This window comes from Aotus nancymaae, unplaced genomic scaffold (assembly GCF_030222135.1).
Source record: "Aotus nancymaae isolate 86718 unplaced genomic scaffold, 86718_ANA_hifiasm-v0.15.2.pri h1tg000010l, whole genome shotgun sequence".
NCBI classification, from domain to species: Eukaryota; Metazoa; Chordata; class Mammalia; order Primates; family Aotidae; genus Aotus; species Aotus nancymaae.
Genome location: NW_026988421.1, coordinates 35,736,190 through 35,855,157, shown reverse-complemented (window position 1 = coordinate 35,855,157; position 118,968 = coordinate 35,736,190). Strand labels below are relative to the sequence as shown.

General features: G+C 39.0%; 1 protein-coding gene and 3 pseudogenes across 1 annotated transcript; 2 read left to right on the top strand and 2 right to left on the bottom strand.

Annotated features, from left to right (window-relative positions):
* Nucleotides 1–17,633: 17,633 nt before the first annotated feature.
* Nucleotides 17,634–18,945, bottom strand: LOC105709170 (peptidyl-prolyl cis-trans isomerase D-like; annotated as a pseudogene).
* Nucleotides 18,946–21,755: 2,810 nt separating this feature from the next.
* LOC135273997 (cytochrome P450 2C19-like) lies at nucleotides 21,756–94,541 on the top strand. Its single transcript, XM_064374091.1, has 9 exons — nucleotides 21,756–22,006; nucleotides 23,863–24,025; nucleotides 24,196–24,345; nucleotides 48,177–48,337; nucleotides 49,500–49,676; nucleotides 75,622–75,763; nucleotides 85,308–85,495; nucleotides 90,971–91,112; nucleotides 93,990–94,541. Exons 1-9 carry the CDS (start codon nucleotides 21,839–21,841, stop codon nucleotides 94,169–94,171), a joined length of 1,473 nt encoding a protein of 490 aa, XP_064230161.1. The 5' UTR covers nucleotides 21,756–21,838; the 3' UTR covers nucleotides 94,172–94,541.
* Nucleotides 43,530–45,008, bottom strand: LOC135273967 (tyrosine-protein phosphatase non-receptor type 11-like; annotated as a pseudogene).
* LOC105709169 (vacuolar protein sorting-associated protein 16 homolog) lies at nucleotides 50,532–58,164 on the top strand (annotated as a pseudogene).
* Nucleotides 94,542–118,968: the final 24,427 nt, after the last annotated feature.

Here is a 118,968-nt window from a genome sequence, read left to right as displayed (position 1 = left end):
GTCTTGAACTCCTGACCTCAGGTGATCCACCCACCTTGGCCTCCCAAAGTGCTGGGATTACAGACCTGAGCCACCATGCCTGGGCACATGTATCTTTGTAATAAAATAATTTATATATTTTGGGGTATATACTCAGTAATGAGATTGCTGGGTCAAATGGCATTTCTGCCTCTAGGTCTTTGAGGAATAACCACACTGCCTTCCACAATGGTTGAACTAATTTGCATTTCCACCAACGGTGTAAAAGTGTTCCTTTTCCTGCACAATATTACCAGCATCTGTTGTTTTTTGAATTTTTAGTAATAGCCATGCTGACTGGGAGATCCTTCTAACTTTTTGATGTGGGCATTTACCACTAAATGTGTCCCTCTTAACACTGCTTTGGGTGTGTCCCAGAGATTCTGGTATGTTTTATCTTTGTTCTCATTAGTTTCAAAGAACTTCTTGATTTCTGCCTTAATTTTATTGTTTACCCAAAATTCATTGAGGAGCATGTTGTTTAATTTCTATGTAATTGTATGGTTTTGAGTGATATTCTAAGTATTGATTTACATTTTTATTGCACTGCAGTTCAGGAGTGTAGTTGGTATGATTTTGATTTTTTGAATTTGCTGACAATTGTTTCATGACCAATTGTGTGGTCTATTTTGCTGAGAATTGTTTCGTGGCCAATCGTGTGGTCTGTTTTACAGTATGTGCCATGTGGCAATGAGAAAAATATATATTCTGTTGTTTTGGGGTGGAGCATTCTGTAGATGTCTACTAGGCCCTTTTGGTCATGTGTTGAGTTCAGGTTCCAAACATCTTTGTGAGTTTCTGCCTTGATGATCTGTCTAATATTGTCAGTGGGGTGTTGAAGTTTCCCACTATTATTTTGTGGTTATCTAAGCCTCTTTGCAGGTCTCTAAGAACTTGCTTTGTGAACTGGGTGCTTCTGTATTTGATGCATAAATATTTAGGATAGTCAGATTTCTTGTCGAATTGAACACTTTACTATTATGTAATGTCCTTTTTTGTCTTTTTTGATCTTTGTTGGTTTGAAGGCTGTTTTGTCTGTTATTGGTATAGCATCTCCTGCTTTTTTTGTGTGTTTTTCATTTGCTTGGTAGATTTTTCTCTGTAAATTTATTTCATGCCTATGTGTGTCATTGCATGTGAGGTGGAGCTCTTTTAAGATAGCATACAGTTGAGTCTTAAATTTTTATCCAACTCGCCACTCTGTGCTTTTCGATTGGGGCATTTAGCCTGTTTATATTCAAAGTTAATATTGACATGTAGAGGTTTGATCCTGTCAACATGTTGTTAGCTGCTTGTTATACAGCCTTTGTGTGTGTGTGTGTGTGTGTGTGTGTGTGTGGTTGTTTTATGGTGTCACTAATCTGTGTAGTTAAGTGTGTTTTCATGGTGGTCAGTAATAACCTTTCCTTTTCATATTTACACTCCCTCAGGACCTCTTATAAGATAGGTCTTATGGTAACAAATTCTGTTATCATTTGCTTGTCTGGAAAGGATCTTATTTTTTCTTCACTTACGAAGCTTATTTTGGCTGGATATAAAATTCTTGGTTGAAATTTATTTTCTTAGAGAATGCTGGATATAAGTCCCCAATCTGGCTTGTAAGGTTTCTGCTGAAAAGTCTGATAGGGTTCCCTTTAGCCTGATAGGGTTCACTGTCTAGGTCACCTGCCTTTAATATTTTTTCTTTCATTTCAACCTTGGATAATCTGTGTGTCTGGGGGATGATCATCCTGTATAGTATCTCACAGAGGTTCTCTGCATTTTCTGAATTTGGATGTTGGCCTCTGTAGGTGAGTTTGGGGAACTTTCAAAGAGCATCCTGAAATATGTTTTCCAAGTTGCTTGCTTTCTCTCCCTCTCTTTCAGAGACACCAATGAGACTTTGATGTCATGTCTGATATGGTTGGACTATGTCTCCACCACAAATCTCATCTTGAGCCGTAGGCCCCATAATCCCCACATACTGTGGGAGAGACCTGGTGGGAGGTAATTGACTCATGGGGGTGGGTTTTTCCCATGCAGTTCTCATGATAGTGTATAAATCTCACAAGATATGATGATTTTATAAAGGACAGTTTCCCTGCACATGCTCTCTTTCCTGCAGCCATGTAAGATGTACCTTTGCTCCTCCTTCACCTTTTGCCATGATTATGAGGCCTCCTCAGTCATGTGGAACTGTGAGTCTGTTAAGCCTCTTTTTCTTTATAAATTACCCAGTCTTGGGTATTTCTTCACAGCAGTATGAAAATTGACTAATGCAGTAAATTGGTACTGGAAGTGGGGCACTGCTTTTAAGATACCCAAAAATGTGGAAGTAAGTTTGGAATTGGGTAACAGGCAGAAGTTGGAACAGTTTGAAGGTCTCAGAAGAAGATGGAAAAATGTGGGAATGTTTGAAACTTCCTAGAAACTTGTTAAATGGCTTTGATCAAAATGCTGATAAGGTCCAGGCTGAGGTGGTCTCAGATAAAGATGAGAAACTTTTTGGGAACTGGAGTAAAGGTCACCCTTGCTATGCAAAGAGACTTGTGGCATTTTGCCCCTGTCCCAGAGATGTGTGGAACTTTTAAGATGATTTAGGGTATCTGGCAGAATACATTTCTAAGTGGCAAAGTGTTTGAGCGGAAGCAAAACAGAAAAGTTTGGAAACTTTGCAGCCTGTTGATGCAATAGAAAAGAAAATCTCTTTTTCTGGGGAGAGAGTCAAGCCTGCTGTAGAAACGTGCATAAATAACAAGGAGCCAAATGTTGATCACCAAGATAATGGGGAAAATATCTCCAGGTCATGTCAAAAAACTTTGTGGCAGCCCCTCCCATAACAGGCCCAGAGACCTAAGAGAAAAAAATGGTTTCTCCTTGCTGTGTTCAGTCTAGGAAATTGGTGCCTTGCATGTCAGCTGCTCCAGCCATGGCTAAAACGGGCCAAGGTACAGCTCCAGCTGTGGCTTTGGGGAGTGCAAGCCCAAGACTTGGCACCTTCCATGTAGGGTTGAGCCTGTGGGTGCACAGAAGTCAAAAATTAAGGTTTGGGGGCCAGGCATGGTGGCTCAGGCCTGTAATCCCAGTACTTTAGGAGGCCAAGGCAGGCAGATCACCTGAAGTTGGCAGTTTGAGACTAGCCTGGCCAACATGCAAAAACCCCAATCAGGTGTGGTGGTGAGTGCCTGTAATTCCAGCTACTCAGAAAGCTAAGGCAGGAGAATAGCTTGAACCCAGGAGGCCAAAGTTGCAGTGAGCTGAGATTGTGCCACTGCACTCCAGTCTGGGTGACAGAGCAAGACTTAATCTCAAAAAAAAAAAAGAAAAAGAAAAAGAATTGAGGTTTGGGAACCTCTGCCTAGATTTCAGAGGATGTATAGAAAGGCCTGGATGTCCAGGCAAAAATTTTCTGCAGGGGTGGAGCCCTAATGGAGAACCCCTGCTAGAGGAGTGCAGAAGGGAAATGTGGGGTGGAAGCCCCCACACGAAGTCCCTATTGGAGCACTGCCTAGTGAAGCTGAGAGAAGAGGGCCATCATCCTCTAGATCCTGGAATGGTGGATCTACCAACAGCTTGGATTGTACTGTGTGCCTGGAGGAGCCACAGACACTCAACACCAGCCTGTGAAAGCAGTGAGGAGTGGGGCTATACCCTACAAAGCCACAGGAGTGGAGCTGCCCAAGACCACGGGCACCTATCTCTTGCATCAGTGTGACCCGCATGAGTCACGGAGTCAAAGAAGACCAATTTGGAGCTTTAAAATTTGACTGTCCTGCTGAATTTCAGACTTGCGTGGGGCCAGTAGCTCCTTTGTTTTGGCCAGTTTCTCCCATTTGGAATGGGTGTATTTACCCAATGCCTGTACCCCCATTGTATCTAGGAAGTAACTAACTTAACTAACTTGCTTTCGGTTTTACAGGCTCATAGGCAGAAGGGACTTGACTTGTCTGAGATGAGATTTTGAACTGTGGACTTTTGGGTTAATGTTGGAATAAGTTAAGACTCTGGGGGACCGTTGGGAAAGCATAATTGGTTTTGAAATGTAAGGACATGAGATTTGGGGGGAGGGGTGGAATGATATGGTTTGACTGTCCTCACACAAATCTCATCTTGAATTGTAGGTCCCATAATCTCCACATATGGGAGGGATGTGGGTGTGAGGTAATTGAATTATAGGGTCAGGTTTTTCCTGTGCTGTTCTTGTGATAGTGTATAAGTCTCATGATATCTGATGGTTTTATCAAGGGCTGTTCCCCTGCACATGCTCTCTTGCCTGCCACTATGTAAGACATGCCTTTGTTCCTCCTTCTGCCATGATTTTGATGCCTCCCTAGCCATGTGGAACTGAGTCCATTAAACCTTTTTTTCTTTACAAATTACCCAGTCTTGGGTATTTTTTCATAGAAGTATGAAAATGGACGAATACAGTGTCTTTGGATAATCTCTTATTTTTGGAAGTTTTGTTTTCTTCTTTTTCTTCTTTATTTTTGTCTGAATGAGTTATTTTGGAGAACTGGTCTTCAAGCTCAGAATTTTTTTCCTCAGCTTGGTCTATTCTACTGTTAATAGTTATGATTGCATTATAATATTCTTGAAGTGGGATTTTCAGCTCCATCGTATTAGCTTGTTTCTTAAAATGGCCAATTCATTTTTAATCTCTGTATTGTTTTATTATATTCCTCTGAATTCTTGGATTAGGTTTCAACTTTGTTTTGAATCTCAATGGTCTGTTTTTAACCATATTAGAATTCTATCTGTCATTTCAGCCTGTTTAAAAACCATTGCTGGGGAAATAGGGTGGTTGTTTCAAGGTAAGAAGACACTTTGGCTTTTGGAGTTGCTAGAATTCTTGCTCTAGTTCTTCTCATCGGTATAGGCTGATGTTCCTTCAATATTTGAAGTTGCTGTCTTGGATGCCTTTTTTTTTTTTTTTTTTGCTTTTATCTTTTTTGATGTCCTTGGGGGTTTGATTGTTGTACAACATAGGTTCAGTTGACTGGCTTCATTTCTTGGAGATTTTAGAATGCCAAGGCTTGGCTCAGGATTCCTGGGTTGCATGCTCTAACAACTCTCAGAGACTAGTATCTGGCTCCCAACTTTGTTTTCTTGTCCCTTGAGATTAGGAACCTGTGTTGTGCTGACAGGGCTGATGTGTTCCTGGACTGCTGGCCACAGTGCTTCAATGCATGGTATTAGCCAAAGTGCTTCACTAGGGTAAATGCAGCATGATCAGTGCTTGTTTTTGTGTGCCAGTAGCAGTTGCAGTATGGCAGGATGCATGTGTGTTGGCTGGGGCAGAGTACCAGTGGGGCAGAGCTGCAGCCTTCTTGCACATGCTTATTCTCACTGTGGTGGTGGCAGTGGTGGTGTGACATTGGAGGGTAGGGTGTGCACACGTGCTTGTAGCAGTGGTGGTGGTTGTGTGCACAGGATCAGGGTTATTGGCCTCTGTGCATGTGTTTGAACTGTTGGTAGTGGCTGTGTGCTGGGGGCCAGGGTTTCCAGTGTCCATGTACATGTTTGCACTGGCAATGGTGGCATGGCCTGGGAACGTAGTGGGGTATGCTCATGCTGGTAGCAATGGCACAGTGGGGTGTGTGCACACACATGCATTGGCATGGAGGGGAGATGAAATCTGTGTGCGTGCGTGCTTTCAAAGCAGTTGGTGGGGGGTGAGTGTGGGCAAGTGCATGCTAGCAAAGTGCATGCTGGCAAAGTAGGAAAGGCTTCAGTGGGAAAAAGGTGTGGGTAGGCAGATGTGCATTGGTGGGGCTGCTCTGTTGAAGCTCCCTGATGGTCATGCATGGTCTGCTGGCAAAGGAGCTATGATGAGGACCCCCAGGAAGTACCCCAGTTGGGCATCTGAGGCCAGCCTGCAAATGAGCTTGGTCAGGCTGGGGCTCTTGGGGAGACCTGCAGACAGAAAGCACTTGGACTGGCTGTTTCTCATGGGCAAGACCATCCTGCTCTGTCCAGATCTGACAGTACCCCAAGGCTAAAGTCTTCTATAGTAGTATGGCAACCCTTGGGGAACTGGTATCTTTTCCTGTGCACTGCTGCAGACAGTCTTACAGTTCCTGAGCTTACCTACAGTCTTAAGGTTCTTGAGCCTGCCAAGAAGTGACAGTTTTTATGCACTCATTGTAAGATGGGGAACCATAGAAGCCAGGTTTTTTTTTTCTTTTTCTTTTTTTCAAAATCATGGAGAATAGATATGGTCAAATAGAAGCCAAGTTTTTACACACATACTCAAGTATGGTATTTGAGTCAAAGCCTTGGTAATATAACTGTTTCCAACTGTATTCTGTTATAATGAGATGAGAGCAGATTTTTATTGAATTCATGCAGATAACCATATTGCCATAGAATTACTCATGAATAGTTTCCCAATTTTGACGGGATCAACTGGGGTAAAAAGTAAAAATGTCTACCTTTATTCATAAAAGTATACTTTACCAAATTGCTCCAAACTATAAATAGCTAAAGAGAAAAGTTTCCTTAAATCTGAAAAGCAAAACATTAAAGAATCAACAAGGTTTCAAATAATAGTCACAAAAATATTGTCTTCATCAGTTATTTGATCTCACATAATTAATTTTTTTCTGTGGTGGGATATCACAATGAATAGGTACTTAATTTTCATTCTGCTTGTTTTGGGTTAGAAGTTGTACAAATCCATCAGTTTCTTCAATAGAGCCATGCCTGTGCTGTAGTTAATATTATATGCTCTACCTGAATAAATTCCCCTGGGAAAGTTGAGCCCCATATATACAAAATAGGAAAACAGGCCACATGGTTGCAAGAAGTTTCACCTAATTCCCTATGGTCATTTGATTTTTTAATTGGTTGTCTTTAAACGTAGGTTCATGGCTTAAAACTATTTTGCAAACTGAGATTATCATGCTACTATTAATTCACATTTTATTTTCGTGTTTTACCTGTAACTTGTTAAGTTTCTGCAGAAGTACAATTCCTAACAGAAGAACGCTGGCCCAGCACTTTGAGATTATAGCCATTACCTACAGAACAGACCAAATTAAACTTAACAGTAAACTTCAGACAGACAGCCTGGGGGCAACTTTTCTGAAACTCCCTTGTTGCTCATTTGTGGCTAAAAGGGTTTTGGCACTGACTCCTAGTCACTGATCACTTCCTTCCAATGTGGGACAAGTCCAAATCAAACAGGGGCAGCTTCGTCTCAGCACCAAGAGACCTCAGTATTTACCTAAATTAGTTGAAAAATGGTGTTGGTGGGGTGAGGGGAGGAAGTGTGCTGGAACCAATGCTCTGTAAAAGTTGAGGGACTAGGGATAACTGTACATAGACAATACATATGTTAAATAAGATGCATGAATAAAGTCCTGTTGCTGCAAGTTCAAAAAAAAAAGAAAACTTATTTCTACACAAAATCCTGCACATGAATGATTTTAACAACTTTTTATTCGTCATTGCCAAATACTGAAAGCAACCAACATGTCTTTCAATAGGTGGATAGATAAACAAAGTGGTAAATCCATACAATGGAAGATTTCTTATTGTTAAAAAGAAATGAGCTGTCAAACCATGAAAACACATGGGGGAAGCATATACATATTAGTAACTAAAATAAACTAACCTGAAAAGTCTATATACATATGATTTCAACGATATGACATTCTGGACTAGGCAAAACTGTATTGACACTAAAATATTTATTTTTTTTCTGCCAAGGTCTTGGGGGAAGAGAGGAATAAATAGGCAGAACACAGAGGACTTTTAGGGCAGTGAAACTATTCTGTATGATACTAATGTGCTGGATACATGTCATACATTAGTTAAAGCCCATCAAATGTGCAACATAAAGAGTGAACCCTATATAAGCTGGACTTTGTTCCTGGTGATGTGTCAATGTTGGTCTATTGATTGCAGCTATGAAAACAAACTGGTGAGAGTTACTAATTGTGGGGGTGGTTATCTGTGGGTGAGAGGAGGGAGTATGTGGGAACTGTGTACTTTCCACTTAGTTTTGCTGGGAACCCAAAACAACCCCACAAAATAAATTCTACTAATTAAAAAATTCCCACTGTAATCCATAATTCTAGTTAAGCTGAGGTTTGCATTATTCTTTGACTGTGGAGGGCTTATTGCTGATACTCTCCTGATCCTTTTGACTGAGATGTGTGTTTTACAGGATGGGATGTGAACTGTCATTAAACTTGGAGTTGGAAAACTGAAATTCTTTTTTAAATTTTATTTATTTATTTGTTTATTTTAGTATAGAACATTATTTTGAGTAACTTGTCTTTATAAAATTTACATTTAAAGAAAATCAACATTTGGAAAATTATTCTGCTTTAAAAAGTTCAGGGTGGGGGGGAGACAGAATAAAAAATTGAATTTAAAATAAAAGTAATTACCATTTTACATAAAAATAAATATACTTTATGTATGCTAATGGATTTGAAAAATGTTCTGTTCTTTTGAACTGGGGATTGCATTCCCCACCCTTGATTCACCATCTCCTGACACCTGTCAATAAAGCCCACTATTAACCTGGGCAAAGCTGTGATATTTTGACATCGATACGGAGTGAAAGTTTTCTTATTTTACTTATATTCCACACAATGCAAAGTAAAAATAATTCCAAATAAAACAATAGTTTTTAGGTACAATTTATAATTTTCTATGCACACACCGAGAATACATATTTTAAACCTGAATATGTAAATGTGCACAAATGTATAGGTATGTATTTATATTTCTTTTATTACAAAAACATTTTTACCATTTTGTTTTTTTGTAAAGATGAAGAATTGACAGGCTTTAGAAACTGCACTCTGTTATGCAGAAACTGGCTTCTCCTTGATGACCTGCCAGTGACCTTTGTCATGACATTGAAGGACTACCCTCTCCAGGGTAAGAAGTAATTCAGCTTCAATAGTTCCTCTTCTCTAGACATGTATAAAGCAGACACTATAAACATATACTGTAGGTTTATTTTGGCTCCAGTTAAGCTGACACCATCAAACTCATTTAGTATAGAACTTTCAGACATGGTTTCAGTATCAGCTCTCTGCTGCAATTCAGGTTAAAGAAAAGCTAGCTAAAACCTACACTGACCTTCTGCTGTGATAGTAGTTTAAAGCAAGTTCCTCATACTTTTATAATACTTAATGCCACAACTGCCGCTGTTTTCCTGGTATGTGTCTTAATGACAGTATACAGATGGGCAAAGTCAAAAGTTTTCAAAGTTTCAGAAGATATGTAGGTAGAAAGCAAGATGAGAAAGGCAGATTTTTAAAAAAGATATATATTTACTTAAATTTTTTTTTTGCTACTGTTATTTTAACTTACACTTAAAATTTTTTTTTATTATTGCATTTTAGGTTTTGGGGCACATGTGAAGAATATGCAAGATTGTTGCATAGGTACACACATGGCAGTGTGATTTGCTGCCTTCCTCCCCATCATCTATATCTGGCATTTCTCCCCATGCTATCTCTCCCCAACTCCCCACCCCACACTGTCCCTCCCCTATTTCCCCCTGACAGACCCCAGTGTGTGATGCTCCCCTCCCTGTGTCCATGTGTTCTCATTATTCAACACCCACCTATAAGTGAGAACATGTGGTGTTTGATTTTCTGTTCTTGTATCAGCTTGCTGAGAATGATGGTTTCCAGGTTCATCCATGTCCCTACAAAGGACACGAACTCATCGTTTTTTATGGCTGCATAGTATTCCATGGTGTATATGTGCCACATTTTCCCTGTCCAGTCTATCATCGATGGGCATTTGGGTTGGTTCCAGGTCTTTGCTATTGTAAACAGTGCTGCAATGAACATTCGTGTGCACGTGTCCTTATAGTAGAACGATTTATAATCCTTTGGATATATACCCAGTAGTGGGATTGCTGGGTCAAATGGAATTTCTATTTCTAGGTCCTTGAGGAATTGCCACACTGTCTTCCACAATGGTTGAACTACTTTACACTCCCACCGGAAAACTGAAATTCTAACACACTTTTGTGTTGGTGACACTTTATCTCATTGGGTCACCAAATGCTAATTCCTAAAAAACCAATCAAAATTAGAGGTCCCTTCTATCTTTAACTTATCTATGATGCTTTCATTTTATAAAAAGAAAGATCTAGGCAGGAGACTCAGTTAATCAAAAGGGAGGAGGGCAAATCAGGGACCCTCATCTCTCAAGGAATAAAATGATTGCTGTAAAGAGAGCAATTGAGCTTATTTTATCTGAAATAAGGTGGTAGTGTTCTTCTAGAATTGGTAGGTATGGGTGTTAGGCAGTGACTTTTGGCCCTGGGTAAAGAATTAACCAAGATCTAGACTCACTCAAGTACTGAAGGTTGTATGAAACTATACTTTCTGACCCCAGTTTTAATCGACTGGCACTGTAATTATTAACTAAATTAATATTTATTTTGCAAGTCACTCACTAGGCTGAATCATGAAATATCAAAACATAGTACACAATCAGTCAATGTTAGCAAACCCAGTTGAACTGAATGTTTTATTTGGGAGGAAGGGGTCAAGACTCAGAGGTTATGGGTTTCATAGCACCTGCAGACACCGTATCCTTGGTCAAGATATTGAATTTCTGAGGCCCAGCTTCCTCATGCCTAAAATGAGAGTACTTTTACCTTAGGCAAAAGTAATAGAATAAAGAGGAGTATGATGGGTATGAAAATTCTGTGTTAGTTGTCAGAATCCCTGTAAACATGACAGATAAAACATTATGTAACTGCATATTAATTTTTTAAATTTTAATTTTTATGGGTAAATTGTAGGTACTTCTATTTATGGGGTACATCTAATATTTTGATACAGGCATACAATGTATAATAATCACATCAGGGTAATTGGGGTTATGTCAAGCATTTATCATATCTTTGTGGTAAGCACATTCCAATTCCACTCTTTCAGTTATTTTCATTTATACAATAAATTATCATTGATTGTAGTCACCCTACTGTGCTGTCAAATACTAGATCTTATTAATTATATGTAACTATATTTTAACACTCATTAACCGTCTCCACTTTATCCCCCACTTCCTGCTACTCTTCTCAGCCTCTGGTAACCATTATTCTACTCTCTTATCTCCATGAATTCAATTGATTTAACTTTTAGCTCCCACATATTCGTGAACATATATTTGCCTTTCTGTGCCAGGCTTATTTCATTTAACATAATATCTTCCAGTTACATCTATGTTGTTGCAAGTGACAGGATGTCATTATTTTTTATGGCTGAATAATATTCCACTGGATAAATGTACCACTTTCTTTTTATCCATTTATCTGTTGCAGACACTCAAAATCTTGGCTATTGTGAATAGTGCTGCAATAAACATGGGAGTGCAAGTATCTCTTCAGTATACTGATTGTCTTACTTTTGGGTACATATCTAGCAATGAGGTTGCTGGATAATGTGGTAGTTCTATTTTTAGCTTTTTAGGAACCTCCATACTAGGTTGTTAAAATGTTTTCCATAGAGGTTGTACTAATTTACATGTCCATCAACAATGTACAAGTGTTCTTCTTAATCCACTTTATTGCTAGCATCAATTATTTCCTAATCTTTTGGATAAAGGCCATTTTAAGTGGGTCGAGATGATATCTCATTGTAGTTTTGATTTGTGTTTCTGTGATGATTAATGATGTTGAGTATTTTTCACATCTGTTTGCCATTTGTATGTCGTCTTTTGAGAAATTTCTATTTAAATCTTTGGCTCATTTAAAAAATAGAATTATTAGATTTTTTTCCTATTGAGTTGTTTGTGCTCTTTACATATTCTGGTTATTAATCCTCTGTTAGATGGATAGTGTGTAAATATTTTCTCCAATTCTGTGGGTTGTTGCTTCACTTTGTTGAATGTTTGCTTTGCAGAATCTTTTGAAACTTGATATGATCCTATTTATCCATTTTTGCTTTGGTTATCTGTGCTTCTGAGGTATTACTAAAAAATTTTTGCCAAGACCAATGTCCTGGAGAGTTTCCCGGATACTTTCTTTTAGTAGTTTCATAGTTTGTGGTCTTAGATTTAAGTCTTTGATTTATTTTAATTTGATTTTTGTATATGGTGAGAGATAGGGGTCTAGTTTCATTTTTCGGCATATAGGTATGTAATTTTCCCAGCACCATTTATTGAAGAGAATATCCTTTCCCCAATGTACGTTCTTGACACCTTTGTGAAAAATGAGTTTATTGTAGGTGTGTGGATTTATTTCTGGGTTCTCTATTCCATTCCATTGCTCTATGTATCTGTTTTAATGCCAGTACCGTGCTGTTCTGATTACTGTAGTCTGTAATATAATTTGAAGTCAGGTAATGTGATTCCTTCAGTTTTGTTCTTTTTGCTTCAGATATCCTGGACTATTCTGGGTCTTTTGTGGTTCCCTATAAATTATAGATTTTTTTTTCTTCTATTTCTGTGAAGAATGTCATTGCTGTTTTGATAAGGATTGCATTGAATATGTGGAGTGCTTAAGATAGTATGGACATTTTGACAATATTAATTATTTTAGTCCATAAACATGGAATATCTTTCCATTTTCGATGTCCTCTTTAATTTCTTTTATCAGTGTTTTATAGTTTTTATTGTAGAGATCCTTGGTTAAGTTATTCCTAGACATTTTATTTTGTGTGTAGCTATGGTAATGGAATTACTTCCTCTATGCACATGAAAAAGCTTATCCATCAGGATCAAGTAGGCTTCATCCTGGGGATGCAAGGCTGGTTCAACATACACAAGTCTATAAATGTAAACCACCACATAAAGAGAACCAAAGACAAAACCACATGATTCTCTCAATAGATGCAGAGAAGGCCTTCGAGAAAATTCAACAGCCCTTTATGCTAATAACTCTCAATAAACTAGGTATCGACAGAATATATCTCAAAACAATGAAAGCTATTTATGACAAACCCACAGCCAATATCATACTGAATGGGCAAAAACTGGAAGTGTTCTCTTTGAAATCTGGCACTAGACAAGGATGCCCTCTCTCACCACTCAATATAGTATTCAATATAGTATTGGAAATACTAGCCAGAGCAATTGGGCAAGAAAAAGAAATAAACGATATTCAATTAGGAAAGGAGGAACACAAATTGTCTCTATTTGCAGATGACTGGATTGTGTATTTAGAAGACCCCATTGTCTCACCCAAAATCTCCTGAAACTGATAAGCAACTTCAGCAAAGTCTTAGGATACACAATCAGTCTGCAGAAATCACAAGAATTCCTATACACGAATAACAGACTAACAGAGAGCCAAATCATGAGAGGACTCCCATTCACAATTGCTACAAAGAGAATAAAATACCTAGGAATACAACTAACAAAGGAGGTAAAGGACCTCTTCAAGGAGAACTGCAAACCACTGCTCAAGGAAATAGGAGAGGACACAAACAGATGGAAAAACATTCCATGCTCATGGTTAGGAAGAATAAGTATTATGAAAATGGCCATACTGCCCAAAGTAATTGATAGATTCAACATTATCCCCATCAAGCTACCTGTGACCCTCTTCACAGAACTGGAAAAACCACCTTAAACTTCATATGGAACCAAAAGAGTGCCCACATAGCCAAGTCAATTCTAAGCAAAAAGAACAAAGCTGGAGGCATCACGCTACCTGACTTCAAGCTATACTGCAAGGCTACAGTAATCAAAACAGCATGGGACTTGTACCAAAACACAGATACAGACCAATGGAACAGAACAGAGGCCTCGGAGGCAACACCACACATCTACAACCATCTGATCTTTCACAAATCTGACAAAAGCAAGCAAGGGGGAAAGGATTCCCTGTTAAATAAATGGTGTTGGTAAAACTGGCTAGCCATGTGCAGAAAGCAGAAACTGGACCTCTTCCTGATAACTTTCACTAAAATTACCTCCAGATGGATTAAAGACTTAAACATAAGACCTAACACCATAAAAGCCCTAGAAGAAAACCTAGGAAAACCATTCAGGACATAGGCATAGGCAAGGACTTCATGACTAAAACACGAAAAGGAATGGCAACAAAAGCCAAAATAGACAAATGGGATCTAATTAAACTCCAGAGCTTCTATACAGCAAATGAAACAATCACTAGAGTGAACTAGCAACCAATAGAATGGGAAAAATTTTTGCAATCTACCCATCTGACAAAGGACTTATATCCAGAATCTACAAAGAACTTAAACAGATTTACAAGAAAAAAATAAACAAACCCATTCAAAAGTGGTCGAAGTATATGAACAGACACTTCAAAAGAAGACATATATGAGGCCAACAAACATGAAAAAATGCTCATCATCACTGGTCATTAGAGAAATGCAAATCAAAACTACGTTGAGATACCATCTCATGCTGGTTAGAATGGTGATCATTAAATAATCTGGAGACTACAGACGCTGTAGAGGATGTGGAGAAATAGGAACACTTTTACATTGTTGCTGGGAGTGTAAATTAGTTCAACCATTGTGGAAGACAGTGTGGCGATTCCTCAAGGATTTAGAAATAGAAATTCCATTTGATTCAGCAATCCCATTACTAGGTGTATATCCAAAGATTGTATATCATTCTGTTAAAAAGACACATGAACACATATGTTCATTGCAGCACTGTTTACAATAGCAAAGCCCTGGAATCAACCCAAATGCACATCGATGACAGACTGGACAAGGAAAATGTGGCACATATACATCATGGAATACCATGCAGCCATAAAAAAGATGAGTTTGTGTCTTTCGTGGGGATAGGGATTAATCTGGAAACCATCATTCCCAGAAAACTGACACAAGAACAGAAAATCAAACACTGCATGTTCTCATTCATAGGTTGATGTTGAACAATGAGAACACATCAACACAGGGAGGGAAACATCACACACTGGGGTTTGTTGGAGGGGCAGGTGAGGGACATTAGGGGGTGGGGTGGTTGGGGAGGGATAATATGTGGAGAAATGCCAGATATAGGTGAGCAGGGGATGGAGGCAACAAACTACATTGCCATGTATGTACCTATGCAACAATCCTGCATGATCTGCACATGTACCCCAGAATTTAAAGTACCGTAAAAAAATAACTGTGAAGAGAAAAAAATAAAATAAAATAATGTGCACTAAAAATAAAGATGACTTATTGAAGGAATTTTGAGTCTAATAAACCTGAATTCAAATCTCAAAAAAAAAAAAAAAAAAGGACAGATTCAATTTGGGAGGATTTATGGCTGTATAGGAACAGCTCTGGAGTGCAGCTCCCAGTGAGAGACACACAGAAGGTGAGTGATCTCTGCATTTCCAATTGAGGTACTAGGTTAATTTCAATGGGACTGAATGTGGCTGTAGCCCAAGGAGGGCAAACCATGGCAGGATAGGGTGCTGCCTCACCCAGGAAGTGCAACTGACTGGAGGATCAGAGACTTCCCCACCTCGGCACTCTGGTTCAGATGCTACACTTCTCCCATGCTCTCTGCAACCCACAGACCAAGAGATCCTTGCTGGACTGAAAAGCACCACGAGTTGCCGGCATAGATCTGAGTGGCAGCTCCAGCAGATGCTATCTGGGTGAATGTTTTGACTAGCACTGAGTGTGCCTGTGGGATGGAGCTACCTCCTCCCTAGAAAGAGGGGGAACTGAAAGCAGGGAGACAGGTGATATGGCTGGGTGGGTCCCACCCCCAAAAGACCAGCAAACTGAAGCCCTCTGACTTGAGAGTTTCACAGCCAGTCCATCAGTTTGAGCTCGATCTGGGATGATTGAGCTCGGTGGGAGGAAGGATGTCCATCATTGCTGAGGCAGGTTTAAACCTACCTGTGTAAGCAAAAGCCAGAGGAAGCTTACATAGCAGCTGAACTGAGTCCGTGATAGCCAAGAGTGCCTCTGCAGGCAGACAAGGCACAGACTGCCTTCTCAAGTGGCTCCCTGACCTCTGTATAACCAAAAAGACACCTCATACAGAACAGCTCTGGCAGTCACCTGGTGGGTACCCTTCCGGGACAAAGCTACCAGAGGAAAGATCAGCCAGCCATACCTGCTGATCTGCAACCCCCACGGATGATTCAACATTAACAGAAAGGACGTCCAAGCAGAGACCCCATCCCAAATCACCAACTTCAAAAATCAAAGGTAGATAAATCCATGAAGATGGGGAGAAACCGATGCAAAAAGGATGAAATCATCCAAGACCAGAATGCTTCTCCTCCTCCAAGGGATCACAACTCCTCACCAGCAAGGGAACAAAACAGGATGGAGAATGAGTTTGACAAATTGACAGAAGCAGGCTTCAGAAGGTGGGTAATAACAAACTTCTGTGAGCTAAAGGAACATGTTCTAACCCAATGCAAAGAAACGAAATACCTTGGAAAAAGGTTAGACGAAATGCTAACTAGAATAACTAGCTTAGAGAAGCTAGCTTAAACCATAAACGACTTGATGGAGCCGAAAAACACAGCACAAGAACTTCACGAAGCATACACAAGTTTCAATAGCTGAATCGATCAAGCAGAAGAAAGGATATCAGAGATTGAAGATCAACCCAGTGAAATACAACAAGAAGGCAAGATTAGGGAAAAAAGAGTGAAGAGAAATGAACAAAGCCTCCAAGAAATATGGGACTATGTGAAAAGACCTGATCTATGTTTGATAAGTGTACCTGAATGTGACAAAGAGAATGAATCCAAGCTGGAAAATACTCTTCAGGATATTTTCCAGGAAAACTTCCCCAACCTAGCAAGGCAGGCCAATATTCAAGTCCAGGAAATACAGAGAATACCACAAAGATATTCCTCAAGAAGAGCAACCCCAAGGCACATAATCATCAGATTCACCAGGGTTGAAATGAAGGAGAAAATGCTAAGGGCAGCCAGAGAGAAAGGTCAGGTCACCCACAAAGGGAAGCCCATCAGACTCACAGCAGATCTCTCAGCAGAAACCCTACAAGCCAGAAGAGAGTGGGGGCCAATATTCAACATCCTTAAAGAAAAGAAGTTTCAACCTAGAATTTCATATTCAGCCAAACTAAGCTTCATAAGTGAAGGAGAAATAAAATCCTTTACAAACAAGCAATTACTGAGAGATTTTGTCACCACCAGACCTGCCATATAAGAGCTTCTGAAGCTCACCCAAGAAGACATACAGATGGCAAATAAATATATGAAAAATGCTCATGATTAAACATCATTAGGGGCCTACAAACTAAAACCCCAATGAGGTACTACTACATACTTATACAATGACTAAAATCCAAAACACTAATAGAACCAAATGTTGGCAAGGATGTGCAGCAGTGAGAACTATTAGTCATTGCTGGTGGAAGTGCAAAATGGTACAGACATTTCAGGAGGCAATTGGGCATTGTCTAACAAAACTAAGATATGTTTACCATATTATCTAATAGTTGTGTGCCTTGGTATTTGCCAAATGAATTGGAACTTTATTTCCACACAAAAGTCTGCATGTGGATGTTTATAGCAGCTTTTTTCATTGTTCTCAAAAATTAGATATCACCAAGGTGTTCTTCAATAGATGAATGAATAAACAATACGGTAAACCTATACAATGAGTGTTATTTAGTGTTAAAAAACGAACTATCAAGCCATGAAAAGACATGGAGAAACTTTATACATATTAGTAAGTTAAATCTTTTTTTTTTTTACTGTATTGTAACATGTTTATTAAGCATGAACCCCTATCAGTACTCCTAAACTGTAAACAATGAGGAACTGAGGTGTAAAAAGAAACATTAGGGATCATATTAATAGAAAAAAACCTTTAAATTTTCTTATTGCATTTATACAATCACACAATAAGCAAAATTGAATCCTTACTAAGCAAACATTTTTGCATATACTGCCTTCTCTTTATCTTTCTGTGCCTTTATCTTTTGTTTGACTTTCAGCAATTCTGCCTGGATAGCTTTATCTTCTGGTGCTATCTCCTGAGCTTTTTTAAGATCAGCCAATGCTTGATCATATTCTTTTAATCCTTGCCATCCTTGAGCTCTTCGGTACAATGCTTTGGTATTTGTTGGGTCTATTTCAAGAGCCTCCAAACAACTGTCAATTGCTTCCTGCCAATTTGACATCTTCAGTTTACAAGCACCAATATTCAGTACACAGCTTAAAGCTATAGGTTGCAGCTTGGCTCTATCTGCTGTCTCGATAAAAGCCTTTGAACTGTCAACATATCTTAAAACTTTTGCATATTTTTTAATGGCCATCTCCCAGTTCTGGGATTTGAAAAAAGTATTTCCAATGTTTTTTAAGTCTTCTGTTATTAATAAAATTTTATCTACGTCTTTTAAATCTATATCCGCATCCTCAGGGAAATCTGGATGGCTGTCGCCAGAGCCATCTTTTGGGAATATTCCCCAATCATCTCCTTCCTTCAATTCTCCACATTCTGCAATAACGCACAATTTGGCAGGTTTTTCACCTTTCACTTCTACGTTTTCCAATATCCTTGCCACTCCTATTCCTTTAATTACTTGGCCAAACACCACATGTTTCCCATCCAAATGAGGAGTTGGAACTGTTGTGATAAAAAACTGAGAACCATTTGTGTTGTGGTCTGCATTTGCCATGCTCAGTAAACCCTCCCGATCATGCTTATAATGGAAATTTTCATCTTCAAATTTTTCACCATAAATACTTTCTCCACCTGTCCCATTCTGATTTGAGAAGTCTCCACCCTGGATCATAAATTTCTTAATAATTCGATGAAAAGGGCATACTTTGAAATGGAGAGGTTTTCCAGTCGTGGGTCCAATGCCTTTTTCTCCTGTACACAGTGCACGAAAATTTTCCGCAGTTTTGGGTACAATATCTGCAAACAATTCTAAGACAATTCGACCCACTCACTCCCCTCCAATGTCCACGTCAAAGAAGACTCGAGGGTTACTGGGGTTGGAGGGCTTGGCTTGGGGGTACGGGTGCGACATCTCGACTTGCAGACGCGTTTGCAGGCAGGATCCGCGAACCTCGTGGCAGCCCGGCAGCTCCAGAGACTCGTAAGTTAAATCTTAAAAGGCTACATATTGTATGATTCCAACCGTAGGACATTTTGGAAAAGGCAAAACTATGCTGACACTGCAAAGATTATTTGTTGCTAGGGCTTGCAAGGAAGGGAGAGTGAACAAGTAGAGCACAGAGGGTTTTAAGGGCAGTAAAACTATTATATGTGAGACTACAATGGCGGATACATGTCATTATGCATTAGTTAAGTCCCACAGAATGTACAACACAAAGAATGAACCCCACATGAACTATGAGCTTTGGTTGATAATGATATGTCAATTTTGGTTCATTGATTGTAACTAATTAACCACACTAATGAGAGTTCTTGATTGTGAGAGAGGCTGTGTGTTGGTGCAGGGAAAGGAGCATGTGGTAGCTATATACTTTCCACTTAGTGTTGCTGGAAACCCAAAACTGCTGTTAAGAAATAAATTTTTTAAAAGCCCACTCTAATCCACTATTGTAGCCAAAAGAATTGATATTCCCCTGATCATTGGACTGAGATGTGAATTCTATGAGATGGGATGTGACATGTTACTGAACTGGGAGTTGAAAAACTTGGATTCTAAGAAAAAGTCTTACAATGATGTATCATGATCGTTTGTCTCACTGAATCAACAATTGCTCATTTCTAAAAAAGAAAAAAGAAAAAGAAAAAAAAGGAAAGTTTAGAGTAGTTGATCTCAGAGATCCCATCTGTTTACAAATTATGTATAATTATTTCATTGTATAAATTGAAAGGTCTAGGTAGGAGTCTCAGCTCAGCAGAAGAGAGGAGGAACAGAACTGGGACACCTAGTGCTCAAGGAATGAAATGATTATTCTAAAGAGAGCAACTGATCTTATTTTACCCAAAACCAGGTAGTATATTTCTGTTGGAGTTTAGAGTTATGTGAGTCAAAGACCAAGTTACTGCTTTTATGTGCCCTGTATAAAGCATTCTCCAAGGCCTTGGACTCACCCAAGTACTAAAGGTTATAAAACCAAACTCTTCTGACCTCCCAATCTAGTCAACTGAGGCTGTCATTGTTGATGAAATTAATGTTTATTTTGAAAATCATTTACTAGACTGAATCATGAAATACTGAATGATTGTACACAATCAGTAAATATTGGTGGACTCAACTGAACTGAATGTTTTGCTTGAAATGAAACCTTCAAGACACAGGGGTTATGGATTCCAGTCTCAGCTGTAGCACTAGCAGACACCATGTTCTTGGCTAAGGTTATGAATCTTAAGGCTTAGGTCTCTCATTCCTGAAATTGAACAATTTTTTTGTAAGCAAAGGTAATTGAAAGATTCCAAAGAGACATGAGGTGTGAAAATTCTCTGTAAATTGTTATAATCCCTGTTAAGAATGAACAGTAAAGCAATGTGCAACTGTGTCTTAACATAACTTTATTTTTCTTAGTAAGAGAACTGGAAACAACCCCACTAAGCAATTTAGAACAAATATGATACTATATTTAAAAAATGGCTTTGCATAAGTATTGTCATTAGTGATCTAGTAATGTGTATCTTTCTAGTTGTATTTAGATCCTCAACTCAAGATGTCAGCTCCTGTTAAGGTCTATACATTGGGATGGTTCTGTGCTGTGGGTCCATTTACTGATTTCCCTACCTTCCATCCTCTATTGCATCCACAACTGTTGTTCTGTTCATAATTTCCTTTGGTTGCTGTGCATTATTACATTATCTCTGAAAATAAGAGACCAAAAACTATAGAAAGCAGCCATGTCTGGAGGTAACTGGGAGGTTGAGAAGCCCTAGTTTCTCAATCCCTTAGCACCAAATTGTCTGAGAGTGGCTCTTCCCTCAGTTACACTGAGCATTTCCCCTCTGCAGTGATGGAGAAGGTAGAACTCATTTCTTCTCATAAGCATCTCTGGTGCTGTATTCCTTAGAGACAAATAAAGCGTTCTATTTAATGTGAAGCCTGTTTTATAAACAGAATCAATGTAGTGTATATTCAGAATAACTAATATTTGGAAGTTTGTTTTGTTTTGCTAAAATTGTTCTCAAGGCAGCTCTGGTGTATGAGATAATGCATCACAATGGGCATCAGAAGACCTCAGCTCCAATCCTAGTTCTGCCAGCTATGAGCTGTGTGGCACCGACAGGTGTCCTGTTTTCCCAGGGTCTCCCTTTTCTCATTTGAAAAATAAAAAATAACAATTCCTACCTTCACGTGTTTTTTAATGGGGTTTAATGGTAAAAGTGTTTATATCTGCTAAGCTAATTTGCTTGATATATGTTTTGTTATTTAAGATATATGAGTTATGTTAGCTATTTCATATTTAGGCTGCTGTATTTTTAGTAGGCTATATTGTAATATTTGAAAGGATTTCATTATAAAGGACAAAGTCTTCTAATCTTTGATATAGCATTGACATACTTTTTAAATATACAAGGCATAGAATGCATTCATTTCCCTCAAAATCATAAATTCCCAACTGGTTATTAAGAATTCAGAATTTTGAGTGATTTTTTTTTACATCGGATTATTTACTTTAATGCTTTCAATTATGATGGTGCATTGGAACCACTTAGGTTAAAATTTTTTTTAAAATAACCAATACCTAGGCTCCAACCAAGTACAAAGAAACCAGAATGTACAGAGTGGGTACTGGAACGAAGGAGAACAAGATCAAAGGATGTTTTATTTTTATATCTATCAGTGGGTCAAAGTTCTTTCAGAAGAGAGGCGTATAGTGGACCTAGGTGATTGGTCACTTTATACGTCAAAGAGGCACACACTGAATTAGCATAGAGTGTTATAAAAGGCTTGGAGTGCAAGCTCACAGTTGTCTTAGTAAGAAGAGAAAGCTTCAATGGATCCCTTTGTGGTCCTTGTGCTCTCTCTCTCCTGTTTGCTTCTCCTTTCACTCTGGAGACAGAGCTCTAAAAGAGGGAAACTCCCTCCTGGCCCCACTCCTCTCCCAATTGTTGGAAATCTCCTACAGATAGATATTAAGGACATCACCAAATCCTTAACCAATGTAAGTATGCTCCTTCAGTGGCTTGCAAAACGTAAGTAAATTCACCTTATTTTCAAACAAAGTATATTCCTAGAGGTACTTTGTTACAAGAGATCATTGTAAAGTAAGATACTTTGAAAGGCTTTTGTTGCCTTTTCCAGTTTGTCAGTGTCAGAGATAGCGGAATGAAATCACTCATTTTGTGAGTAGAAAAAGATGTCGATTTTTGCATGTTAGAATCAAAATAACAAAGTGGCAATAATTTGAAGTGCTTTGTTCTTTCTTCATTTTATAACCATTTGCTATAATTTTTGGCTGATGTTAAATGGTAAGGAATGTGGTAGTTGTTAAGAGATTTCATTAAATAAGCCCTCTACTATATTAACCATGTGTTTTATTCAGAATAGCTGTGAAAATTGAACTTCTCTGAAGAATTAATTTATGCCTGTTGTCAAGGAAATAGCTGTGGGTTCAGGACCAGCAAAAGCAGATAAGTGGTAGATAAGACATTATAGACTTCCATTATTAGATCCACAAACTAATGTTTTAATTAAACTATAGCTACAATATATAAACCCCCAAATGACCTTAGGGTTTAGTAATAGTAGGAAGAGGGGTAGAAGATATATAAGTATAGGGTATTTTCTCAAGTGAAAGATGGTTTAAGAGTGTTAATATATGAATACCCCTTGTTATGTAATAATTAGCACATAGAGTAAAGGGCTGTGATTAGTATATTAAGTCTTATAAGCATGATGGTATGATTAGATCAAGAGAACGAGGCTATAGTTATGAAGAGTACTCCTACTAGATTGATGTTATGGGGAAGGGCAAGGTTGGCAAAGCTAGTTAGGAATCATCACATGGCTATTAGGGGAGAAGTGTTTGAAGGCCCTATGTTAGTAGTATGGTTTGGCTGTGAACTCGTTTGTAGTTTGAGTTTGCAAGGCAGACTAATAGGGATGAGGTTAGTCCATGGGCAATTATTAGGATGGTTGCACCTGTAAAACTTCAGGGTATTTGAAAGAAAACAGCTTTGGTAACAAGTGCCGTATGGCTTATGGAATAGTAAGTAATGAGTGATTTTAGATTAGTTTGGCACAAATGGAGCTTGTTATGATTATTTTTCATAGGGATAGCATGAGAAATAAGCTATAAACTCTGTTAGGAGGTTAAGGATTAAGGTGATTTATATAATCCCATAGCCATCTAATTTTAGGAGTACTGCTGTGAGGACTATTGATCCAGCAATGGGGTCTCTGTGGGCTTTTGGGAGTCCGAGGTGGAGTCATAGAGAGGTATTTTTACTATGAATGCTCTGATGCATGTTAATCATAAAAGGCTATTAGACCAGGTAATTGTTAGTTCTTGAAACTGGGTATTGGTCTTAAGGTGGACACAAGAGTGCTGATAAATTTCTCAAGCATCAGTGTTTGAATAAGTAAAGTTTGAAATTTGGGTTAGCTGTGGGAAACTGAAAATAAATTTGTCATTCTCTGAGCTCAGTTTCTTTGTTAAAAATAGAGCAATAGACCTGCTGAATATGTTGATGTGAGGATTAATTGTAATCTGTGTAGCAATTGTTTAACCATTGCCTTTTGCATCATAGACCATCTGAGTGGCAAGTAAATTAATCATCATTATAATATTATATATAATGATTATTTTATGATTAATCATAATCATGCTTATATATAAAGTTCAGCATAATAGCCATCATCATGTTTACATATAAAATTCAGAAATATTTGAAGCTATGTGGCTGAATAAAAGCATACAAATACAATGAAAATATTAATCCTAGTCAGACTCAGTAGGTGGACAAAAGTGGACAAAATAGTGACTTCATTTGCTGTTGTCTCTGTCTCCTTTTCTAGTTCTCAAAAGTTTATGGCCCTGTGTTCACTCTGTATTTTGGCCCGGAATGCACGGTGGTGCTGCATGGATATGAAGTAGTGAAGGAAGCCCTGATTGATCTTGGGGATGAGTTTTCTGGAAGAGGCCATTTCCCAGTGGCTGAAAGAACTAACAGAGGACATGGTAGGTGTGCATGTGCCTGTTTCAGCATTGGTCTTGGGGTTGGGGAGGATGGAAAACAGAGACTTGCAGAGCTCCTTGGGTAGAGCTTGGCCCATCTATGTGGCTGCCCAGTGTCAGCTTTCTTTCTTGCCTGGGATCTTCCTCCTAGTTTATGTTTCTTTTCCTGTTAGGAATAATTTTCAGCAATGGAAACAGGTGGAAGGAGATCCGGCGTTTCTCCCTCATGACCCTGCGGAATTTTGGGATGGGGAAGAGGAGCATTGAGGACCGTGTTCAAGAGGAAGCCCACTGCCTTTTGGAGGAGTTGAGAAAAACCAAGGGTGAGTGACCCTACTCTTTATGTCTGACCTTACTGGACTGCTCTCTTCTCTACTGACATTCTTGGAAACATTTCAAGAGTGGCCAGATCCTTTTTCCTTTTCTTTTATTATTATTATTATAATTTACATTCTGGGGTACATGTGGAGAACATGCATGTTTGTTACATAGGTTAACATGTGCCATGGTGGTGTTTGCTGCATCCATCACCATGTCATCTACGTTAGGTATTTCTCTTAATACTATCCCTCTTCTAGCCTGTCACCCCCCTGCTATCCCTCCCCTAGACCCCAACACCCTGACATGGCCCAGTATATGATGTTCTCCTCCCTGTGTCCATGTGTTCTCATTGTTCAACACCCACTTATGAGTGAGAACATGTGGTTTTTGTTTTTTCTGTTCTTATGTTAGTTTGCTGAGAATGATGGTTCCCAGCTTCATCCATGTTCCTGCAAAGGGCATAAACTTGTCCTTTTTTATGGCTGTATAGTATTCCTCAGTGTTTATGCGTCACATTTTCTTTATCCAGTCTATCTTTGATGGGCATTTGTGTTGGTTCCAAGTCTTTGCCACTTTGTGAATGGTGCCACAATAAATATATGTGTTCATGTGTCTTTATATTAGAATGATTTATAATCCTTTGGGTATATACCCAGTAATGGGATTCCTGGATCAAATGGTATTTCTATTTCTAGATCCTTGAGGAATTGTCACACTGTCTTCCACAACGGTTGAACTAATTTACACTCCCACCAATAGGCAGAAGTGTTCCTATTTCTCCACATCCTCTCTAGCATCTGTTGTCTCCTGAGTTCTTAATGGTCATCATTCTAACCGGCATGAGATGGTATCTCAATGTGGTTTTGATTTGCATTTCTCTAATGACCAGTGATGAGCTTTTTTTTCATGTTTGTTGGCTGCATAAAGGTCTTCTTTTGATAAGTGTCTGTTCATATCCTTTGTCTACTTTTTGATGGGGATTTTGTTTTTCTTGTAAATTTGTTTAAATTCTTTGTACATTCTGGATATTAGCCCTTTGTCAGATAGGTAGATTGCAAAAATTTGTTCCCATTCTGTTGGTTGATGGTTCACTCTAATGATTCTTTTGTTGTGCAGCTTTTTAGTTTAATTAGATTCCATTTGTCACTTTTGGCTTTTATTGCCATTGCCTTGGGTGTTTTAGTTATGAAGTCCTTGCCCATGCCTATGTCTTGAATGGTATTGCCTAGGTTTTTTTCTAGGGTTTTTATGGTGCTACATCTTACATTTAAATCTTTAATCCATCTGGAGTTAATTTTTGTATAAGGCATAAGGAAGTGATCCAGTTTCAGCCTTCTCCATAACGCTAGCCAGTTTTCTCAACACCATTTATTACATAGGGAATCCCTTTCCTATTGCTTGTTTTTGTCGGGTTTGTCAAAGATCAGATGTTTGTAGAGGTAGGCATTACTTCTGAGGCCTCATTGGTTTCAAAGAACATCTTTATTTCTGCCTTCATGTCATTATTTATCCAGTCATCATTCAGGAGCAACATGTTCAGTTTCCATGTGGTTGTGCAGTTTTGAGTGAGTTTCTTAATCCTGAGTTCTAATTTGATTGCACTGTGGTCTGAGAGACTGTTTGTTATGATTTCCATTCTTTTGCATTTGCTGAGAAGTGTTTTACTTCCAATTATGTGGTCAATTTTAGAATAAGTGTGATGTGGTTCTGAGAAAAATGTATATTCTGTGGATATGGGGTGGACAGTTCTGTAGATGTCTATTAGTTCTTCTTGGTCCAGATCTGAGTTCAAGTCCTGGGTACCCTTGTTAATTTTCTGTCTTGTTGATCTGTCTAATATTGACAATGGTGTGTTAAAGTTTTTCACTATTATTGTGTGGGAATCTAAGTCTCTTTGTAGGTCATTAAGAACTTGCCTTATGTAGAATTTGACTGTCAACCCATCTGGACCTGGGCTTTTTTTGGGTGGTAGGCTCTTAATTGCTGCCTCAACTTCAGACCTTGTTATTGGTCTATTCAGGGTTTCGACTTCTTCCTTGTTTAGTCTTTGGAGGATGTAAGTGTCCAGGAATTTATCCATTTCTTCCAGGTTTACTAGTTTATGTGCATAGAGTTGTTTGTAATAATCTCTGATGATGGTTTGAGTTTCTGTGGAATCGGTGGTGATATCCCCTTTATCATTTTTTATTGCATCTATTTGTTTATTCTCTTTTCTTTTTTGTTAATCTGGCTAGTGGTCTGTCTATTCTGTAGATCTTTTCGAAAAACCAGCTCCTGGATTTATTGATTTTTTGAAGGGTTTTTTGTGTCTCTATCTCGTTCAGTTCTGCTCTGATCTTAGTTATTTCTTGTCTTCTGCTAGGTTTTGAGTTTGATCTTGCTCCTCTAGCTCTTTCAATTTTGATGATAGGGTATCAATTTTAGATCTCTCATTGCTTCTCATGTGGGCCTTTATTGCTCTATATTTTCCCCTAGAGACTGCTTTAAATGTGTCCCGGAGATTCTGGTGTTTGGTGTCTTCGTTCTCATTGGTTTCGAAGAACATCTTTATTTCTGCCTTCATTTCATTTTTTATCCAGTCAACAATCAAGAGCCAGTTGTTCAGTTTCCATGAAGCTGTGAGGTTCTGAGTTAGTTTCTGAATTCTGAGTTCTAACTTGATTGCACTGTGGTCTGAGAGACGGTTTGTTATGATTTCCATTCTTTTGCATTTGCTGAGGAGTGATTTACTTCCAATTATGTGGTCACTTTTAGAGTAGGTGTGATGCGGTGCTGAGAAGAATGTATATTCTGTGGATTTGGGGTGGAGAGTTCTGTAAATGTCTATTAGGTTTGCTTGGTCCAGGTCTGAGTTCAAGTCCTGGATATCCTTGTTAATTTTCTGTCTCATTGATCTGTCTCATATTGACAATGGGGTGTTAAAGTCTCCCATTATTGTGTAGGCATCTAAGTCTCTTTGTAAGTCATTAAGAACTTGCCTTATGTCCCTGGTTGCTTCTGTATTGGGTGCGTATATATTTAGGATCGTTAGCTCTTCTTGTTGCATTGATCCTTTTACCAATATGTATTGTCCTTCTTTGTCTCTTTTGACCTTTGTTGGTTTAAAGTCTATTTTATCAGAGGCGAGAATTGCAACTCCTGCTTTTTTTTTGCTCTCCATTTGCTTGGTAAATCTTCCTCCATCCCTTTATTTTGAGCCTTTGTGTATGCTTGCATGTGAGATGAGTTTCTTGGATACAGCACACTGATGGGTTTTGGCTTTTTATCCAATTTGCCAGTCTGTATCTTTTGATTGGGGCATTTAGCCCATTTACATTTAGGATTAGTATTGTTATGTGTGAATTTGATCCTGCCATTTTGATGCCAGCTGGCTGTTTTGCCCATTAGTTGATGCAGATTCTTCATTGTGTTGATGCTCTTTACCATTTGGTACGTTTTTGGAGTGGCTGGTACTGGTTGTTCCTTTGTATGTTTAATGCCTCTTTCAGGAGCTCTTGTAAAGTAGGCCTGGTGGTGATGAAATCTCTGAGTACTTGCTTGTTTGCAAAGGATTTTATTTTTCCTTCACTTATGAAGCTTAATTTGGCTGGATATGAAATTCTGGGTTCAAAGTTCTTTTCTTTAAGGATGTTGAATATTGGCCCTCACTCTCTTCTGGCTTGTAGGGTTTCTGCTGAGAGATCTGCTGTGAGTCTGAGGGGCTTCCCTTTTTGGGTAACTCGACCTTTCTCTCTGGCTGCCCTTAGCATTTTCTCCTTCATTTCAACCCTGGTGAATCTGATGATTATGTTCCTTGGTGTTGCTTTTCTTGAGGAATATCTTTGTGGTGTTCTCTGTATTTCCTGTACTTGAATATTGGCCTGCCTTGCTAAGTTGGGGAAGTTTTCCTGGATAATACCCTGAATAGTATTTTCCAGCTGGGATTCATTCTCTCCATCACATTCAGGTACACCTATCAAACGTAGTTTAGGTCTTTTCACATAGTCCCATATTTCTTGTTGACTTTGTTCATTCCTTTTTACCCTTTTTTCTCTAATCTTGCCTTCTCATTTTATTTCATTGAGTTGATCTTCGACCTCTGATATCCTTTCTTCTGCTTGGTCAGTTCAGCTGTTGAAACTTGTGTATGCTTCGCGAAGTTCTCATATTGTGTTTTTCAGCTCCATCAATTGACTTATATTCCTAGGTTGTCTATTCTGGTTAGCATTTTGTCAAATCTTTTTTCAAGGTTCTTAGTTTCTTTGCATTGGGTTAGAACATGTTCTTTTAGTTCACAGAAGTTTCTTATTACCCACCTTCTGAAGCCTGATTCTGTCAATTCATCACACTCATTCTCCATCCAGCCTTGTTCCCTTGCTGCTGAGGATATATGATCCCTTGTAGGAGGAGAGGCATTCTGGTTTCGGGTGTTTTCATCCTTTTTATGCTGGTTTCTTCCCATCTTTGTGGATTTATGCACCTTTCATCTTTGCAGTTGTTTACTTTTAGATTGGATCTCTGATTGGACGTCCAGTTTGTTGATGATGAAGTTATTTCTTTTTGTTTCTTAGTTTTCCTTCTAGCAGTCTGGCCCCTCTGCTGTAGGACTGCTGAGGTCCACTCCAGGCCCTGCTTGCCTGGAGATCTCCTGCAGTGGCTGCAGAACAGTAAGGGTTGCTGTCAGTTTCTTCTTCTGCTATCTTTGTCCCAGAAGGATAACCCCCAAATGTGAGTCTGAGCTCTCCTTTATGAGGTGACTCTTTGGATATATGGGAGTCAGGGAGCTGCTTGAGGAGACAGTCTGTCCTTTATAGGAGCTCAAGTGCTGAGCTGTGCTCTCTGTTCATTTAGAGCTGCTGGGCAGATACTTTTAAGTCTGCTGCAGCAGAACTCATAGACCCCCTTTTTTTCCCCAGGTGCTCTGTTCCGGGGAATTAGGGCTTTATTTATGAGTTTCCATTGTGCTGCTGCCTTTTTTTCAGGGCTGCCCTGCCCAGCGAGGAGGCAACCTAGTCACTTTCTGCCTGCAGAGGCTTTACTGAGCTGCTGTGGGCTCCCCCTAGCTGCTGTGTGAACTTCCCTGCAGTCCTGTTTATACGGGTGTAGTTAGAACTACCTCAGCGATGGTGGCCCACCTCTGTAGTGGCAGAATCTCTCTGTAATGGCGAGCTGCCTCGGCAATGGTGGGCTGCCTCGGCAATGACAGGCTGCCTCAGCAATGGCGGACTACCTCCGTAGTGGTGGAGTGCCTCGGTAATGGCAGATGCCCTTCCCTTACAGAGCTGGACCTTCCCAATTTCAGCTGTGCTTGCTGTGAAACTCTCAACCCAGAGCGTTTCCAATTGCTGTTTTTTTGTGGGAGTGGGACCAGCCGAACCTGATCACCTAGCTCCCTGCCTCAGAGCCTTTTTTTTAGTTGAGTGGTTGACTCTCTTCCAGGTGTTCCAGTCGCCTGTTGAAAAGCTGCTGGAATCTGTGTGATTTCCCATGTGGTGAACCACTGTGCCTGTGCTGGCTGAACCAGCGGGACTGAGATTCGTTGCGCTTTTTTCCCCAGGAATCTCCTGGCCTGGCTCCTTGTTTCAGTCCCCTTTTTAATCAGATGAATGGATGACTCTGCCTTCCAGAGCTCCAATCGCCAGCTAAAACAGTGGCCAAACAACAGCCAGACCCGTGTATTTTGAACGGAGAACCACCGCCCCGGGGGTGCCAGCAAAACAGCCGTGCCAGCCAAAACAGCCGCGCTGGCCAAACCAGCCACACTGGCGACCCATAGGGCTCTTCTGCCTGGGAATCTCCTGGTATGTGGGCAATAAAAATCCATCTGGATATGCGGTGTCCACTCACCCTCTGCGCTTTCACTGGGAGCTGCAATCCTGAGCTGCTCCTAATCAGCCATTATCTATTTGTTTCTGTTTCTTAGTTTTCCTTCTAACAGTCAGGCCCCTCTGCTGTAGGACTGCTGGAGGTCCACTCCAGACCCTACTTGCCTGGGGCTCACCTGTAGCAGCTGCACAACAGTGATGGTTGCTGCCCATTTCTTCTTCTGCTATATTTGTCCCAGAAGGATAGCTGGCACATGTCAGTCTGAGCTCTCCTTTATGAGGTGACTCTTTGGATATAAAGCAGTTGGGGAGCTGCTTGAGGAGACAGTCTGTCCTTTATAGGATCTCAAGTGCTGAGGTGTGAGCTCCATTTTTCCCTTCAGACCTGCTGGGCAGGTACATTTCTGCCTCAGCAGAAATCATAACAACCTTTTTTCCCCCAGGTGCTCTGTCCCAGGAAGGTAGGGGTTTATTTATAAGTTTCTGTTGTGCTGCTGCCTTTTTTCAGAGATGCCCTGCCCAGTGAAGAGGCAGCCTAGTTACAGTCTTCCTGCAGAGGCGTTGCTGATCTGCTCTGGGCTCTGCCTAGCTGGCTTGTGAACTTCCCTGCAGTCCTGTTTATAGGGTTATGGTTAGAACTGCCTCAGCCATGATGGCCCACCTCTATGATGGCAGACTCTCTCTGTAATGGCACAGTGCCTCGGCAATGGCAGACCACTTCAGCAATGGCAGACTACCTCAGTAGTGGTGGACTGCCTCGGTAATGGCAGATGACCCTCCCCACAGAGCTGGACCATCCCAGGTCCAGCTGTGCTTGCTGTGAAACTCTCAATCCAGAGCATTTCAGATTGCTGGCCTTTGTAGGGGTGGGACAGGCCATGCCTGATCACCTGGCTCAGTGCCTCAGACCCCTTTTCTTTCAGTTGAACAGGCGATTCTGTCTCCCAGGCATTCCAGTCACCAGTTGAAATGGCACCCGGATTTGTGTCAGTTCTTGTGCTGAAACCCACTGCACCAGCTGAAACAGCCATGCTGTGGGCTTGTGGCATTTTTTCACCTCGGCATCTCCTGGCCTGGCCCCCTGTTTCAGTCCCCTTTTTTTTAGTTGAATGGGCGACTCTGTCTACCAGGCATTCCGGTCACCAGTTGAAAAGATGCCTGGATTTGTGTGAGATTTTATGCAGAGACCCGCTGTGCCAGCTCTGTTGGAGGTGCTTTTCTGCCCGGGATTCTCCTGGCCTGGCTCAAAATACTTTTTATCAGTTGAATAGGCGGCTCAGTTTCCCAGGTGCTCTAGTCGCCTGTTGAAAAGGTGCCCAGATTTGTGTGAGATTTTTTATGGAGACCCACTGCACTGGCTGAAACAGCCGCACTGGAGACTCGTGGTGCTTTTTCACCCAGGAATCTCCTGGCCTGGCTCCCTATTTCAGTCCCCTTTTTATCAGTTGAATGGGCAACTCTGTCTCCCTGGTGCTCCAGTCACCAGCTGAAACAGTGCCTGGACCTGTGTGAGTTTTTTGAGCAGAGAGCCACTGCGCCAGCCAAAACAGCCACGCTGGAGACCCGTGGTGCTCCTCTGCCTGGGAATCTCCTGGTCTGTGAGCAATAAAAATCTGTCTGGAAATGCAGTGACCACTCACCCTCCATGCGCTCGCTGGGAGCTGCAATCCAGAGCTGCTACTACTCTGCCATCTTGGATCCCCTCCTCTCCAGATTTTTTTAAATATATATTTTATTGCACTTTGGGTTCTGGGGTACATGTGCCAAACATGCAGGATTGCTGTATATGTACATACATGGCAATGTGGTTTGCCGCCTCTATCCCTGTCACCTGTATCTGGCACATCTACCCATGTTATCTCTCCCCAACTCCCTACCCCCTGCTCTCCCTCCCCCAGTCCTCCCCAACAGACCCTAAACATTTTTCTGTGTTTAATGCTTCCTTCAGGAGCTCTTGTAAGGCCCGGCTGGTGGTTACAAAATATCTCAGCAGTTGCTTGTCTGTGAAGGATTTTATTTCTTCTTCACTTATCAAACTTAGTTTGGCTGGATATGAAATTCTAAGTTTAAAGTTTTTTTCCTTAAGGATGTTGAATATGGCCCCCACTTTCTTCTGGCTTGTAGGATTTCTGCCAAGAGATCTGCTGTGAGTCTGAAGGGCTTCCGTTTGTGGGTAACCTGACCTTTCTCCCTGGCTGCCCTTCACATTTTTTTCTTCATTTCAACACTGATGAATCTGATGATTACGTGTCTCAGGATTGCTCTTCTCAAGGAGTATCATATGAATGTTGGCCTGCCTTGCTAGATTGGGGAAGTTGTCCTGGATAATATCCTGAAGAGTGTCTTCCAGTGTGGTTCATTCTCCCCATTACTTTCTGGTACACTGATCAAACGTAGATTTGGTCTTTTCACATAATCCTGTAATTCTTGTAGGCTTTTTTCATTTATTTATACTCTTTTTTTCTCTAATCTTGCCTTCACACTTTATTTCATTGGCTTTATCTTCAATCTCTGATATCCTTTCTTCCACTTGAATGATTCAAGTATTGAAACTTGTGTATGTTTCACAAAGTTCTTGCGCTGTGTTTTTCAGCTCCATCAGGTCATTTATGTTCTTCTCTACACTGGCTCATCTAGTTAGCATTTTGTCTAACCTTTTTTTCAAGATTATAGCTTCCTCGTATTGGGTTAGAACATGTTTCTTTAGCTCGGAGAAGTTTGTTATTACCCACTTTCTGAAGCCTGCTTCTGTCAATTCGTCAAACTCATTCTCCATCCAGTTTTGTTTCCTTGCTGGTGAGGAGTTGTGATCTTTTGTAAGAGAAGAGACTTTATGTTTTTTGGAATTTTCAGCCTTTTTTCACGTTCTTTTTATATTCATGGATTTATCTACCTTTGGTCTTTGAAGTTGGTGACCTTTGGATGGGGTCTCTTAGTGGGTGTTGTTTTTGTTCATGTTGAATCGATTTCTTTCTGTTTGTTAGTTTTCCTTATAACAGTCAGGACCCTCTGCTGCAGCTCTGTTGGAGTTTGCTGGTGGTCCACTCAAGACCCTGTTTGCCTGGGAATCACCAGCAGAACAGCAAAGATTGCTGCGTGTTCCTTCTTCTGGTAGCTTTGTCCCAGAAGGGTACCTGCCAGATGCTAGCCAGAGCTCCCCTGTATTAGGTGTCTTTTGGCCCCTGCTGGGAGGTGTCTCCCAGTCAGGATACCCAGGGGTCAGGGAGCTACTTGAGGAGGCAGTCTGTCCATTATTAGAGCTTGAACACTGTGCTGGGAGATCTGCTGTTCTCTTCAGAGCTGCCAGGCAGGAACCCTTAAGTCTGCTGAAGCTGTACCCACAACTGCCCCTTTTCCTAGGTGCTCTGTCCCAGGAAGGTGGGGGCTTTATTTATAAGTCCCTGATGGGCTGCTGCCTTTTTTCAGAGATTCCCTGCCCAGTGAGAAAAGAGTCTAGTAACACGGTCTCCCTGCATAGGTCTTGCTGAGCTGTGGTTATACAACACATAAAAGTTATACAACACATGAAAACCAACTGTTTAATAGTTTTTGCCTTGTGTGAACTGGCCATAGTAAAAATGGAACAATTATTTAATGATGAAAGATACAATAAACTATATTTTGGAACTTACTTTTCAAGAAGAAGAAGAAACAAAGATTTCAACAAAATTAAGGGCAAATACAGGTCCTAGCAAAGGCACCCTGACATTAGGGAGGCCATGTGCTTGCTATATGTAAAACTTCATTCCCCTCAACAACATATGGAAAACAAAAATTGTACTTCTTTTGTAGTTATGTTTACAATCTACGTTTCCCTTATGGATACTAAGCTACAACAAAACACTTCACAGTTGCAAACCTTTCCTCATTCTCCTGAACTGAAAATAGGTCAAGATGTTTATTAGTTCTTAAAATCCCCATTAAAGTAACCTCCAAAAATAATCTTGACCATTTTCTTGGCTGTTTCCTCAAAGAAACTGGTCTCTTTAAAGAATGCACACACACCAAGAAAGTCCTACCCATGTTTTCTCATCCCCATTTAGACACATTTGAAAAGACCTTGATTTATGTGGGAGAGATGGCTGTAGGTTTCAGAAGGGCCACACACTAGACATGAAGCATCTTTTATTTTATTTTTTAAAAGCTATTTAGACTGTGAATGTTTTTAAACCCCAATATCATGTGTCCAATAATTCTTTCACCCCAAAATATAAAATCTTATGCTTATAATTTTATAATCCTCAGTAAGCTGTAGAATATTGCATATATTTAATACCTATCAGCAACCTAGAAGTAGATGGCATCCATGTATCTATCATACCAACTTTCCAAATAACCTGATTCACCAATTATTGACTGCTCTGTCCCTGGGCTCTCTGATTGCCTCAGAAATCACCTCTTTGGAACTTTCATTTCCACTACTTTTTTTTTTTAAACCTGCACCTCAAGCTTTTTCCATTATCCCAGCCTCTCTGTCTGATTCTGTCTCTTGTAAAGTAACCTCATCTAAAAACCCGCAATTATCTTTTACCAAACACATAATAAGCCTTAGCAACCTAGGGACTATGATAACTCTGGTCTTGGCCTAAGATTACATAAGGACATGATAGTTTGGTGACCTCATAGAGGGAAATCTAAATGACATCAATATCTTATAACAAACAAATGTAGCCAAGATCAGGCATTTCCATTCTGAGTATAAAAACAACTGATCCTAAGCAAGAGGCAGAGATGTTAATGCAGGAGATACATTTGTACACGCAGACTCTTGTGTTCTTGTGAAAGACTTTATCCCCAAAGTCTAGTCAAGACAAAACCAAAGCAAAATGGAGAATGAATCAATGTAACAATGCAACAAAAAGAACAGGATCCAAGCTTCTTGCTGCAAATACTGAACTAGAATCTTTTTCTTTACAAATTTGACAAGAAGACAGTAGTCATGACATTTATCTAATAAGAGAATACCTTCAGGCCTCACCTGTGTTCTGAAGCAACTCAAAGTTCAATGAATATTGGGGGTCAATGGTTGGGACTAATGTACCTTTTGTCTGTAAGAATGGCAGCCAAACTACCTCAGGGTCTCAAAAGACTGAGAGACCTCAGAAAGGAGCTACTACCAGGGCTAGATCTAGGCCTTCCTTTCAGGAGTCAAAGTCAGAAGAACCCAAGGAGACCATAACTTGATGGCAAAGATGCCATAGCATTTTATTAGCATTACAAAAGTCAACCAATGATATTTTCATTGAAATATCTGCACTGAATGATGATTCAGCATATGAAGGATGTCTTTGGAGAAGGCACTTAAGGTAGAACATCAGCAAATCTTACCAGTTGGCTGAAACAAAAATGAGCTAGTTAAACTTGGCTGGAGGCCTGTTAGGTCTGTTTGTTCTCACTGTGGCCTGGCTCAAAACCAGTGGCATTAAGAAAGTGTCATATTTCTCAAGTCTGGGGGTGCTCTGGTGGGGTGGTCCTTCTCTCAAAAGGCCTGTGTCCCTAAATATATCTGTCCAGATCAGTTTCCCCAAGTTCTGGTTCCAAAAATAGGCTCAGGGCTGGCAGAAATCATTCAGGAAGCTTCTTGAAGGCCCTCTCTTTATTTCTCAGTCTGATTTTCAGCTTGTCCCGGGTACTGTAAGCAGCCTCAGCTTCCCAAGGCCACTAGCAACTTCTACTTTTGCTAATATCTTTAGTTTTCCATGGTACTGGTTGTGACCATTTGTTGGACTAGTTGTCCCCAATTAACTGCACCTCCACTTAACACCCTTTTCTCTTGTTTAGGAAGTAGAAGGCATACTTCAATTCTCTTCTTATTAGAAAAAAATCATCATCATCACCAGTAGAGGGCAGTAGAAGGGACACTGTGACAATTCTGGACTTAAGTCTTCAAAATGCCTGACCCTTTCTGCTTTCGAGCTCTTAGGATCTCTAAGCTGCATGGGAGAGGTCTAGCTACCCTGCCATCCAGGCCACTGAAAAAGACTACATGGAGAAGGAGAGCCTTAGGACTGCAGGCAGAGAGAGAAGCTCAGCCATCCCAGTCTGTCTGCCAACTTGTTGACCACATGTGTGGTCACCTGCAGACTCGCAGAAGAACAGCCCAGCTGAATCCAGCTCAGATTGAAGAACAGTTAGGGGTAGGGTTGTTTTAAGCCACTAAAGTTTTGGGGTAAGTGTCAGTAGCATTTGATAACCAAAAACACTGGTCATTTATAGATGCCTTTTTTTTTCTAAGTGCAAGAGAAACTACTCAAATGAAAAGAAGATATAGCAAATGTTTACCCACTTCAACCTTCTCAGTCAACAGCTGAACTGTAATTGGTCATCGATTGAAAATAAAAAAACACACCTCTTATCTTAATTCATAAATTCCATGATTCTTTTTCTATGACTCTTTAATGCCAATGCAAAGGTAGACCAGTCAGCTTCTGACAGTCTCATGCACTGGCTTAATTTTCATTTAGCCAAAAATAGAAGCCATCAGAATGAATTATCCATTACTGAATACATGATGGTAAATGAGACTGTTTTCACACTTTTCTAGGATACTGTTACTTAATTTTCTCAAATTATTTCTTCTTATCCCCCACAATGAGAAAAAAATTAAACTGGGTAAGGTTATTAAAAGAAAAAAAAAGCCTATAACGAATTTGAATCCCCATAATCTGTAAAATATAGTACACAATTTAACTGCATCCTAAATTTAAAACAAAATTCTATAAAATATAACATTGTCTACGTTGTAGAGATTTCTCCTTATCTGAGGAAATAAGTAATTGGGAAGCAGATATTGTTGAATTAAAACACATCTTTAAATAGTTTCAAATTTTGCTTATCAAAAGGTAGTCAGCCACAATGCAAGCCTTCAAAATCCAAATTCTGTCTTCACATAAACATTCTTTTTTTATTTTATTTTATTTTATTTTATTTATTGCATTTTAGGTTTTGGGGTACATGTGAAAAACATGCAAGGTTGTTGCATAGGTGCATACGTGGCAGTATGATTTGCTGCCTCCCTCCCCTTCACCTATATCTGGCATTTCTCCCCATGCTATCCCTCCCCAACTCCCCAACCCCCGCTATCCCCCCTCCCCCCAACAGACCCCCGTGTATAGTGCTCCCCTCCCTGTGTCCATGTGTTCTCCTTGTTCAACACCCGCCTATGAGTGAGAACATGTGGTGTTTGATTTTGTGTTCTTGTGTCAGTTTGCTGAGAATGATGTTTTCCAGGTTCATCCATGTCCCTACGAAGGATGTGAACTCCTCGTTTTTAATGGCTGCATAATATTCCATGGTGTATATGTGCCACATTTTTCCTGTCCAGTCCATCATCGATGGGCATTTGGGCTGGTTCCAGGTCTTTGCTGTTGTAAACTGTGCTGCAATGAACATTCGTGTGCATGTGTCCTTATAGTAGAATGATTTATAATCCTTTGGATATATGCCCAGTAATGGGATTGCTGGGTCAAATGGAATTTCTATTTCTAGGTCCTTGAGGAATCGCCACACTGTTTTCCACAGTGGTTGAACTACTTTACACTCCCACCAACAGTGTAAAAGTGTTCCTATTTCTCCACATCCTCTCCAGCATCTGTTGTCTCCAGATTTTTTAATGATCGCGGTTCTAACTGACGTGAGATGGTATCTCAATGTAGTTTTGATTTGCATTTCTCTAATGACCAGTGATGATGAGCATTTTTTCATATGCTTGTTGGCATGTATGTCTTCTTTTATAAAGTATCTGTTCATATCTTTCGCCCATTTTTGAATGGGCTTGTTTGTTTTTTTTCTTGTAAATCTGTTTTATTTCATTGTAAATTCTGGATGTCAGCCCTTTGTCAGATGGGTAGGCTGCAAAAATTTTTTCCCATTCTGTTGGTTGCTGATTCACTCTATTTACTGTTTCTTTCGCCATGCAGAAGCTGTGGAGTTTGATTAGGTCCCATTTGTCTATTTTGGCTTTTGCTGCCAATGCTTTTGCTGTTTTGATCATGAAGTCCTTGCCTATGCCTATGTCCTGAATGGTTTTGCCTAGATTTTCTTCTAGGGTTTTTATGGTGTTACGTCTTATGTTTAAGTCTTTAATCCATCTGGAGTCAATTTTAGTGTAAGGTTTCACTAAATTTTAATCCATCTGGAGTTAATTTTAGTGTAAGGTGTAAGTGTAAGAAAGGGGTCCAGTTTCTGCTTTCTGCATATGGCTAGCCAGTTTTCCCAACACCATTTATTAAACAGGGAATCCTTTCCTCATTGCTTGTTTTTATCAGGTTTATCAAAGATCAGATGGTTGTAGATATGTTGTGTTGCCTCCAACACCTCTGTTCTGTTCCATTGGTCTATATCTCTGTTTTGGTACCAGTACCATGCTGCTTTGATTACCGTAGCCTTGTAGTAGAGTTTGAAGTCCAGTAGTGTGATACCACCTGCTTTGTTCTTTTTGCTTAGAATTGACTTGGCTATGCGGGCTCTCTTTTGATTCCATATGAAGTTTAAGGTGTTTTTTTCCAGTTCTGTGAAGAAGGTCATTGGTAGTTTGATGGGGATAGCATTGAATCTGTAAATTACTTTGGGCAGTATGGCCATTTTCACGATATTGATTCTTCCTAACCATGAACATGGAAGGTTTCTCCATCTGTTTGTGTCCTCTCTTATTTCGTTGAGCAGTGGTTTGTAGTTCTCCTTGAAGAGGTCCTTTATGTTCCTTGTTAGTTGTATTCCTAGGTATTTTATTCTCTTTGTAGCAATTGTGAATGGCAGTTCGTTCTTGATTTGGCTCTCTTTAAGTCTGTTCTTGTTGTATAGGAATGCTTGTGATTTTTGCACATTGATTTAGTATCCTGAGACTTTGCTGAAGTTGCTTATCAGTTTCTGGAGATTTTGGGCTGAGACGATGGGGTCTTCTAGATATACAATCATGTCCTCTGCAAATAGAGACCATTTGACTTCCTTCTTTCCTAATTGAATACCCTTTATTTCTTTTTCTTGCCTGATTGCTCTGTCTAGAACTTCCAGTACTATATTGAATAGGAGTGGTGAGAGAGTGCATCCTTGTCTAGTGCCAGATTTCAAAGGGAATGCTTCCAGTTTTTTCCCATTCAGTTGGCTGTTGGTTTGTCGTAAATAGCTTTTATTATTTTGAGATACGTCCCATCGATACCTAGTTTATTGAGGGGTTTTAGCATAAAGGGCTGTTGAATTTTGTCGAAGGCCTTTTCTGAATCAATTGAGATAATCCTGTGGTTTTTGTCTTTGGTTCTGTTTATGTGGTGAATTACATTTATACACTTGTGTATGTTGAACCAGCCTTGCATCCCCGGGATGAATCCTACTTGATCATGGTGGATAAGCTTTTTGATGTGCTGTTGTAATCAGCTTGCCAGTATTTTATTGAAGATTTTTGCATTTATGTTCATCATGGATATTGGCCTGTAGTTTTCTTTTCTTTTTGAGTCTCTACTGGGTTTTGGTATCAGGATTATGTTGGTCTCATAAAATGATTTGGGAAGGATTCCCTCTTTTTGTATTGTTTGGAATAGTTTCAGAGGGAATGGTACCAGTTCCTCTTTGTATGTCTGGTAGAATTCGGCTGTGAACCCATCTGGACCTGGGCTTTTTTTTGGGTAGTAGACTCTTAATTGCTGCCTCGACTTCAGACCTTGTTATTGGTCTATTCAGGGTTTTGACTTCTTCCTGGTTTAGGCTTGGGAGGAGGCAACTCTCCAGGAATTTATCCATTTCCTCCAGGTTTTCTAGTTTATGTGCATAGAGTTATTTGTAATAATCTCTGATGATGGTTTGAATTTCAGTGGAATCTGTGGTGATATCCCCTTTATCATTTTTTATTGCATCTATTTGGTTATTCTCTCTTTTCTTTTTTTATTAATCTGGCTAGTGGTCTGTCTATTTTGTTGATCTTTTCAAAAAACCAGCTCCTGGATTTATTGATTTTTTGAAGGGTTTTTCGTGTCTCTATCTCCTTCAATTCTGATTTGATCTTAGTTATTTCTTGTCTTCTGCTAGGTTTTGAGTTTTTTTGATCTTGCTCCTCTAGCTCTTTCAATTTTGATGATAGGGTGTCAGTTTTAAATTTCTCCTTTCTTCTCATGTGGGCACTTACTGCTATATATTTTCCTCTAGAGACTGCTTTAAATGTGTCCCAGAGATTCTGGTATGTGGTGTCTTCATTCTCGTTGGTTTCGAAGAACATCTTTATTTCTGCCTTCATTTCATTGTTTATCCAGTCAACGTTCAAGAGAAAGTTTTTCAGTTTCCATGAAGCTGTGCGGTTCTGGGTTGGTTTCTGAATTCTGAGTTCTAACTTGATTGCACTGTGGTCTGAGAGACTGTTTGTTATGGTTTCCGTTCTTTTGCATTTGCTGAGGAGTGATTTACTTCCAATTATGTGGTTAATTTTAGAGTAGGTGTGATGTGGGGCTGAGAAGAATGTATATTCTGTGGATTTGGGGTGGAGAGTTCTGTAAATGTCTATTAGGTTTACTTGGTCCAGGTCTGAGTTCAAGTCCTGGATATCCTTGTTAATTTTCTGTCTCATTGATCTGTCTAATATTGACAATGGTGTGTTGAAGTCTCCCACTATTATTGTGTGGGAGTCTAAGTCTCTTTGTAAGTCATTAAGAACTTGCCTTATGTATCTGGGTGCTCCTGTATTAGGTGCATATATATTTAGGATCGTTAGCTCTTCTTGTTGCATTGATCCTTTTACCATTATGTAATGTCCTTCTTTGTCTCTTTTGACCTTTGTTGCTTTAAAGTCTATTTTATCAGAGATGAGAATTGCAACTCCTGATTTTTTTTTGCTCTCCATTTGCTTGGTAAATCTTCCTCCATCCCTTTATTTTGAGCCTTTTTGTATCCTTGCATGTGAGATGAGTTTCCTGGATACAGCACACTGATGGGTTTTGGCTTTTTATCCAATTTGCCAGCCTGTGTCTTTTGATTGGGGCATTTAGTTCATTTATGTTTAGGGTTAATATTGTTATGTGTGAATTTGATCCTGCCATTTTGATGCTAGCTGGCTGTTTTTCCCGTTGGTTGATGCAGATTCTTCATTGTGTTGATGCTCTTTACAATTTCGTGTTTTTTTGGAGTGGCTGGTACTAGTTGTTCTTTTCTATGTGTAGTGCCTCTTTCGGGAGCTCTTGTAAAGCTGGTCTGGTGGTGATGAAATCTCTGAGTACTTGCTTGATCACAAAGAATTTTATTTTTCCTTGACTTATGAAGCTTAGTTTGGCTGGATATGAAATTCTGGGTTGAAAGTTCTTTTCTTTAAGGATGTTGAATATCGGCCCCCACTCTCTTCTGGCTTGTAGGGTTTCTGCTGAGAGATCTGCCGTGATTCTGATGGGCTTTCCTTTGTGGGTAACCCGACCCTTTCTCTCTGGCTGCCCTTAGCATTTTCTCCTTCATTTCAACCCTGGTGAATCTGACAATTATGTGCCTTTGGGTTGCTCTTCTTGAGGAATATCTTTGTGGTCTCTATATTTCCTGGTCTTGAATATTGGCCTGCCTTGCTAGGTTCGGGAAGTTTTCCTGGATAATATCCTGCAGAGTATTTTCCAGCTTGGATTCATTCTCTTTGTCACATTCAGGTGCACCTATCAAACGTAGATTAGGTCTTTTCACATAGTCCCATATTTCTTGTTGACTTTGTTCATTCCTTTTTACCCTTTTTTCTCTAATCTTGCCTTCTCATTTTATTTCATTGAGTTGGTCTTCAACCTCTGATATCCTTTCTTCTGCTTGGTCAATTTGGCTGTTGAAACTTGTACATGCTTTGCGAACTTCTCGTGTTGTGTTTTTCAGCTCCATCAATTCACTTATATTCCTCTCTAAGTTGTCCATTCTTGTTAGCATTTTGTCAAATCTTTTTTCAAGGTTCTTAGTTTCTTTGCATTGCATTAGAACATCTTCCTTTAGCTCACAGAAGTTTGTTATTACCCACTTTCTGAAGCCTGCTTTGGTCAATTCATCAAACTCATTCTCTATCCTGTCTTGCTCCCTTGCTGGTGAGGAGTTGTGATCCCTTAGAGGATGAGAGGCTTTCTGGTTTTTAGTGATTTCATGTTTTTGTGCTGCTTTCTTCCCATCTTTGTGGATTTATCTACCTTTGGTCTTTGTAGTTGGTTACTTTAGAATGGCATCTCTGAGTGGAAGTCCTTTCTGTTGATGTTGAAGCTATTTCTTTTTGTTTTTCAGTTTTCTTTCTAACAGTCAGGCCCCTCTGCTGCAGGATTGCTGGAGGTCCACTCCAGACCCTGCTTACCTGGGAGTCACCTGTGGGGGCTGAAGAACAGCAAGGATTCCTGCCTGTTCCTGCCTCTGGTAGCTTCATCCCAGAAAGGTACCCACCAGATGTTAGCCAGAGCTCTCCTGTATGAGGTGTCTCTTTGGGTATATGGGGGTCAGGGAACCAATTGAGGAGGCAGTCTGTCCCTTATCAGAGCTCAAGTGCCTTGTTGGAAGCTTCGTTGGTCCCTTCAGTGCTGCTGGGCAGGGACGTTTAAATCTGCTTCAGTGGAACTAACAACTGCCCCTTTTCCCAGGTGCTCTGTACCAGGAAATTTGGGCTTTGTTTATAAGTCCCTGATGGGATGCTTAATTTTTTCAGAGATGCCCTGTCCAGCAAGGAGGGAGTCTAGTCACAGTCTGCCTGCAGAGGCATTGCTGCGGTGCCTGAGGGTCCACCCAGCTTCTGTGTAAGCTTCCTTGTGCTTTTGTTTACACAGGTAAGGTTAGAACTGCCTCAGTATTGGTGGACTGCCTTAGTAATGGCAGACTGCTTCAGTAATGGCAGATGCCCATCCCCCCACCAAGCTTGACCATCCCGGGCTGAGCTCAAACTGCTGTGCTGGCTGCCAAAATCCCAAGCCAGTGGGATTCAGCTTGCTGGTAACTGTGGGGGTGGGACCCACTGAGCCAGAACACCTGGCTCATCACCTTCAGCCCTCTTTCTCTCAGGGGTATGGGTAGCTCTGTCTCACAAGTGTTCCGTACCCCAGCCCAAATGGCCACTCACGTTTGTGCTGGAAACTCACGGCACCGGCTGAATCAGCTGCCCAGATTTGCAATGGAAACCCACAATGCCTGTTGGCCCGGTGGGAATCTCCTGGTCTGTGGGCTGCAAAGACCACAGGAGAGGTGCAGCATCCAAACCGGTGTGCCAGAGTGGCTGGAAAACTCCCTGATGGCCTCTGTTGGGTGGGGGGAGGTCCTCTGGGCCGTTGCATTTGCTGAGTGAGACAGTGCCCCACAGTGCCTTGGTTTGCTCTGCTTGGGCTACACCCACTGTCCAACCAGTCCCATTGAGATCAACCTGGTACCTCAGTTGGAAATGCAGAGATCACTCACCTTCTGCATTGCTCTCACTGGGAACTACACTCCGGAGCTGTTCCTATTTGGCCATCATGGCAGAAGTCAACCCCATATTCTTTAAAAGCATACTCATCTGGCCATTATTTGACACATTTACTCAATCCTCTCTCCACTTCTTTTGTTATTATGACAATCACTCAGAAATTTCTTGGAACACCATCTGCCAAAAGTCATTCACCATGTTTTGCAGGCAGCCTTTTGTCGTAATGTAACTCTTTTTGGGGTTTGAATTGTTGCACTTGGTTGCAAATTGAGGCATTATGATATTTGCATTGATATAATCTGAAACAAGCTAATGGATCACCGTCATTTAAGACAACCCTGGTATGATCAAAGGGCAGGGTGTTTTTTTTCCATTTTTGTTTTTGTTTTCTTGCCTTTGATCCGCTTTTCAGCTGCAGAGAAGTTTGCACTCTTGTTGTAGTATCTCAAATTCTTCCCAAAAGCCTTGTTTGACTTTATCTGTGGTCTCAGCTAATTTGCTTAGTTTTCGAACTCTGCTTTCTATTTCAACAGTATTTATATGAGTCATATTAAGGGGCTGCTTGAGTTGTAGTACTCTACACAATGTTTCCACCATAGTATTCTTCTTGTAATATTCCACAAGATCTGTCAAAGAATCAAACCATTCTCCTCTATCAATGTCATATTTCAGTTCCTGACAGCAAATCATGACATGGGGTCACTTTAGACTTGCCGTCATTGCCTTCCCCTTTGTTATCACTGGTGTGCACAGGGTGGCTCTGGCTCTCTTTTACATGAAAGCTACCATGCTTTCCTTTTTCAGTTAATAGTTTCTCTGCCTCTTTCCCAGAGAAGTGTCCTTAAAACCACCTTTCAGAGATAGGATCTGCACAGTTCACAGGATATTTAAGCTCAGTAACATCTCCATTCTTCTCTTTTAACTGCCCGTGATGTTCCACGTAATACTGGACCAACTCAGCTAATGTGACAAACTTCTCCCCTCCATACAGGTCATAATAATCACCAATGTCCTGAATCTTTATGTGGGTGACAACTCCATTTCTTCTAATGGAAAGTGTGAAGTCTCCAGGATTACTTTTTTTTTTTTTTGAGACGGAGTTTCACTCTTGTTACCCAGACTGGAGTGCAATGGCGTGATCTCGGCTCACTGCAACCTCCGCCTCCTGGGTTCATGCAATTCTCCTGCCTCAGCCTCCTGAGTAGCTGGGATTACAGGCATGCACCACCATGCCCAGCTAATGTTTTGTATTAGTAGAGACGGGGTTTCACCATGTTGACCAGGATGGTCTCTATCTCTTGACCTCGTGATCCATCCACCTCGGCCTCCCAAAGTGCTGGGATTACAGGGTTGAGCCACCGCACATGGCCTCCAGGATTACTTTTACTAGGCCTTGCCAAAAACTGCCGTCAACTCCTCTTGTCAACAATAGGTTTTCTGCCTCCACACCAGGGATATTTGGATGAAATAATCTCCATGATGGCATGTCCCTCCTGCCCTCCGGCTCCGCAATGGATCCCTCCTTGTTGAGGCTCCATTGGGCTTGGTCACATCAGGTAGGCCCAAGGGAGGCTTGCTCAGGACTGGAGGCAGGGCAGAGCCAGCTGGCCATGCACAACCCCGCCTCCAGGCCTGGGGATGCCGGAGACTGTGCAGCTGCCCCCAGGCCCAGCTCACTTCTCCACCCGTTGGGAGCTCTTTAAATATAAAGTTTAATATCTCAAAATAATAAGAGCTATTTATGACAAGCCCATAGCCAATATCATATTGAATGGGCAAAAGCTGGAAGCATTTTCTTTGAAAACCAGCACAAGACAAAGATGCCCTCTCTCACCACTCCTGTTCAACAGTGTATTGAAAGTTCTGGCCAAAACAATCAGGCAGGAGAAAGAAATGAAGGGTATGTAAATAGGAAGAAAGGAAGTGAAATTGTCTATTTGCAGATGATATAATTGTATATTTAGAAAACCCTATTCAGCCACCAAATTCTTTAAGCTCATAAGCAACTTTAATAAAGTCTCAGGACACAAAATCAATGCACAAATATCACAAGCATTCCTATATACCAATAAGAGACAAGCAGAGAGACAAATCATGAGTGAACTCTCATTCAAAATGACTATAAAGAGAATAAAATACCTAGGAATGCAACTTATAAGGGATGTGAAGGACCTCTTCAAGGAGAGCTACAAACCACTGTTCAAGGAAATAAGAGAGGACACAAACAGATGGAAAAACATTCCATGCTTATGAATAGAAAGAATCAATATTGTGAAAATGGCCATATTGCCTAAAGTAATTTATAGGTTCAATGCTATTCCCATAAAACTACCATAGACTTTCTTCTCAGAACTTTGAAAAAACTACTTTAAATTTCATGTGAAGCAAAAAAAAGCCTGTATAATGAAGACAATCCTAAGTAAAAAGAACAAAGCTGAAGGCATCACACTACCTGACTTCAAACTATACTATAAGGCCACAATAACCAAAACATCATGGTACTGATAGCAAAAACAGATATATAAACAGATCAGAGCCCTCAGAAGTGACACCACACATCTACAACCACCTTATCTTCAACAAACCTGACAAAAGCAAGCAATGGGGAAAGGATTCCTTATTTAATAAATGGTGTTGGAAAAACTGGCTAGCTATGTGCAGAAAACAGAAACTGGACCCCTTCCTTACATCTTATACAAAAATTAACTCAAGATGGAGTAGAGACTTAGTGTAAGACCTAAAACCATAAAAACCATAGAAGAAAACTTAGGCAATACCATTTAGGATATAGGCATGGACAAAGACTTTGTGACTAAAACACCAAAGGCAATGGCAACAAAATTCAAAACTGACCAATGGGATCTAACTAAACTGAAGAGCTTCTGCAGAGCAATAGAAACTATCATCAGAGTGAACAGGCAGTCTACAGAATTGAAGAACATTTTTGCAATCTATCCATCTGACAAAGAAGAATCTTTGTCATCCAGAATCCACAAGGAACTTAAACAAGTTTACAAGAAAAAAAAAACATCCCCATCAAAAAGTGGGTGAAAGTTATGAACAGACACTTCTCAAAAGAAGACCTTTAATTGGCCAAAAAATGTATGAAAAAAAGCTCATTATCACTGGCCATTAGAGAATGCAAATCAAAACCACAAATACCATCTCATGCCAGTTACAATGGCTATAATTAAAAAGTCAGGAAACAACAGATGCTGGCAAGAATGTGGAGAAATAAGAACACTTTTATGCTGTTGGTGGGAATGTAAATTAGTTCAACCATTGTGGAAGACAGTGTGATGATTCCTCAAGGATCTAGAACATGAAATTCCATTGGACCCAACAATCCCATTACTGGGTATATGCTCAAAGAATTATAAATCATTCTACTTTAAAGACACAAGCACATGTATGTTTATTGCAGTACTATTTACAATAGCAAAGGCTTGGAACAACCCAAATGCCCATCAATGATAGACTGAATAAAGAAAACATGGCATATATATGCTATGGAATACTATGCAGCCATAAAAAAGGATGAGTTCATGTCCTTTTGAGGGACATGGATAAAGCTGGAAACCATCATTCTCAGCAAACTAACACAAGAACAGAAAATAAAACAGAACATGTTCTTACTCATAAGTGAGAGTTGAGCAATGAGAACACACAGATACAAGGAGGGGAGCATCACACACTGGGGCCTGTCAAGGGGTGGGAGGCAACAGGCGGGAGAGCTTTAGGACAAATACCTAATGCACATGGGGCTTAAAACCTAGATGACAGATTCATAGGTGCAGTAAACCACCATGGCACATATATACCTGTGTAACAAACTTGTACCTTCTGCACATGTGTCTCAGAACTTAAAGTAAAATTTAAAATTTTTAAAAATACAAAGTTTATCAATCACTTGAATACAACAACTTTATTTTAGAGATCCTCCACCAACCCAGAAAACCTTTCCTATAATTTAAGTTATTTAGCTATTAAATAATAGACTTGGCCTAATCAATGTCAAATTTCAAATTACTTAAATTTGAAGAATGATTAGAGATGATGGGCATTTAGTTCTCAAGAAAATTCATTTTTGAAAAACTAAATAAGAAACAAAAAACTCCATTTATCAGTTTACTTTTTCTTTTTTGCCTTACCTGGGATTTATATTTCAAATAAAAAGTTTTCATTTAATTTTTTGGCAAACTAATCTCTGTTAGACATATTTGTTTTTCCTTCTCATAAAAAACATTCTGCTTCTTACATTTATTTCCTCAAATACATGAATTCACCACAGTCTCTCTAGTGCCTTGTTGTCTACAGACTTTGCAGACTGATGTGATTTCCTCTGAAACTTGAATTACTAGGTTTTTAAAAAAGTCTCTCTCTCTTTTTTTTTTCCCCAAAGTAAAGGCAAATAGGCTGTGAATGTAAATTTAGCATTTGGACAACCATTATTTAACCAGCTAGGTTGTCATTGGTCAACTCGGGATTAATGTCATAGTGATGTGTTGATTTTATGCAAGCTGAGCACTTTTTCGCTGTTAAGGGAATTTGTAGGTAAGATATTGCTTAAAATGTCTAAACTATTACTATCTGTTAACAAAGTGTTTTATATCTAAAGTTTAATAGTGTTTTAAAATTGTTTCTAATTCTTTAGCCTTACCCTGTGATCCCACTTTCCTCCTGGGCTGTGCTCCCTGCAATGTGATCTGCTCCATTGTTTTCCACGAACATTTTGATTATAAAGATCAGCAATTTCTTAACTTGATGGGAAGGTTGAACGAAAACATCAAGATTGTGAGCACCCCCTGGATCCAGGTAAGGCCAAGATTTTTGTTTCCTGAGAAACCACTTATGCTATTTTTTTCTGACAAATCCAAAATTCTATATGAACCAAGCTCTGAAGTGCATTTTTGAATACTACAGTCATACCCAGACAACCATGGGGTGAATATCTGGGAAAGATGCCCAATCCCTTTATTTTATGCACAAGAAATAAATGCCCCAATACAGGCTTGGCTTCTAAGCCCATTAGCTCCCTGATCAGTGTTATTTTCACTCAACTCCAAAGCCTTGTTTTTATAAAGTACTTTGTTGACAGCCCAAAAGCATGCCCATATCACTCCATGTACATCCAGGCACTTTCGAAGCTTCCATTACTCATAAAACTTGTTCTCCAATTCACACTTTGTCATATTATGTGGAAGAAATATCCTAATCTAAAAGACATCATCTCCTTCAAGGAGGGAGAATATTGGGACCATAGACGCTGCCAAAAAACACCAAATAAGGCAGGGTGTTTGATATCTCAATTGGGATTCTAGCTGATGAGATAGCTGGGTTAGGAATGACAAAATTATTGGTTTTATGGTGTATGAACCATAAACAGACATCACACTTTTACCCTGTGCTGAATTGGCATATTTTATACTCTACCTAAATAATAATTGTGTAATATTAGAGAAGTCATTTAACTGCTCTGGTACACAGTTGGAATTTGAAGTATCTTTGAGCCCCTCCTACTTCTAAAATGCTGATTTCATTTCAGAGGCTGCTTGATAGAAATCAACAAAGCAGGGACTAGCTTTGTACTATTAATCAGATTGTCCAAACTCTCTTAACAACTATGCTGCTATCTACAAAATGTGAATGTATTAATTTATACTATCTTATATTCAAGATTGTAAGAAGAATTGTTTTAAAAAGTAAGAGAGTTAATATAAAGATACTTTTATACTAAAAAAAAGAAGGTATGAGTCTAGGAAATGATTATCATCTTTGATTTTCTGGTCAAAATTTTCTTCCTCAAATCTTTTATTATCAGAGAATTACTACATATGTACAATAAAAAATTTCCCTATCAAGATATATAATATATTTTATTTATATTTGTAGCTGTAATTTACAACCAGAGCATGGTATGTGGTATATATGCCTTTATTAAATGCTTTTAATTTAATAAATTATTGTTTTCTCTTAGATCTGCAATAGTTTTCCTCCTATCATTGATTTTTTCCCGGGAACCCATAACAAGTTACTTAAAAACGTTGCTTTGATAAAAAGTTTTATTTTGGAGAAAGTAAAAGAACACCAAGAATCAGTAGACATTAACAACCCTCGGGACTTCATTGATTGTTTCCTGATCAAAATGAAGAAGGTAAAATGTTAACAAAAGCTTAGTTACGTGACTGCTTGTATATTTGTGATTCATTGACTAGTTCTGTGTTTACTAGGGATGTTTAACTGGTCAAGCAGAATTGCTAGAGAAGCACTTTAAGTTTTTATTGTATACATGAATATCCAGTAAGCATCATGGAAAATATAAAATTAAATTGTTAAATAATTAGAGTACATAGACAAAATTGTTTACATAAAAATAATCTACCCAAACAATAAAGATGGCCAAATAGGAACAGCTCCAGTCTGCAGATTCCAGCAAGATCAACACAGAAGGCAGGCGATCTCTGCATCTCTAACTGAGGTACCTGGTTCATCTCACTGGGACTGGTTAGACAGTGGGTGCAGCCTAAGGAGGGTGAGCAGAAGCAGGATGGGGTGTTGCCTTACCTGGGAAGCACAAGGGGTCAAGGAACTCCCACCCCTAGCCAAGGGAAGCCTTGTGGGACACTGCCATGAGAGATGGTGCTATCTAGCTCATACACTACACTTTTTCCATGGTCTTCGCAACTCACAGACCAGGAGATTCTCTAAGGTGCCTATACTACCAGAGCACTGGGTTTCAAGCACAAAACTTGGTGGCCATTTGGGCAGACACCAAGCTAGCTGCAGGAGTTTTTTTTTTTTTTTTTAACACCCCAGTGACATCAGAACTGTTTTACTCTCCTGGAAAGGAGTCTGTAAAGTGAGACAGAACTGTTTACTCTCCTGGAAAGGGGGCTGAAGCCAGAGAGCCAAGTGCTCTAGTGGAACCCACCCTCATGGAGCCCAGCAAGCTAAGATCCAGTGGCTTGAAATTCTCACTGCCAGCACAGCAGTCTGAAGTTGACCTAGGATGCTGGAGCTTGATGGAGGTAGTGTTGTCCACCATTATGAGGCTTGAGTAGGCAGTTTTCCCCTCACAGTGTAAACAAAGCTTCCAGGAAGTTCGAACTTGGTGGAGTCCACTGCAGCTTGGCACTGTAGCCAGACTACCTCTCTATATTCCTCCTCCCTGGGCAGGACATCTCTGAAAGAAAGGCAGCAGTCCCAGTCAGGGGCTTATAGATAAAACTCCCATCTCCCTAGTACGGAGCACCTGGGGAAAGGGTTGGCTGTGGGCACAGCATCAGCAGACTTAAACATTCCTGCCTGTAAGCTCTGAAGAGAGCAGCAGATCTCCCAGCACAGCACTCAAGATCTCTAAAAGACAGATTGCCTCCTCAGGTGGGTCCCTAACCCCCATGCCTCCTGACTGTGAGACACTTCCCAGCAGGGGTTGACAGACACCTCAGACAGAAGAGCTCTGGCTGGTGTCTGGCAGGTGTCCCTCTGTGACAAAGCTTCCAGACAAAAGAACAGGCAAAAATATTTGCTGTTCTGCAACCTCTGCTGGTGATACCCAGGCAAACAGCATCTGGAGTGGAGCTCCAGCAAACTCTAGCAGACCTGCAGAAGAGGGGCCTAAGTGTTAGAAGGAAAACTAGCAAACAGAAAGAAATAGCATCAACATCAACAAAAAGGATGTCCACACAAAAACTCCAACCAAAGGTCACCAGCATCAAAGAACAAAGGTAGATAAATCCATAAAGATGAGGAAAAACTAGTGAAAAATTGCTGAAAATTTCAAAAACCAGAATGCCTCTTCTCCTCCAAAGGATCACAACTCCTCACCAGCAAGGGAACAAAACAGGGCAGAGAGTGAGTTTAGTGAATTGACAGACGCAGGCTTCAGAATGTGGTTTGTAAAAAACTCCACCAAGCTAAAAAAGCATGTTCTAACCCAATACAAGGAAGTTAAGAACCTTGAAAAAAGGTTAAAGGAATTGTTAACTAGAATAACCAATTTAGAGAAGAACATAAATGGCCTGATGGAGCTGGGAAACACAGCACGAGAACTTTTACAAAACATATGCAGGTATCAATAGATGAATCAATTAAGCAGAAGAGAGGATATCAGAGATTGAAGATCAACTTAGTGAAATAAAGCATGAAGACAAGATTAGAAAAAAATGAATGAAAAGGAACAAAGCCTCCAAGAAATATAAGACTATGTGAAAAGACCAAACCTACATTTGATTGGTGTACCTGAAAGTGATAGGGAGAATGGGACCAAGTTGGAAAACATTCTTCAGGATATTATCCAGGAGAACTTCCCCATTCCAGCAAGGCAGGCCAACATTCAAATTCAGAAACTATAGAGAACACCACAAAGATACTCCTTGATAATAGCAATCCCAAGACACATAATCAGATTCCCCAAGGTTGAAATGAAGGAAAAAATGTTAAGGACTTCCAGAGAGAAAGTTCAGGTTACCCATAAAGGGAAGGCCATCAGACTAACAGCAGATCTCTTAGGAGAAACTTTACAAGCCAGAAGGGACTGGGGGCCAATATTTAACATTCTTACATAATATAATTTTTAGCCTATAATTTCATATCCAGAAAATCTAAGCTTCATAAGTGAGGGAGAAATAAAATCCCTCACAGACAAGTAAATGCTGAGAAATTTTGTAACCATCAGGCCTGCCTTACAAGAGCTCCTCAAGGAAGCACTAAATATGGAAAGGAACAACTAGTACCAGCCACTGCAAAAACATACCAAATGGTAAAGACGGTTGGCACTATAAGAAACTGTGTCAACTAATGGGCAAAATAACCAGCTAGCTTTATAACGACAGGATCAAATTCACAAATAACAATATTAAACTTAAATGTAAATGGGTTAAATGCCCTAATTAAAAGATGTGGACTAACAAATTGGGAGTCTAAGTCTCTGTTGGTTTCTAAGAACTTGCTTTTCTTCAAAGGAGCCAAAGGGGATTTTGACAGGATTGCAATAAATCTGTAGAACAGGGAGTTACACCATTTAAAAAATTGAAGTGAAATTCACATAACATAGATTAACCAGTTTAAAGAGTACACTTAAGTGGTATTTAATGCTTTCACAGTGTTGTGCAACCGCCAGCTTTCTCTGGTTTCAAAATGTTTTTATCACTACACAAAAACATCATATTGATTAAATAATCACTCCATTCCCTTACCACATCATGTAATAACCTCTAATCTTTCTGTCTCTATGAATTTCCTGTTATGGCTATATAAAGGACTCATAGCATATGTAACCTGTTATTTCTGGGTTGTTTCACTTACAATGTTTTGAAGAGTCATTTAAGTTGCAGCATATATCAGCACTTCATTATTTTTTGTGGCTGAAAAATATTTCATTTTCCATGCACATATATCACAATTTGTTATTCATCTGTTTATGGACATTTGCATTGTTTCCAACTTTGGGCTCTTATAGATTATCTTGTGTTGACCATTGTGTATGTTTCTTTATGGGCATGTTTTAATTATTCTTGGGTATATTCTCAGGAGTTGAGTTGCTGGGTCAAATGGTAATTTTATGTTTATCTTCTTGTATAAGAGTCAAACTTTTCTACAGTGAATGTGGCACTTTATATTCCTTCCAGCAGTGTAGAAGGATTTCTATTTTTCCACATAGTTGCTAATACTTGTAATTTTCTGTATTTATTAAAGCCATCCTAGTGAATGCACAGTGGTATCTCAGTGTGAATTTATTGATTTATTTAGAGACAGAGTCTCACTCTGTTGCCCAGGCTGGAGTGCAGTGGTGTGATCTCAGCTCCCTGGAACCTTGCCTCCTGGGTTCAAGCAATACCCCTGCCTCAGCCTCCAGAGTAGCTGGGATTACAGGCATGCACCACAACATCTGGCTAATTTTTATATTTTTGGTAGAAATGGGGTTTCACCATGTTAGCCAGGCTGGTCTAGAATGCTTGACCTCAGGTGATCTGCCCACCTTGGCCTCCCTAAGTGCTGGGATTACAGGTGTGAGTCATCACACCCGCTCTCATTGTGGTTTTAACTTGTATTTAATGATCAGTGATTTTGAACTTCTTTTAATATACTATTACTTATTTGTATATCTTCTTTGGAGAAATGCCATTTAAGTCCATTTTTTATTTAAATTAAGTTGCCTTTATTTTTCTTTTTAAGCTGTCAGAATTGTTTGTGTATTCAAATCATTAAACTCTCACATATACATAATATAAAAATATTTCCTCTCATTCTGTCAGTGGCTATTTCACATTCTTAATTATATTCTTGTTGGACAAACTTTAATTTTGATGAAGTTTGGTTTATCTATTTTTTTCTTTTGCCACTCTAGTATCAAATTTATAAATCTATTGCCAAATATTAAGCCATGAAGATGTACTCCTATGTTTTATTCTAAGAGTTTTATAGTTTTGGCTCTTATATTTAAGTTTTTCCAGTCATTGTTAGTTATATTTTTCATTTGGAGTGAGGCAGGGAAGGTTCCAGCTTCATTCTTTTGCATTTCATCGTCCAATGGTCTTATCATCACTTATTGAAGAGATTTTTTCCTCGGATTGAATGGTCTAGGCACCCTTGATCAAAGTAAATTGGCCATAGATGTTTAGGTTTATTTCTTGATTTCAGTTTTATTCCACTGGTCTTGGTGTCTGTATGCTAGTACCACACTGTTTTGATTATTATACTTTGTAGTAAGTTTTGAAGTTGGAAATTGAGTACTCGCAGATACAGAAATTAAGAAGAAATTACTTAGGGAGATAGTAAGCATTTGGGAGTCCTTGGTAAGATTTCTCTTTTTAATGAAAAGCAGCCCCAAATCATTTTCTAACAAATAGTATCTTGTACAATTGAACTGCACCACTTCACCCTCAGTGCCAATGTGGGTGACCTCAAACTCCGCTGGAAGCCAGAGATGTCAGGTCTGCAAAGTGCACCCTCCTGTTGGACTGCGCTGTACCAGGACTGAGTGCACACATTCTTCTGGCTGTGGTGCCTGATCTATACCTCCTGGGCCATGCAGCCTGCTCCACCGTGACCCCCCTGGCCTGAGCCCAGGAGTAAGCAGCTTCCTGCAGATGGCTGTCTCCTTCACCTACCGACATCTGTCACTCTTCACATACACAGGCTACATCTAGATGGGGACGGCATCACTCAAGGAGAAGCTGTGTTAGTTCAACTGCAACATCTGGGCACCTCCAAAGCAGGTGATTGGTTCAATCAAGTGTGACATTTACATAGCAGGTGGGGAAGGCTGGCCACCCCACTCTAATTTTATTATGCAAATAGGACTTTCCACTTGATTCGTGCCATTTTGTCTGCTCCTTATGGTACACATGACTGGCAAAGGGAAGGGATGATAAAGCCGCCATTTTGAAAATACCTAGTCACAGGTAGTTCTTTCCTACTCGCGTTCACCCACACAAGCTTCCAGCTTGCTTGTCTATGTCTGGTGCAGCCGTCCTCGTAGCAAAGAGAGGGCTGTGTCGGTGGCCTCGGAGAGGCGGCTGATTGTGGTGGGCGATGCACCCGAGAGCATCCAGTTTGTGCTGGACGAGGACTCCTACCTGGTACCTGAGCTCCATGGTGTCCGCATCTTCTCCTGTAGCACCCACGAGTTTCTGCATGAGGTTCCAACGGCCAAGAAGGAGATCTTCAAAATTGCCTCAATAGCCCCCGGGGCGCTGCTCCTGGAGGCTCAGAAGGAATATGAGAAAGAGAGCCAGAAGGCAGACGAGTTCCTGCGGGAGATCCAGGAGCTGGGCCGGCTGACCCAGGCCGTGCAGCCGTGCATTGAGGCTGCAGGACATGAGTACCAATCAGACGTGGAAGAGTCTGCTCAGGGCCGCCTCCTTTGTAAAGTGTTTCCTGGACAGATTTCCACCCGACAGCTTCGTGCTCATGTGTCAAGACCTGCATGTGCTCAATGCCATTAGGGACTATCACATTGGGATCCCACTCACCTATAGCCAACACAAGCAGCTCACCATCCAGGTGCTGCTGGACAGGCTTGTGTTGCAGAGACTTCATCCCCTGGCCTTCCAGATATGTGAGTACTTGCACCTTCCTGAAGTACAGGGCATCAGCAGGATCCTGGCCCATTGGGCCTACTATAAGGTGCAAGAGAAGGATGTCTCAGATGAGGATGTGGCTTGAGCCATTAACCAGAAGCTGGGGGACACGCCTGGTGTCTCTTACTCTGACATTGCTGCATGAGCCTATGACTGTGGCCGCACGGAGCTGGCCATCAACCTGCTGGAGTATGAGCCACGCTCAGGGGATCAGGTACCCCTTCTCCTAAAGATGAAGAGGAGCAAGCTGGCACTAAGCAAGGCCATTGAGAGTGGGGACACTGACCTGGTGTTCACAGTGTTGCTGTACCTGAAGAATGAGCTGAACTGAGGAGATTTTTTTCATGACTCTTCCGAATCAGCCCATGACCCTGAGTTTGTACTGACAGTTCTGTAAGCATCAAGAATTAGAGACGCTGAAGGACCTTTATAATCAGGATGACAATCACCAGGAATTTGGTAGCTTCCACATCCGAGCCAGCTATGCTGCAGAAAAGCAGATTGAGGGCCGAATAGCAGCTCTTCAGACAGCCGCCAATGCCTTCTACAAGGCCAAGAATGAGTTTGCAGCCAAGGCTACAGAGGATCAAATGCAGCTCCCATGTCTGCAGCGGAGCCTAGAAGACAAGCTAGGGGGCCAGTTTCTAGACCTGTGTCTGCATGACACTATTACCACCCTCATTCTTGGTGGTCACAACAAGCATGCAGAACAACTGGCATGTGACTTCCACATCCCTGCCAAGAGGCTCTGGTGACTGAAGCTGACTGCACTGGCAGATTTGGAAGACTGGGAAGAACTAGAGAAGTTTTCCAAGAGCAAGAAATCCCCCATTGGATACCTGCCTTTTGTGGAGATCTGCATGAAACAACACAATAAATACAAAGCCAAGAAGTATGCTTCCCGTGTGGGTCCTCAGCAGAAGGTCAAGGCTTTGCTTCTTATTGGCGATGTGGCTCAGGCTGCAGACGTGGCCATCGAACACCTGAATGAGGCTGAGCTGAGCCTCGTATTGTCCCACTGCATGGGAGCCACAGATGGGGCCACAGCTGACAAGATTGAATGGGCCAGTGCACAAGCCCAGAAGAAGTGATGAGTCCACCCTGCACATCTCAAGCAAGGGGTTCCTCCCAGCACCTGGGCTTGGCAAAAGGATCATAGTTCATCCAGCTCCTCCCCCAGAGCAATGCTGAGGAGGCAGTGCGGGGGCGGTTGGTGGGTGGTAGCAGGGCTGTCTGGTTGTAAATAACATTGGAATACTTAAAAAAAAAAAGTACCAGATGTAGAGTGGACTCTTTCTGGATGTTGTAGTCAGACAGGGTGCACCCCTCTTCCAGCTGCTTTCTGGCAAAGATCAACAGGTCAAGAGGGATGCCTTCCTTGTCCTGGATCTTTGCCTTGACATTCTCAGTGGTGTCACTGGGCTTGACCTCGAGGGTGATGGTCTTACCAGTCAGGGTCTTCACTAATATCTGCATCCCACCTCGGAGACGGAGGACCAGTTTCGTTTTAAAATCAAGTTTACTTTAAATTTTGTATTTAGTTATCATCATTGATTGACTGATTTTGAAATGATACTATATGAGATATCTTTTTTAAAAAAATTTTCAGCTTTTATTTTAGATTTAGGAAGTGCATGTTCAAGTTTGTTACATAGGTATATAGTGTGATGCTAAAGTTTAGGGTACAAATTATTCCATCACCAAGGTAGTGAGGATAGTATCCAATAGGTAGTTTTTCAGCTCTTGCTTCTATATCTCTCTATCGTCTATAGTAATTGCCAGTGTGTATTGTTTCCATATTTGTATCCCACTTTTATATGAGAACATGCGGTGTTTGGTTTTCTGTTGCTGCATTAATTCTCTCAAGATAATGGCCTCCAGCTGCATCTATGTTGCTGCAAAGATATGATTTTTTTAATGGCTGCATAGCATTTCATGGTGTGTATATACCACATTTTCTTTATGCCACACACCATTGGTGGTTTCTGTGTCTTTCCTATTGCAACTAGTGCAGGGATGGACATACAAGCACATGTGTCTTTTTGGTAGAACAATTTGTTTTCCATTGGGTGCATGCCCAGTGGTGAAATAGTTGCATCAAATGGCAGTTCTGTTTTTAGTTCTTTGTGGAAGCTCCAAACTGCTTCCCATAATGGCTGAACTAACTTGACATTCCCACCAGTAGTATATAAGTTTTCCCTTTTCCCTGCAGCCTCACCAACATCTCTTATTTTTTGGCTTTTTAATTATATCCATTCTGACTGGTATGAGATACCTTATTGTGGTTTTGATTTGCATTTATCTGATGATTAGTGATGTTGAGCATTTTTGTCATATGGTTGTTGGCCATGTGTATGTCTTCTTTGAAGAATATGTGTCTTTTGTCCACTTTTTAATGGGGTTATTTGTTTTTTAACTTGTTGAATTGTCTAAGTTTCTTATAAATTCTTGATATTGGACCATTGTTGGATTCACAGTTTGCAAATATTTTGTCCCATTCTGTAGGTCGTCTGTTTATTCTGTTGATAGTTTTTCTTGCTGTGCAGAAGCACTTTTATTAGGTCCCACTTGTCAATATTCATTTTGGTTCCAGTTGCTTCTGAGGAGTTATTCATAAATTCTTTGACAAAGCCTGTATCCAGAATGATATTTCATAGATTTTTTTTGTATAGAATTCTTATAGTTTGAGGTCTTAAATTTACATCATTATTCCATCTCAAGTTAATTCTTGCATATGGTGCAAGGAAGTGTTCCAGTTTCATTCTGCATATAGCTAGCCAGTTATCCTAGTTCAATTTACTGAATAGATACTCATCTACTCATTGATTATTTTTGTCAACTTTGTTGAAGATCAGATAGCTATGGGGTGTGGCTTTATTTCTGGCTTCTCTACTTCTGTTCAATTTGTTTTGTACCAGTTACATGTTGTCTTAGTTACTGTAATCTTACAGTATAGTTTGAAGTCACCTTATGTGAAGCTTTCAACTGTTCTTTTTGCTTAGGATTGTTTTTGCTATATGGGCTCTTCTTTGGTTCCATGTGAATTTTAGAATAGTTTTTTTTCTAATTCTGTGAGAAATGACACTGGTAGTTTGATAGGAATAACATTGAATCTGTAGTTTGCTTTGGCAGTCTAGTCATTTTAGTGATATTGATTGTTTCAATCCATATGCATGAGCTGTTTTTCCATTTTTTTGTGTCATCTATAATTTTGTTCAGCAGTGCTTTGTAGTTCTCCTTTGTAGAGACCTTTTGTCCCCCTTTTTAGCTGTATTCCTAGGTTTTCTTTTTGTGGTTATTATAAATGGGATTGGGTTCTTGATTTACCTTTCAGCATGAAAATTTTTAGAATATAAAAATGCCACTGATTTTTACACATTTATTTTGTGTACTGAAATTTCACTGAAGTTGTGTTACAGTTCCAGGAGCTTTTTGGAAGGTTCTTTAGGGTTTTCTAGGTCTGAGATGGCTCTTCTACTTCTACCAGTAGAAGATGGGCTTTGTATTTCTGAAGACAGTAGAAGGATGGGTCTTATTTTTAATCCTATGTGCTACTCTTTGCCTTTTACCTGAGGTTTTGATTCTATTATGAAATTGTTAGCTGGTTGCTTTGTAATTTCTATTGTGTGACTGCTTTATGGAATCTGTGGGCTATATACTTAAGTGTGTTTTGTGGTAGCAGGTCTTTCATTTTCCATATTTATAACTCTTTTAATGATCTCTTATAAGGCTGGTCTAATGGTAACAGAATTTCCTGGTATTTACTTGTTTGGACAAGATTTTATTTCTTCTTTGCTTATGAAGCTTAGTTTGACAGGTTAGAAAATTCTTTCTTATAATTTCCTTTTTAAATGAATATTGAAAATAGGCTGATCATCCCCTGTTAGCTTGACAAGATTCTCTTTGTATGTGACCTGACCTTTTTCTCTAGCTGCCTTTAAGATTTTTTTTTTTTTTTGTATACTTTAAGTTCTGGAGTACATGTGCAGATCTTGCAGGATTGTTACATATGTATACTCATGCCATAGTGGTTTGCTGCCTCCATTCCCCCATCACCTACATTAGGCATTAGGTATTTCTCCTAATGTTATTCCTCCCCTACTTCCCCACTCGCCACTGTCCCTCCCCTAGCCACCCACCCCACAACAGACCCCAGTGTGTGATGTTCCCCTCCCTGTGCCCATGTGTTCTCGTTGTTTAACACCTGCCTATGAGTGAGAACATGTGGTGTTTTGTTTTCTGTTCTTGTGTCAGTTTGCTGAGAATGATGGTTTCCAGGTTCATCCATGGCCCAGTCTATCATTGATGGACATTCGGGTTGGTTCCAGGTCTTTGCTATGGTAAGCAGTGCTGCAGTGAACATACATGTGCATGTGTCTTTATAACAGCAGGATTTACAATCCTTTGGGTATATACCCAGTGATAGGATTGCTGGGTCAAATGAAATTTCTATTTCTAGATCCTTGAGGAATCGCCACACTGTCTTCCACAATGGTTGAACTAATTTACACTCCCACCGACAGTGTAAAAGTGTTCGTATTTCTCCACATCCTCTCCAGGATCTGTTGTCTCCAGATTTTTAAATGATTGCCTCTCTAACTGGAGTGAGATGGTATCTCAATGTGATAACATTTTTGATTTGCATTTCTCTGTTGGCCAGTGATGATGAGCATTTTTTTCATATGTTTGTTGGCCTCATATATGTCTTCTTTTGAAAAATGTCTGTTCATATCCTTCACCAACTTTTGAATGGGTTTTTTTATTTTTGTTCTTGTAAATCTGTTTTAGTTCTTTGTAGATTCTGGATATCAGCCCTTTGTCAGATGGGTAGATTACAAAAATTTCTTCCCATTCTGTTGGTTTCCAGTTCACTCTGATGATTGTTTCTTTTGTTATGATTAAGCTGTTAAGTTTTATTAGATCCAGTTTTTCTATTTTGGCTTTTGTTGTCATTGCTTTTGGTGTTTTAGTCATGAAGTCCTTGCTGATGCCTACGTCCTGAATGGTTTTGCCTAGTTTTCTTTTAGGATTTTTATGGCGTTAGGTTTTATGTTTACACTTTTTTTTTTGTATTCAAAGTTTGCATAGTTTATTCTGATTTTAGAACTAAATCCAGGATTTTTTGTGAAAAACACTTATTGAAAGAATTAGTTTTAAAAATTGATCAGAAAGTGGTGATAACTATTACTTACATATAAACACACACAGTCATTTCAGAAAAATGGTAAAATAAAGATATAAAGATTCAGGACTTCTCAATGTGTGTGTGTGTGTGTGTATGTGTGTTTTCTTCTAGAACCATTGCTGCATCTCTCTCTTTCTCTTTTTTTCTTTTTAAATTATACTTTAGGTTTTGGGGTACATGTACAGATCATGCAGGATTGTTACATAGGTACATACATGGCAATGTGGTTTGCTGCCTCCGTCCTATGTTTAAATCTTTAATCCATCTGGAGTTAATCTTAATGTAGAATGTAAGGGGGGGTCCAGTTTCAGCTCTCTGCAGATGGATAGCCAGTTTTTCCCACACCATTTATTAAACAGGGAATCCTTTCCCCATTGCTTGTTTTTGTGAGGTTTGTCAAAGATTAGATGGTTGTAGATGTGTGGCATTGCCTCCAAGGCCTCTGTTCTGTTCCATTGGTCTATATCTCTGTTTTGGTGCCAGTACCATGCTGTTTTGATTACTGTAGACTTGTAGTATAGTTTGAAGTCAGGTACCGCGATGCATCCAGCTTTGTTCTTTTTGCTTAGGATTGGCTTGGTTATGCGGGCTCTCTTTTGGTTCCATATGAAGTTTAAGGGGTTTTTTTCCAATTCTTTGAAGAAAGTCATTGGTAGCTTGATGGGGATAGTGTTGAATCTATCAATTACTTTGGGCAGTATGGCCATTTTCATAATACTTATTCTTTCTAACCATGAGCATGGAATGTTTTTCCATATGTTTGCGTTCTCTCCTATTTCCTTGAGCAGTGGTTTGCAGTTCTCCTTGAAGAGGTTCTTACATCCTTTGTTAGTTGTGTATTTTATTCTCTTTGTAGCAATTGTGAATGGGAGTTAGCTCTTGATTTGGCTCTCTGTTTGTCAGTTATTGGTGTATAGGAATGCTTGTGATTTCTGCAGATTGATTGTAGATCCTAAGACTTTGCTGAAGTTGCCTATCAGTTTCAGGGGATTTTGGGCTGAGACAGGGGGGTCTTCTAAATATACAATCATGTCGTCTGCAAATAGAGATAATTTGTGTTCCTCCTTTCCTAACTGAATACTCTTTATTTCTTTTTCTTGCCTGATTGCTCTGGCTAGAACTTCTAATACTATATTGAATAGGAGTGGTGAGAGAGTGCATCCTTGTCTAGTGCCAGATTTCAAAGGGAATGCTTTCAGTTTTTGCCCATTCTGTATGATATTGGCTGTGGGTTTGTCATAAATAGCTTTTATTATTTTGTGATATGTTCCATCAATACCTAGGTTATTGAGGGTTTTTAGCATAAAGGCCTGTTGAATTTTGTCTAAGGCCTTCTCTGCATCTCTTGAGTAAATTTTTTTTTTATTGTTGATGTATGGAGACACAACTAATTTATGCATTGATCTTGTACCCTGATTAGGCTGAAATCATTTATTAGCTCTACTTGTTTTCTTTGTGTATTGTATGAGATTTTTTACATGTGGAATTATGTTATCTTCAAATACACATGATTTGAATTTTTTCTTTCCTATTTGGATGGATTTTATTTTATTTTCTTGCCTAATTGTTCTGGCTAGAATTTCCAATACTATGTCTAATAGTAGGAAAAGTGGACATCCTTCTTTTTATTCTTTCCTTTCTGATTTTAAGTTGTAAGCTTTTAACCTTTCACAATTTAGTATGCTCTGGCTTTTAAGTCTTCATAAATATGCTTCATTATGGTAAGGGAGTTTTATTTCACTTATAGCTTTCTGAATGTTTTTGTTATAATGGGTGTTGAAAGTTGTCAACTTTTTTATGCATCTAATGAGATGAACATGTTTTTCCCTTTTATTCCAATATGATATAGTATACACTGATTGACTTTCTTGTTGAACCACCCTTGCATTTCTGGGATAAATCTCACTTATTAGTTGTGTATAATTTTTAAAATTTTGTTAAATAAATTGTGGCAAAAAACACATAACAAAAGTTTCTGTATTAATCATTTTAAGCCTAGAGTACATTGGCATTAATTACACTTGTATTGTTGTGCAAATATCACTGTCATACATCTATAATTCTTTTAGTTTCACAAAATGGAAACTTGATATCCATTTAATAATAACTCTTGGCCAGGCATTGTAGGTCATGCCTGTAATCTCAGCACTTTGTGAGGGTGAGGCAGGCAGATGGCATGAGTTCAGAAGTTTGTGAACAGCCTGGGTAACATGACAAAACCCTGTCTTACCAATAAAGCAATCAACAAACAAAACCAAAATAGTATAATTTTCTCAACTATGCAAACTAATTCATACCAATAATTTCATGAAGCATCTCCATAGTAACACAGGAACAGGAGATGAACCTTGTAAAGGTTGCCCACCACGTTCTTTGATGTCTTTGTCAGTCTTATCTGCCAGAGACTGTGTAGACTAGCTGCAGTTAAAATTCCCATTCCCTTGTCACTTGCTCTGAAATTTATCAAAAGGAATGGGTTGCCCAAAAAGAAGTGTCCAGAGGTGTGGATGATGCAAGAAAAAATGTTGTGGAACCTACCCCCACCTCAAATGATAACTCCACATTTCTCCCTCCCACCATCCCATGGCAACCAACATTCTACTTTGTGTCTCCATGAAATTGAATGTGCTGGTTACCTCATTAAAGTGGAATCATAACATATTTTCTCTTTTGTGACTGGCATATTTCACTTAGTCTAATGTTATGTTCTCTGAGTTCATTCATGTTTTTGCATGTGTCAGATTTTTCTTCCTTTCTAAGGGTGAGTAATATTCTGTTGTATGTATAAACCAAATTTGCTTACCCATTTATCGGTTGATGGGCCCTTGGATTATTTTCACCTTTTGGCTTTGTGAGTAATGCTATTATGAATATGGGTAAACAAATATCTTTTTGATGTGCTGCTTTCAATTCTTTTGAATGTATACCCAGAAGTGGCATTTCTGGGATATGTGGTAATTCTATTTTTAGTTCTTGAACTGCCTTAATGTTTTTCTTAACAGCTGCACCATTTTACATGGCATTCCCGTCAGTAGGACATAAGGATTTTACTTTCTCCATATTCTCACCAACACTTGTTATTTTCTTGTTTTTTTCTTAGCCTTTATTTGATTTGATCAATTATTATAATTTATTTATAATTTATAAATATTACAAATGTATAATAGTAAAATATAGTATATATTTTAAATACATTATCATAAATGTATATTATAGATCATATATAAATTTATATTATTGATATATTATAAATTTATAATTTATTATTTTAGTGGACACAATAATTGTACATATTTATGGGGTGTACTTAATATTTCAGTACATGTATACATTGTGTAATGCTCAAGCAGGATGATGAATGTATCTATAACCTCAAATATTTTTCATTTCCTTGTGCTGGAAACATTAAAAATCTGCTCTTCTAGCTATTTGAAAATATACAATAATATGTTGTTAATTATAGTCACCCTAAACTGCTATAGAACACTATAACTTACTCCTTTTATATAGCTGAACTTTTGTATGTGTTAACCAACTTCTGGCTATCCCCCCTACTTCTCTACCTACTATTCTGCTCTCTATTTCTATGAGATTAACTTTCTTAGCTTCCACAGATGAATAAGAACATGTGTTATTTATCTTTCTGTGCCAGGCTTATTTCACTTAACATAATGTCCTTTAATCTCAACCATGTGGCTGTGAATGGCAGAATTTTCTGCTTTTTTTTTTTTTTATTGGTAATTACTATTCCATTGTGTATGTTTTTATACCCGTTTATCTGTTGATGGGCACTTAGGTTGATTCCATATCTTGGCTATGATGAATAGTGCTTTAAGTATGGAAGTATAGCTAGCTCTTTGATATAACAATATCTTTTCATTTGGTTATATACCCAAGAATGGGATTGCTGGATTATATGGTAGTTCTATTTTTAGTTTGAGAATTCTTCATACTGTTTTCCATCATGTCAGTACTAATTTACATTACCAATAACAGTTTATGAGTTCTCTTTCTCTGAATCTTCACTAGCATTTGCTGTCTTTTGTGTTTTTAACGATAGCAATTCTAACTGGAGTAAGCTGATATCTCATTGTGGTTTTGATTTGAATTTTCATGCTGACATAATCTTGAGCATTTTTCATATACCTATTGGCCACTTGTATGTCTCTTTTGAGAGATATCTGTTTAGTTTATTTACCTATATTTTAATTATAGTATTTTTTTTTCTGTTGAGTTGTTTGAGTTACTAGTATATTTTGGATATTAACCCTGGTCAGATTTTTAAAATTGCAGATATTTTCCCTCCTTCTTCAGTTTGTCTTTACACTTTATTAAATGCTTTCTTTGCTATGCAGAAGCTTTTCAGTTTGATATAATCTGATTTGTCTATTTTTCCTTTGGTTGTCTGTGCTTTTGAAGTTTTATCCATTGCCCAGACCAATACTCTGAATCATTTCTCCTGTTTTTCTTCTAGTAGTTTTATGTATTAATTATTTAATTTGAGTTTATTTTTGTAAATAATGAGAGATACTTGGCCTTTTTAAAATTTTTCTGCATATAAATATCCTGTTTTCCTGGTGCTATTTAATGAAGGGACTGTTCTTTCACCAGTGAATGTTCTTGGTACCTTGTCAATAATAAGAAGTTTGCTGTAAAGGCATGGAATCATTTCTGTGTTCTCTATTCTCTTTCATAGGCCCATGTGTCTGATTTTAGGCTAATATAATGTTATTTTAGATACTACAGCTTTATAGTTTTTTTTGTGTGTTTTAAAATTTCTTATTTTAAATGTTTCTGGGTACACAGAAGGTGTATATATTTGATGGGTACATGAAATCTTTTGATATAGAAGTGCAATGTGTAATAATCACATCATAGAAAGATGGTTTACCCATCCCCTCTAGCATTCATCCTTTATGTTACAAACAATCCAATTATACTCTTTTAGTTATTTGAAAATGTATAATTGAATGATTATTGACTATAGTCACTCTATTGTGCTATTAAATACTAGGCCCTATTCATTAATTCTAACTATTTTTTTACCCATTAGCAATTTCCACTCCCCTTCACTCACTCACTACCCTTCCCAGCCTCTGGTAACCATCCTTCTACTCTGTGTCTCCATGGGCTCAATTGTTTTAATTTTTAGATCCCACAAATAAGTGAGAACATGTGATGTTTGTCTTTCTGTTCTTGGCTTATTTCACTTAACATAATGATCTCCAATTCTATCTGTGTTGTTGCAAATGACTGAATCTCATTTTTTTTAAATAAATGAATGGTACTCCACTGTGTATATGTACCGCATTTTTTTATCCATTCATCTGTTGATGAACACTTAGGTTGTTCCCATATCTTAGCTATTATAAACAATGCTGGAAAAAACATGGGAGTGCAGATATCACTTCGATATACTGATTTCCTTTCATTCGGGTATATACCTAGCAATGGGATTGCTGGATCACTTGGTGGCTCTATTTTTAGTTTTTTGAGGAACCTCCAAATGTTGCTCCATAGTAATTTTATGAATTTAAATTTCCACAAACAGTGTATGAGGGTTCCCTTTCCTTCCTATCCTTACCAGCATTTGTTATTGCTCGTCTCTTGAATATAAGCTACTTTAACTGGGGTGAGATGGTATCTGATTGTAGTTTTGATTTGCATTTCTCAGATGATCAATAATGTTGAACACCTTTTCATATGTCTGTTTGCCATTTGTATGTCTTATTTTGAGAAATGTCTATTCAAATCTTTTGCTCACTTAAAATTAAATTATTAGATTTGTTCCTAGAGAGTTGTTTGAGCTCCTTATATATTCTGGTGGTTAATTCCCTGTTAGAGGGGTAGTTTGCAATTATTTTCTCCCTATCTGTGGGTTATCTCTTCACTTTGTTGATTGTATTCTTTGCTGTGTTGAAACTTTTTAACTTGATAAAATTCCATTTGTCCATTTTTGATTTGGTTGCATGTTCTTGTGGGGTATTACTCAGGAATTCTTTGCCCAGTCTAATATGCTGGAGAGTTTTCTCAACGTTTTCTTGCAGCAGTTCTGTAGTTTGAGGTCTTACATTGAAGTCTTTAGTCAATTTTGATTTTGTTTTTGCCTATGGCAAGATATGGGGGTAGTTTTTATTCCTGCATATGGATATCCAGTTTCCCCAGCACTATTTCTTAGAGAGACTGTCTTTTTCCCAGTGTATGTTCTTGCCACCTTTGTAAAAGATGGATTTACTGTATAACATGGTTTCAACTTGTGTCTCTAGCTGGAAAATGGAGGTGGATTTCTTCCTTGCTGTTCTAATGATAATGAGTGAGTTCTCATGAGATCTAATGTTTTAAAAATGTTTTGTACTTCCCCTTTTGCTCGCTCTTTCTCCTTTCACCACGTGAAAAAGTTTCTTGCTTTCCTTTCACCTTTTGCCATATTTTCAGTTTCCTGAGGCTTTCCAGTCATTCTTCCTATTAGCTTATGGAACTGTAAGTCAATTAAACCTCTTTTTTCATAAATTACCTAGACTTATGTAGTTCTTCATAGCAATGTGAAAACAGATTAATACACTGTTGGTGTATTAGGAGTTTCTCTAGATAAGACTGTTATATTTAATCAGGAGAAATTTAACTTACCTTTTTAAATTTGAATGCCTCTTTTCTCTCACCTAATTGTACTGCTTAGGACTTATGGCACTATTTTGCTTTGTTTTGTTTTATTTAACTTTGGGGTTACTTATTTATTCTCTTTTGATAATTTCCAGTTACACTTTGACCAATAAATCAGAGATGATTTTCTCTTTATCCCATATCCATTTACTTTATGAAAAACAAGCAATGGGGAATGGATTATCTATTTCATAAATGGTGCTGGGAGAACTGACTAGCCATATACAGAAAATTGTACACCTTATACAAAAACTAACTCAAGATGGGTAAAAGACTTAAATGTAAAACCTAAAACTATAAAAATACAGGAAGACAACCTAGGCAATACCATTCTGAACATAGGTCAACAATCATATGTTGCAAAAATTTTGTTTTGAATATAGGACTGTAGGACTCAAGCGGTATTGCAACACATATTTTGTTTTCATCGGTTTTAGTTTTCTCAGTGCTAATTTCCACATTACAGTTAGAGAATACCACCTTTTCACCCTGATCTTGAACATTCCAACAGTATATCCCAGCCTAATTTTAGTCTCATATTCTTTCCACTACTTTCCTTTCTTTTGTTTCCTTAACTTTTATTTTAAGTTCAGGGGTACATGTGCAGGTTTGTTATACAACTAAACTTGTGTAATGGGGGTTCGTTGTAGAGATTGTTTCATCATCTGAGTATTAAGCCTAGAACTCACTAGTTATTTTTCTCAATCCTCTCCCTTCTCCCATCCTCCACCCTCCTATAGGCCCCAGCATGTGTTGTTCCCCTCTAGGTGTTCATGTATTCTCATCTTTTGGCTCACACTTATAAGTGAGAACATGCAGTATTTGGTTTTCTGTTCCCTGCATTAATTTGCTAAGGATAATGGCCTCCAGCTTCCTCCATGTTCCTGCAGAAGACATGATCCCATTGTTGTTTATGGCTTCATAGTATTCCATGATGTATATGTACCAGATTTTCTTTATTTACTCTAACACCGATGGGCATGTAGGTGGATTTGATATCTTTGCTACTGTGAATAGTGCTGTGATGAACATACGTGTGCATGTGTCTTTATAATAGAATGATTTCTATTCCTTTGGGTATATACCCAGTAATGGGATTGCTGGATCAAATGATATTTCTGCCTTTAAGTCTTTGAGAAGTTGCTACTCTGTTTTCCACAATAGTTGAACAAATTTACACACCCACCATCTGTGTATAAGCATTTCTTTTTCTCCATAACCTTGCTAGCATCTGTTATTTTATGGCTTTTTAGTAATAACCATTCTGAATGGTGTAAGATGGTATCTCATTGTGGTTTTAATTTGCATTTTTTTTAATAATCAGTGATGTTGGGATTTTTTTCATATGATTGTTGGCCATATGTATGTCTTCTTTTGAAAAGTGTCTGTTTATGTCTTTGTCCACTTTTTAATGGGGTTTAATTCAAAAATTTTTTTCTTGTAAATTTGTTTTAGTTCCTGATAGATAATGGACACTAGATCTTTGTCAGATACATAGTTTGCAATATTTTTTATCCCATTCTATAGGTTGTTCATTCTGTTCCTAGTTTCTTTTGCTGCGCAGAAGCTCTTTATTTAGATTCCATTTGTCAATTTCTGCTTTTGTTGCAATTGCTTTTGGTGTCTTTGCTGTGAAATATGCCTGTGCCTATGTCCAGAATATACCGGTATTGCCTGGGTTGTCTTCCATGATTTTTATAGTTTTGGGTTTTACATTTAAGTCTTTAACCCATCTTGAGTTAATTTTTGTATAAGGTGTAAGGAAGGGTTCCAATTTCAATTTTCTGTATATGGCTAGCCAGTTCTCCCAGCACCACTTATGAAATAGATAATTCTTTCCCCATTGCTTGTTTTTGCTAGGCTTCTCAAAAATCAGATGGCTATATCTGTGCAGTCTTAGTTTTGAGTTCTCTATTCTGTTGCATTTGTCTATGACTATGGTTTTGTACCAGTTTATGTTGTTTTTGTTACAGTAGACTTGTAGTATAGTTTGAAGTCTAGTAGAATGATGTCTCCAGCTTTGTTCTTTTTGCTTAGAATTGCTTTGGCTATTTGGGCCAATTATTAATTCTATATGAATTTTAAAATCAATTTTCTAGTTCTGTGAATAATGTCAGTGGTAGTTTAAGAAGAATAACATTGAATTTTTAAGTTTCTTTGAACAATATGGTCATTTTAACAACGTTTATTCTTCCTATCCATGAACATGATATGCTTTTCCATTTGTGTCATCTCTGATTTCTTTGAGCGGTGTTTTGTAGTTCTTCTTGTAGAGATCTTTTACTTCCCTGTTAGCTGTATTCCTAGGTATTTTATTCTTTTTTGGTGGCAATTGTGAATGGCAATTTGTTTCTGATTTGGCTCTTTGCTTTGCTGTTGTTGGTGTATAGGGATGTTAGTGAATATTGCAATTGATTTTATATCCAGAGACTGTGCTGTGAGTTGTTTATCAGCTTAAGGACCATTTGGGATGAGACTGTGGGGTTTTCTAGATATAGGGTTATGTCATCTGCAAACAGGGATAGTTTAACTTCCTCCATTTCTATTGGGATGCCCTTTATATCCTTCTCTTGCCTGATTGTCTGGCTAGGACTTCCAGTACTTGTGTTGAATGGGAGTGGTGAGAAAGAATATCCTTGTCTTGTGCCAGTTTTCAAGGGGAATGCTTCCAACTTTTGTCTGTTCAGTATGATGTTAGCTCTGAGTTTTTCATATACAGCTCTTATCATTTTGTGGTATTGATATGGTTTGGCTCTGTGTCTCCACCCAAATCCCATTTCAAATTGTAATTCCCACATGTTATGGGAGGGGCCTGGTGGGAGGTGACTGACTGATGGGAGCATATTTCCCCTTTGCTTTTCTCATGATAATCAGTTCTCATGAGATCTGTTCATTAAAAGTCTGTGGCAGTTCCCCACTGACTCACTGTCTCCTGCAGCCATGTAAGACATGCCCTGTTCCTCCTTCATCTTCTGCCATGATTGTAAGATTCCTGAGGCTTCCTCAGCCATGTGGAACTGTGATTCAATTAAACCTAGTTTCTTTATAAATTACCCAGTCTCATATAATTCTCTATATCAGTGTGAGAACAAGTATAATGCAGGTATGTTCCTTCAGTACCTAATTTATTGAGAGGTTTTAACATAAATGGATGTTAAATTTTATTGTATGTCTCTTGCATATCTATTGAGATAGTCATGTGGTTTTTGCCTTTAGTTGTATTTGTGTGATAAATCACATTTATTGATTTGCCTATGCTAAACTAATCTTGCATCCCAGGTATAAAGCCTACTTGTTTGTGTGGATAAGCTTTATGATGTACTGCTATATATCATAGCTTAAGCTGATTTAAAACAGAGGCCTTAGACTAATTTTTGGTTTTCCTTCTTGAAATAAGCTAATGGCTTGTTTATGTAAAGCTTTTTTCTTAAACGAAAAATTTTAAAAATCTTGTACCTAGCACAGTATTGTTATAGAGTTTACATGTAACATTTTATATGGTAGTTTAGGTTGTCAGTTTATAAATTTCAGACAAATTAACAGTTGGCTCTGGCCTTTGGCTGTAACATGCCTGTATCACTCACTTATCCCTGGAATTCATGCAGACATATCACTTTTAGTTCTACTATCAATTTGAAGTTCAGGCTCAGCATAAATTTTTGTCAGGTAGCTCTAATACCTGGAGTTTTGTTTCTTTCTTTTTTTTTCTGTTTTAGTTTGAAGTTTATGGGTGAAAGTACCAGTGTTTAGATTTGAACTATAATAGTTTGTATATTCAACATTTGAAGTATATTCTATTTTGTTGTACTCTTGTTTCAAAGTATATTCAAGTAGGTTTTCTGAAATATAGAAATAAAATTAAAAAGGAAATAACTCAGTAAGACCAAAAAATGGAAAAAATAAAATCTATATGGCATACAGAACATTATCAATGAAACACATATTCAAATTTTGGGAATTGCAGAAGGAGAAGAGATGCAAAAGGGCATAGAAAATATACTTAATTTAAAAATTACTAAAAATTCCTCATGTCTTAATAGTGATATATGCAACTTGATACAGGAATATTTCAGGTAAATTTAACCAAAAAGTTCTTTCTGAAGCACATTAAAATCAAACTGTCAAATGTCAGGCAGAAAATTCTAAAAACAGTAAAAGTATTGTGTCACACATAAGGCAATCCTCATCAGGCTAATAGCAGATTTATCAGAAGAAACCTTACATGCCAGTAGAGAATGCAATAATGTATACAATGTGCTGACAGAAAAAAAAAAACCCTTGCTACTGAAGAATAATATATTGAGCTCAATTATCCTTTCTAAATGAGGAGGAATAAATTATTTTCCAGAAAAACAAAAACTGAAGGAGTTTATCACCAGTATACCAGTCCTATAAGAAATGCTTAAGGGAAGAGAGAAGGAGCTTCAAGATGGCTGACTGAAAGCATCTGGCACTTGCATTCTTCACAAAGAAGAATAAAATAGCAAATAGAATATCACACTTCAAATAGAGAATCTGAGAACACTGGAATTAGACATAAAAAACAGGAAACACCAAGGCGTGGAAGGAGTGGAAAGTGAGGCAGCCAGCTAGGCTGGGATCAGCTGGAAGTCCAGAGAGTCTCATTAGTGTGGGAAAAAAGATAAGTGAAAGATCCCTAGTGGTCTACATTTCCATCACAGACTCCTGCATACCTCGGCATGGGAGAGCCACTTGACCCTCACAGGCCCTAAGAGTAGCATAGGGCACTGCCTGGAGACTGTATGATGGCATTGATACAGAGAGGAAACTCTGGGCCACACACCTCTCATATCTTAAGCAGCTAGAACATGGTGTCATTTTGAAAGTCCATCTCCCACCGGATTGCATCCTGTCTTGGGTCCTAATAGCACTTGCATCTTCACATTTCTGAGTCCCTATTAACTTCTCCCTGCATCTACCCAGAGGGCTGCAGTCTTGTGACACTGGTTAGATCCTTTGGAGCAGCAGGGTCTCAAACACTTTACCACACACAATGTCCTGCACACCAGAAAACAAGTAGTGCAGGACAAGGGGAGGCTGCCTCCAGGACAATAGAAGTGAAAGTGCATTTTCCTTGGGGTCTAAAACCTGCCTGCCTTTGGTTGATGCCACTAATAGCAACCCCACCACTAGCAGGAACATGTGCCCTGAGGATAGAGTCTCTCCACCTGCAGCCTCCAGTGGGGATGGAAGAATGCATCAGTGTCAGTGACCCCAAACCCCAGTAGCTGGGTTGATGAGCACTTGTATATGTCCTGAGGGTGGCTCTCCTTGCTGTTGCTGCCATTTCCACCAGAGTCATTGCAGCTAGGGGGTGAAACACACACTCCACAAAACTGTGAACCATCTGCCTGCATTTCTGCCACTGGCTGCAACCCTGACACACCAGCAGTAAAGCCTTAGTGTATTTGCATTTGCCTTGAGGATGGGTTCTTCTCACTCACTGCTGCCACTTTGGCTGTCACCTGAACAATCTTTCTGGGGGCCTTGGAATTACTTAGTTTTGGCCACCATAGCCTACATCCATGTGCACCACCACTGGCCAGCAGACAGTTCTGCTCATCCTGGAACCTCCTGCCCTGTAGTGCCTGAGCAAGTTGCCCAAAGACCTGGCGTTCATCCTTCCCCATCCACAATGACTAACATCTGTGCACTCCTCCTGGGGGCCTGAGGATGGTCCTTTTCTGCCTGACACTATCATTACAACTGACGCTCATCCACATATGCCACCTAGGGGCCGGGGCACTGGCCTGCCAAGCTCATCACTGCCTCTGCTTACACAAGTACATGCTGTTTGGAGGCCTAAGGATTGTCTTGCCATGGCTAGGACCATAGCCCATGTCATACATGCTGTCCAAGGGTAAAAAAACTGCCTATCCACTCAACACGCCACTGCTGCCCCTCAAACAAGCTGCCTAGAGTCCCAAGAAACAGCCCACTTGGATTCACTGACACTGGTACTTGCGTACAATGTTCAGGGCCCAAGAATAGCCTAGGCATTGAGAAAATCACAAACACTGCTGATGCTGTTTATAGTTGAAAAAATCACACAGAAACTACACTATTTCACATACTCAGAATAAAAGCTAAAGTGCCCTACAAAACCAACACCATAGCTACATCTTTAGGAAGAAGTCTTTCCTTATAAAAGTCAATCCAAAAAATTGGAAGAAGTGACTGTTACACAAGATGTGCGAGTATGAATGTGATGACACAACATGAAAAAGCAATGAAGGATGACACCTTCAAAGAAATGCAATGTTTTATCGCAACAGATTCCAATAAGAAGTTAACCAGGTGCAGAGATGGATGCCTGTGATCTCAGCTACTCAGGAGGCTGAGGTAGGAGTATTTCTTGAGCCTAGGAGTTCAAGGCCAGTCTGGGCAGCATAGTGAGATCTCATCTCAAAAATATTTAAAAAAAGAAAAAAAAGAGAACTATACAGAAATCCTGGAACTGAAGAATTTAATGAATGAAATAAAATATTTAAAAGTTTCAACAATAAAGTAGATCAAGCAGAAAAAAGCTTTTAGAACTTGAAGATGGATCTTTTGAAATAACGTAGTCAGACAGAAAAAAAGAAAAAAAAATTAAAAAGCCTATGTAATTTAGGACATCATGAAGCCACGAAATATCTAAATTTTGCCTGTTACTAAGGCAAAGAGAGTCCAAAGGCAAAGGAATCTTACTACCAAAATAAAAGCTGAAAATTTCGCAAGTCTTGCAAGAGATTTTGGTATCTTGATACAAGAAGCTGAGAGATCCCCAAACAGATACAGTCTGAAAATATTAGTTAGACTCTGTCTCAAAAAAAATAAGTAATTTTTAACATGACAAGCTTAGAAAACTGAATAAAGCTGATGTTACCAAGAAAGAGGACTGTCTTTGTCTAGTAAGTACACATGTGAGAGGATTTAGTCTATTTCAGTGTTGTTGATTACACAATATTCAACATGACACAGGTCACTTGGAGATTCTAAATTCATCATTAATTTAATGCTGGCCTAGGGACTGGTTAGAAAGTAATATGTTTTTGTATGCTGATTATCTCTTGTACTCAACATTCAAAACTGTCCCCTTATTGTTGTCAATTTTGTGTCATATCAATACCTCAGTCCTAATTCAAACTAAGTATTCCTTATCCATTGTTTTTTTCTCCTAACTTCCAAATTATGAGAACTCCAGTCTCTGAGCCTTGGCATATGCATAAGCCTTACTCTCTGCTTTATCCCCTGTGGGCAATTAATGTTTTCATTCTTCATCTTCATCATTGTCATTTCTCCTCATTTTGTATATTTTTATTTATTCCTGTACTACTTACACACTAGAGCAAGTTGTCTGTTGCCTCCCATCTAGATTACAGTAGTGTGGGCCCATCTTGTCTTTGTAAACCCATTATCTTTTTCTATAATTTATTATAGGTTTTGTTGTCATATTGCTTTTTTCATACTGGTTTTTACAAAATTTCAACTTTATAATGAATCTACAGGCAATATTGAGTCTATGTACCTTTCTGACAGAAGAAGGTAATTGCAGACTTTTGAATCAGGCTCATAGAATCTAATGATATGTCCCTAATTTACCTATTTTTATTAATTTTGATTGTGGTTGTCTAGAGGTAATAATGGTTTTAACAGATAATGTCCTTATTTACCTAAAATACAGGGAGTCCCACAGTGGAGCAATCTAGGAATAATATAGCAGCCCCAAAGCAGCAGAGCGTTAAGTGCCTTCTATTTTTCCACTATATTTAGTATACACACCTTCATTTTCATGATTAAATCCCAGGATGGGAGTCTACTCTATCTCTGACTTTACATTTGTGTTTTGAGTATAGAAGAGGAAATAGAGGAAGTGGATCTAGAGACCTTCAGCTTATATTTTCTTTGGCAAAAAATATGCTATGTGACTCAGCTGCAAAGAGTCTGATAAATGGAAATTTTTGGGAAGTATGGAATAAAGGAGTAGGAAATAAAGTTTAGGCCAGTTGGTCTACAGCCTCTGCTACACCATACAGTATTTTTTTCTAGTACCACGCTTTAAAATTTCTATGTTGGTAACTATATAACAATGTGAGTAATTTTGAATTCATTGTAATCAAAGATGCTGGTAAATAATTTGTCAGATAATTGCATCAAATCATTCCTAGGAAGAGCATAACCAACAGTCTGAATTCACTATTGAAAACTTGGTACACACTGCATTTGACTTGTTTGCAGCTGGGACAGAGACGACAAGCACAACCCTGAGATATGCTCTCCTTCTCCTGCTGAAGCACCCGGAAGTCACAGGTATGATCACAGATGATGAGTTAATTGATTTTCAGAAAAGATGTAGGGAAGATGCTGCTAGTTTTCTCCTTCCTGTTTCTCTTAGAGAAGCTTCCTTATTTAAACTTCTGTGTTCTCAGCTGTAATCTGTTCCAATTTAATGGTATGATTAAAATGAGATATCTTGGTCTGGCACAGTGGCACACCTGTAATCCTAGCACTTTGGGAGGCCAAGGCTGGTGGATCACTTGAGGCCAAGAGTTCAAGACCAACCTTGCCAACATGGCCTAATCCCATCTCTACTAAAAATACAAAGCTTAGCGAGGAATGATGGCATGCAGCTGTAATCTCAGCTACTTAGAAGGTTCAGGCACAGGAATCGCATAAATCTGGAAGGCAGAGGTTGTAGTGTACCAAGATTGTGCCACTGCACACCAGCCTGGGTGACAGAGTGAGATTTTGTCTCAGAAAAAAAAAGAGAAAGAGAAAAATAAAGAAAAAAGGAACATCTTTGCACATTAGAGGAAGATAACTGAGAGAAATGGAGACAAAATGGCAGTAGCAAAAGCAATAGAGCTTTGGTCCAGTGTGTCTGGATTTCATGGACAATGATTTATGGCAGAAAGAGACAACATAAATGGGCCTGGGATTGCATGTTGGTTTTATTATGAAAAGGCCATTTTGAACAGCAAGTATATTCTCGAAGATAACTTTTCTCGTACTCAAAATTTCAGGTTCAAATGCTGGAGTAGGGAAAGTGGAAACTCTCCTTATTGAAGCGTATAAATGATAATCCTAGAAATGTAGTGAGGTTGCCTGAGAGAATTTCTAGTCTGATAAGTATTCTAAAAAGTTAGATTCATAAGAAAGATTATTCTGTTTACTAGAAGAGGTACCTAAAGAATGCTCCATTTAGGCAGAAGATGTACCTGAGACAGTTTCCAGGAAATTGGTGTTGGACAAAATGATAATTTTTTTTGGGGGGGGTGTCGATAATTTTATCTTTTATGAACAACTTTACTTTAGAAATTTACTTTTAAAGACTTTTGGTTATGCTGCAGATAAGAAATATCCTCCCCCTGCCCTTGCCGTGTCAGTATCCCCCACTGGAATGACAATAACCTAATTACAAGTAAGAATTAGGCCCTTTTTTGAACAGTTATTAGCCTATTAGAGTTGTAGAAGATATTTTTCAACTTTTATTATAGATCAGAGAGTACACATACAGGTTACATGGGTAAGTTGTGTAACACTGAGGCTTGGGGTCCCAACTATTCCATCACACTTACAGTAAGCATAGTACCCAACAGATGGTTCTCCAGCCCACATCCTCTGCCTCCCTCCCCCATCTAGTGATCCTCAGTGTCTATTGTTCCCCTCTTTAGATTCATGTGTATTCAATGTGTATCTCCCACTTATAAGTGAGAACATGTGGTATTTGGTTTTCTGTTCTTGTATTAGGTTGCTTAGAATAATTGCCTCCTGTTCCATCTGTATTGCTGCCAAAGATATGATTTGTGTTCTTTTCTATGGCTGCATAGTATTCCATGGTGCATGTATTAGTCTGTTCTCATGTTCCTAATAAAGGCATACCTGATACTGGGTATTTATAAAGAAAATGTTTTAATGGACTCTCAATTCCACATAGATGGAAAGGCCTCACAATAAGTCTCTGTTGGAGCCTTATTCACTATCATGAGAACAGCATGGGAAAGGCCTGTCCCATGATTAAATTACCTCCCATTGTGTCCCTCCCATGACATGTGGGAATTATGGGAGCTACAATTCAAGATGAGATTTGGGTGGGGACACAGCCTAACCATATCAGTGTATATTAACCATATTTTCTTTATACATTCCACTGTTGATGGGCCCTTAAGTTGATTCCATTTATTTGCTATTGTGAACAGTACTACACTGAACATATTAGTGTGTGTGTCTTTTTGATAGAATAAATTAGTTTTTTGTGGGGGCATATACTCAATAGTGGGATTGCTGGGTCAACTGGTAGTTCTATTTTAAGTTCTTTCAAAAATATCCAAACTGTTTTCCACAGTGGCTAAACTAGTTTGCATACCCACCAACAGTGTAAAAGCATTTTCTTTTCTCTGCACCTCACCAACATGTGTCGTTTTTGGACTTTTTAATATTAATAATTGCCGGTCTGACTGGTGTGAGATGATACCTCATTGTGACTTTGATTTGCATTTTTCTGATGATTAGTGACGTTGAGCATTTTTCCATGTTTTTGGCTGCTTGTATGTCATGTTTTGTGAAGTGGCTGTTCATGTCCTTTGCCCATTTTTGGTTGAATTTTTTTTGTTGTTTGTGTGTGGATTTGTTTAAGTTCTTTTATAGATTTTGGATGTTAGACATTTAGATCCTTTAAGGTAGGAAGACTACAGGAAATAGTCAACAAATTTAACAAATTTCTAAAACACAGAGAGAAAATGGAGGGATGATAAATCTGTACAGAGAGGATAAACTTGTATCCAAAAAGTCAGAGGAGGAAAATTTAATAAGTTGGAAAAGCTAATCAGTGTCCCTGAAATCCCCCCAATATTAGTATTTGGAAATACCAAGGGTCAAAGATGGTGGAGAATGAGGCTGGAAAAGGAGGCTTTTCCTACCTAGGTTTCCTCCACAACTCTTTTCATCAGGTAACTGATTTTCTCCCTTAAGAAAAAAGAGGCTCACTCTTTAGAGAAACTGAGCTTAACAAGCCATGTACTCAGGAACACAGCACAGTGCCAGAAAAGGCATGAGTCTAGGCCAGAAAGGTAGATTTGGTATGGGCCCTCTCCTTGAATTCAAAGACTCTTAGCTGTTTTATTCATTTCGTGTCCTAAAATTCAGCAGCTACCTTTATTCTACAGAAAGGGAACTGATCTAGAGGAATGACATTTTTCTTTTGCCATCTTAGCAGAAAATTCTCTTCAATGTCCAACAGAGTATGAAATGAAAATATACACTGCTAGCCACAGGGTTGTGGAATTTCAGGACACCTGAATTAAAGGGAAAAATCACAAAAACTTTTAGAGGTATACCAGGTCATGTTGAACAAATTAGGATTCAGAATTCTCAGGAGGAACTGTTAATATTATCTTGTGTATTAATAGAAATAGGGTGTTTTCAGACTTGCATATTTCCCAAAAATTTTATGTTCTATTTTCTCTTTCTCAGAAAAATATTGGAGAATGTGCTTTATTCAGGTGTCTGAAACCTAGTTAGAGAAAGTCCTGAGCTCCAGCAATCAGGAGACATCACATAGGAGAATGAGAGTGTCAGGGAGGCTGTCTAGCACCAGATCTAGAAAATGTCTACTTCAGAATGAACCTGGTGGATAGTTCAGAAATGAGAGGAGACAGCAGGAACAAAAGAGATGTGACAGATTTTATGAGAGTTCCCAATAATTAAAAAAGGAATTTCAAACACCTGCCTGAACGTTTGTAATAATTCTAATTTGGAAAACAGAAAATTACAAATTGAAATGAAGAGACGTGGTTAAATCCAAGAAAGTACTAAAAATAAAATGCAATCGTAGCAGTCTCACCAGAGAACCATATTTGTGTAGTCAGAATGATGTAAGCAGTAAATACTGTTATCATAAAAACTGCCATCTAAATATATTCTGGCAAAAGGAGTGTGGAAAAAGTGAGTGTGTCTATCTGAGGGTGTGTTCAGATATGAAGTGAAGATAGAGATTAACATTCTCATCTCTCATAATAAAAAATTATTAAATATAATTTATAAAAATAAGTAAATAGAAACAGATTCTTTAGAAATGCGATTTGATTTTCAGAAAAAGCTGGCAGAATGTTCAAAATGGTGTATTTGGACAGTGTGAGAATAAAGAGAATATCATTGCAAAGTGCAACCACACACACACACACACACACACACACAGATGCACAAATATACAGTCATATATATGCATAAATCTGATGGTATAGTGTTTAAACAACATACATTATTTTGATATGAAACTAATTCCTAGTATTTCCCAAGACAGTAAATTCATGACTAAATTATATGCTTACTTTATGTTTTCAAACGTTTTATTATTTTATTTGTATTAGTTATCATGTATACTAATGTATTGTATGTACAGATTGATCTTTTTTCCTTATTTTTTAATTTTTATGGGTACATAGTAGTTATATATTAATATGTTTGTGGGGTACGTGAGATTTTTTGATACAGGCATGCAGTGTGAAATAAGGATACCATGGAGAATGGGTTATTTATCCCCTCAAGCACTTATTCTCTGAGTTACAAGCAATTCAATTACACTCTTTAAGTTATTTTAAAATGTATAATTAAGTTATTATTGACTATAGTCACCCTGCTGTGCTATCAAGTAGTAGTTCTTATTCATCCCCATCTCCCCTCCCACCCCCACTACCTTTTTGAGTCTCTGATAACCATCCTTCTACACTTTATGTCCATTAGTTCAATTCTTTTATTTTTAGATCTCACAAATAATTGAGAACCTTGCTGTTTGTCTTTCTGGGCCTGGCTTATTTCACTTAACGTAATGAACTCCAGTTCCATTCATGTTTCAAATGACTGAATCTCATTTTTTTTTGTTTAATGGCTGAGTAGAATTACATTGTGTATATTTACAACATTTTCTTTATCCATTTGTCTGTTGATGGATATTTGGCTTGTTTCCAAATCTTGCCTATTGGAAACAGTGCAGCAACAAACGTAAGAGTGCAGATGTCTCTTCGATATACTTATTTCCTTTTTTGGGGGAATATACACAGCAGTAGGGTTATTGGATAATGTGGTATCTTTATTTTTAGTTTTTTGAGAAACATTCAAGCAGCTCTCCATAGTGGTCATACTAATTTACATTCTGACCAACATTGTATGTGGATCCACTTATCTCTGCATCCTCACTAGCATTTGTTATTGCCTTGTCTTTTGGATATAAGCCATTTTAACTGGAGTGAGATGACATCTCATTGTAGTTTTGATTTTCATTTCTCTAATGATCAGTGGTGTTGACCACCTTTTCATATGCCTGTTAGCCATTTATATGTCTTCTTTTGAGAGTCATCTATTCAAATCTTTTGTCCACTTTTGGATTGGATTATTAGATCTTTTTTTATAGAGTTGCTTGAGTTCCTTATATATTCTGGTTATTAATCTCTTGTCAGATGAGTAGTTTCTAAATATTTTCCTCCATTCTGTGGGTTGTCTCTTCCCTTTGTTGATTATGTATTTTGCTGTGCAGAAGCTTTTTAACTTGAAGTGATCCCATTTGTCCATGTTTACTTTGAATGTCTGAGCTTGTGGGGTATTGCTCAAGAAATTTTTGCCTAGACCAATGTCCTGGATGTTTTCCCTAGGGTTTTCCTATAGTAGTTTCGCAGTTTGAGGTCTTATATTGAAGTCTTTAATCCATTTTATTTGCTTTTTGTGTATGGCAAGAGATATGAGTCCAGTTTCATCCTTCTGTGTAGTATATTAAATTTTCCCAAGAAAAAATTTCAGATTTATTAAAGAGACTGTCTTTCCCCTAACATATACTGGCATCTGTGTGAGTCTGTTCTCATGCTTCTAATAAAGCCATACACAAGACTGGATAATTTATAAAGAAAAGAAATTTAATTAACTCACGGTTTCATGTGGCTGGAGAGGCATCACAATCATGGTGGAAGGCAAATGAAGAGCAAATAAAGTCACGTCTTACATGGCGGCAATCAGAGAACTTTGCAGGGGAACTCCCATTTATAAAACCATCAGATATTGTGAGACTCAGTCACTACTAAGAGAACAGTATCAGGGGAACCACTCCTATGATTTAATTATCCCCACCTGGCCTCACTCTTGACATGTGGGAATTACTACAATTCAAGATGAGATTTCTGGTTTGTTCACAGCCAAACCAAATCAGCACCTTTGTCAAAAATGAGTTCACTCTAGGTGTGTGAAATTGTTTCTGGATTCTCTATTCTGTTCCATTGGTACATGTGTCTGTTTTTATGTCAATACCATGCTGTTTTAGTTACTGTAGTTTTGTAGTATAATTTGAAGTGAAATAATGTGATTCCTCCAGTTCTGTTCTTTTTGCTTAGGATAGTTTTGACTATTTTAGTGTTTTCTGTGTCCATATAAATTCTAGGAGTTACTTCTTTCTATTTCTGTAAAGAATGCTGCTGGTATTTTGATAGGGATTTTATTAAATCTGTAGATTTTTTTGGTAGTATAAACATTTTAGCGGTATTGATTTTTTCAATCCCTGAACATGAAATATTTTTCCTTTTGTTGTGTCCTCTTAAATTTCTTTCCTCAGAGTTTTATAGTTTTCATTATAGAGATTTTTTTATTTCTTTGGTTAAGTTAATTCCTAGGTATTTAATTTTATGCATGGCTATTGTAAATTGGATTACTTTTTAAATTTCTTTTTCTCTTTGTCACTGTTGTCATATAACAACACTACCGATTTTTATGTTGACTTTATATCCTTAAACTTTACTGAATTTTTTTCATCAGTTATAATAATTATCTTGTGGAATCTTTAGGGTTTTCCTAGTATAAGGTTATATCATTTGCACACAAGGATATTTTGACTTCTTCCTTTCCAATTTGGATAGCCTTTATATTTTTCTCTTGTCCGATTCCTCTTACTAAGTCATCTAGTACTATGATGAATAACAATGGTGACCATGGGTATCCTTGTTGTGTTCCCAATCTTAGAGGCAAGGCGTTCAGTTTTCCCCATTCAGTACAGTACTAGTTGTGGGTCTGTCATATAGCGTTTTTACATTGAGGTATATTCCTTCTATCTATCTCAAGTATTTTTTTTAACAAATTTTTATCATAAAGTGATGTTTAATTTTATCAAATACCTTTTCAGCATCAACTGAAGTGATTATATGGTTTTTATCCTTCATTCTGTTGATATGCTATATCACACTGCTTGATTTGAACATGTTGAACCATCCTTGCATCCCAGAGATAAATCTCACTTGGTCATCATGACTGACCTTTCTACTGTATTGTTGAATTTGGTTTGGTAGCATTTTGTTGAGGGTTTTTACATAGTATCCATCAGGTATATTGGCCTGTATATTTTCTTTTTTTGATGTGTCTTAGTCTGATTTTGGTATCAGAGTAATACTGGCCTCATAGAATGAGTTTGGAAGTACTTTCCTCTTCTCTATTTTTTTTTTTTGGAATAGTTTGAGTAAGATTGGTATCTTCTTTAAATGTTTGGTAAAATTCAGCAGTGAAGCCATCTAGTCTTGGAGTTTTCTTTACTGGGATACTTTTTATTACAGGTTTTATTTTGGTGCAGGTCATTGCATGTTCAGGTTTTTTATTTCTTACTGCTTCAATCTCAGTAGGCCATGTTTGTCTAGGGATCTGTTTATTTCATCTAGATTTTCCAATTTATTGGCATATAATTGCTCATAATAACCAATAATCTTTGAATTTCTGCAGCATCAGTTGTAATGCCTCCTTTTTTATTTCTGTTTTTATTTATTTGAATATGCTCTGTTTCTTTTCTTAGTCTGGCTCAAGGTTTGTCAATTTTAACTTCTCAAAAAAGCACCTTTTTGTTTCATTGATCTTTTGTTTTCTTCATTTAAATTTTATTTATTTCTGCTCTGATCTTCATTCCTTCTTCTACTAATTTTGTGTTTAATTTGCTTTTGCTTTTCAAGTTCTTTAGGATGCATATTTAGATTGTTTATTGGAAAATTTTCTTCATTTTTGATGTAAGTTCTTATAGCTGTAAACTTCCCTCTTAGTTCTGATATTTCTGTAGTCCCTAGGTCTTGGTATGTTGTGTTTCCATTATCACTTGTTTCAAGAAAATTTTCAATTTCCTTTTTAATCTCTTAATGGGCCCACTGGCCATTCATGGTCATATTGTCTAATTTCCATTGATTTGTGTAGTTTCAAAAATTCCTCTTGTTATTGATTGCTAGTTTTTATTACATTGTGGTCAGAGAAGATGTCTGATATTATTTCAGTTTCTTTGTATGTTTTTAAAAAAATTTTATTTTTTATACTTTAAGTTTTGGGGTACATGTGCAGAATGTGCAGGTTTGTTACATAGGTATACACGTGCCATGGTGGTTTGCTGCATCCATCACCCTGTCATCTATATTAAGTATTTCTTCTAATGCTATCACTTCCCAATTCCCCCCAACCCCTGCTATCCCTCCTATAAACCCCCTTCCAACAGGCCCTGGTGTGGAATGTTCTCCTCCCTGTGTCCATGTGTTCTCATTGTTCAACACCCACTTATGAATGAGAACATGTGGTGTTTGGTTTTCTGTTCTTGTGTCAGTTTGCTGAGAGTGATGGTTTCCAGGTTTATCAATGTCCCTGCAAAGGACACAAACTCATCCTTTTTTATGGCTGTGTAGTATTCCATGGTGTATATGTGCCATATTTTTTTTATCCAGTCTATCATTGATGGGCATTGAGGTTGGTTCCAAGTCTTTGCTATTGTGAAGAGTGCCACAATAAATATACATGTGTATGTGTCTTTATAATAGAATGATTTATAATCCTTTTGGTACATACCCAGTAATGTGATTGCTGTGTCAAATGATATTTCTAGTTCTAGATCCTTGAGGAATCACCACACTGTCTTCTTGTTCTGTGACCTGACATATGATCAATTCTTGATTGTTATCAAGAATTGACCATGTGGACATAATGTGCTGTGGAAAAGAATCTGTATTCTGTACCAATTGGGTAAAATATTCTGCAAATCTCTATTAGATCAATTTGGTCTATGGTGCAGATGAATTTCAATGTTTCCTTGTTGATTTTCTATCTGGAGGACCTGTTCAATGCTGAAAGTGGGGTGTTGAAGTCTTCAGCCATTGTTGTATTGGGGCCTATCTCTCTCTAGTTCTAATTATATTTCTTTTATATATCTGGGTGCTCCATTGTTGGTTGCATATATATTTAAAATTGTTCCATCCACTTGCCAAGCTGACCGCTTTATCACCAATAGTGATCTTTATCTCTTATAAATTTTGTCTTGAAATCTATTTTGTCTGCTTTAAATATAGTAACTCCTGTTCTTTTTTTTCATTTCCATTGGCATGCACTCTCTCATTTCATTCTTTTATTTTCAGAGTATGTGTGTCTTTATGAGTGAAGTATGTTTCTTTTAGAAAACAGATTAATAGTTCTTGTTTTTTCATCCAATAATTTTATGTCTTTTGATTGGAGACTTTAGTCCATTTACATTCAATATTATTATTGATAGGTAAGGACTTACTCCTGCTTTCTGGTTGTTTTGTGGACTTCTATTCCTTCTTTCATTCCTTCCTGTATTCCTTTATTGAAGATACTTTTCTCTGCTTATATGTGAACAGATTTTTCTTAATACCAAGTTCATGGCACAGTCACACATTTGTGCATCTGTAACAGTTCTTCTGTTTAAGTTTATATACACTTTTAGCACCATAATTTAAATTTATAATAATGTTTGGATTCCTTCATCATGATTCATGTACTCCTGAGTTGTTACAACAAATGTGCTGTTTTCCTCCTTTTCCATCAGTTCTTACTTGTGTCTTATCAGCTAAAGTCCAGGAAGAGATCGAACGTGTGGTTGGCAGAAACCGGAGCCCTTCCATGCAGGACAGGGGCCACATGCCCTACACAGATGCTGTGGTGCATGAGGTCCAGAGATACATTGACCTCATCCCCACCAACGTGCCCCATGCAGTGACCAGTGATGTTCAATTCAGAAACTACCTTATTCCCAAGGTAAGTTTGTTTCTCCTACACTCTCTTACACTGCATGTTCTTGAAGTCCCCAAATTCAGAGTATGATTCTTAATCTTGACCATCATAGGGTGAAAGAAATGCATAACTCATATATGTGGCAGTTTAATTGGACTTTCTATTGTTTCCTGTTTGGGGCTATAAAAGTTTGTAACTGGTCTTAGTACCTGGCAGTGTGTGATTTCCAGATTTATTCTCTTTCTTCAAGATTGTTTTGGCTTCTCTTAGGTGCTTATATTTCAAGATAATTTTTAAAGGTATTAGTTTGTCAGATTCCCAAAACATTGGGCTGGAATTTCTGTCAGGGTGACATTAAATTTATAGGTCAGTTTGGAAAGAACCGACGTCTTGACACACTGAACATTTCCATTCCTGAATATAATTATGCTTCCAATTTATTTGGGCTTTCTTAATTTTCCCAGTAATGTTGTGATTTTGCCATGGCTTACAAACCTTTGTTCTTTTCCAAGATAATTAATATTTTTGTGGTTATAAATTTATAAAATGCCTTTTGATTTATTTGTACTTGGTATATTGGAACATAATTAGTTTCTATCATCTGATAACCTTAATCTATCAACTTTGCTAAATTTACTAATCACTGTTCATAATTTATCTCTAGCTTTATTGAAATTTATATATACATTATACTGTATTTGGATTATTATTTTTTATTTTCCAATTCTCATGGGCTGAATTTCACACTTTCTAGGAGAATGTTTCATAGAATTGGTGATAGTGGGCATTTTTGTTTCTCATTTCTAATCTGCAGAAAGGAGTCAAAGTTTTATATTTCAATATTGAGAATGATGCTTAAAGTAGATTTTGGTAGATATTCTTTATCAGATTAGGGAACTTTGCCCTCATATATGTATATATATATGAGTATTTTTGCCTATATATATATGTGTGTATGTGTGTATATTTTTCATAACTGTGTGTAAAATCTTATCAAATCCATTCTCTGCATCTATTTATATGGTTGTGTGTTAGTCCATTTGCATTGCTGTAAAGGAATATCTTAGGCTGGGTAATTTATAAATGAAAGAGGTTTAGTTTGACTCATAGTTCTGCAGGCGGTGCAAGAGGCATGACATGGACATCTCCTGGTGAGGGCCTCAGGTAGCTTCCAATCATGGGTGAAGGTGAAGGGGAAGCAAGCATGCCACATGGCAAGAGGGGAGAGCAAGAGAAAAAGGAGTAGAAGTGACTTTAAACAAACAGCTCATGTTGAAGTAACAGAGTAAGAGCTCACTTATTATCATGGGAAGGGCTTTAAGCCACTCAGGAGGGATTCATCCCATGTCCCAAATACCTCCCACCAGACCCCACCTCTGACATTGGGAATCACATTTTAACATGAGATTTGGAGGGGACAAATATCCACACAGTATCAGATTAGATATATTGGCCTCACATTCCTTACTAAATAGAAATAAGCATGCACATAGAGATGAATTCATTTTCTTCATATTGTTTAAGACTTCTGTGTTTACATTCACAAGAGATTTGGTTTGTAATTTTCTTTCTCAGAATTTTCAAAATTTTTGATATCAAGATTATGCCAGCCTTATAAAACTAGGCGAGAAACATTTCCTAATGTAAGTCTGTTTTTATTGCCTTCTCCTTTCCTAACTTTTCTTCTTGTGATCACTTAGTTGTAGCTTTGAAATGCCGGATAACTTTTGGTTAAATACCAGATGTTATATTTAAGAAAGTGCAGAATTTGAGAGGATATATATATTCTTCAAAGAAAGATTCATTCCTCTCCCATAGACAGTCATAATGACATGACACTTGTTGTCATGATTCAGAATTGGACATAATGTGAACCCAGTCAAAAACTGACTGTCAGTGTTTTCTTAGCTCTCTGAGATTCCCCTACCTCTGGAAACTTGAGCCCAATTTTTGTCTTGGCAGCTTTACAGTGCCTTCTATCACATGGTTTCTGTATTCATCCAGACACTCTGGTTGCCATCTCAAACCTACTTTTTCCAATTAAACCAAGACATATTATTAGTAAAATTAAAAATAATATTACTGAAAGTTGTATTTTCAAAGGGAAAAATCAATGAGATTGGTAAAGTTGCAATTACTAATGTCATCTTTTGAAGACGACAGAATTGATAATTTACTGAGAGATTATGGGGCTTACCCCGATGATCACTGATTTTGTACAAGAGTTAAGACTTCAATGCACTCTGTTTTCACAAACACAGTTGATAACCAGGAGAAGACTTTTGTTTCTCAAAATTAGTGTCTGAGGGTAATAGTAATGAAACTTGCTTCTTCTACAATAATGAACTAATTGAGAAATATACTGCAGAATCAGGCAGGAGTTGCCAGTCTCCCCCATCCACTGCATCAGCTTTGGTGACCTGCTGGAGGGAAATGCTGCATCTGATGAACTTCTTCATTCACCCATCTTCAGGGCAGCTCATGCTGTGTCTAGTGTCTTTTGAGCCCCGAGAACCCAGAACCCAAGGGAATTACCCACTGAATTCCTTCTTCATGGAACAGTCCAGTACAGAAAATTGCAGCACTATGTGGCCAATTCTACCATCTTTACAAATCAGATAAATGAGTTCTGCTACAGACTGAATTCACTTATGTAGGTGGAGATAATAGTCTGAGACAGAAGTTGGCAAACTGTTTCTGTAATGGGCCGAATAGTAAATATTTTAGACTTTTCAGGCCATGGGGTTTCTGTTGCAATTCTTGACATCTGCTATTGTAGCACAAAATCAGTCATAGACAATATGCAAATAAATGAGGATTAATATGTTCCAATATTTATAGGAAGAAATGTAAATTTCCTATAAAATTTTGTTTCTAAAATGTTATTTATTATTTGCATTTGTTCAATTTAAATACTTTTAGCTCACATACTATACAAAAACAAGTGGTGGGATGGACTTGTGCAGGGAGTATTGTTTATTGATGCCCAATATAAGACATTCCTGTCCAATGGAATTTTCTTCAAAGATGTGTGATTGATTTGTGCTTTCGTGTCCTATTTAAAGAATATTTGTCAGCACAAGATTCCAAAGATTGATTTTTAACCTCCCCAGAATTTTTGGTTTAGCTCTTATATTTAGATCAATGACATATTTCAAATTAATTTTTATTTTTAGTATGGAGTAATAGTGGTCATGCTTCAAAGTCTATAATTAAATGTTATTCAAGTAACATTTGTTGAAATAAATCTGCTTTGGTATCTTAAAACATTTTAATATAGTACTTGTTTATAAATATTCAAGGTAATATTTTTTAAAAAAAATTATGGACTTTATTTATATGAAAACTTAGAGGGTAAAATTTTCCCTCACCTTTGTATTATAAAATTTTAAAAAATAAATAACATCACACAAATATATGTATATGTACATATGGCAGAGTCTATATATATCTACTTTGATATCTGTTCATCCTTCTATCTATACCTCAGTACTGCAGTGTGTATAGCCCAATAACAATGATATTCTTCTACATAATAATTATAGCATTCATACTGTGGAGTTATTCATACAATAATATTATTTAATATACAGCTTATATTTAAAATGTCCCGATATTTTAAGAATATTTAATCACTTTTTTCTTGAAATTCATTCTCCAGTTAAGAAACAGGCACATAATTTGGGTATCTTGTCATTTTAATCTCCTGTAATCAAGAACAGTCCAATTTATCTGTTTCCTTTCAGTATGTTGATCTCTGCAAAAAGTTGAGGCTGTTATTTAAATTTTTCTGTTTTTTTTAAATTGGCTTTTAGGCTTTGAGGTACATGTGAAGAACATGCAAGATTGTTGCAAAGGTGCATACGTGGCAGTGTGATTCGCTGCCTTCCTCCCCTTCACCTATATGTGGCATTTCTCCGATGCTATCTCTCCCCAACTCCCCACCCCCCACTGTCCCTCCCCTATTTCCCCCCAACAGACCCCAGTTCCTCCCCTTCACCTATATGTGGCATTTCTCCCCTTCTATCTCTCCCCAACTCCCCACCGCCCACTCTCCCTCCCCTATTTCCCCCCAAAAGACCCCAGTGTGTTTCCTCCCCTCCCTGTGTCCATGTGTTCTCATTGTTCAACACCCGCCTATGAGTGAGAACATACGGTGTTTGATTTTGTGTTCTTGTGTCAGTTTGCTAAGAATGATGGTTTCCAGGTTCATCCATGTCCCTACAAAGGACGCAAACTCATCGTTTTTGATGGCTTCATTTTTCTAGGGCTGGTTTTCTATAATTGTTTTCCAGATTTTATATTCCAATTATGATTTTGTCAAAAAAACTACATAGTGCTTTGAATATTCTACTGAATCACAGTAGAATATAATGTCACCTATGCCATTTTCGGTTATGCTAAGATCCTCACCCAGTAAGTTGGAATTCTGCCAGATCTCTCCATTGAAGAGATTCTGCTTTTTATGTGTAAATGATAAAAATTGATAGCATTGTACTTTTAGACTGAACACCTTGCTTCCGAAGTCACACATCCAATAGTTTTATCTTTCATTAATGATCCTTGCCTAATCTGTTGATCTTGACCTGAACGGTTACAAAAAGATAATTTTTAAAATTTCATTATTTCTTCTGTATTTTTTGTTTTTTTGGTATGTATTTCCATTTATTGACTCTTTTGACTTTTTTCATCAGCATTGTATAATGTTTAGCATACAAGGTTGGCACATGTTTTGTTAGATTTATCTGCAAGTAATTCATTTTTTAAAAGTGATTTTAAATGTTACTATATTTTTTTATTTTTTTTGTTGCATTTTAGGTTTTGGGGTACATGTGAAAAACATGCAAGGTTGTTGCATAGGTGCATATGTGGCAGTGTGATTTGCTGCCCTCCTCCCCTTCACCTATTTCTTCTGTATTTTTAAGCTAGAATTAATCTGTAATGAATATCTCTCCCATAACTTTAAATGAAGACAGACAAACTGCATGGCAATGATGAACACTCAATAGTTTTATACTTGTGACTATACTTGTTACCATCCCAGAAGACGTCGTTTAAAACCCAATCATATGTTTATTCACAAATGCCTTGTGAACAGATACTCTGGCCATTTTCTGTGTCGACAGAGACTTCAGCTTTAAATCATACTCTGCACATAAGATTTGTGAAAACTGAAGTGTTGGAATATAATAGCAAGTGTGGACAGCCACTAGTGTCCAAGCTTAATGGAAAGGAGAACAGATTCAGAAGGTTGTACCTAAGTACCCAAGTACTCAGGGCTTCAAATGTGATTGCAGGGCACTTTAGCAAGATTATTGTCACTGGCTTTAAGCTGATGCCTTTTCTTACTTGGTCTATCTGTCTTGGAATGGTACTGCTCTTCTTTGGAATGGCATTTCCTCATCTATACATCAAAAGATTTAACTATGTGATTACCATTGTTTCTCCAACCTTCATGACTTCTTTATAGCTCAGTTCATCTATGTCTCTTGTTTCTAGGGCACAACCATATTAACTTCCCTGTCTTCTGTGCTACATGACAACAAAGAATTTCCCAACCCAGAGAAGTTTGACCCTCATCATTTTCTGGATGAAGGTGGCAATTTTAAGAAAAGTGACTACTTCATGCCTTTCTCAACAGGTAATATAAATTGATTTCCTTGTGTTTCAGGTTACAAGGTAACTTTTTGGATCCGTTGGAACTTACATGTGCCTGCTCTGCAGCGGTACAATTACTCTTTGTACATGATCAAGAGCACTGTTCTGAATGCCTATGTGCTCCCCAATCCTGATACATCCTCATTTTTGGGCCAGATTAGTAGGCTTTGGGGAATTAATCCAATTATTCCAAATTGAGAAAGCTGAAGTATAGGTTGGTTGAATTCTGCCTCAAGGTACACCACTGAGGTACCCAAAAACTCCTCCTAGAAGATAAAACTAGTAACATTTTCCCACTAGCCATGAGAAAGTTATCTCACTCCACAACTTCACTGAGTGTCTTCCACATGGTGTCACTCACCCATCAGGCTGGGCTTGTAGGATAATATTATCCTCAAGCAAACAATAGGGTCTTAAAATGCACTCTTGTGAGTTTGGAAAGCAGAGTAAACAGATCATCGTAGTTCAATAGGACTGAGGCTGTGATATAGGAAAGAACAGGCTGTGCGGAGTTGGGAGGTAGATGGAAAAGCTGTCTGCTTCTTGTTCTCTCATACCCTACAGTGAGACATAAGTATCATTTTAATAGCAGTAAAGGCTATTTGAGCTACCTCAAAGGAGGCAGAGAGGATGAAAAGAAGAGAAGGCAGGGCTTTTAAAGAAGATAATAAGCCACAGAAGCAGGACATTGGCTCTATATAAAGATGTTAGAACCCTTGCCAAATAACCACGGATGGGATCAGGGGGACATTGGGAATGTAGTAGGATACTCTGCAGTGATGCAGAGCACTATGCTCTTCCACGAGTCATGCCATGTATCTTGAATGTTATATCTCCACACCTGAAATGTGTGGGCTGAGTGTCTGGTGATGGAATCTCCTTCCTTTCTTCTGTGACCTTTGATGTCTGCTTTATCTGGAACTGCAGATACCAAGACAACAAGGAAAGAAATGTTCCTTGAAGCACTCACATTTAGTACATGTATTGTCCATTCTTACATTGCTATAAAGAACTACCTGAGACTTGGTAATTTATGAAGAAAAGAGATTTAGTTGACTCACAGTTCCACAGGCTGTACAGGAAGCATGGCTAGGAGTTCTCAGGAAACCTGAAATTATATTGGAAGACAAAGAGGAAGCAAGCACATCTTTCCATGACAGAGCAGGAGAGAGAGAGAGCAAAGAGGAAAGGCTATATACTTTTAAACAAGCAGATCTTCTGAGAACTCCCTAACTATCATGAGAACAGCAAGGGGGATATCCCCATGATGCAATCACCTCCCACTATGTAGGTCCCCCAACATTGGGAATTACAATTTGACATAGATTTGCATAAGAACACAGAGCCAAACCATATCAGCACACAAATAAGTAAGTAAGTAAATAAGTAAGTAAATCAGGAATTATGATTCTAGGTGATCCATGCTATCTGCTGCTTCTGCCATAACAAAATATCCCAAGACTAGGCAGTTGATAAATAACAGAAATTTATTTCTCACAGTTCTGAAGGGAGTTCCAAAATCAAGGCGTCAGTCAGTTCAGGGTCTGGTGAGGGTCTGTTCCTTATAGATAATGCCCCTCTCTATCTTTATATGGCAGAAGGGCAAAAAAGGCAGAAGGGGAGAAATGGCTTCCTTGCATCTCTTGATGTTATTATTTTAGCAAGAACAGAGCCCTCCTGACTTATTCACTTCCTAAAAGGCCTCAACTTTTTAGTACTGTTGCATTGGGAATTATGCTTCAACATATGAATTTTGGAGAGGCATCTTCAGACCATAGCACATTTTTCTTTTTATTTTATTTTATTTATTTGTTTATTTTATTGCATTTTAGGTTTTGGGGTACATGTGAAGAACATGCAAGATTGTTGCATAGGTGCATGCGTGGCAGTGTGATTTGCTGCCTTCCTCCCCTTCACCTATATGTGGCATTTCTCCCCATGCTATCTCTCCCCAACTCCCCACCCCCCGCTGTCCCTCCCCTATTTCCCCCCAACAGACCCCAGCATAGCACATTTTTCAATGGAAACATGAATATGATATTGAGGAAACCCAGAGAAAGCAACATTTTATTGCACAAGGAGATCAGAAAAAGGGCAAAAAAGGAGATAAAATTTGACCTATGTACTGACTGTGGTAATAGAAAAGTTTATCTTTGCCAAAAGGAGCAGCATGATATAAAACTTGAAACCTCATGGTGTGTTGGAGACTGACAAAGAGTGGCTATGCCTAGAGCTGAGAGTAGGGAATGTGAAGAGTGTAAGGAGTGATATGGATCATCAGACTGGAAACAGAACGTGAAGGTCCAGGTCAAGCCATTTGAACCTTATCCAATAGGACAGAGGGGTAAGCCATTTAAAATTTTAAAGTAAGGGGGGTGACATGTTTAGACATTTTTTTCCCTGAAAATACCAAGGGAAAAAAATCTTTGGCTGCATATTGAGCCAGAAATACAAAGGGACATGCAATATGAGTCTCCTCCTCTAAGCCCTTCTCATTTCAACCCACTGGACAAGGAATGTATGTTTCTAAAGAAAGATTTTAATGAAGTGCTTGGCATTTCACTGATACTCAGTAAATATCTGTTGAATACAGGGTGCTGTTAAGATCTGATATTAGGTGAAAAGTAAGTATGTCCATTCATTTTTCAGTTGACTATCCATCCATCCATTCATTGTTAATCCATTCAACAATCCATTCATTCATTCATATATTCACCCATCCACCCATCTATCTACTCATCCCTTCTACCACTCACCAAAAGTTATTGCATATTCTGTTTGTGCCAGTTACATAGACAGTGTTTGTCACTGTCACAATTACACATGAGGAGTAACTACTCTCTGTGTTTGTTATTTTCAGGAAAACGAATTTGTGCGGGAGAGGGCCTGGCCCGCATGGAGCTGTTTTTATTCCTGACCTCCATTTTACAGAACTTTAACCTGAAACCTCTGGTTGACCCCAAGGACCTTGACACCACTCCAGTTGTCAATGGATTTGCTTCTGTGCCACCCTTCTATCAGTTGCGCTTCATTCCTATCTGAAGAAATGCAAATGGTCTGGCTGCTGCTGTGCTATCCCTGCAGCTCTCTTTCCTCTGGGGTGTTATCCACCTTTCACTATCTGTGATGCCTTTTCTGACCTGTCATCTCGCATTTTCCATTTCTTGAAGATCTAGTGAACATTTAACTTCCATTAAGGAGAGTTTCCTAAGTTTCACTGTGCAGATATATCTGCTATTCCCCATACTCTGTAACAGTTGGATTGACTGCCACACAATGCTTGTACTTATCTAATGTTGAGTTATTAATATGTTAGCATTATTAAATAGAGAAAGATGATTTGTGTATTATAATTCCAAGGCATTTCTCCTCTACATGTTCTAAATAAAAAGCATTATTATTTGCTGGGTCAGTTTATTATGCCTTCCTTCTTTTATGCATAATGCAGGTAAAAAATGAAAGAAAATATAGTTTCAGGAGGCCACGCTGGTTCTCAAAATGATAATCACAGAAACGACAAAGAGGATGAGGTTAGGGAAGCTATTTTGGCTGTTACCAAAATTTAGAGTTACTTTAGTATTTCACTTGAAAATGTGTTCAGTGGAAGCTCCAACCTGTTGGGAAATATTCAAATGATCAGCTATAGGGAGGAATGGGCATTAAATATTAGAATTCATATGTCCACATTGGTGTTCCTTTTTTTTTTTTTTTTTTTTTGAGGGAAAATCTCACTCTGTTGCACAGGCTGGAGTACAGTGGCATGATCTTGGCTCACTGCAGCCTCCACCTTCTGGGTTCAAGCGATTCTCTTGCCTCAGTCTTCTGAGTAGGTGAAATTACAGGTGTATGCCACCATGCCTGGCTAATTTTCTGTATTTTTAGTACAGACAGAGTTTCACCATGTTAGCCAGATTGGTCTCAATCTCCTGACCTTGTGATCCACCCGCCTCAGGCTCCCAAAGTGCTGGGATTACAGGCATGAGCCACCGTGCCTGTCCTGGTGTTTAGAGTGTCATTACTATCTAAAAATAAAGAATCAGATTACTAGGATTGCTGGCAAGATGATCAAATAGGAACAGCTCCAGTCTGCAGCTCCCAGCCAGATTGATGCAGATGGCAGTGATTCCTGCATTTCCAAATGAAGTACTTGGTTCATCTCATTGGGACTGGTTGGACAGTGGGTGCAGCCCATAAAGACCAAGCTGAAGCAAGGTGGGGCATTGCCTCACCTGGGAAGCACAGGGAGTTGGGGGATTTCCCTTTCCTAGCCAGGGAATCCATGAGAGACTGTACCAGGAGAAATGGTGCATTTTGGCCCAGATACTGCACTTCTTCCATGATCTTTGCAACTGGCAGACCAGGAGATTCTCTCTGGTGCCTGGCTCAGCAGGTCCCACCCCCATGTAGCCCAGCAAGTTAAGATCCACTGGCTTGAAATTCTCACTGCTAGCACAACAGTCTGAGGTCAACCTGGGAAGCGAGATTGATGGGGGAAGGGGCATCCACCATTGCTGAGGCTTGAATAGGCGGTTTCACACTCACAGTGTAATCAAAGCTGCCAGGAAGTTCAAGATGGGTGGAGCCCACGATAGCTCCCTGAGACAGCACATAGGGGAAGGGGTGGCTGTGGGACTAGCTTCAGCAGACTTAAATGTCCCTGCATGACAACTCTGAAGAGAGCAGTAGTTCTCCCAGCACAGTGTTCAAGCTCTGACAAGGAACAACTGCCTCCTCAAGTGGGTCCCTGACACCCAGTGTATCTAGACTGGGAGACATCTCCCAGTAGGGGCTGACAGACGCCTCATACAGGAGGCTTGTATCTGGTGAGTGCCCCTCTAGGATGAAGCTTCCAGAGGTAGAAACAGGCAGCAATTTTTGCTGTTCTGCAGCCTCTGCTGGTGATACCCAGGAAAACAGGGCCTGGAGTGGACCTCCAGCAAACTCCAGCAGACCTGCAGCAGAGGGACTTGACTATTAGAAGGAGAACTAGCAAACAGAAAGGACTAGTATTAATATCACCAACATAATAGAACAGAGGTAGATAAATCTATGAAGATGGGGAGAAACCAGTGAAAAAAGGTTAAACATTCCAAAAACCAGAATGCCTTTTCTCCTCCAAAGGATCACAACTCTTCACCAGCAAGGGAACAAAACTGGACAGAGAATGAGTTTGATAAATTGATGGAAGTAGGTTTCAGAAGGTGGGTAATAAAAAACACCTCTGAGATAAAAGAACATGTTGTAACCCAATGCAAAAATGCTAAGAACCTGGAAAAAAAGGTTAGACGAATTGCTAACTACAATAGCCAGCTTAAAGAAGAACTATAAATGACCTGATGAAGTTGTAAAACACAGCATGAGAACTGCGTGAAGCATACACAAGTATCAATAGCCAAATCAATCAAGTGGAAGAAAGGATATCAGAGATTAAAGTTCAACTCAATGAAATAAAGCTAGAAGACAAGAATAGACAAAAAAGAGTGTAAAGAAATGAACAAAGCCTCCAAGAAATATGGGATTATGTGAAACGACCAAATCTACATTTGATCAGTGTACTAGAAAGTGATGGGGAGAATGAAACCAAGTTGGAAAACACCATTCAGGACATTATCCAGGAGAACTTCCCCAACATAGCAAGGCTCACCAACATCCAAATCCAGGAAATACAGAGAACACCACAAAGATACTCCCTGGGAGGAGCAACCCCAAAACATGTAATCATCAGATTCACCAAGGTTAAAATGAATAAAAAAATGTTAAGGGCAGCCAGAGAGAAAGGTTGAGTTACCCACAGAGGGAAGCCCATCAGACTCACAGTGGATCTTTTGGCAGAAACTCTACAAGCAGGAAGGGAGTGAGGGCCAATATTCAACATTCTTAAAGAAAAAAATTTTCAACCCAGAATTTCAAATTTAGCCAAGCTAAGCTTCATAAGCAAAGGAGAAATTAAATCTTGTACAGGCAAGCAAATGTTGAGAGATTTTGACACCACTAGGCCTGCCTTACAAAAGCTCCTGAAGGAAGCACTCAACATGGAAAAAAAACCGCACAAAAAATTGTAAAGACCATCAGCGCTATGAAGAAACTGCATCAACTAACAAGGAAAATAACCAGTCAGCATCATAATGACAGGATCAAGTAACAATATTAACCTTAAATGCAAATGGGCTAAATGCCCCAATCAAAAGACACAGATTAGCAATTGGATAAAGAGTCTAGACTCATTGGTGTGCTGTATTCAAGAGATCTATCTCACATGCAAAGATACACACCAGCTGAAAATAAAGGGATGGAGGAAGATTTACCAAGCAAATGGAGAGGAAAACAAAAAGCAGGGGTCGCAATCCTAGTCTCTGATAAAATAGACATTAAACCAACCAAGATCAAAAGGGCCAATACAGGAGCATCCAGATACATAAAGCAAGTTCTTAATGACCTACAAAGAGACAGACTCCTTTACGATAATAGTGGGTGGTCTTAACACTGCACTGTCAATACTAGACAGATCAACAAGACAGAAGCAAGTGTATCCAAGACTTGAACTCAAATCTGGGCCAAATAGACCTAGTAGATATCTACAGAACTGTCCACCCCTAAACCACAGAATATACATTCTTCTCAGCACCACATCACACTTACCCTAAAAGTGACCACATAATTGGAAGTAAAACACTCCTCAGCAAATGCAAAAGAACAGAAATTATAACAAACAGTGTCTCAGACCACAGTGCAATCAAATTAGAGCTCAGGATTAAGAAAGTCAATCAAAACTGCACAACTACATGGAAACTAAACAACCTGCTCCTGAATAACTACTGGATTAATAATGAAATGAAGGCAGAAATAAAGATGTTCTTTGAAAACAATGAGAATGAAGAAACTATACTAGAATCTCTGGGACGCATTTAAAGAAGTGTCTAAAGGAAAATTTATAGCACTAAATGCCCACATAAGAATTGAGGAAAGATCTAAAATGTACACAGTAACCTCACAATTAAAAGAACTAGAGGAGCAAGATCAAATATATTCCAAAACTAGCAGAAGACAAGAAATAACTAAGATCAGAGCAGAACTGAAGGAGATAGAGACACAAAAAAACACTTAAAAAAAAAAATCAATGAGTCCAGGAGCTGGTGTTTTGAAAAGATCAACAAAATGTGTAGACTGCTAGCCAGACTAATAAAAAAGAAAAGAGAGAAGATTCAAATAGATGCAATAAAAAATGATAAAGGGGATATCACCACCATTCCCACAGAAATACAAACTAGAAATTACTACGAACACCTCTATGCAAAATAAACCAGTAAATGTAGAAGAAATTGATAAATTCCTGGACACTTACACCCTCCCAAGACTAAACTAGGAAGAAGTTGAATTCCTGAATATACCAATAAAAAGGTCTGAAGTTGAGGCAGAATTTAATAGCCCACCACCACCAACAACAACACAATCCAGGATCAGATGGGTTCACAGCCAAATTCTACCAGAGGTACAAAGAGGAGCTGGTACCATTCCTTCTGAAACTATTCCAAACAATACAAAAAGAGGAAATCCTCCCTAACTCATTTTATGAGACGAACATCATCCCAGTACCAAAACCCGGCAGAGACTCAACAAGAAAAGAAAACTTCAGGCCGATATACATGATGAACATGGATGCAAAAATCTTCAATAAAATACTGGCAAACCAAATGCAACAGCACATCAAAAAGCTTATCCATCACGATCAAATTAGCTTCATCTCAGGCATGCAAGCCTGGTTCAACATGTGGAAATCTATAAATATAATCCATCACATAAACAGAACCAAAGATAAAAAACACACAATTATCTCAATAGATGCAGAGAAGGCCTTTGACAAAATTCAACAGCACTTTATGTTCAAAACTCTCAATAAACTAGATATCAGTTGATCGTATCTTAAAATAATAAGAGCTATTTATGACAAACCCACGGCCAATATCATATTGAATTGGCAAAAACTGGAAGTATTCCCTTTGAAAACCAGCACAAGACAAGGATGCCCTCTCTCACCACTCATATTCAACATAGAAAGTTCTGAATAGGGCCATTAGGCAAGAGAAACAAATAAAGCATATTTTAACAGGAAGACAGTATATCAAATTGTCCTTGTTTGCAGATGACATAATTGTATATCTAGAAAACCCTGTCATATTAGCTCAAAATCTCTTTAAGCTGATAAGCGACTTCAGCAAAGTCTCAGGATACAAAATCAATGTGCAGAAATCACAAGCATTCTTATATACCAATAATAGACAGAGAGCCAAATAATGAGTGAACTCCCATTCACAATCACTATAAAGAGAATAAAATACCTAGAAATACAACTAACATGGGATGTGAAGGACGTCTTCAAGGAGAACTACAAACCACTTCTCAAGGAAATAAGTGAGGACACAAACAGATGGAAAAACATTCTATGCTCATGATTAGGAAGAATCGATACTGTGAAAATGGGCAAACTGCCCAAAGTAATTTATAGATTCAATGCTGTCTCCATTAAGCTACCAATGACTTTCTTCACAGAATTGGAAAAAACTACCTTAAACTTGAGAAAAAAAAAGCAAGGAAGCAAGCAAGCAACAAACAAACAAACAAACAAAAAATGCTGGAGGCATCACGCCACCTGATTTTGAAATATATTACAAGGCTACTGTACTCAAAACAGCATGATACTGCTTCCAAAACGGAGATATAGACAATGAAAAGAACAGAGGCCTCAGAAAGAATGCCACACGACTACAACCATCTGATCTTTGATAAACCAGACAAAAACAAGCAATGTGGAAAGGATTCTCTATTAATAAATGGTGTTGGGAAAACTGGTAGCCATATGCAGAAAGCTGTAACTTTATCCCCTCCTTACACTTTATACAAAAATTAACTCTAGATGGATTCAAGATTTAAACATGAGGCCTAACACCATAAAAACTCTAGAAGAAAACCCAGGCAATACATTTCAGGATATAGGCATGGGCAAGGACTTCATGACTAAAGCATCAAATGCAATGGCAACAAAACTTAAAATAGACTAATGATATCTAATTAAACTTAAGAGCTTTTGCACAGCAAAAGAAACTATCGATAGAGTGAACTGGCAACCAACAGAATAGAAAAAAATTTTTACAGTCTACCCATCTGACAAAGGGCTAATATCCAGAATCTACAAAGAACTTAAACAAATTTACAAGACAACAAACAAACGATCCCATCAAAAAGTGGGTGAAAGATATGAACAGACACTTTTCAAAAGAAGACATGTATGCAACCAACAAACCTGTGGAAAAAAGCTCATCATCATTGGTCATTAGAGAAATGCAAACCAAAACCACATTGAGATACCACCTCATGCCAGTTAGAATTGCAATCATTAGAAAATCAGGAGACAAGGCCAGGCACGGTGGCTCATGCCTGTAATCCCAGCACTTTGGGAGGCCGAGGTAGGTGGATCACGAGGTCAAGAGATCGAGACCATCCTGGTCAACATGGTGAAACCCCGTCTCTACTAAAAATACAAAAAATTAGCTGGGCATGGTGGCACATGCCTGTAATCCCAGTTACTCAGGAGGCTGAAGCAGGAGAATTGCTTGAACCCGGGAGGCGGAGGTTGCAGTGAGCTGAGATCGCACCATTGCACTCCAGCCTGGGTAACAAGAGCGAAACTCCGTCTCAAAAATAAAAAAAAGAAAGAAAAAAAAGACAATCAGGGGACAACAGGTGCTGGAGAGAATGTGGAGAAACAGCAATGCTTTTACACTGTTTGTGGGAGTTTAAGTTAGTTCAACAATTGTGGAAGACAGTGTGGTAATTCCTCAAGGATCTAGAAATAGAGATACCATATGACCCAGAAATTGCATTACTAGGTATATACCCAAAGGATTATAAATTATTCTATTATAAAGATACATGCACAGATACGTTTATTGCGGCATTGTTCACAATAGCAAAGACCTGGAACCAACCCAAATGCCCATCAATGATAGACTGGACAGGGAAAATGTGGCACATATACACCATGGAATGCTATGCAGCCATAAAGATCAATGAGTTCGTGTCCTTTGCAGGGACATGGATGAAGCTAGAAACCATCATTCTCAGCAAACTGACAAAAGAACAGAAATCCAAACACCGCATGTTCTCACTCATAAGTAGGTGTTGAACAATAAGAACACACGAACACAGGGAGGGGACCATCGCACATTGGGGCCTGGGGGTTGGGGTTAGGGGAGGAATAGCTGGGGCTAGGGGGATTGGGGAGGGATAGCATTAGGAGAAATACCTAATGTAGATGACAGGGTGATGGATGCAAACCACTACCATGGCACGTGTTTACCTATGAAACAAACCTGCACAATCTACAATCTGCACATGTACCCTAGAACTTAAAGAATAATTAAAAAAAAAAATAAATGCACATTCTTTCCTTCAGCATGTGGGCTGCTAGGAGGGTGGTCCCAGCTGGGGAGTTTGGGTCTACTCGGCTGTGAAGGACCATAGCATTGGTTAACTGGTCAAGGAAGGCAGCTGGGTTTTCAGTAGGACTCTGAGTTATTTCATGCAGCTTGTCGTAATTAACCACCTTTTGAGCTGCGCCTTGCATGCCCGCTAGGAGGCACTGCAGCATTTGGTCTCGGTGGTGGCGGTCATTTTGGCCGGTTTGATAGTCCCAATTAGGTTTGGCATTGGGGACCGCCACTTCTACAGGCATTTGGGGATCAGTGAGATGTACCTGATCGGCATGCGCCCGAGCTGCTGTATGAATGTGATCATGCTCATCAGGAGTAAGGGTAGAAGTTAGAATTACATAGAAGTCATGCCAGGTTAAGTCATAGGCCTGAGTTAGATAGCGAAATTCTTTAGTGTAGACAGTAGGATTTGTGGAGAATGACCCCAAGCGTTTCTCAATGGTGGACAAGTCAGAGAGAGAGAAAGGAATGTGTACCTGGACTACACCCTCCGCTCCAGCCACCTCACGGAGAGGACAAAGGAGGGAGTTTTCATCAGTGGACACGCTATGTAGGTGAGTGTGAGTACTAGCAGGTGGGGCCACATCAGGACCTGGGAGAGCAGGAGGTGGCTGGGGTTTTGAAAGGGGAGGAGCAAAAGGGATTTGAGGTTCAGTATAGAGGGGACAAAGGGGGGAACTCCCATTAGTGGGATTGCTGTGTGAGCGAGTGTGGGCACTGACCGGAGAGGTTAAGACCTGGGGAAGCAGGAGGGGTTCGGGGTTCCACATAGGGTGGAGTATTATTAGGTCACGTTGGGGGTAGGGAGAGTTCTTCTGGCAAGTTGGGATCAGAGAAGGAGAAAGAGGAGGTCGCCTGTGGGGCTGAAAGCTGTTTGGGTAAGTCCTTTGCTAGGAGCACTTGAGCCATACCACAAGAGGAACAGAGGTCAGGGTGGGCACGGAGGTACCAAAATGCTTGGATATAGGGAACTTCAGCCCACTTGCCATTTCTTTGGCAAAAATTGTCTAAATCAGTGAGGACCTTAAAGTCAAGCATGCCCTGTGGAGGCCACTTGGACTGGTTGTCTAGCGGATACTGTGGCCAGGTTATGGTGGAGAGGAAGAGCAGCCTTTTCTTTTTTATAGAGAGGCCCAGCTTGGGCAGGTTTAGGACTAGGCATCCCAGTGGTGACTTAGGGTTTGGGTGGGATATCTGATTACCCATGATTTTTAAAGAGACAAAAAAAGAGGAGACTAAGAGAGACAAAGTTGGTTTTTTTCTTTTCTTTCTTTTTTTTTTTTAAGGATGAATTTGAAAAGGCTTTACACCCAACATGGGCAGAAGAGTTCTTTTCCCAGAGGGGGCGGCTGAGAAAACTTGCAGACTGCAATGATTATAGCGAGAAAGAGAACAAAGAAAAACAGAGCTAGCGCTATTTGCCACATGAGGGGGTTTGAGGATGTAACAGGAATGGAGCTGGAATGAAAGATCTTAGTTGTAGAATACAAACAGGAGGAAAAAAGAGAACAGAGCTATTTCTAAAGGCCAAAATTCAGTGAAAGTTCCCTGCAGCCAGTGGTCTGTTACCCACTGTAAAAGGTCTCCCATTTCAAGGGAAGCAGGCCTAAACCACTGTATATCAGCCAACAGGAGTCTAGCAAAACTGACAAACCTACAATAAGGACAGAACCACATGTAAGACTGATGGACAAAGGGTGGGTGCCCCCCAAATGGGAGACCAGTCTGATGCCTTCCCGGCCACGTACCCGAAGGGATATTTCAGGGGCGTCTTGGCTGAAGGTGTACCTGTATAATCCCCAGGCCTGGTCACCTCAGGATGGAAGTCCAAGTAGGACAGCTCTGAGGTGAATAACTGTTATGCCTTATGATGCCCCCCGTGGAACCACGGGTTGAGGCCCACACAAGCCCCGTAGCCGTTAGGCCGTGGGACTACAAATAAACTCACTCACACACTCACTCGGGAACAGAAGGAGAAACAGAAAGAGAAACTGAAAATATTTATCATGGGAGCTGACTTGCCAAAGGGCAAGTTTTGGGGTCAGGAGCCGAGGTTTAATCCAGGCCTTAAGGGCCTGGAGGAGTAAACAGGGCTTCTGGTCACCCGAGCCTCACTTGCTGCTGTGGAGATGACCGGTAGGTGTCCTGGACTGCACTACCGAACACCAGAGAGGATTTAGGAAGAAGGGGACGTCTCCCTCAGGTTCCTGACCCTCCACAGACCCCTTACGGGGGGAAGACAAGAGTGTAGGGATGTCTCCTCTACACTCAGGCCCTTGGAACAGAACCGGGACCCCGGGCCCACAGCGAGGAGGAGTCCCTGACGCGGCCGCGGTTACAGACAGGGAGTCCAGAGGCAGGCAGTGGGAGAGGATATGGGTAATAGAAGTCTTATCTTGCAGCGGAGTGGCTCCCTGGTCCGGCTTCAGGTGAAGGAGTCGGTTTTCCCCTTAGGAGGGGGTCTCACAACCCCTCCCAGGTTTCGGCACCAGCTGTAAGGTATATTGCTGAGTCAAAATGAGGAAACTGAGGCCAGTGAGAAAAAATGAGAATCCAATTTATTCAGCTCTCGGATGAGGTTCTGTGGTCCAAGAAGGGTCCAGAGAAGTCACAATGGGCTTCTCAGGGTGTGGGGTTTTATACGAAGTGGAGGTAGTTGATTGGTTATTGGGGAAACAAAGAGCAGACAATTTCATTGGTAAGGAGATTTGATTGATTGTTAGGGAAACAAAGAGCAGACAGTTTCATTGGTCAGGGGGAGTTGAGATGCCGATGGGGTGAGTAGCCATTGGTAGTCAGGTGGGGCTAAGGAAACAAAGAGCAGACAGGTTCATTGGTGGGGAAGTTTGATTGATTGTTAGGGAAACAAAGAGCAGACAGTTTCATTGGTAGGCTGACTGGCTGGGGAGGTCAATGTTAAACTGCTGTTGGACAAATCTCTGGTGGGCTTTTAAAATTTTGAAAGGGTTGAGCAAGGAATGCAGGAGTGGGTGTGTGGAGCCTGCATGGAGAGGCCAGATAGGAGTGTGTGTGGGGAGTCAGCGTAGAGAGGCCTGATAGGAGTGTGTGGGGAGCTAGCATAGAGGCCTGATAGGAGTGTGGGTGGGGAGTCAGCATGAAGAGAGATAAGTGTGTCCGTTTGGCTCTTCAGCGAGGCAGCTGGCCTTACACTCACCAGCAAGGGAACAAGACTGGATGGAGAATGAGTGTGATGAAATGACAGAATCAGCCTTCAGAAAGTGGATAATAAGAAACTTCCGTGAGCTAAAAGAACATGTTCTAACCCAATGGAAAGAAACTAAGAACCTTGAAAAAAGATTTGAGAAATTCTAACGAGAATGGACAACTTAGAGAGGAATATAAGTGAATTGATGGAGCTGAAAAACGCAACACGAGAACTTCGTGAAAGTTTCAACAGCCGTATTGACCAAGCAGAAGAAAGGATATCAGAGGTCGAAGATCAACTTAATGAGATAAAATGAGAAGGCAAGATTAGAGAAAACAGGGTAAAAAGAAATAAACAAAGTCAACAAGAAATATGGGACTATGTGAAAAGACCTAATCTACGTTTGATAGGTGTACCTGAATGTGACAAAGAGAATGAATCCAAGCTGGAAAATACTCTTCAGGATATTATCCAGGAAAACTTCCCCAACCTAGCAAAGCAGGCCAATATTCAAGTCCAGGAAATACAGCACACACCACAAAGATATTCCTCTAGAAGAGCAACCCCAAGGCACATAATCATCAGATTCACCAGGGTTGAAATGAAGGAGAAAATGCTAAGGGCAGCCGTAGAGAAAGGTTGGGTTACCCACAAAGGGAAGCCCATCAGACTCACAGCAGATCTCTCAGCAGAAACCCTACAAGCCAGAAGAGAGTGGGGGCTGATATTCAATATCCTTAAAGGAAAGAACTTTCAACCCAGAATTTCATATCCAGCCAAACTAAGCTTCATAAGTCAAGGAAAAATAAAATCCTTTGTGAACAGCAAGTACTCAGAGATTTCATCACCATCAGACCAGCTTTACAAGAGCTCCTGAAAGAGGCACTACACATAGAAAAGAACAACCAGCACCAGCCACTCCAAAAACGCACGAAATGGTAAAGAGCAGCAACACAATGAAGAATCTGCATCAACCAATGGGCAAAACAGCTGGCTAGCATCAAAATGGCAGGATCAAATTCACACATAACAATATTAACCCTAAACGTAAATGGACTAAATGCCCCAATCAAAAGACACAGACTGGAAAACTGGATAAAAAGCCAAACCTCATCAGTGTGCTGTATCCAGGAAACCCATCTCACATGCAAGGATACACAAAGGCTCAAAATAAAGGGATGGAGGAAGATTTACCAAGCAAATGGAGAGCAAAAAAAAGCAGGAGTTGCAATTCTCATCTCTGATAAAATAGACTTTAAAGCAAAAAGATCAAAAGAGACAAAGAAGGACATTACATAATGGTAAAAGGATCAATGCAACAAGAAGAGCTAATGATCCTAAATATATAGGCACCTAATACAGGAGCTTCCAGATACATAAGGCAAATTCTTAATGACTTACAAAGAGGCTTAGACTCCCACACAATAATAGTGGGAGACTTCAACACACCATTGTCAATATTAGACAGATCAATGAGACAGAAAATTAACAAGGATATCCGGGACTTGAACTCAGACCTGGAACAAGCAAAACTAATAGACATTTACAGAACTCTTCACTCCAAATCCACAGAATATACATTCTTCTCAGCACCACATCACACCTACTCTAAAACTGACTACATAATTGGAAGTAAATCACTCCTCAGCAAATGCAAAAGAATGGAAATCATAATAAACAGTCTCTCAGACCACAGTGCAATCAAGTTAGAACTCGGAATTCAGAAACCAACCCAGAACCGCACTGCTGCATGGAAACTGAACAACTTTCTCCTGAATGTTGACTGGATAAACAATGAAATGAAGGCAGAGATAAAGATGTTCTTCAAAACCAACGAGAATGAAGACACCACATACCAGAATCTCTGGGACACATTTAAAGCAGTCTCTAGAGGAAAATATATAGCAGTAAGTGCCCACATGAGAAGAAAGGAGAGATCTAAAATTGACACCCTATTGTCAAAATTGAAAGAGCTAGAAGAGCAAGATCAAAAAAACTCAAAACCTAGCAGAAGACAAGAAATAACTAAGATCAAAGCAGAATTGAAGGAGATAGAGACACGAAAAACCCTTCAAAAAATCAATAAATCCAGGAGTTGCTTTTTTGGAAAGATCAGCAAAATACACAGACCACTAGCCAGATTAATAAAAAAGAAAAGAGAGAATAACCAAATAGATGCAATAAAGAATGATAAAGGGCATATCACCACAGATTCCACAGAAATTCAAACCATCATCAGAGATTATCACAAACAAGTCTATGCACATAAATTAGAAAACCGGGAAGAAATGGATAAATTCCTGGACACTTGCCACCTCCCAAGCCTAAACCAGGAAGAAGTCAAAACCCTGAATAGACCAATAAGAAGGTCTGAAGTCGAGGCAGCAATTAAGAGTCTACCATCCAAAAAAATCCCAGGTCCAGATGGGTTCACAGCCGAATTCTACCAGAAATACAAAGAGGAACTGGTACCATTCCTTCTGAAACTATTCCAAATAATCCAAAAAGAGGGAATCCTTCCCAAATCATTTTATGAGACCAACATGATCCTGATACCAAAACCCGGCAGAGACTCAACAAGAAAAGAAAACTACAGGCCAATATCCATGATGAACATAGATGCAAAAGTCTTCAAGAAAATACTGGCAAGCCAATTACAACAGCACATCAAAAAACTTATCCACCATGATCAAGTTGGATTCATCCCGGGGATGCAAGGCTGGTTCAATATACGCAAGTCTATAAATGTAATTCACCACATAAAAAGAACCAAAGACAAAAACCACATGATTATCTCAATTGATGCAGAGAAGGCCTTCGACAAAATTCAACAGTCCTTTATGCTAAATACCCTAAATAAACTAGGTATTGATGGAATGCATCTCAAAATAATAAAAGTTATTTATGACAAACCGACAGCCAATATCATACTGAAAGGGCAAAAACAGGAAGCATTCCCTTTGAAATCTGGCACTAGACAAGGATGCCCTCTCTCACCACTCCTATTCAATATCGTACTGGAAGTTCTAGCCAGAGCAATCAGGCAAGAAAAAGAAATAAACAGTATTCAATTAGGAACGGAGCAAGTCAATTTGTCTCTATTTGCAGACGACATGATTGCATATCTAGAAGACCCCATCATTTCAGCCCAAAATCTCCTGAAACTGATACGCAACTTCAGCAAAGTCTCAGAATATGAAATCAATGTGCAAAAATCACAAGCATTCCTATACACCAATAACAGACTTAAAGAGACCCAAATCAAGAATGAACTGTCATCCACAACTGCTACAGAGAGAATAAAATACCTAGGAATACAACTAACAAGGAATGTAAAGGACCTCTTCAAGGAGAACTACAAACCACTGCTCAATGAAATAAGTGAGGACACAAACAGATGGAGAAATATTCCATGTTCATGGTTAGGAAGAATCAATGTCATGAAAATGGCCATACTGCCCAAAGTAATTTACAGATTCAATGCTATTCCCATCAAGCTATGAACGAACATCTTCACAGAACTGGAAAAAACCACCTTAAACTTCATATGGAACCAAAAGAGAGCCCGCATAGCCAAGTCAATTCTAAGCAAAAAGAACAAAGCGGGAGGCATCACACTACCGGACATCAAACTCTACTACAAGGCTACAGTAATCAAAACAGCATGGTACTGGTACCAAAACAGAGATATGGACCAATGGAACAGAATAGAGGCCTCAGAGGCAACACAACATATCTACAACCATCCGATCTTTGACAAACCTGATAAAAACAAGCAATGGGGAAAGGATTCCCTGTTTAATAAGTGGTGTTGGGAAAACTGGCTCGCCATATGCAGAAAGCAGAAACTGGACCCCTTCCTGACACCTTACACTAAAATTAACTCCAGATGGATTAAAGACTTAAATATAAGACTTAACACCATAAAAACCCTAGAAGGCATATGCAAAAAGCAGAAACTGGACCCCTTCCTGACACCTTACACTAAAATTAACTCCAGATGGATTAAAGACTGAAATATAAGACCTAACACCATAAAAACCCTAGAAGAAAACCTAGGCAAAACCATTCAGGACATAAGCGTAGGCAAGGACTTCATGACCAAAACACCAAAAGCATTGGCAACAAAAGCCAAAATGGACAAATGGGGCCTAATCAAACTCCACAGCTTCTGCATGGCAAAAGAAACAGTCAATAGAGTGAATCGGCAACCAACAGAATGGGAAAAAAAATTTGCAGCCTACCCATCTGACAAAGGGGTGATATCCAGAATTTAAAACGAACTAAAACAGATTTACAAGAAATAAAAAAACAAGCCCATTTAAAAATGGGCGAAGGATATGAACAGATACTTTACAAAAGAAGACATACATGAGGCCAACAAACATATGAAAAATGCTCATCATCACTGGTCATTAGAGAAATGCAAATCAAAACTACATTGAGATACCATCTCATGCCAGTTAGAATGACAATCATTAAAAAATCTGGAGATAACAGATGCTGGAGAGGATGTGGAGAAATAGGAACAGTTTTACACTGTTGGTGGGAGTGTAAATTAGTTCAACCATTGTGGAAGACAGTGAGGTGATTCCTCCAGGACCTAGAAATAGAAATTCCATTTGACCCAGCAATCCCATTACTGGGTATATATCCAAAGGATTATAAATCATTCTACTATAAGGACACATGCACACGAATGTTCATTGCAGCACAGCTTATAATAGCAAAGACCTAGAACCAACCCAAATGCCCATCGATGATAGACTGGACAGGGAAAATGTAGCACATATACACCATGAAATATTATGCAGCCATCAAAAACGATGAGTTTGCGTCCTTTGTAGGGACATGGATGTACCTGGAAACCATCATTCCCAGGAAACTGACACAAGAACACAAAATCAAACATCTAATGCTCTCACTCATAGATGGGTGTTGAACAATGGGAACAAATGGACACAGGGAGGGGAACACTATACACTGGGGTCTGTTGGGGGGAGTGGGGGGGACAGCGAGGTGTGGGGAGTTGGGGAGAGATTGCATGGGGAGAATTGCCACATATAGGTGAAGGGGAGGAAGGCAGCAAATCACACTGCCATGTATGCACCTATGCAACAATCTTGCATGTTTTTCATATGTACCCCCAAAACCTAAAATGCAATAAAAAAAAGAAAAGAAAAAAATATATATATATAATTAAATAATGAAATTCTTTGACTTTTTTGCTGTTGTTTTAAAGTCTGTTTTATGTAATATAAAAATCGGTACTCTTGTCTGCTTTTGATTTCCATTGGCATGGAATATCTCCTTCCACCTCTTTACCTTGAGGCTTTTTTTTTTTTTTTTAAATATTTGTGTCTTCTTTTTTTTTTTTATTGCATTTTAGGTTTTGGGATACATGTGAAGAACATGCAAGATTGTTGCATAGGTGCATACATGGCAGTGTGATTTGCAGCCTTCCTCCCCTTCACCTATATGTGGCATTTCTCCCCATGCTATCTCTCCCTAACTCCCCACCACCCGCTGTCCCTCCCCTACTTCCCCCCAACAGACCCGTTTGTAGTGCTCCCCTCCTTGTGTCCATGTGTTCTCATTGTTCAACACCCACCTATGAGTGAGAACATGCGGTGTTTGATTTTGTGTTCTTGTGTCAGTTTGCTGAGAATGATGGTTTCCAGGTTCATCCATGTCCCTACAAAGGACGTGAACTCATCATTTTTGATGACTGCATAATATTTCATGGTGTATATGTGCCACATTTTCCCTGTCCAGTCTATCATCGATGGGCATTTAGGTTAGTTTCAGGTCTTTGCTATTGTAAACAGTGCTGCAATGAACATTCGTATGCATGTGTCCTTATAGTAGAATGATTTATAATCCTTTGGATATATACCCAGTAATGGGATTGCTGGGTCAAATGGAATTTCTATTTCTAGGTCCTTGAGGAATCGCCTCACTGTCTTCCACAATGGTTGAACTAATTTACACTCCCACCAAGAGTGTAAAACTGTTCCTATTTCTCCACATCCTCTCCAGCATCTGTTATCTCCAGATTTTTTAATGATTGCCATTCTAACTAATGTGAGATGGTATCTCAATGTAGTTTTGATTTGCATTTCTCTAATGACCAGTGATGATGAGCATTTTCTCATATGTTTGTTGGCCTCATGTATATCTTCTTTTGTAAAGGGTCTGTTCATATCCTTCGCCCACTTTTGAATGGGCTTGTTTGCTTTTTTCTTGTAAATCTGTTTTAGTTCTTTGTAAATTCTGGATATCACCCCTTTGTCAGATGGGTAAACTGCAAAAATTTTTTCCCATTCTGTTGGTTGCCGATTCACTCTAATGACTGTTTCTTTTGCCATGCAGAAGCTGTGGAGTTAGATTAGGTCTCCTTTGTCTATTTTGGCTTTTGCGAATGCTTTCGGTGTTTTGGTTATGAAGTCCTTGCCTACGCTTATGTCCTGAATGGTTTTGCCTAGGTTTTCTTCTAGGGTTTTTATGGTGTTAGGTCTTATATTTCAGTCTTTAATCCATCTGGAGTTAATTTTAGTGTAAGGTGTCAGGAAGGGGTCCAGTTTCTGCTTTCTGCACATGGCTAGCCAGTTTTCCCAACACCATGGATTAAACAGGGAATCCTTTCCCCATTCCTTGTTTTTGTCAGGTTTGTCAAAGATCAGATGGTTGTAGATATGTTGTGTTGCCTCTGAGGCCTCTGTTCTGTTCCATTGGTCTATATCTCTGTTTTGGTACCAGTACCATGCTGTTTTGATTACTGTAGACTTGTAGTGTAGTTTGAAGTCCAGTAGTGTGATGTATCCCACTTTGTTCTTTTCGCTTAGAATTGACTTAGCTATGCGGGCTCCCTTTTGGTTCCATATGAAGTTTAAGGTGTTTTTTTTTTCCAGTTCTGCGAAAAAGGTCATTGGTAGCTTGATGGGGATATTGTCAAATCTGTAAATTTCTTTGGGCAGTGTGGCCATTTTCACGATATTGATTCTTTGTAACCATGAACATGGAATATTTCTCCATCTGTTTGTGTCCTCTCTTATTTTGTTGAGCAGTGGTTTGTAGTTCTCCTTGAAGAGGTCCTTTACATTCCTTGTTAGTTGTATTCCTAGGTATTTTATTCTCTTTGTAGCAGTTGTGAATGGCAGTTCATTCTTGATTTGGCTCTCCTTAAGTCTCTTATTGGTGTATAGGAATCCTTGTAATTTTTGCACATTGATTTAGTATCCTGAGACTTTGCTGAAGTTGCTTATCAGTTTCGGGAGATTTTGGGCTGAGATGATAGGGTCTTCTAGATATACAATCACGTCATCTGCAAATAGAGACAATTTGACATCCTCCTTTCCTATTTGAATACCGTTTATTTCTTTTTCTTGCCTGAGTGCTCTGGCTAGAACTTCCGGTACGATATTGAATAGGAGTGGTGAGAGAGGGCATCCTTGTCTAGTGCCAGATTTCAAAGGGAATGCTTCCAGTTTTTGCCCATTCAGTATGATATTGACTGTTGGTTTGTCATAAATAGCTTTTATTATTTTGAGAAACGTTCCATCAATACCTAGTTTATTTAGGGTATTTAGCATAAAGGACTGTTGAATTTTGTCGAAGGCCTTCTCTGCATCAATTGAGATAATCATGTGGTTTTTGTCTTTGATTCTGTTTATATGGTGAATTACATTTATAGACTTGCATATGTTGAATCAGCCTTGCATCCTCGGGATGAATGCTACTTGATCATGGTGGGTAAGCTTTTTGATGTGGTGTTGCAATTGGCTTGCCAGTATTTTCTTGAAGATTTTTGCATCTATGTTCATCATGGATATTGGCCTGTAGTTTTCTTTTCTTGTTGAGTTTCTGCCAGGTTTTGGTATCAGGATGACCAGGAGTTGCAATTCCCATCTCTGATAAAATAGACTTTAAAGCAACAAAGATCAAAAGAGACAAAGAAGGACATTACATAATGGTAAAAGGATCAATGCAACAAGAAGAGCTAACGATCAGATTAATAAAAAAGAGAAGAGAGAATAACCAAATAGATGCAATAAATAACAATAAAGGTGTTATCACCACAGATTCCACAGAAATTCAAACCATCATCAGAGATTATTACAAACAACTCTATGCACATAAACTAGGAAACCTGGAAGAAATGGATAAATTCCTGGACACTTGCCGCCTCCCAAGCCTAAACCAGGAAGAAGTCAAAACCCTGAATAGACCAATAACAAGGTCTGAAATAGAGGCAGCAATTAAGAGCCTACCACCCCCAAAATGCCCATGTCCAGATGGGTTGACAGCCAAATTCTACCAGACATACAAAGAGGAGTTGGTACCATTCCTTCTGAAACTATTCCAAATAATTCAAAAAGAGGGAATCCTTCCCAAATCATTTTATGAGACCTTGAGTCTTAAGAATTATGTGTTAGGTGTGTCTGTTGAAGACAGTAGATATTTGCTTGGTAATTTTTAAAATCCATTTTCTCATTCTATATCTTTTAAGTGGAGCACTTAGACCATTTATGTTCAATGTTAATATTGAGATATGAACTATTATTTCTGTTGTGCTGATTGTTATTACCTCATTACTTTGCTTTCTTTAATGTGCTATTGCTTTGTAGTACCTGTGTTTTATGCTTCCAAAAGGTTCTATTCTGGTGCATAACAACCATTTATTTCATTATTTAGAACTTCTTTTAGCATTTCTTATAGATCTGGTCTGGTCATGACAAACTCCTTCAGTGTTTGCTTGTCTGAAAAAAACATTATTTCTCCTTCATTTATGAAACTTAGTTTTGCTAAATACAAATTTCTTGGCTGACAGTTATTCTGTTTAAGATGACTAGTAATAAGACCCCAAACTTTTCTGCCTCAGAGGGTTTCTGCTGAGAGGTCTGGTTTTAGTCTGACAGCCTTCCATTATAGGTTACCTGATGCTTTTTTCTCTCTACTGTTAGATATCATTCCTTTAAGGTTGAATTTAGATAGCCTGATTACTACATTCTTGGTGACGTCCTTTTTTGCAAGAAGTCTCTCAGGTGTTTTCTGAGCTTCTTGTATTTGGATGTCTAAATCTCTAGCAAGGCCAGGGAAGTTTTTCTGAATTATTCCCTCAAATAGAATTTTTGAATTTTTGTTTTATCTTCTACTTCAGGAACACTAATTATACGTATGGCTGGCCATTTTATGTATGCCCATATTTCTTGAAGACTTCAACAGACTTAAGTGTCTCTGCCCAGCTGCCCTTAAGGGAGCAACAGAGCTCCCAGCACAGCATTTGAGCTCTGATAAGGGACAGACTGCCTTCTCAAATGGCTCCCTGACCCCCATATAATAAAAAACACATGAGATCCCATTTGTCTATTTTGGCTTTTGTTGCCAATGCTTTTGGTGTTTCAGTCATGAAGTCCTTGCCTATGCCTATGTCCTGAATGGTATTGCCTAGGTTTACCTCTAGGGTTTTTATGATGTTAGGTCTTATGTTTAAGTCTTTAACCCATCTGGGGTTAATTTTTGTGTAAGGTGAAAGGAAGGGGTCCAGTTTCTGCTTTCTGCACATGGCTAGCCAGTTATCCCATCACCGTTTATTAGACAGGGAATCCTTTCCCCATTGCTTGTTTTTGTCAGGTTTGTCAAAGATCAGATGGTTGTAGATGTGTGGTGTTACTTCCAAGGCCTCTGTTTTGTTCCATTGGTCTATATCTCTGTTTTCGTACCAGTACAATGCTGTTTTGACTACTGTAACCTTGTAGTATAAAGTCAGGTAGCATGATGCCTCCAGCTTTGTTCTTTCTGCTTAGGATTGTCTTGGCTATGCAGGCTTTTTTTTTTAATTCCATATGAAGTTTAAGGTGTTTTTTTCCCGTTCTGTGAAGAAAGTCAATGGTAGCTTGATGAGGATAGCATTGAATCTATCAATTACTTTTGGCAGTATGGCCATTTTCACAATATTGATTCTTCCTAACCATGAGCGTGGAATACTTTTTCCATCTGTTTTTGTCCTCTCTTATTTCCTTGAGTAGTGGTTTGTAGTTCTCCTTGAAGAAGTCCTTCACATCCTTTGTTAGTTGTATTCCTCGGTATTTTATTCTCTTTGTGGCAATTGTGAATGGAAGTTCACTCATGATTTGGCTGTTTGTCTGTTATTGGTGTATAGGAATGATTGTGATTTTTTGCAGATTGATTTTGTATCCGGAGACTTTGCTGAAGTTGCTTATCAGTTTAAGGAGATTTTGGACTGAGACGATGGGGTCTTCTAAATATACAATCATCTCATCTGCAAATAGAGATAGTTTGACTTTCTCTTTTCCTAATTGAATACACTGTATTTCTTTTCCTTGCTTGATTACTCTGGCTAGAACTTCCAATACTATTTTGAATAGGAATGGTGAGAGAGGGTACCCTTGTCTAGCGCCAGATTTCAAAGGGAATGCTTCCAGTTTTCGCCAATTCAGTTTGATATTGGCTGTGGGTTTGTCTTAAATAGCTTTTATTATTTTAAGATATGTTCCATTGATACCTAGTTTATTGAGAGTTTTTAGCATAAAGTGCTGTTGAATTTTGTTGAAGGCCTTATCTGCATCTATTAAGATTATCATGTGGTTTTTGCCTTTGGTTCTGTTTATGTGACGGATTGTATTTATAGATCTGTGTATGTTGAACCAGACTTGCATCTCCGGGATGAAGCCTACTTGATTGTGATGGATAAAGTTTTTGATGTGTTGTTGCATTTGGTTTGCCAGTATTTTATTGAAGATTTTTGCATCGATGTTCATCATGGATATTGGCCTGAAATTTTTTATTTTTGTTGTTTGTCTGTGATGTTTTGGTATCAGGATGATGTTGGTCTCATAAAATGATTTGGGAAGGATTCCCTCTTTTTGTATTGATTGGAATAGTTTCAGAAAAAATGGTACCAGCTCCTCTTTGTACGTCTGACAGAATTCGGCTGTGAACCCATCAGGATCTGGACTCTTTTTGGTTGGTAGGCTATTCATTGCTGCCTCAACTTTAGATCTTGTTATTGGTCTATTCAGGGATTTGACTTCTTCTTGGTTTAGTCTTGAAAGGGTCTACATGTCCAGGAATTTATCCATTTCTTCTAAATTTACTGGTTTATGTGCACAGAGTTGTTGGTAGTAATCTCTGATGGTAGTTTGTATTTCTGTGGAATCGGTGGTGATATCCCCTTTATCATTTTTATTGCATCTGTTTGATTCTTCTCTCTTGTTTTTTATTAATCTGGTTAGCAGTCTGTCTATTTTGTTAATCTTTTGAAAGAACCAGCTCCTAGATTTATTGATCTTTTGAAGGGATTTTTTTATGTCTCTTTCTCCTTCAATTCTGCTGTGATCTTAGTTATTTCTTGTCTTCTGCTAGCTTTTGAATTTGTTTGATCTTGCTCCTCTAGCTCTTTCAATTTTGATGATAGGGTGCCAATTTTAAATCTTCCTTGCTTCTCATGTGGCCATTTAGTGCTATAAGATTCCCTCTAGACATTGCTTTAAATATGTCCCAGATATTCTGGTACATTGTGTCTTCATTCTCATTGGTTTCAAAGAACATCTTTATTTCTGCCTTCATTTCTGCTTCAGTAGTCACTCAGGAGCAGGTTGTTCAGTTTTCATGTAGTTGTGTGGTTTTGAGTGAATTTCTTAATCCTGAGTTTTAATTTGATTGCACTGTGGTCTGAGAGACTGTTTGTTATGTTTTCCGTTCTTTTGCATTTGCTGAGGAGTGATTTACTTCCAATTATGTGGTCAATCTTAGAGTAAGTGCTATGTGGTGCTGAGAAGAATGTATATTCTGTGGATTTGGGGTGGAGGATTCTGTAGATGTCTATTAGGTTCGCTTGGTCCAGATCTGCATTCAAGCCCTGGATATCCTTGTTAATTTTCTGTCTTGTTGATCTGTCTAATGTTGACAGTAGAGTGTTAAAGTCTCCCACTATTATTGTGTGGTAGTCTGAGTCTCTTTGTAGGCCATTAAGAACTTGCTTTATGTGTCTGGGTGCTCCTGTATGGGGCGCATATATATTTAGGATAGTTAGCTCTTCTTGTTGCATTGATCCTTTTACCATTAGGTAATGCCCTTCTTTGTCTCTTTTCATCTTTATTGGTTTAAAGGCCATTTTATCAGAGACTAGAATTATAATCCCTGCTTTTTTTTCTCTCCATTTGCTTGGTATATCTTCCTCCTTCCCTTTATTTTGAGTGTATGTGTATCCTTGCATGTGAGATGGGTCTTCTGAATATAGCACACCAATGGGTCTTGACTCTTTATCCAATTTGCCAATCTGTGTCTTTTAATTGGGGCATTTAGGCCATTTACATTTAAGGTTAATATTGTTATGTGTGAATTTGCTCCTGTCATTTTGATACTAGCTGGTTGTTTTGCCCATTAGTTGATGCAGTTTCTTTATTGTGCCAATGGTCTTTACCATTTGGTACATTTTTGCAGTGGCTGGTACTGGTTGTTTCTTTCCATGTTTAATGTTTCCATCAGAGGCTCTTATAAGGCAGGTCTTCTGGTGACAAAATCTCAGCATTGCTTGTCTGTAAAGGATTTTATTTCTCCTTCACTTATGAAGCTTAGTTTTGCTGGATATGAAATTCTGGGTTGAAAGTTCTTTCCTTTAAGGATGTTGAATATTGGCTTCCACTCTCTTCTGGCTTGTAGGGTTTCTGCCGAGAGACCTGCTGTGAGTCTGATGGCCTTCCCTTTGTGGGTAATCCGACCTTTCTCTGTGGCTGCCCTTAGTATTTTTTCCCTCACTTCAACCCTGGTGAATCTGATGATTATGTGCCTTGGGTTTGCTTTTCTTAAGGAGTGTCTTTGTGGTGTTCTCTGTATTTCCTGGAATTGAATGTCAGCCTGTCTTGCTAGGTTGGGGAAGTTTTCTTGGATAATATCCTGAAGATTGTTTTCCAACTTGGATTCATTCTCCCCATCACTTTCAGGTACACCAATAAAACTTAGATTAAGTCTTTTCACATAATCTCATATTTCTTGGAGGCTCTGTTCATTTCTTTTCACTCTTTTTTCTCTAATGTTGTGGAACTCACAATCACTCCTATTCCCAGGTGCTCTGTTCTGGGAAAGTGGGGTTTTATTTTTAAGTCCTTGATGCCCTGCTGCCTTTTTTTCAGAGATGCCCTGTCCAGCAGGAAGGGAGTCTAGTCACAATCTGTCTGCATAGGCACTGCTGGGCTGCCACGGGCTCAGTCCAGCTGCTGTGTGAGCTTCCTCTGGCTTTTGTTTACACAGGTAAGATTAAAACCACCTCTGCAATGGCAGACAGGCTTACCCCCACCAAGCTCTATCATCCCATGTTGAACTTGAACTGATGTGCTTGCTGCAAAACTCTCCGGCGAGAGGGTTTTAGTGTGCTGGTCTTTGTGGGGGTGGGACCCACCAAGATGTATTACTTATCTTCCTGCTTTCAACTCCTCCTCTTTCTGGGGAGCAGGAAGCTCTGTCTTGCAGGCACTCCAGGTGCCAGCCAAAATATCTGTCCAGATTTGCACTGACAGCCCATGGTACAGGCTGGAGTGGTCACTCAGATCTGTGCTGGCAACTCACAGTGCTTGTCAGCCCAGTGGGGATCTCAGTTCTGTGGGTTGTAAAGACCTTGGGAGAAGCACAGTATTTGAACCAGAGTGCTGGAGGGGAAAAGTCATTGATGGCCTCTGTTCAGTAGGAAGGGAGTCCTCTGGCCAGTTGTGCTTCCCTGATGAGGCAGTGCCCTGCCCTGCCTCAGTTTCTCCTTCTTGGGCTACACACAGTATCCAACCAGTCCCATTGAGATGAACATTGTACCTTGGTTGGAAGTGCAGAGATAATGCACCTTCTGGGTCACTCACTGGGAACTGCATTTCAGAGCTGTTCCTGTTCAGCTATCTTTGTGGAAGTCTCAACATTCTTAAATAAAAGAAATTCCAACCTAGAATTTCATATCAGGTCAAACTCAGTTTCATAAGGGAAGGAGAAATAAGATATTTTTCAGATAAGCAAATGCAGAGGGAATGTGTAACCACTAGATTTGCCTTACAGGAGTTCCTGAAAGAAGCACTAAATATGGAATGAAGAGACTCTTATTAGCCACTACAAAAACACACTGAAGTACACAGAGAAATGACGCTATAAAACAACCACTCAAACAAGTCTGCATAAGAACCAGC

What these genes read in the sequence shown, in the direction of transcription:
- LOC135273997 (XM_064374091.1), top strand. Translation starts at nt 21,839, where the DNA reads ATGGATCCCTTTGTGGTCCTTGTGCTCTCTCTCTCCTGTTTGCTTCTC. An exon ending in TCACCAAATCCTTAACCAAT is followed by an intron (nt 22,007 to 23,862) that starts GTAAGTATGCTC and finishes CTCCTTTTCTAG; the next exon opens with TTCTCAAAAGTTTATGGCCC. An exon ending in GAAACTACCTTATTCCCAAG is followed by an intron (nt 85,496 to 90,970) that starts GTAAGTTTGTTT and finishes TCTTGTTTCTAG; the next exon opens with GGCACAACCATATTAACTTC.